General features: G+C 36.9%; 2 protein-coding genes and 1 pseudogene across 4 annotated transcripts; 2 read left to right on the top strand and 1 right to left on the bottom strand.

Annotated features, from left to right (window-relative positions):
- The first annotated feature begins 59,701 nt into the window (after positions 1-59,701).
- LOC149559409 (uncharacterized) lies at positions 59,702-127,243 on the top strand. 3 transcript variants are annotated; one of them, XM_089833311.1, is made up of 3 exons: positions 59,702-59,903; positions 123,573-125,672; positions 126,143-127,243. In XM_089833311.1, exons 2-3 carry the CDS (start codon positions 124,104-124,106, stop codon positions 127,205-127,207), a joined length of 2,634 nt encoding a protein of 877 aa, XP_089689437.1. In that variant the 5' UTR covers positions 59,702-59,903; positions 123,573-124,103; the 3' UTR covers positions 127,208-127,243. The 3 variants fall into 3 exon arrangements, with proteins under 3 accessions (XP_089689437.1, XP_089689438.1, XP_089689436.1); XM_089833312.1 differs by having other exon boundaries at positions 59,737-59,898; XM_089833310.1 differs by lacking the exon at positions 59,702-59,903 and adding an exon at positions 70,965-71,098.
- Positions 64,940-65,080, top strand: LOC149559411 (U6atac minor spliceosomal RNA; annotated as a pseudogene).
- Positions 103,703-104,626, bottom strand: LOC149559410 (uncharacterized). Its single transcript, XM_089831422.1, has one exon. The coding sequence runs from the start codon at positions 104,624-104,626 to the stop codon at positions 103,703-103,705; it is 924 nt and encodes a 307-aa protein (XP_089687548.1).
- Positions 127,244-144,179: the final 16,936 nt, after the last annotated feature.

Here is a 144,179-nt window from a genome sequence, read left to right as displayed (position 1 = left end):
AGCTCTTCAGTCGCATTTCCTCTAGGACCTTGTAATTTTGCTGTGACACAGGCACCTATCATTAGTCTTCCACCTAACATTGCAGTCACGTTCACACCTTCAACACTATGATCCATTGCTTCACATAGCTATTTACTCCCACCCCTCACCAACTATTTCTCAAGCAAGCGCACAACCCACATATATTAGGCATGGTATATATTCCCAAAGCATGGCACAAGCAACATCTGCATTGCCACTATTCCAGCCGCAGTCTTCACACCAGCACTATGCCCAAGCACCCACACAGAACTATCTCATAAGGCAACAACCTCATGGTTATCCACCACACCAACCTTAGTAGATGCAACAATATGCACAACCCACGTTCCAGAAAACCATAACATCCACTCCACCGGGGGTACCTAGATCGGGGGCACCCACTCCTCCACCTATAAAGTCTGAATGGGAAGAGATGAAAAATGCTCTCAAAGCCCTCAAGGATGGGACAGACACCAAAACTTTCAAATTTGAAAATGATTACCTATACCCTTTTGACAAGACTATCACGTTGACTCCATTTCCTAAACATTTTGAGATCCCCAAGTTTAACAAATTTAGGGGGAAAAGTGATCCAATCACACATGTTAAGGAATTCTATATGCATTCTCAGGAGGTAGCTTATAGTGATGTGTTCCTCATGCAGCTCTTTCCCAAGAGCCTAGCAGGACCAGGTTTGGAGTGGTTCTGTCGCATCCGTCAAGGTACTATTAAAACTTTTGCAAAATTTTCTGAGGCCTTTGTTGCTCAATATACCCATCTCATTAAGACTGACTTATCTATAATGGACCTTGTCCACACCAAAAAAAAGGGAGGAGAAAGTCTTACAGAGTACCTACAATGCTGGCAGATCCTCACAACAAGGATCTCTTGCACCATCCCTGAGCGCCATCTTGTCAAGATGTTCATAAACAATGCACACCCTAGCTCGCTCATCACATGGTTATAAACTGTTTGCAAACATACAAGGACATCAAAGAAAAAGGAATGGGCCTCAAGAAAGGTCTCATTAAGGATGGTGTCATTAGACTGTACAAGGAAAATACCCAGGATCGTGGGTCAAACAATGACAAAACCCAATATTGGAACAAAAACAAGAACACAGTGACGGATGGTGCCACTGACACTCGATAGGTCCATATTGTTGGAGCGGCTACCAATGTTCCCACCACATTTTACCAACAACAAACTTATCAATAGCAACCTCATGCATACCACTAGCCACTCGTGCAAACTCATTAGCAAATACCTGTTCCTCATAATCAAACTAATGCTATCACACTAGTAGCAGGTAGTAAACCCTGTGTTCAGAGGCAACCACGAACATACACCCCGTTAGGGGAACCTCTTGATGCAATCTTCAAAAAATTGGCCAAAGATAACCTTGTTTGATATCCACAAACACAACCCTTGGAACCTAATCAGTTTAGAGCATCCTGATACAAAGATAACGAATATTGAAAATTTTATCATGTCAAAAGGCACACTACCCTTAAATGTGTGCAACTTAAGGATTATGTACACGACCTCATTGATCGGAAAGAGATCACAGTGGGGGCACAACCCTCACCTAATGTAGGATTAATGATGTATCAAAATGCCTTCCCTCCTCATAATGCGAACCTGAGAAAAGCACCTGCAAACCCTCCTATCAACAAACCTAGCAATGCTCCGGGTAAACAAGGTGACAACTGAGACACATCTCAGAATTATACCTCAGCGTACTTGGACTATGGTAGCTTAATTGGTTGCATATCCCAAGTTGAACCATCTGTCAATGTCATCAATATCAAAGGCCTAGACACTCAGTGTGTAGTTGCTACCCGTCAGACACGACTCAATATAGCTGGCCCACTTGTCTCCACACAAGTCAGACCACCATCAGCACGACCACCTCCATCTCAAGCATCTCCATTAGAATCACCTTCACTAGGGCCATAGTATAACATCCTTGAACACCTTGGAAACATGCCAGCCCAGATCTCCATCCTAGATCTCTTGTGAACAAGCCCACTTTATCAAGAGATCCTTGACAGCACTCTACATGAGTCACGCGTCCCCTCCGACATAAATGCCACTAAGTTTTGCAACTTGGTTGGCCATCTTTCAGCCTCATGTGCCTTATCCTTTAAAAATACTGATATCTCAGCAGTTGAACCCGATCACATCCTCCCACTTCGCATTGTTTTTATGGTTTCTAACTTTGCAATTAAACGTGTCATGATAGATAATGGATCAACTCTAAACCTATGTACTCTAAAGTTCATCAAGTAGGCAGGATTTACTGAAGTAGATATCATCAATGAGGCGATCACCATCAAGGCATATGACAATTTGGAGCATACTACTGAAGGAACCATCTTGCTCCCTATCAGAATTGGCACAGCCACTCAAGAAACACTTTGTCATGTAGTTGATCTTAATCTTCCATATAACATCCTCCTCAGTCGTCCATGGATTCATGCCATGAAGGCCGTTCCATCCACATATCATCAGTGCATCAAATTTTTGCATAATGGCACTGAGATAACCATCCATTTTGATCTTGAACCCTTTACTTATTGCAATGCGGTTAAAGCTTCATACACCAATCACTGTCCTGGGATTGAGATTGGCACCACCATGGCCAGCTCCTCTAGCACTTGCCACAATTTAGACACCATTTTAGCCTCCACTCTCTCCACAGTTAAGATCAACTACCAAGGTTGTAGCGAGTATAGTCTCACGGATGCTTTTGTTGTTGGCGCTCTACCACTTGGCCCACATACTCAAGGATGCCCAATAAATCAAGGGCCTATACCAAAAACCACCTCTTGACTTCACCAGTTGGGCCCTACCATATTTGTCACCAATGGAATCCTTGATGGAGTACAAAATACACAATACATTAACACATGGCTATACAAAGAGCCACCTCCTAAAAGTGAAGCACTTCTTGATCACTTTAAATATAAATATCCCTGGTCACATCAATTGGCCACAGAGCAATGGGATTATCAAGGAGGTGGTTTAGGCTACTAGGAATCAGGTATGAGACAGCCTATAGAAGCACACCAAGGGCAGAAAACCAAAGGTTTGGGCTATGGACTCCCCGCAATTGGGGGCACTACAACGGAAGGCCACACCTTTATGAACATCCAAAACACTCTCGTTGAGGTTGAAGACATCCCTAAGGAAGTTGAAAAGAAAGCTTACGACAATATTTTCCTTGACGAAATCATCCTTGGAGCCTCTGTACTTTTCCAGTTATCCTTGAATCTCATAGACCTCCCCCTTGCTCACCCTGAACTCATAGATTGGGACCAACCAAGTGTCGTTCATGTTGATGAGTTCTCTACCGAGCACGCACTCCTTAAATTTATGGGGGTAGAAATGCCACATAAATGGTCACCTCTGCCATTGGCATATGTCTACAAGTTGGATCCTGTAGGCTACTTCGAGGAGGAGGAAATCTCTAGTCGCAAAAATGAAATCCAAAAAGAAACAAAAAAGCCAAAAGATAAAAGAAAAACATCCCATGGTGAAAACTCCTATGGAGTGTCATCGGGTGACTTAAAAAATGAAACAAAAATAAAGGACGTATCCAACGGTGAAAACCTCTCTGAGGCACCTGAGGATGGAAATTTCATCCTCCCCCCATAGGAGCATCGACCTCCTATATCTTCAGTTTTGACAGAAGAAACTTGGCCTATAGATATCAGTCTGACAGAGATACCACATATCACATGTCGCAGCCTCTTTACCACCTGAACAAATAGAGCTTCTTCTTGAGGTCCTCCATGAAAATATAGGTTGCTTTGCATGTTCATATTAGGATATGCCAGGGTTGGACCCCAAACTAGTTGTACACCATCTGGCAATAAATCTAGGGGCCAAGCCCGTCAAGCAAAAACTTCGAAAAATGTACCCCAAGGTAGCTTTATTAGTCAAAGCAGAGCTAGAGAAGCTATTGGAGGCCAAAATCATTCGACCAATAGATTATTCTGAATGGATTTCTAATATGGTACCTATTACCAAGCCCTCCAGGATCTTAATAAATCTTGTCCAAAGCATGACTTTCCATTGCCAAATATCGACATGATTGTGGATCTCACTACAAGTCATGAACTCTTGTCACTAATGGATGGTTTCTCTAGATATAATCAGATCCATATAGTAGAAGAAGATCAGCATAAGACAATATTTACTACACCTTGGGGCACATTTTGCTACAATATGATGCCCTTTGGGTTAAAGAATGTCGAGGCAACCTACCAGCGCGCGATGACGGTCATCTTCCACGACCTAATCCATAAGATACTTGAGGATTACGTGGATGATATTCTAGTCAAATCTCTCAATGCTTTGGATCACTTGGCTCACCTCAAGGAAGTGTTTAACTGACTGGCAGAATATCGTCTCATGCTAAATCCAAAGAAATGTGTCTTCGGTGTTACTTCGAGAAATCTCCTAGGCTTCATTGTGTCACAGTGCAGTATTGAGATTGACCCTAAGAAGGTCAAAGCCATCATGGATATGGCTCCCCCTAAGACACCCAGGCACATTCTTTCTTTGCAAGGAAAACTCCAATCAGTCTGCCAATTCATTTCTCAGCTTGGTGATAAGTGTCAACCTTTCACTCACTTGCTTAAAAAAGATCAAAATTTCAAATGGGACCCAACTTGCCAGCGCAATTTCAAGCTCATCAAGCAATACTTAGCTAATCCACCTATTTTAGTTCCTCCAGTTGTAGGGCACCCACTCATATTGTACATCACAGCTACTCCTATAGCATTGGGTGCTCTGCTAGCACAACTTGATGGTGTAGGGAAGGAACAAGCTATTTATTACATCAATCGAACATTAGTGGGATATGAGCTCAACTACACACCAATGGAGAAGGCATGCTTAGCAGTAGTGTTTTCCACCTAGAAGCTATGTCACTACATATTGAGTCATACTGTACAACTGATCTCAAAGATTGATCCATTGAAATATATGCTCTCTCGTACAGTACTCACTGGATGCCTGGCAAAATGGGTTATGCTTCTCAGTGAGTTTGACATTCAGTATGTTGACAGAAAGGCCATCAAAGGCCAGGCTATTGCAGATCACTTGGCTGATGCACCCTTAATTGCAAATCACCCACTTATCATGGAATTTTTAGATGAATACCTCTATTTGATAGAAAAATAATCACTCTGGAAGCTATATTTTGATGGCTCCTATACATCTCATGGTTCCAGTGTAGGCATACTTTTGGTTACACCTCAAGGTGATTATATCCCAAAATCTTTCAAACTACAATTTCAGTGTGCCAATAACATTGCAGAGTATGAGGCCCTTGTTGCAGGACTAAAGATTGCCATTAAATGGAATTTCACAAAGCTTTAGGTCTATGGTGATTCTCAGCTTATCATCAAACAAGCTTTGGATGAATATCAAACCAAGGATGACAAGTTACTACCTTACAAAGATCTTGTTGATCACCTAAAGAAACATTTCACTCAAATCTAGTTCATACAAATACCTAGACTCCAGAATAAGGCAGTTGATGCTATGGCTACTATTGATTCTCTCTTAAAAATACCACACGAAGCTAAGCAGTATGAATTCTTGGTTGAGCAGCTGCACGAACCCGCATATGATAATAATGAATCAACACAGGTTTGTATCTTGGTTGGTCCCCAATCTTCATGGTACCACGAAACTCATGCCTATCTACTAAATGATATCATATCTCCTCACCTCACACGAACACAACACCAAAACCTTATTCGCAAAGCTTCCCATTACACTATCATCGCCCAAACCCTATATTATCGTGGTTATCATGATACTCTCTCTCAATGTTTAGATCAAAATGAGGTTGTGATGGCTCTCAAAGAGGTACACGCTGGAATTTGTGGTGCTCACACGAGCAGGATGGTGCTAGCAAAATAGATCCTTCGGGCTGGATATTTTTGGCCTACTCTAGAACAGGATGCATGTGAATTTGTGAAGCGATGTTTACCTTGTCAACAACATGCTAATTTAATCCAGGCTCCAGCACAAGACTTGCAACCCATTGCACCACCATGGCCTTTTGCCTATTGGGGATTTGATCTTGTTGGTCTTATTGCACCACTTTCTTCAAAAGGGCACAAGTGGATAATCACCACAACTAATTATTTCACTAAGTGGGTCGAAGCAGTTCCCCTTGTTACTGCCATAGGAGTTCAAGTGTCCAAGTTTATATTGTATCATATCAGATGTCACTTTGGCATCCCAGCTACCATTTTCACAGACCACGGAGGTAATTTTGAAAACCTAAATATGGAGGAATTGTGCACTTCCCTCCGCATCTATCACAGCTTCTCGAGCCCATATTTCCCACAAGGTAATGGTCAGGCTGAGGCAACTAATAAAACCCTCCTCAAAATCCTCAAAAAAGTTTTCAATGACTCCGATCATGATTGGCATTTGCAAATTAATCTCGCCCTATGGGCATACTGCACTTCATTCCATACCGCCACTGGCACAACTCCATACTCCTTGGTCTATGGTGCTGAAGCAGTCCTACCTATTGAGCTTGAACTCCCATCACTCTGCATTTCTCTCCGAGGACAAATATCTGATGAGGAATATAGAATGGCTTACCTTACTCAACTTAATCTACTTGATGAAAGAAGGCAATAGGCCTACGACCATCTCATGGTCTATCAAAGTCACCTCAAGCGCAATTTCAATAGGAAAGTCCATCCACATAGTTTTCAGGAAGGTGACATGGTCCTTAAAGAGAATATGAAGGCTCAAGCTGACATAGAAAAGAAAGGCAAGTTCGAGCCCACCTGGCTTGGTCCTTATGTGCTCATGACATCTTTTGGCTCAAGAGCCTATCAAATATCTACCCTTGAAGGTGAAGTCCTAAATGATCCTACCAACATTATTCACCTCAAGAAATTCTACACCTAAGGATAAAATTTGCAAATCAAGGAAAGAAAAAAGGCATAAATTCAAGCATCCAATAGTGAAAACTTGGCAATTCAAGCGCCTTGGATAGGTCCCTGGTGAAAACCTAGCAAATAGGTGCTAGGTGTACTACAACTCTTCCATTATCTATTATCGACACACACCCCTTTATCACCCCTCCATATTTTATTACTCATCCCACCCGCTTTTCCAAGGTGTTCCTTATTGTTATTTGCCATGCTTCACAACATCATCCTCTAGCACTTCGCACTATGTAACATCCCATCTCATTTATAGCATCTCGTGTACCATACTTGATGTACCCTGTCATTATACTCTACTAGATCTATTCTATCAGGTGCTTTTTTATCCTTACTATATGTAGCATATATGACCCATATAACGTGTGTCTCATACCCCCTATACTAACCCTTGTCTCCCATATACCGTATCTATGTGAATACAGAAATATCTGGACCCCTGTATATATATCATGCTTTACAGGATCCCACCTAAACAAAACCATGTATTATTAAATGCTATCTCCTCATCCTGAGCTTCCCCTCATCATGTATATACCTACTACTATGTTTTTCTATCTAGTCGCAAGTTCCCCTATCCTTAACTAGTCTTACTTGTACATACTATCCAGGTCTTGTTGCAACCCGTTAGTAGCTCGTTAGTTGATCTCTTTGGCAAAAGTTTCCTTTTTCACTTTGCAAAAATCTTTTGTTGTTTCTTTGGTTGATTGTTTCCACGTATCTTTTATTATTTCCTCCTCAAGATCGCCATGATCATTTCATATCATGGTGTGTTTTGACTGGGGCAACTAAGAAGGTCGATTTCGATCATGGTCTTTTGTTTCTTGTGAGTCAGTTGATATTATCCTTGCATATTTCAAACATGTTTTCATCTTTCGATAAAACATGATGCACATGGGTAATCTCGTTTGCTTGTGGATCATCCAGCATCATTCCAAACACTGATCTCTTTAAGACTCACGTGTGATGCTAAGGCAATCCTTGCGTGCTTGTTTGAGTCAGTCCTATGAAATTTTGGGGAAAAGGCCTTGATGTTCTTAGTAACCTTGGCAGATCCCTAACACTCCTATATCAAATTAAGTGTTTACACTACATCGTGGTACTTCCTCATGAAGTACCCCACGCTCAAGTTTCCCCTACATCTCATTTTTACTTAGAAACCCTAGTATCCTCCTCCTTGTCATCACCCCTCTCCCTTGAACTATCACTTTTTACATCCTCGAAATCATTTGATTCAAAGCCTCGAACATGAAATCTTATTTACTCTCATCATGATGTGATCCCTATCATAAGTTACTATCCTAGCTCTCAAATCTCTGCTATCCTCCTGACTGTGAGTTTGTTGGTCACTCTTTTTCCAATATTATTCTCCTTACAGTCAGTATCTCCTATGATCACTTTTCATATCATAGAACGTTATCATATGTCAAAAACATTGGTTATCTTATTTCACCATCATTGTTTGTCTCGCATCTCTTACAATCTTGTATGTTGTATTATCATCGCTTGTATCCTTTATCATATCGCGGAATAGCATTGCATTCAGTCTTTTTATATTCTTGCATGATTATCATCCATCCTAGGTGTATCTTTTAGAGTGTGCATATCATAAATTTGTTATGGTTCATTTTTGCATAGTCATTCATCATTAGATTATGGTTCATTTTAGCATCGTCATTCATCATTAGATTATCAATCATTTAGCGTAGTCACTCATCATTAGATTGTGATTCATTTTTAGCATTATAGTCCTTTATCATCAGGTTAGGTTTTCATTTTAGCACTAAGGTTCATCATTAAAAGTTGTACTTCATTTTTTGTATTTTCATCTTATCTTTTGTCAATTTATTTGTTCTAATCTTTGATCCATCTTTAGTTTGTGTTAACATATCCTAAGTGTCATGACATTATATTCATTTTTCCATATCATAAATCTGTTGTTTATCCTTTAGTTGGTGATTCATTTTTAACATTCATTTTACATTTGTCACTTCTTTTATAAGTTTGTACTTATCACCATACAACATCATATCAAATACTCTCCAAAGCAATCAATCTCCTGGGATCACATCACATCTATCATAAAGCAACATCGTATCAATCAAAAACCATATCAAAAACCTATCATACTACATGATATCTATCATACAGAAAATCTCATCATCATCACATCATAAGGAAACTCATAAAGAAAATCATGTCATCAAGAATCATATCAAATCACATCACATCTGTGATATCATAAATCAAAATCACAACACATCATATCTACACTATCATAGTTGAATCACATCAAAATAATATTATATCATGTATGCAATGTCATTAAAAATCACATCCTACATCACAAACTGTCAACACAATCATAAAATCATAGCACATGTCACATCTTGCACCACAAAAATGTCAGCAATACCATCAAAACATCACTATCAATCACTATATGTAACATCACTAGTCCATAACACATATAACACCAGAATCATCATATCTATATATCAAAGAAAGAATGAAAGAATAAAAGTCCATCAATGTACCAATGTCCATATCATACAAATGGGTCTGAGCTCGCACAAAACTCCCATGTGTCTCAAAAAGCCGATATATACATGATACTCAGTATCCCAAGAAAGATGCCTGCTCATTGATGGTCAACCCATCGTCCTTGCATCATCAGTCTCCTCCAGTGCCCCTCTCTCAGCCCTTGGTGCTGGTGGTGGTGGAGGTGGTGGCCACATCAGTCCTCCCCCTATCCCAAAGCTCTCTGCCTCATTTCCCATCCCACGCCACTGGCTTAGCCTTGCCCTCTAACTATGCCCTGTACATTAGGACCCGCCTGCACTCTCTCCCTCAGTGCTCCATCCACTCTCCCCTCCTCCCTACATCCCTGTATGGGTACTTGTTGTGCCTGACCGAATCGACCGCCTGTAATGCTCAATCTGTGATGCTAACACTATAGCATGGTGCCTCCCCTGGTAGAACCCAACCCTCTTCCTCAACTCCTCCATCTCTACCCATAGTCTCTGAAGCTCCTCCAAACCCCCTCCCACTACCACCTGTGCCTGTAAGGTTTCCACCTCCACCACCAACCTATCTCGCTCCTACTGGAGGGCATCTAGTCCAGCCTGCACCCCCTGCTGCTCTGCAGTCATAGCATCCAACCTCCCCTCCATCCGACCCACCTCTTTCTGTAGCCTCCTCACCTCTCCGCCTCTTTTCCATCACACGATCTAGATACTTGTCCAATGAAAACTGTGCTCGTCGGATCCTATACTCCACTCTTGGCCCCATCAATCTATGCACAGCCACCTCTGTTGTCATCTCTCTGGTCACCATGACTGGCGTCCCTCGCACTGGCAGTCTGAATATCCGATACACATCCTCCAGCATCACTGTCATCTCCCTCGTTAGTAGATGAAATTTTGTTGCCTCACTGTGCCATCTCTTGCATAGCATTGTAACCATCATCATATACGTATGGGTATGGGGCAACCTTGTCAGGTGGCCTAACTCAAGCGCCTCAACCCACACCTACTCAGTCAGTGTCAGCATCTCTCCCACGTGCAACACTGTTGCATGTCGCTCCCATAACACCAATGCATCCAACAACCACTGCACACAACCAAAACCAATCCAACCGTCAATTTTTTATCTCCTTGTTTATCCTACACCCTCCCTTCCCTCAACCCAAGCTTTTTCTGACTTTAATTTGCAAATGCATGTGTTCTCGTGGAAATAGCGTTCCTGTGATGCCTATCCTCCCACGTTCCCACAAAACTATATTCCCGTGGGATCGCGCTGTTGACTCTGCTCTAAATCCCTTAACCTTTTCCCCCGATCCTGCTAGTGTGTCCCCGTGATCTCTCTAGCTAGCGATCTCGTCGACCCTTGATCTCGTGGGATCACGTTCCTACACTATCCCCTTTTTCACCCCCTTCCCGCTGTACAATGACTTTAACCCACGGGGATGCATTTTCGCTACCTAACTCGCGTTCCTCGTCGCGGGGACGCGATCCCGTTGATTCTATCTTGTTCCCGCATGATTTCCCGCCCTGGGATCGCTTTCCTGCAAAATTCTATTTAACCACCCCGTCCCACCCCACCCTTCGCTATTTGTCGCGGGATCGCGATCCCACTAATCTCACTCGCGCTCTCACTGGACCCGTGCCTATGAGATCGCATTTTTTCTTTCGTAAGAATGCTCTCATAAATGCATAAAAAAAAATTATAAGGCAATTTTAGACCATAGCGATCGATCAGGCGTCCCTTGTACTCGTACTCGTCGCACTATGTTTGCTCGGTGCTCTAATCGCCCAATACTCGCCATCGTAATCCCTGCTACAGAGTTCCTAATCAGTAATATCTCTTCCTCAATCTGATGGCAAATGACCCCTTCTAGCCCCCTCTTCGCCCCTTATAGCCCACCTCGGTGCCCTGCCTACCCCTCCTGGTCATCCCACCCTTCCAAAACACATTCTCATCCTACAAAACCAACACCAAATGCCTTTGTAGACTTATAACAACTCTTGATTAAATTATTCTGCTACATCCTTTAGAACAATCTCTTGTCCCCAAAGTGTTATCCCTCATCTTAGGTACTCTCCGGTGGATCCTTGTAGGATATCACTTTCCTCCTATCTGATCTTGGTTCGTTAGTACCTCATCCTACCCATCTCGTTGGCAAACGGTTCTCTTTTCAATTTTTGCTTTATTTTTAATTTGGCTTCTTCCCTTTTGGGTCTTCACATATCTTTTCCAAACAATCTCTTTGTTCCCTCCTCACGGTTGCCACGATCTTCCCTATCATGGTATGTTGCAAATGGGGCAATCTGAGCGTACGGTCTTGATCCGATCTTTTCTTTGTTTTTCTTTTTCTGCTTGTGGGTTACCTCGTATCGGTTCCATGCTGCTTCCTCTGGGCTTCATGTACGATGCTAGGGAAATCCTTACGTATTTATTTTGCGTCCGTTCATTCGTCCTCTAGAAAGTTGGTAAAAAGGCCATGTTGTTCTTAGTAACCTTGGCCATTACCCAACATTCCTAGATTAAATCTTGTGCTCAACTATGTGGTCGTACTTCCTTTCATCTCCATTATCCTCCATCCACATCACTTTCTCTTCCCATCATCCCTCCCTTCCTCCTTATCTCCTTTTATCACGCCCCCCCCCCCCCCCCCCCCCCAATCTTGGAACTTCTTAAGCTTGCTTCCTTTTGTGCATCTGGCCTCCCTTTATCATTCTCCCGTAGTGAGAGTTTGAGCTAATTCAACCCCTTCTCTTTACCAATCTGTGTCTCTGCTCGTCTTGAGTTCTTTTGCTTTTCAAGAAGCCGTCGAGCCTTGTCTTCTCTCTCCACTGCCTTCTCGAGGGGGCATCTCGTAGTCTAGTCTCTCCTCTTCTTATACGAGATTGGGGCAACCTTGTTGCTAAAACATCTTTCTCGTGTCGTCTCCATTCGAATTTCTTTGCAATAGTGTTGTCTCAACACTATGTCAAAGAGGGGCAAAATGTAGACACCTAAATCTGATTACACCACTTCGGTAATCTTATTTAGCTATCTCTAAAGGAATCATTAATTAAATTCCTATTTAATTAATCCTTTGTCATCCCCTAGCTGATTAATTTAATTAATCATCTATAGTCCTAATTGATAAATCAAATAACCTATTATTTATCAATTAAATCCTATTCTCCTATCTAATTCCAAATCCCAAATTTATTAAAATCACTTTAATAAATAAAACCCTCAAATCTAAATAAACCCCTAATCTATCCCTAATCCTCCATTTAGCCTAATCCACCCCATCCACCCATACTAACTAAGCTTAGCCACTAACTCACCCACCTTCATGAATGTCATCCACTTGCACATCTCTAAAATCCTTAATCTAATCCTAACCCAAGCCTAATCCCCCCTAACCTTGTCACATTCCCTAAGTGAGCTTAAGACTTTCCTAAGTCAAACCAAAGTCTCCTCCCTCAAAATATCCCAACCATAAAACTTTATCCCAACCACAAAGCCTGCAATGCTCTTACATGCCCTTAAAAGCTCTTACAAGCCATTATGAGGGCCATTTAAGGTCTTGAGCCTCCTTTGTTGACTCATCATTGCCCTTTCCTCCACCCAATGACCTTGTGACATGTGTCACTCCCTCATTGGTGCTAAACAAGCACAATCCATGTGCTCCCCTTTGAGTGCATCCTAACCCTCCCTAAGTTTGCATCTCTCATTGCATCTGAACCCTCCATCCCTCAAGCCCTTGGCCTATAAATTGGATCCCCTCCCAAGCCATTTTAATCACAATCCTTAAGGTAAAGTTACCATGTCAATTTGAGAAGCCAAGTTCATACCATTTTCACATATCCACACCAAAAATCCCAAATCCATCTCCATGGAAGCATTTTGAAGCTTGAGCATACATCTCACATCCACATAATAGACATATCTCCAAATCAAGTGACCATCCTCATTGAGAGAGCCTATCCATGGCTCATATTCTCATTTGAGGACCTCACTTTGTCTATATTAAAGTTTATACTAGTTTTGTTAGTAAATGCTTTTGTTTCTAAATAGATTAGTGTTTCTTGCTAACATATTAGTGTACACACTTAGCACTAGTTAAATAGATAGTTTGTACATAAATAGATTTGTTTATTAATTTAGAAGCATATGATTACAAAAAGATATCTCTCACTCTTAGCAAAATTTAAGGAGATGATTTCTTATAAATACAAGAATGTATTATGTAATCAAGATCGTCATTATTTTGCAACAAAATATGCTTTTGGTGCTCGCATTTGGAGTGTAGTGGTTCTTGCCTAAGTGTGTTATATTTTGTGGATGTATGTTCGTGGAATGTAATTGAGCCAAAATTTTATTGTGTTATTTTTGGTTGTGCAATCTTTTAATTTTGGTGTTTGCTACGTGTTTACAAATTCTACTGATGTGCTTAGTTTGAGAAGAGATCATCATATTATCCCTGCATATATTTTTGTCTTGCATGAGCACACTCTCCATGGCCTTGTGATTTGATGAAAAGTGAAACATCTTAGGGTTTATTGAATTCCCATTGACAATTGCATCAGTGGAATTAAGGAAGCATTGCTCCTATTTTCATTGGTTACCTATAGATCTTTTCAAAATCTTAACTCGTAGACATGTTGTTTCCGTAGCTTATGTTCGTTATGATTTATTTTCATGTTATTTGCTTAAATTTCTTGTCACCTTATCTTCATTATTTTCTTTAATAAACCCTTGGTTAAATTAGGATTTCATATAGTTGCGTAATTAGATTGCATTCATCTTAAAACAAAAAATACAAAAATATATTCCTTTTTGTGTGGTTATTCTTTTGAAGTGACAAGCAAATCATACATCTTATCTGAATCATTTCAAAACTAGTAAATACCTCCTCATGAACATTCAAACTTATCTTCAACCAAACAGATTCTAGTATGTTGCAAGATCACCTGGAACCTTGGATTTGATCCTCAGATTAGCTTTTTAAGAGAGGAGTTCAAAAGAATTCCTACTATTAAGCATCATGCAAAATGACAGCTCAACACCTCCCAAGGTGGACACCGTCACAAGTATTGAAATTAGATTTGGTCCAAGGGTGGACAACCTTTAGGTACTTCAGGAAAAAAAGGAGATGACCAGAGTCATGGAAAGAAGTCTCAGCAAGGTCACCCTCCTCAGAGTAGCCAAAAAAAATCTAGCGAGGGAAGTGCACCCTATTCTAATGCTACTTAGGGTGTTAATCAGGTCAATAGGTGGCAAGTTGAGTTAGCCACAAGATCCAAAGTGGTCATAGAGTCCTTGGTTAGTGGTTGTAGATTTAATTTGGGTACCTTCACCACCATAGTGGATCTTCATATTCTATCGTTAGGATCGAATGACATTGTGTTTGGCATGGATTGGTTAGCCACCCATCATGTGAATATAAATTATCAACGTAAGTCTGTACAATATGTTGATGATATAGGTGGGCAGGTGGAACTTTTGGGGGTCCAAAGACCAATCTCACTTCAGATGATCTCAGTTAATCAACTGAAGTGGAGTGTATGGAAGGGATGTCAGATGTTCATTATCTAAATCAGTGATCTTGAGGAAGCAGAGAGTCATCTGTTGACACTTGACAATCACCCACTACTTCGTGAGTATGTAGATGTGTTTCTAGATGAGATATTAGGTATGTCACCATAGTGTGACATTAATTTTTGGATCGAACTCATACAAGGAGTAGAGCTGATTTCATGAGCTCCTTACTACATGACTATTCAAGATTTGAGCAAGCTTAATTTGTAGTTGGAAGAATTGTTAGACAAGGGCCATATTCATCCTAGTGTATCCTCATGAGGTGCACTAATCATCTTTGTGAAGAAGAAAGATGGATCATTGTGTTTATGCATTGACTACCGATAGTTGAATAGGGTAACGGTGAAGAACTGATATCATTTGCCAAGGATATATGACTTATTCTATCAGATGAAGGGAGTGTGAGTGTTCTCATAGATTGATCTTAAGTTAGGACACCATCAACTTCATATTTAGGAGGCAAACATTCATTGGACAACTTTTTGTACACAATATGGGCATTATGAGTTCATGGTTATACCCTTTGGGTTAACCAATGCACCATTATTGTTCATGAGTTTGATGAATGGAGTATTTCGTACATACCTCGATTAGTATGTCATTTTATTCTTGGATGACATATTGATATTTTTGAAGATTGATGAGGAACATGAGGTCCATTTACACCAGGTATTGCAGTGCTTGAGATACCATTAGTTGTATGGCAACATCGCGTAAATGGATTCTTCCAGTCGGAGGTAAAGTGTTTGGGGCATATCATCACTGGGGATGGTATTGTGATGGATCCAAAGAAAATCTGCACTATCATGGATTGGTTAGCACCCACTAATGTTTTAGAGGTTTCTAGTTTCATGGGATTGGTGGGTTACTACCATCACTTCGTGAAGGATTTCTCACATGTGGCCCATCCCATCACTTCTCTTCAGCGGAAAGGGAAGAAGTATGTTTGGTCAAATCAGTGTGAGGTAATGTTCATTTCTCTTAAGGAGTGTTTGACCAATGCATCAGTCCTTGTAGTGTCAAATCTTGTAGGTTATTTCATGGTTTGCACAGATGCTTTGTTGAAAGGCGTGAGTGTGGTGTTGATGCAAGATGATTGAGTCATTACATATGAGTCTAGAAAACTCAAAGACCATGAGCTTAACTACCCCACTCATGATTTAGAACTTGCAGCCATGGTGCATGCTCTTGTTTGTTGGAGACATTTCTGTTAGATTGTGGTGACTGATCAGGAAAGTACTGTACATACTTCATACATTCTTTGGGGCTTTATGGGCCCTATTTTATCATGATTTTGGGCCAACATGTAATTATTAATTATAACCCTAAAGCTGTGAAAATACTTGTATAAAAGAGCTTATGGTTAGGGATTGTTTTATAGTTGTGATGCGAAATTGGTTCTTGCGGCGGTATTCAGCTGTAAGGGATTACAAATTATAATTAGGTTATAATCACTAAATGGTAATAATATCGGACTTACTGTTTAGTGGACATAGCCTAGGGATTGGGTGAACCACGTTAAATCTTAGTGTCTTGTGTTCTTTTCTGTGTGATCTATTATTTTCTATTATTGGTTATATTTGCATGTAATTGTTATTTCTGTCTGTGGTTTAATCCTAACAAGTGGTATTAGAGCCTAGTTGTTCTTTCAATTATCCTCTACAGGAAAGTCTCACAGTTGAGTGGGAGTCTCACGGTTGAGTGGGAGTCTCATGGTTGAGTGGGAGTGATGGCAAATGAGGGTAAGTTGAGGGTTGACAGGTTTAATGGGCAAAACTTTTAGTTATGAAAGATGCAAATGGAAGACTATCTTTATCGAAAGGATTTATGGAAGCCATTGGAAGGTAAAGCCAAGAATCAGGGATCTATGTCAAATGATGAATGGGATCTTTTAGACAGAAAGGCACTTGGAAGCATTCGATTATTCTTGGCACCATTAGTGGCATTTAATATTACAAAAGCAAAGACGATAGAAGAATTGATGCAAACCCTAGCAAAATTATATAAAAAGCCCTTTGCTTCAAACAAGGTATTTCTAATGAAGTGCTTATTTAATATGAAAATGGCAGAAGGTGGATCTATTGCAGATCATTTAAATGAGTTTAATACTATTACTAGTCAATTATCTTCTATGGGTACCAATTTTGAAGAAGAAATTAGGGCTCTCTTGATTTTGTGTTCTTTGCCTGAAAGCTAGAATGGCTTGGTAATGGCTGTGACTAATTTTGTTCCTGGATCTAGTACCCTAAAATATGATGATGCAATCGGTGTTTTTTTGAGTGAGGAAACTCATAGGAAAACCTCAGGTGGATCTACATTAGTGTAATGTCCCCTTTTAGGACATTTGATAGTTTCCTCTTGAATTGTGTAAATTTGATAATATTTTGTATAATTTCCCTTCAATATTCGAAACTATGTATATATATCCAATAATCAAAGGGACGTGTCTTTTTATTAATTATATTATATTAATAATAATAATATATAATTATATTAATTATATATTTATATTAATAAGCTTAGTTATATTAATTAATATCATATGATATATTATATTAATAATTATATTATAACATATATTATTTTAATAATATATCAACTATTATATTATATTATATTATATTATAATTCTTTATTAATATAGTATTGCTATATAAAATATATCTTTAATCATAATATCTTTATTTATTAGATTATAATTTCATTCTTATTATAATATGATATATATAATATGATATTATTATATGATTATAATATAATATAGTATTACTTCTAAATATTATTTTAATATAATATTGCTTATAAATATTATTGTTTAGTATTACTTTATCTATAATACTTATTTAAATTATATGTCAAAATGGGGATATCACAATCCTCCCCTCTTGAATTTGCTTGCCCTCGAGCAAAATCTTTCATACACAAGCTTTGTCACAGACACGAAACATATTTGAATTTAAAAGACCAAAGAGATTTTTTGAAATATACATGAATGATTTAAACACAAAGCATACACAATGTAGACAGATGAAAACACGAAGAAGACACGATGCAGATAGATGAAGACACAAAGCAAACACGATGTAGACAAATGAAGACACAGAGAAAACATGATGCAAACACACAATACACATCTTATGCATTCCTTGATTGTGAACCTTAAAATGTATAGCGGCTACCACCTAATGTACTACGGTATGTACCTCAACATGAAGCTGGATGGAGATTTCGGTGTTGATCCTTCTTTCCACACCTTAATGTCAATCTTAATGTCAAAAATCATGATGATCTTTTATGGAGTGATATTCATTTAATATAATACACCACCTTCTACATGATACAATTTCATCTTGGTAGTGTGAGGGCTAGTTGCTTGATAGTAAATAGTTGCATCAAACATGGACAGTAATAGTCAAAGATATAATTATATTGCTTCTTTTAAGCACTCATCATATATCTAGTAGAAATAAACAAATATATTATACGTCAACTTGTGTAACCCTTTCTATTGTTTGTCACTTTTGAGATAGATCACGACATAATTTTTTTTATGATGCTTCACTGCTAATGAATGAGCACCATCTTGGACATGAGAAATGAATGTGTCATTTTTGATAATGGTATTGAATCTACAAACAAGAAATTGAATACAAGTTCTCTTTTCATATCCTCAAACAAATTTTCTGGCTTCCATCCTTGTTCTTAATATAATATTCTGATTGGCTATATAGAACTTTATCCAAATTGTGAATACCATGACACTTGAATCATTATCAAATAATAATAATAATGAAAATGAGATATGTTGTTCAAGTGGAATGAAATCATCGTGTTTGGAGTTATGATCTCCTCTCTTTGAAGATTTTCTCTATGCCAAAATGGTGGATTCCCCTTCACATCATTGTAAATATATGATGTATGCGGCTAGGATGCTGGCAGGACTTCCTATTGCCAATTCCTCAATTTCTTGAGCCCTTCTATGTTCAACTGACTTATCCCAACATGGTATGAAAGAAATATTAAATTTATAGATTAGTTAAGACATGATATATTTCTTGTTGGCTGATAGTGTCAATTATATTGTATGTTGATAATGTATGTACTTATCACTAAAGTTTCCCATACTTATCACTTATCAAATGTCATCCGATTTTATTTTATTTTTACTTTAAATTTCTATCGCAACCTTTGAATGAATCAAGGTTTGTTGTTATTTCAATTTTACTAACTATTTTAATTTTGAAGAATTGGTCATGAGTTTTCTCTGTGATGAGTCAACATTGAGTTGTTGACTGTGTTTTCCTTAACTTAGTCCATTATATATGCACCCAGATTAATAACTATCATCGATTGTCCCTCCATTAGCGACTTTTGGCTGAGCACATACAACATTATTTTATTCTCAACAATGAAAAATACTCCCTATCATCCGTATTAAGCTCATAGAAACACCTCCAATTTCCTCAATGTTTGACCACATACCATCATAGTAGAGTATGTTGAGTTTGTGTTATCCCTTCTATAATGCCAGTTCTACACAATCATATATAATGGTTGGTGACAGTAATCAATTATTCCCAGTTCTAATGTATGTTGGTAATCTTTCCAGCTTCAACAGTTAATTGATATGTATTGTGTGTGAAAAACACATTGATCTAGATCTATGTGCTACATGGGGACGTATCCTCTACCTTGGCACCCTCTCTTGAGTGCGAAAATGTTTGGGATTATGGGGACTTGAGGCTCTATTTCCTAAGATAGCTCTTTATACAAGTAGTGACTTAAATTCAAGCTCCAATCTTGATACGGATCTACCAATTACATCCTTGATTAGCGACAGCAGTATATTTTCTCTGTTTTTATCATTTTATAGTTAAAATTTTGAGCCTTTGGGCATTTCGTTAAAAATTTTATATAAACTATATGTATATTGACAATGAAAGCATGTGAACTTTGAGCATGTTGTTGTAATTTTTGGATAATATGCCTCAAGTTTATTGTTTGTATCTGTTGATGATTCGACCTTAGATTCATCGTCACGTCTTAGAAGATGAAGAACATTCAGAGCAGTCTGCATGTGACAAAATGGTCCCCGAGTGTACAGATAATAATGTTGATGTAGATGCTCAAAAATGGTTCACATCTACGATCTCATCACTTCTTCATACTAATTTGTCCCATTTTCTCATTCTACTAACTTCGATCTTTTGGCTAGATTGACCATATTTTGTCATTTATATCCCCTTTTGTATCAATTTCATATCAACTCAGAATCATATCAAATCAACTCGAAATCATATCAAATCAACTCGGAATCATATCAAATCAACTCAGAATCAGCCCAAATCAACTCAAAATCACTCGAAATCGGTCCTAATCAACCCAAAACATATCAAACATCTCAAATCAATCATCATTTATCCGCTCCTAGGCATTTTTGTGGCTTTCAGTGCCTCAGAAACCTATCAACTTATCAATCTTATCAATCTGACCTTAGTATTGTCATGGCTCTCAGTGCTAGGTCAAAATATCATTCATGTCATTCAATATTTGATGTTTTTGAGGCTTTCAATGTCAGATCATGGCATCATCAACCATTTTAATAATATTGACAATGTCTGTTAGTGTTATTATGATCGAACCTTATCAATCAATTTCAATCCTATAGCATTTACAATGTCAGTTAAATGTTACACATCAATTTATTCATGTCATGCGTCCTTGGCATGTTATCAATTTCGATCTATCAATTAATTTGACCATGGTTTTGGTCTACCTTTTCATCATCTTATTCGATATCCATCATCGTCACATTTTCATCAAAGGATACGGTCGCATTCATTTAATCAATTTGGCCAATCATCTGCTAATTTTCTCTATAGGATTAAATAACCCATAATTTAATCCTATTCTTTCTAATTATTCTTCCCAATTATCATCCTCAATTAATTAATTTTATTAATTAATTGATTCATTATCTGCAAACCATGGAAATTCTTAATTTCCTAAGTTCCATTTTTCATCATTAAATCCATTTTCTACTAATTCTTATTTTGTGGAATAAGAGGATTTTTAATTCAAATATTCCATAAAATATTGCATCATCATGACACTTGGATGTGACACCTCATGGATCCTCCTTTGACACTTGGCTGAGATTTGTCATAATCAAATATTATTACCTCTTACGCATGTCCCTATTTGGCTTATTCGTCATGGATTCTTGGCTTTAAGTGGGTTGAGGAATCTTATGACGCATCATAGATTCTCTTCCAAATTTGACTCTCATGTGTCATAGAATCTTACTTTTTGCATATTCTATCATATGCGTCATAGGAATCTCTTGCCACATCACATGTCTGTGGGTGACAAATCCAATGCTCTCACCCTACATGAAAATTATAAAATGAACACTCTTTCTCTCATTTTGGGTCATTGGATCAAAATGCTTCAGTTTTGAAAATCCAAATCTTTGAGTTTTTTGAGTCTCTACTTCTTTGCATGTTGCATTCTTGCTCTCACATTCAAAATCACAACTTCAAGTATTCTCATGGAATTATCCACATCATAAGACTTTTGCTTCAATTTTGTGTGCAATATAGGCAACTTTGGAGCTACAATCATTTGGAGAAGAAAGAAGGACATGGGAGCTACAAGAGAAAAAGGGGGTTTCTATTGCTTTCTTTATTAGTTTGGCTTTCATGGTAGACTAGTGGGTGCTAACGTATGTTGATTGAGTTTTTGTGATTTTCTCATAGTATGTTATGCATTTTAACCCATTTTTCTGGTCCTACATTATTAATGGATGTAGAAGAGCCCCTAATGATGTATCTGTAGCAGATACAACATCATTAAGTATCATTTTAACCCATGGCACCAAAAAAAAGGGTTAAAATGCATAACATACTTCTTCATACTAATTTGTCCCATTTTCTCATTCTACTAACTTTGATTTTTTGGCCAGATTGACCATATTTTGTCATTTGTATCCCCTTTCATATCAATTTCATATCAACTTGGAATCATATCAAATCAACTCGAAATCATATCAAATCAACTCAGAATCACCCCAAATCAACTCAGAATCACTCGAAATCGGTACTAATAAACCCAAAACATATCAAACATCTCAAATCAATCATCATTTATCCGCTCCTAGGCATTGTTGTGGCTTTCAGTGCCTTGGAAACCTATCAACTTATCAATCTTATCAATCTGACCTTAGTACTGTCATGGCTCTCAGTGCTAGGTCAAAATATCATTCATGTCATTCAATATTTGACATTGTTGAGGCTTTCAATGTCAAATCATGGCATCATAAACCATTTTAATAATATTGACAATGTTCATCAATGTTATTATGATCGAACCTTATCAATCAATTTCAATCCTATAGCATTTACAATGTCAGTTAAATGTTACATATCAATTTATTCATGTCATGTGTCCTTGGCATGTTATCAATTTTGATCTATCAATTAATTTGACCATGGTTTTGTTCTACCTTTTCATCATCTTATTCGATATCCATCATCGTCACATTTTCATCAAAGGATATGGTCGCATTCATTTAATCAATTTGGCCAATCATCTGCTAATTTTATCAATATGAGCCATGTAACATCACCCATTATGATACTCATAAATCAATTTTATCAATATTGTAATTCATTTATTAATATAACATACTATGAGCCATGTAACATATTATTAACATCTCCTAATTTGACTCATAACATACTATTAAAACATCACATTTGACCATTTATTCATAGGACCAGAAAACGGGTTAAATGCATAACATACTATGAGCAAATCACAAAACTCAATAAGCATACATTAGCACCCACTAGTCTACCATGAAATCCAAACTAATAAAGAAAGCAAACATAATTAAAAACTCCCTTTTTCATTTGTAGCTCCCATGTCCTTCTTTCTTCTCCAAATGATTGTAGCTCCAAAGTTGCCTATAGTGCACACAAAATTGAAGCAAAAGTCTATGATGTGGATAATGCCATCAGAATACTTGAAGTTGTGATTTGAATATGAGAGATGGAGTGAGAAATCTAAAATAAATTAGGACCTAAAGGCTTCCAAGACTTCAAGAAGACAAGGACCCGAAATGAGAGAAAGAGTGTCCATTTTATAATCAACACTCAAAGTGAGGGCATTGGATTTGTCACCCATAGATATGCAATGTGGCAAGAGATTCCTATGACGCATATGACAAAATATGCCAATTGTAAGATTCTATGACACATGCAATTCAAACTTGGCTAAATGTGGAAGAGAATCTATGAAGCGTCATAAGACACCTCAACCCACTTAAAGCCAAGAATCTATGACAAAGAAGCCAAATAGAGACATGCGTAAGAGGTAATAATATTTGATTATGACAAATCTCAGCCAAGTGTCAAAGGAGAATCCACGAGGTGTCATATCCAAGTGTCATGAGGATGCAATATTTTATGGAATATTTGAATTAAAAATCCTCTTATTCCACAAAATAAGAATTAGTAGAAAATGGAATTAATGATGGAAAATGGAACTTAGGAAATTGTACATTTCCATAGTTTGTAGATAATGAATCAATTAATTAATATAATTAATTAATTGAGGATGATAATTAGGAAGAATAATTAGTGATAATAATAGAATTAAATTATGGGTGATTTAATCCTATAGAGAAAATTAGTAAATTATTGGCCAAATTGATTAAATGAATGCGACAGTATCCTTTGATGAAAATGCGACGATGATGGATATGGAATAAGATGATGAAAAGGTAGACCAAACCCATGGTCAAATTGATTGATAGATCAAAATTGATAACATGCCAAGGACACATGACATGAATTGGTTGATATGTAACATTTAACCGACATTGTAAATGCTATAAGATTGAAATTGATTGATAAGGTTTGATCATAATAACATCGACGAACATTGTTAATGTTATTAAAATGGTTGATGATGCCATGATCTAACATTGAAATCCTCAACAATGTCAAAGATCGGATGACATGAATGATAGTTTGACCTAGCACGGAGAGCCACAACAGTACTAAGGTCAAATTGATAAGATTGATAGGTTGATTGGTTTCCAAGGCACTAAAAACCACAACAATACCTAGGATAAGATGAATGATGATTTATTTGGGATGTTTGATATGTTTCGGGATGATTAGGACTGATTTTAAGTGATTCTGAGTTGATTTGAAATGGTTTTGAGTTGATATGAAATTGATGTGAAAGGGGATACAAATGACAAAATATGGTCAATCTAGCCAAAAGATCGAAGTTAGTAGAATGAGAAAATGGAAAAAATTAGTATGAAGAAGTGATGAGGTCATAGATGTGAACCATTTTTGAGTGTCTACATTTTTCCCCTCTTTGATACAATGTAATTTAGAGTGTTGTATCAAAGAATAACTGATGAGAAACCTACAACATGCCCCAGTAGGGATGATATATATGGGTGCCCCATTGATAAATTGACTAAGATAATCATATGATAATTCAATTTATCAAAAACAAGAAGAAAAAACCATTGCAATTGACGGATCACAAATCAGAGCTAAGATGTGAAAGTTATGAGGTCTAGAGTGCAAAACAGGCTCACTCTGGAGCCCGAGAATGATTGCATGGGTTACCACTCAAGAAAAATAAAAAATGATGAAAATGATAGTTCATGTTTTTCACAAGGAAGATACAAATCCAACACAACTGAAGGATTGCAAATCTGAGTTAAAACGCAAAAGTTATGGGCTCTGGAGTGCAACATAGGGGCTCTGGGAGCAGTTCTGGGTATTCTAGGTCCCCAACTGCGCCCAAAACTCAACCAAGTGCGTCATTGAAACACTTGGTAAGCCCAAGTGCACCATGACAGTACCAAGTGCATCAATAACACACTTGGGAGGCCCAAGTAGTCTCAAAAAAGTGTAAAATGTGCCCGAGAAGGCTCTGGGGGCCAAAATCAACATGACGGGGGGCAACTAGGAGCCCAAGAGTAATTGCAAGGATTAACACTCCATACAGTGACCAAATAATTAAAATGATAGCTCATTTTATTCACAAGAAATATATGAGTCCAACGCAACTGACAGTTCATAAATCAAAGCTGAAATGCAAAAGTTATGGCCTCCGGAGTGCAACTTAGGGGTTCCAGGAGCAATTTTGGATAACCTAGGTCGCCAAGTGCGCCCAAACTCTACCAAGTGTGTCAATGACACAATTGGAATGACCAAATGTGTCAATGATGCAATTGGGAACCCTAATTGTGCCCTAAAAGTGCAAATTGCACCCTAAAAGGATTCGAGGCCCAAAATCAACTCGATTGGTCTCTGAATGACCCGAAACTGTGCGTGCATGCCCAAAATGATGGAAAGATGTCATAACATGAGGGAAATAATCAAAAATGGTTGTATTTGGTCAAATATGATGAGACAAATGTCAGACTAAAGTTGAACCAGGTGGAAAGCCACAGAAAGTTGATTGACAGTGCAGGATGATGCAGGAATGCATGAATGCGAGATGAAGATGATTTGGTGAATCAGAAGACATGATCGTGGTGATGGAGAATGAGACAAAGAAGAAAGATGAGATGAGGAGATGTTAGTATGATGGAAAGACTTTTGCTTCTAGAAACTGCACTATATGTCAAATGGAGCTTTATTTTGATATGGCAAATGGAGTGCAACGCATCATGACATAAAGGGCCAGAGTGCAAATGCAAGCCTTTTGCGTAAACAAGCATGATGCAAACAGAGAATGACCTTGTCCTTCCTAAGGCATATGTACATGCCCCAGATTATCAAAGGTACATTGTAATAGACAAAAATAGAAAAAGATGACCATGAACCATCCCGGCCAGTCTCATAGATTAGTTTATATCATCGAGTGGCATAGGAACATGATCAAAGAAAAGCAAAGCAAAAAAATAAATCACTCACTAAACAGCATGAGCCAACAGCTATCCTTGTCCATTATTACTTGCTTTTTAGTGTGTTAGGTGTTTAGATGGTGTTCGACAAGTTGATAATGTGATAGCATTGTTTGTGGATTCAGTTGATAGGTTCGTAGTGACATGTTGGATTGATTGTTGGTTCATGTTGGTCAGATAGTGTGATTGTCTTGAAAGTGTAGTTCTTTGAGTTTCAATTTGCAAAGTGCAAGTGTGAATGCAAAAGGGATGGTTATCGACAATAAATATTTACAAGGTTTATTACAAATTTTTGATGATTTTTGTGATTTTTAGGGTTTTTGAGGATATTTGATGTTTTTGCGTGACTAGTTTCTTCAGGACATTTTATGATTTTTAGGGTTTTTCAGGACATTTTTATGATTTTTAGTGATTTTTTCAGGACATGTTATGATTTTTAGTGATTTTTTCAGGATCATATTTGAATGTTTAGGATTTTTTCAGGACATTATGTGATTTTTAGTGATTTTCTCAGGACATTTTATGATTTTTAGTGATTTTTTGAGGATCATATAAGCATATACAAGTGTTAGCTCCAATCTGTTATGTGATAGATCCAATGGATAAAAAGCACTTAGGGGTATGCCCCTAGTTCAAATTCAAACTTATGCACCATGTAGGTAATATGCCCCCAGACAAGACGCAAATTATGTACAAAGGCTAATGACAGAGTGTGTGTGTAGATTGGTGATGTTTAAGCAAGGTAACAAAGGACATTAACTAGTTCGTGAGCCATGATAAGGAACCAAGGATGTCTTGCAATATGAAGGATATGATCAAGGAATGATAGAGGGAGAAAATACCAGATGGAATCCTGATAGATGGAGGAGCAATAACTGATTACACATGGCGCCTGTTTGCCAGGTTTTCACCATGGTACTTGCCCAAAGCGCCTGTTTTCCAGGTTTTCACTTTTGGACAAAATTTTTCTCTTCACTCAAATTTTCATGCCAAGACACCTATTTGCTAGGTTTTCATCAAGGCATCCATTTTTTCATGACTTTTTGCTATTCTTTTAGGACTTTTTGCTTTTTTTTGATATTTTTTCAGGACTTTTAGATGAAATCAAGAATGTCACTGACAAATGCTGAGAGCATATCTGTTGTTGGTGCTGCTAGCTAATGATCTCTAGATCCATGACTGATCATAACTATGGAGGATTTGTTTTGAGTCTGTAGCTAAAATCAAACCACTAGAAAGGACTCGAGAGATACCATCATGTACCGTATGTAAGATAATGTCTATCTCTTGTGAATCAAGGCATCTAAGGATAATTGTGTCAATAGAAATGTCATGTGGGATGTCACTGATGATGACATATGCAAAGGATTGTTGGATAAAGGATTGATTTTGGTTTTTGGACAAAGTAGGTAGTTGGATTTGGGGATAAACAAAGTGATATAAGGGAGGGTTGGGAGGGTTGAGACGAATGACCTTCCGCATGAACGTTGATTGAGAGAGCTCCAAAAGACTTTGTGGCATGTTGAACACTGGAACACTGATATTCGTGGCATCATATTTTTCATTTTGTATCATTGGGAGCTGCTTAGCTTTTGATTTGTTATGGTCTAATGGTGCCTTTTGATTTTCACCAAGAGACCTATGCTTGCTATCTTTTTCTCTTTTTGCTTTGTAACTAGAAAGTGGAGTTGGCTCCCTAAAGTATGCTAATGTGTTCTCTTTAGGAGAAACTACTTCTTTATGATCTTCAGTCATAATGCCTTCGAAGTCCATTATGAGAGTGTCATCATTGTCAAATCGATCAAAAATTGGAGGTCCACGTTGGTCCCAATCCAAAGGTTCAAGATAACTTGAGGAGATGTCATCATCAATGTTGAATGGGCTTTGGTTGAAGGTAGATATATGGGTAACTAATTCAACTGGGTCATTGGGGTTATGCTCAGAGGCTAGGGGATTGTTGGTTTCAAGTGGGATATCCTCAGATGCCTTTTCATCATTTGAAACATCCATAGTCTTACATGTAGTTACTGTGGTACTAGGAGGACCTATTCGTAATGGTTTAAATCCAAGCCCCAAACTAGGAGGTTGTCCTTCTGTAGTGATGGATTCAATGATTCCTTGTTTTTGAGATCCAAGACCACTATAGCCATCATAACCTTGTTTATGCATGATGGTAAACCCAAGTCTGTACTTGCTAGGAGATATCAAAGTGGGTTCTCATTCTGCTTTTTCTTTCTCAATACATATGGATGTATTCTCACTAACAGAAGTATCATTCTTTGTGTTGATGGGAGAAAGTGATGACTCCCTAATGTGAGAGACTTGAGAGATAAAGTACTCTCCACACTCATTGTCTTCAATCTTCATCTTTTCCTTGGCTTTACTGAGCAGTATATCAGCATCCACATACTTAGAGGAATTTGTGGGTTGTGCTTCATTGTTTGTTGGGATTTGGAATGTAGTAGCATATCTTAGATTAGCACAAAACTGGAAGGGATCTGGATTGCTAGGGATGGTAACTTCCATGTTATTATAGGAAAACTTCAAACATTGATGATATGTAGAAGGGACTGCTTTCATAGCATGAAGCCAAGGGCATCCTAGTATCATGTTGCAATTCATTTTGATGTCTAAGACATGGAACAATGTGTCTTTAGTAGCTGGACCAACTCTGACAGGTAATGTGATGATGCCCTTGGAATAGCGTTCACCGTCATCATAAGCTTTTATTGTGATTCTTCGAGAGGGATCTACATCATCTTCAGAATAACCCAAATTGTTGACAACCTTAAGAGTATAGATGTTCAGTCCTGCTCCTCCATCTATTAAGACACATCTGACTTTGGCATTATGGATGAAGACTTCGAGATAAAGGGGATCATTATGGTTAGGTTTGTCCTTAGGAATATCTCGGGGAGAAAAAGTGATATGTTGTGACGCAAATAGGTTCCCAACCATGGCTTGGAACTGGGCAACATTAATGTCATCTGGGACAACTGACTCTTTAAGGGCTTGCTCCAAGATCTTTTGGTGTTGGGGGGATGCACGCAGTAGGTCCAAAATGGATATTTGTGTAGGGGTTTTTCCATGTTGTTCAACAAGGCTATAATCAGATGAAGTAGGAGCAGTAGGTCTACTTGGGGGTGCAGATCTAGTAGAAGCAGTAGGTCTAGATGGGGCTCCAGGTAGGGTGATCTTGCTACGACATGTAGTGATAGCACAATGAGGGTCTTTAGCCTTCAATGTGAATGTGGATATGTAGAAGTCAGACTCATTAAAGCAATTAATGGTGTAGTCATAGCCGGTGCGTGTGTAATTCACATTACCTTGTGAGTTTGAGTTTGAACTTGAGGGTTTCGCTTTGTCATGATTACCCAAAGGATTTTTGAAAATAGTATGATCAGAGTTGGATGCTAACATTGATAGATCAATTGTGATTACACCATCATCAATAAGGTCTTGTATTGCATATTTCAATTGGAAGCATGATGAAGTCTTGTGTCCTTTGGTGCGATGGTAATCTCAAGGACTTAGTCAACCCCCATGACAAAAACAACCTACAATGGTACAACGACTCAACACTTCCAAGGCACAACCAAGTCTACATCCGGTTGACACACATCCCACATATCAACAACAACATCAAACACAAAGACAACAACCACAAGTGGGGCAAACATTCAACATTCCTAACACACAATCCCATGTGGACCCACTTGACTTACACACAATTTATCAACAACAATTTCAGTAGCAATTCCAACAACAACAAATGATGTTTGCTAAACAACAAGAGTTGGAATACCAAAGACGCCTTGAGTAACAAATCGCACACCAGCAACATTTGTTACAACAACAACATGTGTCACAAAAACCTCAAAAAATACCTCTACAACAAAAAGCACGCACATGATCTCACATACAACCAACAAAGGTATCCCAACAACAACCACAACACATGGCACAACAACAACACATGGTACAACAATCGCAGTTAATCCCACAACAAGTGCCACATCAAATACCACAACAAGTACCCCAACAACAAGGACCTTTCTTTCTTCGAGGTGCCAACATACCTCCACCACCTAGTGACACTTCATAAGATTCATTAGACACAAAAATGTCAGAATCAAGTAGACATAGTTCTCACCACAACAAACGATCTACTCACAAACACAAAAGACTTGAAAGAAAGACCATCATGAAAAACCCCAATGAAGAACTATTACAACAATTCAAACAACTTTCCAAACAAGTCGAGGCATTGGGAGTCCAAAACAAACAGGCTCTATATACAGAAAGGGACCTACGTCCTAACCCATTCGATAAAATTTTGTAGATGCCTCCATTCCCAAGACACTTTGAGGCTCCAAGGTTTGAAAAATACCGAGGAAAAGGAAACCCTATTGATCACATCCGAGAATTTTGTGCTTCATGTACTGAACTCGGTGATGAGCCCACTTACCTTATGAGGTTGTTCCCTCATTCTCTAGGTTGGCCCACACTTGAATGGTACTCCAAACTTCCTGGTAATATCAAATCTTGGTCAGAGCTAGCAGACAAGTTCATCTCCCACTTTGCCTTCAACATTACAAATGAGGTGACACTTTCTGATTTGTGCTCAACTAAACAAAAGATGGGAGAATCATTCATCACATTCTTACTGCGTTGGAGAAGCCTAGTTAGTCAATGCTCACTAGACATTCTCGAAGAACAAGTAAACTTGTGCATTGAAAACTTAGTCCCCGACTTAATGTATGAACTTAAAATCAAGAGCCCAAGCACCATTTCTAAACTGATGAAAAAAGGGGCTAGTATTGAAGATGCTCTTATCTGTAAGGGAATCCTCAAGACAAACAAGGACAATACCAATACCAATTCGTCTAATGACAAGCCAAAAAATTTCTCCAAAAACAACAACGTGACTAATGATGGCATTGTGGATGCCTGCACGATTAGCACAACACAACCTCAACTAACTTTGAAAGGTGTTAACCCTACAAATTCACAAACTCCTAATCAAACAACACCTCAACAACAGAAAACTAAGACTTCCACACAAGACAAAAGACATCCTAGAACCAAAGATAGGAAATTCACACCATTGGGAATACCACTTGAGACTGCATTACAACAGTTACTGAGTAATAACTTCCTGCAATTACCCCCAATCAAAGATGAACCATTGACTAAAGCTGATTGGTGGGATGACAAAAAGTATTGTGATTACCATCGCACCAAAGGACACAAGACTTCATCATGCTTCCAATTGAAACAAGCAATACAAGACCTAATTGATGATGGTGTAATCACAGTTGACCCATCACTGTTAGCATCCAACTTTGATCATACTATTTTCAAAGATCCTTTGGGTAATCATAACAAAGAGAAACCCTCAAGTTCAAACTCAAACTCACAAGGTAATGTGAATTACACACGCACCGGCTATGACTACACCATAAATTGCTTTAATGAGTCTGACTTTCGCATATCCACATTCACATTGAAGGCTGAAGACCCTCGTTGTGCTGTCACTACACGTCGTAGCAAGATCACCCTACCTGGAGCCCCATCTAGACCTACTACTTGTACTAGACCTGCACCCCCAAGTAGACCTACTGCTCCTACTTCATTTGATTATAGCCTTGTTGAACAACTCGAAAAAACCCCTACACAAATATCCATTTTGGACCTACTGTGTGCATCCCCCCAACACCAAAAGATCTTGGAGAAAGCCCTTAAAGAGTCAATAGTCCCAGATAAAATTGATGTAGCCCAATTCCAAGCCATGGTTCGAAACTTATCTACATCACAACATATCACTTTTTCACCCCGTGATATTCCTAAGGACAAACCTAACCATAATGATCCCCTTTATCTCGAAGTCTTCATCCATAATGCCAAAGTCAGACATGTCTTAATAGATGGAGGAGCAGGATTGAACATCTGTACTCTTAAGGTTGTCAACAATTTGGGTTATTATGAAGATGATGTGGATCCCTCTCGAAGAATCACAATAAAAGCTTATGATGATGGTGAACGCTTCTCTAGGGGCATCATCACATTACCTATCAGAGTTGGTCCAGCTACTAAAGACACATTGTTCCATGTCCTAGACATCGAAATGAATTGCAACATGATACTAGGATGCCCTTGGCTTCATGCTATGAAAGCAGTCCCTTCTACATATCATCAATGTTTGAAGTTTTCCTATAATAACATGGAGGTTACCATCCCTGGCGATCTCGATCCTTTCCAATTTTGTGCTAATCTAAGAGATGCTACTACATTCCAAATCCCAACAAACAATGAAGCACAACCCACAAATTCCTCTAAGTATGTGGATGTTGATATACTGCTAAGTAAAGCCAAGGAAAAGATGAAGATTGAAGACAATGGGTGTGGAGAGTACTTTATCTCTCAAGTCTTTCACATTAGGGAATCACCACTTTCTCCCATCAGCACAAAGAATGATACTTCTGTCAATGAGAATACATCCATATGTATTGAGAAAGCAAAAGCAGAACGAGAACCCACTTTGATATCTCCTAGCAAGTATGAAATTGGGTTTACCATCATGCAAAAACAAGGTTATGATGGCTATAGTGGTCTTGGATCTTAGAAACAAGGAATCATTGAACCCTTCACTACAGAAGGACAACCTCCTAGTTTGGGGCTTGGATTTAAACCATTACGAATAGGTCCTCCTAGTACCACAGTAACTACATGTAAGACTATGGATGTTTCAAAAAATGAAAAGGCATCTGAGGATATCCCACTTGAAACCAACAATCCCCTAGCCTCTGAGCATAACCCCAATGACCCAGTTGAATCAGTTACCCATATATCTACCTTCAACCAAAGCCCATTCGACACTGATGATGACATCTCATCAAGTTATCCTGATACTTTGGATTGGGACCAACATGGACCTCCAATTTTTTATCGATTCAACAATGATGACACTCTCATAATGGACTTCGAAGGCATTATGACTGAAGATCATAAAGAAGCAATTTCTCCTAAAGAGAACACATTAGCATACTTTAGGGAGCCAACTCCACTTTCTAGTTACAAAGCAAAAAGAGAAAAAGATAGCAAGCATAGGTCTCTTGGTGAAAATCAAAAGGCACCATTAGACCATAACAAATCAAAAGCTAAGCAGCTCCCAATGATACAAAATGAAAAATATGATGCCACGAATATCAGTGTTCCAATGTTCAACATGCCACAAAGTCTTTTGGAGCTCTCTCAATCAACGTTCATGCGGAAGGTCATTGGTCTCAACCCTCCCAACCCTCCCTTATATCCCTTTGTTTATCCCCAAATCCAACTACCTACTTTGTCCAAAAACCAAAATCAATCCTCTATCCAACAAGCCTTTGCATATGTCATCATCAGTGACATCCCACATGACATTTCTATTGACCCAATTATCCTTAGATGCCTTGATTTGCAAGAGATAGACATTGTCTTACATATGGTACACGATGGTATCTCTCAAGGCCTTTCTAGTGGTTTGATTTTAGCTACAGACTCAAAACAAATCCTCCATAGTTATGATCAGTCATGGATCCAGAGATCATTAGCTAGCAGCACCAACAACAGATATCTTCTTAGCATTTGTCACTAACATTCTTGATTTCATCTAAAAGTACTGAAAAAATATCAAAAAAATAGCAAAAAGTCCTAAAAAAATATCAAAAAAATAGCAAAAAGTCATGAAAAAAGAAAAGAAAAAAGTGAGAAAAAGTCATGAAAAAATGGATGCCTTGATGAAAACCTGGCAAACAGGCACTTTGGGCAAGTACCATGGTGAAAACCTGGCAAACAGGCGCCATGTGTAATCAGTTATTGCTCCTCCATCTATCAGGATTCCATTTGGTCTTTTCCCCCTCCATCATTCCTTGATCATATCCTTCATATTGCAAGACATCCTTGGTTCCTTATCATGGCTCACAAACTAGTTAATGTCCTTTGTTACCTTGCTTAAACATCACCAGTCTACACACACACTCTGTCATTAGCCTTTGTACATAATTTGCGTCTTGTCTGGGGGCATATTACCTACATGGTGCGTAAGTTTGAATTTGAACTAGGGGCATACCCATAAGTGCTTTTTATCCATTGGATCTATCGCATAACAGATTGGAGCTAACACTTGTATATGCTTATATGATCCTCAAAAAATCACTAAAAATCATAAAATGTCCTGAGAAAATCACTAAAAATCACATAATGTCCTGAAAAAATCCTAAACATTCAAATATGATCCTGAAAAAATCACTAAAAATCATAACATGTCCTGAAAAAATCACTAAAAATCATAACATGTCCTGAAAAAATCACTAAAAATCATAAAAATGTCCTGAAAAACCCTAAAAATCATAAAATGTCCTGAAGAAACTAGTCACGCAAAAACATCAACTATCCTCAAAAACCCTAAAAATCACAAAACTCGTCAAAAATTTGCAATAAACCTTGTACATATTCATTGTCGATAACCATCCCTTTTGCGTTCACACTTGCACTTTGTAGATTGAAACTCAAAGCACTACACTTTCAAGACAATCACACTATCTGACCAATGTGAACCAACAATCAATCCAACATGTCACTACGAACCTATCAACTGAATCCACAAACAGTGCTATCACATTATCAACCTGTCGAACACCATCTAAACACCTAACACACTAAAAAGCAAGTAATAATGGACAAGGATAGTTGTTGGCTCACGCTGTTTAGTGAGTGATTTATTTTTTTACTTTGTTTTTCTTTGATCATGTTCCTATGCCACTTGATGATATAAACTAATCTATGAGACTGACCGAGATGGTTCATGGTCATCTTTTTCTATTTTTGTCTATTAAAATGTACCTTTAAGAATTTGGGGCATGTACATATGCCTTAGGAAGGACAAGATCATTCTCTGTCTACATCGTGCTTGTTTACGCAAAAGGCTTGCATTTGCGTTCTGGCCCTTTATGCCATGATGCATTGCACTCCATTTGTCATATCAAAATAAAGCTCCATTTGACATATAGTGCACTTTCTAGAAGCAAAAGTCTTTCCATCATACTAACATCTTCTCATCTCATCTTTCTTCTTCATCTCATTCTCAATCAACACGATCATGTCTTCTGATTCACCAAATCATCTTCATCTCGCATTCATGCATTCCTGCATCATCCTACACTGTCAATCAACTTTTTGTGGATTTCCACCTAGTTCAACCTCAGTCTAACATTTGTCTCATCATATTTGACCAAATACAACCATTTTTGATGATTTCCCTCATGTTATGACATCTTTCCATCATTTTGGGCATGCACGCACAGTTTCGTGTCATTTTGAGTCCAATCGGGCTGATTTTGGGCCTTGGAGCCTTTTAGGGTGTAATCTGCACTTTCAAGGTGCAATTGGGGTTCCCAACTACGTAATTGATGCACTTGGTCATTCCAATTGTGTCATTGACGCACTTGGTAGAGTTTGGGCGCACTTGGGGACCTAGGTTATCCAGAATTGCTCCCGGAACCCCTAGGTTGCACTCCGGAGGCCATAACTTTTGCATTTTAGCTCTGATTTATGAACTGTTAGTTGCGTTGGACTCATATCTTTCTTGTGAACAAAATGAGCTATAATTTTCATTATTTGGCCACTATATGGAGTGTTAATCCTTGCAATTACTCTTGGGCTCCTAGTTGCCCCCCGTCATGTTGATTTTGGCCCCCAGAGCCTTCTCGGGCACATTTTACACTTTTTTGAGACTACTTGGGCCTCCCAAGTGTGTCATTGACGCACTTGGTACTATCATGGTGCACTTGGGCTTACCAAGTGCGTTAATGATGCACTTGGTTGAGTTTTGGGCGCAGTTGGGAACCTAGGATACCCAGCACTGCTCCGAGAGCCCCTATGTTGCACTTTGGAGCCAATAACTTTTGCGTTTTAACTTGGATTTGCAATCTGTTAGTTGCATTTGATTTGTATCTTCCTTGTGAACAACATGAACTATAATTTTCATCATTTTGTGTTTTTCTTGAGTGGTAACCCATGCAATCATTCTCGGGCTCCAGAGTGAGCCTGTTTTGCGCTCTAGACCTCATAACTTTCACATCTTAGCTCTGATTTGTGATCCGTCAATTGTGATGGTTTTGTCTTCTTATTGTTGATAAATTGACTTATCATATGCTTATCTTTGTCAATTTCTCAAGGGGGTACCCATATATATCACCCCTACTGGGGCATGTTGTGGCTTTCTCATCAGTTATTCTTTGATACAACGCTCTAAATCACATTGTATCAAAGAGGGGCAAAATGTAGACGCTCAAAAATGGTTCACATCTATGACCTCATCACTTCTTCATACTAATTTTTCCCATTTTCTCATTCTACTAACTTTGATTTTTTGGCCAGATTGACCATATTTTGTCATTTGTATCCCCTTTCATATCAATTTTATATCAACTTGGGATCATATCAAATCAACTCGGAATCATATCAAATCAACTCAGAATCACCCCAAATCAACTCAAAATCACTTGAAATCAGTCCTAATCAACCCGAAACATATCAAACATCTCAAATCAATCATCATTTATCTGCTCCTAGGCATTGTTGTGGCTTTCAGTGCCTTGGAAACCTATCAACTTATCAATCTTATCAATCTGACCTTAGTACTGTCATAGCTCTCAGTGCTAGGTCAAAATATCATTCATGTCATTCAATCTTTGATGTTGTTGAGGCTTTCAATGTCAGATCATGGCATCATCAACCATTTTAATAATATTGACAATGTTCGTCAGTGTTATTATGATCAAACCTTATCAATCAATTTCAATCCTGTAGCATTTACAATGTCAGTTAAATGTTGCATATCAATTTATTCATGTCATGTGTCCTTGGCATGTTATCAATTTTGATCTATCAATTAATTTGACCATGGTTTTGATCTACCTTTTCATCATATTATTCGATATCCATCATCGTCACATTTTCATCAAAGGATACGGTCGCATTCATTTAATCAATTTGGCCAATCATCTGCTAATTTTCTCTATAGGATTAAATAACCCATAATTTAATCCTATTCTTTCTAATTATTCTTCCCAATTATCATCCTCAATTAATTAATTTTATTAATTAATTGATTCATTATCTGCAAACCATGGAAATTCTTAATTTCTTAAGTTCCATTTTTCATCATTAAATCCATTTTCTACTAATTCTTATTTTGTGGAATAAGAGGATTTTTAATTCAAATATTCCATAAAATATTGCATCATCATGACACTTGGATCTAACACCTCGTGGATCCTCCTTTGACACTTGGCTGAGATTTGTCATAATCAAATATTATTACCTCTTACGCATGTCCCTATTTGGCTTATTCGTCATGGATTCTTGGCTTTAAGTGGGTTGAGGAATCTTATGACACGTCATAGATTCTCTTCCAAATTTGACTCCCATGTGTCATAGAATCTTACTTTTGGCATATTCTATCATATGCGTCATAGGAATCTCTTGTCACATCACATGTCTGTGGGTGACAAATCCAATGCTCTCACCCTACATGAAAATTATAAAATGAACACTCTTTCTCTCATTTTGGGTCCTTAGATCAGAATGCTTCAGTTTTGAAAATCCAAATCTTTGAGTTTTTTGAGTCTCTACTTCTTTGCATGTTGCATTCTTGCTCTCACATTCAAAATCACAACTTCAAGTATTCTCATGGCATTATCCACATCATAAGACTTTTGCTTCAATTTTGTTTGCATAACTTTGGAGCTACAATCATTTGAAGAAGAAAGAAGGACATGGGAGCTACAAGTGAAAAAGGGGGTTTCTATTGCTTTCTTTATTAGTTTGGCTTTCGTGGTAGACTAGTGGGTGCTAACGTATGTTGATTTAGTTTTTGTAATTTGCTCATAGTATGTTATGCATTTTAACCCATTTTTCTGGTCCTACAGTTGCCAATGACGATGACGTTCCAAGTTTCACAACAGACGAAAACACAACTTCTTCCTCTGATTGAGAGGCCTCAACTGTATTCTACAAGCACTATATTTTCTTCATCTTGGCTTCCTCAAAAATGCCTCTTGAGATATAGAATTGCAGTGTATTTTGTAAATTTTTTGAATTTGAGTTCCGAATGAAAGGGTAGCAAACCTCAGAGCCATTGCAGAGTTTGAAGAATTTGTCATTAATTTACCAATCTAACACAGAAATCCAATCCCAAATGCCTAGGAATATGCCATTAATCGAATTGCATGACATTGTTGGTGGTTTGCTTGTTGATCCCAAGGTCAGCCTTTTTCTGTATTGGTTAATTTGTCCACTAAATACTTTCCATAGGATGGCAGGAAAGATGCTCTGATACCACTTGTAATGTCCCCTTTCAAGACATGTGATAGTTTCCTCTTCAATTGTGTAAATTTGATAATATTTCGTATGATATCCCTTCAATATTTGAAACTATATATATATATATATCCAATTATCATAGGGACGTGTCTTTTTATTAATTATTTTATATTAATAATAATATATAATTATATTAATTATATATTTATATTAATAGGCTTAGTTATATTAATTAATATCATATGATATATTATATTAATAATTATATTATAACATATATTATTTTAATAATATATCAACTATTATATTATACTATATTATATTATAATTCTTTATTAATATAGTATTGCTATATAAAATATATCTTTAATCATAATATCTTTATTTATTAGATTATTATTTCATTCTTATTATAATATGATATTATTATATGATTATAATATTATATAGTATTACTTCTAAATATTATTTTAATATAATACCTTATAATATAATATTACTTATAAATATTATTGTTTAGTATTACTTTATATATAATACTTATTTAAATTATGTGTCAAAAATGGGGATATCACAATCAGGAAGTGCTTTGAATTCACAAAGTAGGGGCAAAACGACTGAGAGAGGAAGTAATTCCAAAAATAGTGGGAAATCAAGAGGAAATTCAAAGGGGAGGAGGCCTCAATCGAGAGGACTGAACGACTGTTGGTACTGTGGGAAATCAGGTCATAAAAAGAAAGATTGCTAGAATCAAAAGAAAAAATGAAGGAGATAAATCAGATGGAGACAAGGAGGCAAATGTGGTAAGTAACAAATCTGAAGATGATGCTTTGCTTCTGTCTTCAGAAATTTTTGATGATTCATGTGTTTTAGATTCTGGAACTTCATTTCATGCTACACCTCATAGAGGCTATTTCATTAATTATGTCCAAGGGGATTTTGGACTTGTTTATTTAGGGGATAATGAACCCTATCAAATTGTTGGAAAGGGGAAAATTAAGATTAAGATGCAGAATGGGAATCATTGGCTACTACATGAGGTAAGACATGTTCCAAGGCTAAGTAGGAATTTAATTTCAGCAGGGCAACTTGGTGATGAGGGTTGTGTAGTTACTTTTAATGATAAAAATTGGAAGGTTTCAAAAGGTTCCCTTGTAGTAGAAAAAGGTGTGAAAGTAGGCACCTTATATCTTTGTATAGGTCATATTGTTCCTTCTACTTTAATTGTTTTAGAGAAAAATGAATATTCAGGAACAATTGCTACAGTTGACCAGGGAGAACAAATAGCTATTGTAGATTTTGATACAGCGTTGTGGCACAATAGACTTGGGCATGAGTGAGAAAGGTATGAAAGTACTTCATTCAAAGAAAGTTTTACCAGGTCCAAAATGTGTTAATATGGATTTCTGTGAAAGTTGTGCGTATGAAAAATAAAAGAGAGTGAGTTTTGTAAAGACTAGGAAGGAAAACAAAAAGGAGAAATTAGAGCTTGTGCATACCAATGTATGGGGACAGACTCAGGTATCTTCCCTTGGTTGCTTTCATTATTATGTTACATTTATTGATGATGCAACTAGAAAAGTATGGGCTTATTTCCTTAGATAGAAATATGACGTATTTCAAACTTTTAAGAAATGGAAATGCTTGGTTGAAAATGAGACTAGTAAGAAATTAAAATGTCTCAGATCTGATAATGGTGGTGAGTATTGCAATCATGAATTTAAAGATTATTGCTTCACTAATGGTATTTGTAGACAGAAAATTGTTCCTAGGACTCCAAAGGAAAATGGAGTGGCTGAATGCATGAACAAGACTATAATGGAGCATGCAAGGAGCATGATTTTTCATGCTAGGTTGCCCTTACACATGTGGGCGGAGGTTGTCAATACTATTGTATATTTGATTAATACAAGTTCCTCTACTCCTTTAGGTTGTGGTATTCCAGAGGAAGTATGGACTGGTAAGAAGGTGAGTTATTCTTTTCTCAAGACCTTTGGTTGTGAAGCTTTTTCTCATATAGATTCTGAAAATAGAACCAAGCTGGAAGCTAAGTCAAAGAAATGTGTATTTGTTGGATATGGCATTAATGAATTTGGTTATAGGCTTTGAAATTTTAAAAATCATAAAATTGTAAGAAGTAGGGATTTCATATTCAATGAGAAAGTGTTGTACAATGATCTCTTGCAACAACATGAGAAGAAAGAAGATGACTATGTAGTGTTGGATGATACTCCAAAAGTTGATGTTCCAACCATTCCTCATGATGTGCAACAACCACAACAACAAATACCACACACACCGGTGAATGTCAGATGATCAACAAGGAAAATTAGACCTCCAAAAAGATTTTCTCCCTCTTTATATTCTATTTTATTAACAAAAATTGGTGAACATGAATGTTATGATGAAGTCGTGCAAGTGGATACTAAGATTTAGTGGGAGTTTGCAATGAAAGAAGAAATGGACTCTTTGCTGAAGAATAAGACATGGGATTTATGCAAGTTGTCTGCAAGTAAAAGAGCATTATAGAATTAATGGGTTTACAGGTTGAAAGAAGAGGAAGGAGGTAAGAAAAGATTTGAAGCCAGGTTAGTTGTGAAAGGATTTGCACAGAAAAAGGGCATTGATTTTGATGAAATATTTTCTTTTGTTGTTAAGATGACTTCTATCCGTACTGTTTTAAGTTTTGTCCCTACTGAAGATTTGCATTTAGAGCAACTTGATGTTAAAATAGTCTTCCTTCATGTTGATTTGGATGAAGAGATATATATGGCTTAGCCACAGGGATTTGAGGTCAAAGGTAAGGAGAACTTAGTGTGCAAATTGAAGAAAAGTTTATATGGCTTGAAATAAGCACCTCGGCAATGGTATCTGAAATTTGACAGTTTTATGCATGAGCATGGATACAATAGGTGTCATTCAAATCATTGTGTTTATTTTAAGAGATTGGATGATGATAGCTACATTATTTTATGTTTGTATGTTGATGGTATGCTTGTAGTTGGGTCTAACATGGATCACATTAAGGGGTTGAAACGCCAATTAGCACATGCATTTGCTATGAAGGATTTGGGGGTAGCAAAACAAATCCTTGGTATGAAGATTTGTAGAGATAGAAAAAATAGAAAATTGATGCTATCTCGGGCTGATTATGTAGAGAAGGTGTTGCAACATTTCTCTATGGAGAATGTTAAAGCTGTCAGCACACCTTTACCTAATCATTTGAAGTTGACTAAGGAGATGTGTCCCAAGACACAAGAAGAGGAGGATAATATGTCCAAGGTACCCTATGCTTCAACTGTAGGAAGTTTGATGTATGCTATGGTATGTACTAGGCCAGATATTGCACATGTAGTTGGAGTCATTAGTAGGTATATGAGTCATCTAGGAATTGAGCATTGGAATACCATCAAATGGATTCTCATATATTTGAGAGGAACATCTAATTAAGTGTTTACAGTTTGGGGGCTCTACTACTGATTTACAGGGCTATGTTGACTCAGATCTGACAGGGGATATTGATACCAGGCGGAGTACTATAGGTTATGTCTTTACTATTGGTGGGGCAGTCATGAGCTGGGTTTCTAGGTTACAAAAAGTTAATGCTTTATCCACTACAGAGGCAGGTTATGTAGCTTCTACAGAGGCAACCAAGAAGATGATATGGCTTTAGTTCTTTTTGGAAGAATTAGGACACCCTTAGAAGGATAATTATTTGTTTATAGATAGTCAAAGTGTCATTCATCTTGCAAAGAATTTAGCTCTACATTCGAAGACCAAACACATACAATTGCAGTACCATTTCATTCGGTTAGTTTTGGAGGATGGATAGTTAAAGCTAGAGAAGATACATACAAATGACAATCCAATAGATATGTTGACAAAGGTAGTAACAAGGGAGAAACTAAATTCCTCTTTTGCTTTAATTAGTTTTTTAGACTGAACATGAATAAAAGAATAGTAGAGTCCAGGGTGGTTTGATCCAGTGGGAGCCTCATGGAATAGTGACATAGCTACAAGATCAGTCTCCAAGTGAGAGATTGTTGTTTAGTGTGGAGCCTGATCAGTCCCCAAGTGGGAGATTTTTTAGATTGTGGTGACTGATTAGGAAAGTACTATACATACTTCATAAATTCTTTGAGGCTTTTTGGGCCCTATCTTATCAGAATTTTGGGCTGACATGTAATTATTAATTATAACCCTAAAGTGTTAAAAATACTTGTATAAAAGAGCTTAGGGTTAGGGATTGTTTTATAGTTGTGATGTGAAATTGTTTCTTGCAGTGGTATTGAGTTGTAAGGGATTTACATATTGTAATCAGATTATAATCACTGGATCGTAATAATATTGGACTTGTTGTTTTTCTGGATGTAGCCCAAGGATTGGGTGAACCACGTTAAATCTTGGTGTCTTGTGTTCTTTTCTATGTGATCTATTATTTTTTATTATTGGTTATATTTGCATGTATTTGTTATTTCTGTCTATGGTTTAATCCTAACAATTTCCTTTTGGGACACATGTTTGAGTTGCATAGTGATCATAGGAGCTTGCATTATATCTTTACTCCACCAAACCTAAATGCACGACAACGTCACTAGATGGAGTTCCTATATGAATATGACTTTGATGTTCACTAAGTTAAAGGAAAAGAGAATGTTGTCGTAGATGTTTTGAGTAAGAAGCGATATGAGACATTAGATTTGTCATTGGGAGTGAATTTGTGAGGTTGTTCTTGGAGGCCTTGCCTAGTGACACGTGGTATCAAGAGGTGGGGGTAGATCGAGTCTAGATGTACCTTGAGGAGAGGTTTTCAAGTTCTTTGCTCAAGTCTGATGGATTGCTACAACACTTGGGGCATATCTATGTACCTGTGTCAAGTGATCTTCATACCTTGGTTTTGTTGGAAGTGCATTGTGCATTGTATTTCACACATCCCAACATCAAGAAGATGCATGCCAACCTTAAACAGTTGTACATTTGGGCAGGTATGAGGCATGATGTTGTTGATTTTGTTGCTAGAAGTCTCGAGTGCCAAAGAGTGAAGGCAGAGCATCAGCATCCAATAGGTCTTTTGCAGCCGCATACCATTCCAGAGTGGAAATGGAATACAATATCTATCAATTTTATCATAGGATTGCCTATGTCATCATGAAGACATGATTGTATCATGGTGACAATGGACAAGTTGTCCAAGGTAGCACATTTTTCACCCATTAGAACATCATACAAAACTTCTTTTATAACGCATGTTTTCTTGGAAGATATTGTTTGTTTTCATGGGATCCCTTGTCAAATTATTTTGAATAGAGATCTAGTGTTTACTTTAGCACTGTGGATGTCTCTCCAACATGTTTTGGGCGCACAACTCAATTTTAGTTCGGCTTATCACCTAGAGACCGATGGTCAAACTGAGAGAGTGAACCAGGTTTTGGAAGACATGCTTCACATGTATGTGATGGATAGACAGGTGAAGTGGGAGGATTATTTATACCTTGTTGAGTTTTCTTATAACAATGGGTATCATAGTTCTCTTAGCATGTCACCTTTTCAGACCTTGTATAGTAGACCATGTCGTACCCCTTTGAGTTTGGAATCTTTAGAGGATCGAGTACTCTTAGGTCCAGAGATGCTTCAAGATATGGAGCAACAGGTTGTTAATATTAGAGAGCATTTGGTTACTGCTTAGGATAGGCATAAGAAGTATGCAAATGCTTGTAGGTTAGATCGTCACTTTTCTGTTGGTGATAGGGTGTTTTTGAGATTGTGTCCAAGGAAGAACCTTATCCATTATGAGAAACGCTCTAAGTTGGCAACACATTTTGTTAGATTGTTTGAGATCCTTTAGAGGATTGGTCCTATTGCTTATCGACTAGTGTTGCCACCTAGCCTATTGCTCATCCATAATGTTTTCCATGTTTCTATTTTGAGATAGTATATTCCCAATGTGACCCATGTTCTTGATTGGGATGCTTTATAGGTGGAGGACAAGCAACTTTCTTTAGAGCCCATTCATGTCCTTCAACATTAGAGATTGACTTTGAGAGGTTAGGACATAGAGAAGGTAAGGGTCCAGTGGGACCCGAGCGATGAGATCTCTACTACTTAGGAGGATGTTATACGGTTGAGAGATTTGTACCACTATCTTTTTGCAAGCTTCCAGGAGTAAGCTTATGTCTAGTGGGAGAGGATGTAGTGCCTCTCTTGTTTGCAATATATTCCTTGTTAAATTTTGATCCAAGAGATACTTATACTCATGTTATTATATACTATTACACTTGATCATGTGTTTTAGTGTGTAGGATTTATATCCTTGGTAATGGCACATGGATTTCGTGATTTAGTTGTTCATATTTTACCAATATCATCCCTGTATGGTTGGTGTATCTTGTTTAAATGTTAAATCAAACCTTTTGGTGATTTGATAAATTTGGACTCATTTACATTATGTGATTAGACCTATGAATGTGTCTGTGCATTTAGAGGTTTGCATTGTCGTGAAGGTTGTGAAGGAAACTCTATGATTTTTGGGTTTTTGAGCTTTATTTAATTGATTTTTAATTTTTGACAGCTTTGCCATAGATGAATTCCAATTACTTAGAATAGCCTATTTTTGTTTGGGTTGATTTGGGGTCTAACTACTTTAACTAGTTATTTACCCTAATTGATTATTCACTCAAAAAGTGAATAAGTATTGAAAGAGGAAATTAATTCCTCACTTCTTAGTTTTGTAAATTACAAATTTGAGAGCTTTTTCCAAAATCCTCTTCTAGAGGATTGCATTGTTGTTCATTGTGAGAGCTACGGGCATGAGATCTTCACAAGATTAATCTCATTGGATGTAGCTCGAGGAGACCTTTCTTTGCCATGATTTCTGGCACCTTCTGCAGGTTTTTTATTTTATTGTGTTGTTTCCTATTTCTACCCTTTTGGTTGTTAGGTAGGGCTCTCTCATTTTTGTGTTTTAGCTCTGTTTCAGGTAGCTACTTGTTAGGAGGCTGAGAACTAGTGTTCCCCTCCATTTCTATTTGCTAGTTCTACTCAATTGGTTGGGTATGAACATTTTCCCAATTTTCGGGATGAGGGTTTGGGATTTCACACTGTTATGCTGGTCATTTTTACATACAGTGTTTGAACCCAAATTTTAGTCAATTTTCATGGCTTTTGTGCCCTAAGGCCACATGGGTTTTAATTTTTAAGTTTTCAAGTTTTGAGGTTTTTACCTTGAATTGTGTGTCACCCAATTTTTTTGAGTTTTCTTGGCATGGTGTTGGTCGTGGACTTGGATCAAGTAGGATGTTAGTCAGACCATTATTGTACTTTTATGTTGTATTGGGATGCATGTCACATTTATCCTCCCAAGTTGTTATTTGATTGAGTCTTATATTGTGCTTGTGTTCTCATCCAATCCTTGTGGTATGATCTTTATGATGGTGGTGCACCACACACAAGCATGTGCGCGTGCATTTGTCGAGTGACTTGCGAGGCCCAATCTTTTGTGGTACTTCCAATAGTTATAATCATTTGGGCTTGGGTTAGGAATATACATGCCTACAGGTACTCATCATTGGATGAGCATGGGTAGGGTAGGGTAGGGTAGCACCATGGAGGGGCTTCTTTTTCCACAATTCGGTGACTATTTTCTAAGGGTTGGCAAACAAAAGTTTTAATCAAGTGATAACTAAATAAAATATTCGATGGTAATAAAACTAAGATAGTAAAAATATTATGGAAGTGCTCCTTTGGTTGGGAAGTGTGAGCTACCAATACTAGCTTGGGCTACCCCATGCCAAGCGACTCTCCATGTTGTTAGATCCTACATGGTTGCCCGTTTAGTGTCTAACAAGGACCTATTGTACATGCACTATCTCACGATCTTGGTTTTAGTCATCATTAATGTCTGGCTTGTGTGTTAGCCATGGATGTCTATTGTATGTGTGTTTGTGGTTGGATCATTATCTCCATCAGCACAATAGGAGTAGATCTATGGATTCCACGTGGTTGGGAGGCATAGCTACCTTCACCACTGCTAGGGACTAGTGTATAGAGACAGTCTATTGTCTTAGTGCAACCATTGCTGGATATTTTCTCTTGGTACTTTGAGTTCCAGAGTATGCTTTCTTGGGATTTATGCTTTCATTGGAATGCTTGGATATCATGTTTACATGGTTTTAGTTTATTCAATGCATTCCCTTACTACGATTTTTAGCATATGATTAGATCATGTGATTTGTGTAGTTGGAGAATCTTTTGCTTATTGGATTAGCATGTTAGATTTCTTGTACTTATGATGTTATTACACTTTGGTAGTGATGCCCTCATAAGACAACTCTGATTATCTAGTTGGTAGTTTGGGATGTTATGTGCGGGGGATGGCTAGGACCTTCAAGGTCTCATGGTGCTATTATGGTTGGGAGGAACCATGCATGAGTTTTGCTATGTTCGTTCTTTGCGATGTTGTTTTTAGTATATATCCTTTACTGCTATGTTTTAGATGGTTGGATGTAGTTTTCATCTTGTAGTTATTGTGTTCGAGTATCTGTGCCTCGATTTGTAGATCTGGTACTCCCCAGTGTGGAGGATTATTTTTCCCTATCTCTTTTAGTGTTTATCTTGCTTGCTGATGCAAATCCTCACATGAGATTGTACTCTCTCTTGCATGAGATTGTACTCTCTAAGGTGTGAGAGTTGACATTTCCTCGTGTAGTTCATTGCATTTCCTTGCATGGCTCTTAGTACTTCCTCACGCAAGCCTTGACACCAATTTTGTGGGTTTGGTGGCTGGGCCAAGCATTCCTTCGTGTGAGAGGGTAGTTTCCCACATAGCTTGGTGCACTTCCTCGTGCAAGACTGTTCCTTGTTTTTTTCTCACGTAGAAAATAGGGGATATCTCTATTATTTTTTGGCTAACACTTTTTGGTGATTTGAGTAGCCTTTGTGATTGCTTGATTTTCTATGCTTCGACAAATATGAGATTTTATGTTTTGTGGTCATCTTTGGTTTTTATTTTCTACTTGAGCATGTTAGTTTGGTAGCGGTGTTTGGAGATTCGTTGGTCGCCAAGATTGCGATTAAGTCTTTTGTTGCGATCTTTGTGGTCCTCATATGTTGAGTGTCGTGTGCATCCACACTTGTTTTATAGGGAAAAAATATTGGCTTGTATTGAATCCTTGTTCCAAGGATCTCTGGTCGGGGCATTATAAGAAGAAAGGTATACAAAACCCAAAATCCATCTTCCTCCCCTTAACCATCCTCACTGCCTGGCTCCACTATTAAGGCTTAAAATAAGAAAAAATGATGTTCCTGGCCCATGTAAGTCTAAAGTTGCTAAAAAAACCCCAAAATTCACCTATTAACTCAGATGTTGAAGTTGACGAAATCCCTTGTCATTGTACAAGGATTGCTAGAAAACCCCTAAGATAGGGGAAAACCTATGAGAGAGGAGTCAATTGAGAAGGAAACTTCCAGTGATTCTAAAAGCTAGGATAATAATGGGGTTGAAAAAGAGTCTACTTAATAGTAACTTCACATGTCTCTAGAAGTATAAAAATGGAATCCTTGGACCTAACTACCAAAACTTATGGTGGAAGCAAATTTTTTTCCCCCATGGATACCACCTCTCCTACTGAAACCTTGCTAAGTAAAGACAAGAACATTGTGGGAAGTGACAAGACTATAATAGATGACGATTGTGGCTCATGCAGGGAAGAAATTCAAAAAATAAAGGAATTGGAACACTTAGATGATAGTTTCTCAACACTTGCACATTTTCCCCCAAAGTTAATGCATTCTTTGGCCACCACTTTCCATCTCTGCAAGAGGATAAATTAGTCACAAAGTACCCAAACAATGATGCTTGCAAGGACCTCTTCAAGTTTCTCATTGATGACTGGACTTGGTTGAAGTTCTCCAAGCCTAGGGAGGAGAAGAAGATAACATAGATTTCTACCATGTCTATTTACAATTTTGTTGGTTCTCATGGTACAACCAACCCTCTTTCTTTTTTGGGTGTTTTATAGTTTAATTTATTGTTATATGCTAATCTTTTGGGGTATTTACATTAATTGGCACAAACTTGTATCTCAAACTTTTTATTATTTACTAATTGAACTATAAGTGGTAGATAAATAAGTATTATTATTGTATCTCTAGTTTACTTATGAATTCATGAATACTTAAAGAGTAGATATGAATTTTATGACTATGAAAATTGGTAATATACTGGTGTTAGCTATGGGGTCTTTTTTGTCATTCACTTTTGCTATGATAATTTTGGTATTAAGTAGCTTTATGTCCCATTCATAATGTTTTCTATGTTGGAAATCTGATTGAAAAGATCATTGTAAGAAGAAGATTGTTGCAAAGAGGGAGATTGTTGGAAATTTGATTGAAAAGATCATTGTAAGAAGAAGATTGTTGCAAAGAGGGAGATTGTTGGAAATCTAATTGAAAAGATCATTGTAAGAAGAAGATTGTTGCAAAGAGGGAGAATGTTGATAAAGAAGATGTTTTCAATCATTGTTTTGTCATTGATGTCAAACCTGCTATTTGTTGAAATGATAATTTCTTATAAGATCCAAGTATTGTCACTTAGTTGATTGATGAAGAGGATTTAATCAACAAGATATAACAAAAGCACCTAAGGGAAAGGTTGAGTTATGGTTTTTTAATGAAGTGCAAGGATCAGTTAAGACGATGGTAAAATGATGTATTGATAATATACTTGAAGATATAGAGGTTGGCCACACTAAGAAACACTGGAAGGATAAGTTGAAACAAGGTTTATTGCAAAGCTTAACTAAGTTCATTAGTGAGTGTTGAGCAAGCTAGTTTGAGCCAAGTAGATTTTCAGTTAGTGTTGAGCAAGTTAAAAAAATTTAGTGTGTGCATAGTGATATAAAAGGAGTCGAGCATATTAAGGTGTTGAGCAAAGTAACAGGTGTCGAGCATCAGAAAAACCTAGTGGATGTCGAGTGAATCCATAGTAGGTGTTGAGCATTAGTAAAATGTAGTTGATGTCGAGTAACACAGTATGTGCTGAACACTAGAATTTCAATAGTACCAAGCTACTGCATTATTTGAAAAGTTAAAAATTTGCCAAATCTAAGCTGATAAGTTTGTTACCTTGAATTTGTGAACCAGCTGGAGGATAAGGATGATGAGTTGGTGGCACAAAATTTTATGTAAACCATTTTTGAGCAAATTCAAGAGGATTCTTCATGATGTTTCGAGAAGGGACAAGATATGGGTTAGATTCAATGAATCCTACCTAATCCATTCGAACTAATATTAAAGGAGGGAGGAATCGAGCGGGAAAAGCAATTCCAAATTTCTATTTAAGGAGTCATAGGCCAAGAAGTAAGAGTTTTTAGTGTGCCAAAATTGCGAAGTGGTTGTAGGGTGTCAAGGAGAAGACATCAAGAGGAGAAGGAAGAACAAAGCACAGAGACTCTACTTCTATAAGTGGTCGTATAGGAGATTGCACTAGCACATCAAGCATGGAGACTCAAGGAGTCAAAGCTTGAAAGGAGGACAAGTTGTTAGAGTTGCAGAGACTAAAAGCCAGACAATGTTATGAGCTAAATTGTGTTCTGAAATTTGCAAGATAAGTTGTGAGTTGTATCAAGTCAAAAAGCCCTTGTTGTTACTCTCTAACAATTGTGCAAGCTAGGGTAAAATCCTATGGACTTAGGTTGGTTTAATAGCCATTTGTAAATCCTTTTACAATGTGGCATTCCAAGTGAATGTTCTAAAGTCCTCTAACTAGGCCCACTTCTAACAGAGTGGTTAAATCCTTTAACCAAATCACATTTAACAGTGTGTTGTAGCCTTTAACAGGGCATCACTTCAGAAGAGTGAGAATTGAGTAGCACGTTACTAGTGGTTTTTCCCAAATTGGGTTTTCCAAGTAAATCATTGTGTTATGTGTTGATCTTTCATGTGCTATGCTTGCATGTTGATTTATAGTAACTTGCTAAGTAGGAAAGTTTAAGCTTGGATGTATGAACAATTTAATAGGCTCGCTTTACTTAATGAAAAAGTTTTAATTGGACATTTGAACCTTGAATAACTGATTCATCCCCCCCTCTTAGTTATTTGAAAGCATTTCTAACAATTGGTATCAAAGCCATATGCTAATTTAGTTTAAAAGTACTATAAGAACGAAGATCAAGATGTTCAAGAGAGAAGTTCCCAAGCTCAACAAAGACAACTTCGTTGCATGGCAAAGCTTAATGAAATTGCACCTTGGATCAATAGGTGATTATACAAAAACCTCAATTGGAGTGGAACATGTAGATCCAACTGGACCCCTTGCTGCAAATGATTTGAACAAAAGGAAGGAGCATAATCAGGCAATGTTGGAGATTGCCTCTACACTCAACTATGTTGAATTTGATGACATCAAAGGATGTGATTCTGCATTCAAGATGTGGAAAGCCTTGTCAGATATCTATGGAGGAGATCAGAATGTTCAAAGAGCAAAGAGAGAAATCCTTAGAGGAAAGTTTGATTATATGAAAATGGAGGAAGGTGAGAATGTTGCTCAATACACCTCTAGAATGAAAGAAGTGGTAAGTGCAATAAGAAGTCTAGGTGGTCATTTGGAAGATGATGTTGTCAACAACAAATACTTAAGAACTTTTCTCCCCATCTATGCTATTAGAGTTTCAGCCATCTAAGAGTTAAGATGTGTCTCAAGAAATCAACTAACTTTTGAAGGTATAGTGGGAAGACTTATTGCATTTGAATTGTCCAATTATGATAAATACAAACTTGAGAATCTTGAATCTACTTTTAAGGCTAAGCTATCATTGAAAGATACTGAGGAGGTGAAATAAAAGAAGAAGAGTAAAAAAGGAAAACATGCATCCAGTGACAACAACATAGATGAAGAGGATGTGGAATAATTGGAAGCACTATTGGCTAGAAGCTTCCACAGAGGTAAAGGTAAATTCAAAGGTAAGCTACCTATCATTTGTTTTAATTGCAATGAAGTAGGACATATTGTTGCAAGGTGTACACAGAAGAAGAACTACAAAGAAGGAAACAAGTACAAGAACAAAAGAGAAGATGATAGCAGAGATTACAAGGACAAAGGCAAAGGATGCTACATTATTGAAGAAGATTCTGATGAGAATGATGATGAAGTAGTATATGTAGCCATGAAGGATGAATCAGATGAAGATGAGGCAACAACACTGGTAACCTGTGTGAACAAAAATGACAAATGGATCATAGACAGTGGATGCTCACATCACATGACAGGAGACAAAAGTAAGTTTATTTCTTTTACTCAGTATGATGGAAATAGTGTTAGATTTGGAAACGATGCTCCATGTCAAATCAAAGGAAAAAGTTCTATTAAACTTACAGAGAAAATTTCATGCGATAATGCATACTATGTAGAAGGATTGAACTATAATTTGTTGAGTGTATCACAGTTAGGCAATGTAGGTTGCAAAGTAGAATTTGGAAACAAAACTACCAAAATCTATGATACTGATGGAAATCTGTTAGAAAAAGGTGAACAAACTAGGAGTAATCTATTTTACCTAGATATGGAAGATGCAACCTGTCTCATTGTTAGACTTGATGATGTGTGGTTATGGCATAAAAGGTTGTGTCATGTTAACTTTGACAATTTGATTAGCATCAAGAAAAGGAAGAAAGTTAGAGCTTTGCCTAAGCTAAAGAAACCTGAAAATACAATGTGCAAACAATGTCAACTAGGGAAGATGACCAAGTCAAGCTTCAAAAGCAAAACTTACACTTCCAAAGAAGTACTAGAGTTGGTGCATATTGACTTATGTGGCCCAATAGAAGTGCAACGCTACCAAGGAGACATATATATAATGTTATTTGTGGATGACTAGTCTAGGATGATGACTGCCATGTTCTTGAAGCAAAAATCTGATGCATTCAAATGTTTAAGTGGTATTTAGCTAGGGTTGAGAAGAAAACGAGTAAAATTCTAAAGTGCCTAAGATCAAACAGAGGAGGAGAGTTTACATCAAAAGAGTTTGAGATATTTTGCAATGATAAAGGTACCAAAAGGAAAACATTAGCACCAAGAACTTTCCCACAGAATGAGATTGCAGAGAAAAGCAATAGATCAGTAATAGATTGTGCCAAAACATTGATGATGGTGAAAAATGTTGCTCTGAAGTACTAGAGAGAAGCTATAAGTACTACTATTTACACCCTGAATCAAGTACAAGTCAAGAAAGGAATGAATGCGACACCCTTTGAATTATGGTATGGTCACTCACCTAGTGTAAAACATTTTAAAGTATTTGGTTGTAAATGCTATATTCTTAAAGATACTAGAAATGACAAGTTTGATGCAAAGAGTGATGAAGGCGTATTCCTTGGATACTCCACTGGAAGTAAAGCATACAAGTGTTTGAATACTAACACTAACAAGATTGTGGAGAGTGCGGATGTAAATTTTGATGAGCATGCAAAAGTCCAAGTAGATGAATCCAAGAAAACAGAAGATAATAGATCTTTTGTATACTTCTATGAAGGAATGCCAACTAAAGATGAAGCTGCCAATCAATTTGAGAATCAACAACAAATTTTAGTATCAGCCGAGTCACAGCCAGTGAATGTCGAGCTACATTCAAAAGCCGAGTTATAGAATGAAGACAATGCACATTCTAATTCTAAAATTAGTACACATGGAAGAAATGATGAAATACTAGACAATGATATGCAAAGTGACTCTAAAGTTGAAGGACCAAATGTGGAAAGAAGGACAGAAGCAAGATTATCCAGATATGTGAGAAGACATCACCCTGCAGAATAAATTATTGGTGACAAGGATGCAAGACCAATGATAAGGAATAGACTAAGGAACGAATCATGCCTCTAGAGCAAGGTTGAGCCCAAAATAGTGAAAGATGCACTACAAGGTGATAATTGGCATAAAGCTATGGAAGAAGAGATATATCAGATTGGAAAGAACAAAACCTGGACCCTAGTTCCAAGACTAGCTGAGAAAAATGTAATTGGTACCAAATGGGTCTTCAGGAACAAACTTGATGAGAATGGTGAGATAACAAGAAACAAGGCCAGACTAGTTTGCAAAGGCTATGCATAAGAAGAAGGATTGGACTATGGGGAAACATTTTCCCTTGTTGCAAGAATGAAAGGAGTAAGAACACTACTTGCATATGTTGCTTATAAACGTTTCAAAGTCTACCATATGGATGTAAAGTCTACTTTTCTGAATGGTATACTGGTGTATATGAGAAATATGTTAGCAAGTAATACTAATCTATTTAAAAAAAAAAGCATTAACTAGCATAAAAATCATAACATATGAGATAGACAAAGTGAAACCCTCAAATGAGAATATGAGCCATGGAATGGCTCTCCCAGTGAGGATGGTCACTTGATCTAGGGATGAGTCTATTATGTGGATGTGGGATGTATGCTCAAGGTTCTCAAACTATGCTTCAATGGAGATGGACGGGTAATGGCAAATTGGTAGCTTTATGAGCTCTCAATTTGGCATTATAAGGGTATGGTTAAAGGATTTGTTTCTCAAACTAGCATTATAACTTTAGCTCAAAGGCTGTGATGATATGGCTTGGGAGGGGATTCAATTTATAGGCTAAGGGCTTGAGGGATGGAGAGCTAAGATGCAAGGAGAGATGAAAGCTTAAGGAGGGCTAGGATGCACTCAAAGGGGAGCACATGGATTGTGCTTGTTTAGCACCAACCAGGGAGTGACACATGTCATAGGGTGAGTGGATGGAGGAAAGGGGATGGATGAGTCAACAAAGGAGGCTCAAGGCCTTAAAGACCCTCATAAATGGCTCGTAAGAGTCTTTACGGCTTTGTAAGAGCAATGAATGGGCTTGTAAGAGTCTTTATGGTTGGGTGGTTGGGATATTTTGGAGGGAGTTGAGATTGTTGACTTTGCTTGGTTTAGAAAAGTCTTAAGCTTGCTTAGGGAATGTGACAAGGTTAAGGGGGGGATTAGAGGTGATTTACGATTTAGATTAGGGATGTTAGAGATATGCAAGTGGATGGCATTCAATGAGGGTGGGTGAGTTAGTAGCTAAGCTTGGTTAGTATGGGTGGATGGGGTGGATTAGGCTAAAATGGAAGTTTAGAGATAGGTTAAGGGTTTATTAGATTTGAGGGATAGATTTATTAAATAGATTTATTTAATAAATGAGGATTTGGAATTAGATAGGAGAATAGGATTTAATTGATAAATAATAGGTTATTTGATTTATCAATTAGGACTATAGATGATTAATTAAATTAATCAACTAGGGGATGACAAAGGATTAATTAAATAAGAATTTAATTAATGATGCCTTTAGAGATAGCTAAATAGGATTATCAAAGCGGTGTAATCAGATTTAGGTGTCTACAACTGGAAGAGGAAGTCTACATAGAACAACCAGAGGGATTTGTTGATGACAACAACAAGGATATGGTTTGCAAACTGCATAAAGCACTCTATGGTTTGAAGCAATCACCTAAAGCATGGTATGAGAGACTGCACAAATATATTGTGAAGATGGAATTTGAGAGAACATATGACAATGACAACCTATACATCAAGGTAGAAAAAGGTAAAGACGTTTTGATATCTGAAATCTTTGTTGATGATATAATATTTGGAGGAAAAGATGTCCTATGCAAAGATTTTGTTGATCAAATGAAACATGAGTTTGAGATGTTAATGTTTGGAGAGATCAAATTCTTTGTTGGATTGCAAGCACATCAATTGAAGCATGGCATATTTGTGACCCAATCAAAATACATCAAGGAGATACTCAAGACATTTGGATTACAAGACTCAAAACTAGTAAGTACACCAATGGTAACAGGACATAAGTTATCCAAGAATGATGAGTCAGCTGAAGTGAATCAGAGAATGTATAGATCAATGATTGGAAAGTTGCAGTATGTTGTACATAGTAGACCAGGCATTGCATTAGCTGTTGGAATAGTGGCAAGATTTTTTGCTAATCCAAGAGAAATTCATCTGGTGATAGTGAAGAGAATACTGAGGTACCTAAAAGGAACTGATGACTTTGGTTTATATTATAAGAGAAGTGAAAAGTTTGAGTTAAAAGCCTACACTGATGCAGATTGGGGTGGTAATATCGATGATAGAAAAAGCACCAGTGGATGAGCACTTTTCTTAGGTAAAAGATTGATTACTTGGACCAACAAAAAGAAAAGTTGTACCTCACAGTCCACAACATAAGATGAATATCTTGTTGTTATTATCAACTGTACTAATATTGTATAGATCAAACATCTATTGCAAGGTATAAAGGAAGAGGTAACTGAACCTGTGATACTTTATTGTGATAACACAAGTGCCATCAACATATCAAAGAATCTTGTGATGCATGCAAAAACAAAGCATATTGCAATTAAGTATCACTATGTAAGAGAATTAGTGGAAGACAAGCAAGGATGAAATATGTCAATTCAAAGAAATAGATTGCTGACATCTTTACAAAAGCACTACCTAAAGATGTTTTTGAGTATTTTAGTGGTAAGTTAGGGGTGATACCCCTAGCCAAGGCTATTTGAGATAAAACAAGACTACTCTGCATCAAATGAATTGATTGTTGGCATATTACAAATTGATGTAGAGGATGTTTAATTCAGGATTTTGCTTGAAGTAATCATAATGTTGAAGTTCCAAATTAGTCACAAGCAAGGTGACAGAGGGAGAAATTGGAGTATCTACAAATGCTACACTAGCATGTTAAGACACTGAGATAGTAAGTCTTTGGCATTGTTGTCAAAGATGAAGAAGTAATAAGAAACTGATCAACAACTTTCAATTGGATAGAGGGAGAAGTAGCAAGATCAAATGGACAGAGGGAGAAGTAGCTGATACTAGAATAGCAGAACATGATCAATGCATATAAAGGGAGAAATAATGTAAGGAGTCATGAGCAGTACAAGATCAAAGTAAACAATGGTAAGCCACATAAAAGAGGAAGACCAAGGATGTTCAGGAAGATATAGCAGAAAGAAAAGAAAGAGACAACAACAACTAAGAGGGAGAAGAAAAAGCAAAGAAATCAGGATAACAGATCAGAGAGGGAGTTGTGAAAACTGATGGTAACACATTTTTCTTTTTGGCATTTGATTTACTGTTTTAACCTAGTTAGCATTTTGATAACTTGGTTGATCAGTTTGGTTTGCCATCAATGCCAAAGAGGGAGATTGTTGGAAATCTGATTGAAAAAATTATTGTAAGAAGAAGATTGTTGCAAAGAGGGAGATTGTTGGAAATCTGATTGAAAAGATCATTGTAAGGAGAAGATTGTTGCAAAGAGGGAGATTGTTGGAAATTTGATTGAAAAGATCGTTGTAAGAAGAAGATTGTTGCAAAGAGGGAGATTGTTGATAAAGAATATGTTTTAAATCATTATTTTGTCATTGATGTTAAACCTACTATTTGTTGGAATGATAATTGCTTATAAGATCCAAGTACTATCACTTAGTTGATTGATGAAGAGGGTTTAATGAACAAGATGTAACAAAAACACCTAAGGGAAAGGTTGAGTTATGATTTTGTAATGAAGTGCAAGGATCAATTAAGACAATGGTAAAATGATGTATTAATAATATACTTGAAGATACAGAGGTTGTCCACACTAAGAAAGACTGGAAAAATAAGTTGAAACAAGGTTGACTGCAAAGCTTAACTAAGTTCATTAGCGAGTGCCGAGCAAGCTAGTTCGAGCCTAGCAGATTTCTAGTTAGTGCCAAGCAAGTAGAAAAAATCTAGTGCGTACTGAGTGATACAAAAGGAGTCGAGTGTGTTTAGGTGCCGAACATAAAAAAAACTTAGTGGATGCCAAGTGAATCCATAGCAGGTGCCTAGCATCAATAAAACGTAGTTGATGCCGAGTAACATAGTATGTGCTGAGCACTAGAATTTCAATACTGCCGAGCTACTGCATTATTTGAAAAGTCAAAGATTCACCAAATCTAAGCCGACAAGTTTGTTACTTTAAATTTTGCGAACCAAATGGAGGATAATGACGATGAGCTGGTGGCACATAATTTTATATAAATCATTTTTGAGAAAATTCAAGAGGATTCTTCATGATGTTTCTAAAAGGGACAAGATATGGGTTAGATTCAATGAATCCTACCTAATCCATTCGAACCGAAATTAAAGGAGGGAAGAATCGAGTGGGAAAAGCAATTCTAGATTTCTATTTATGGAGTCACAAGCCAAGAAGTAAGAGTTTTTGGTGTGCCAAAATTGTGAAGTGGTTGTAGGGTGTCAAGGAGAAGACATCAAGACGAGAAGGAAGAACAGAGCACAACGACTCTGCTTTGATAAGTGGCCGTATAGGAGATTGCAATGGTACATTGAGCATGGAGATTCAAGGAGACAAAACTTGAAAGGAGGACAAGCTATTAGAGTTGCAGAGACTGAAAGCCAGACAATGTTATGAGTTAAACTGTGATCTAAAATCTGTAAGATAAGTTGTGAGTTGTATCAGGTCAAAAAGCCCTTGTTGTTACTCTATAACAATTGTGCAGGCTAGGGTAAAATCCTATGGATTTAGGTTGGTTTAATAACCATTTGTAAATCCTTTAACATGGTGGCATTCCAAGTGAACATTTTAAAGTCCTCTAACCAGGCCCACTTCTAACAGGGTGATTGAATCCTTTAACTAGGTCACATTTAATAGTGTGTTGTAGCCTTTAATAGGGTAGGCATTTCACAAGCATCACTTCAGAAGAGTGAGAATTGAGTTGCATGTTACTGGTGGTTTTTCCCAAATTGGGTTTTCCACATAAATCACTGTGTTATGTGTTGATCTTTCATGTGTTATGCTTGCATGTTGATTTATAGTAACTTGCTAAGTAGGGAAGTTTAAGCTTGGATGTATGAACAATTTAATAGGCTCACTTTACTTGATGAAAAAGTTTTAATTGGACATTTGGAACTTGAATAACTGATTCACACCCCCCCAGTTATTCTAAAGCATTTCTAACATTCTACACGTTGACAATGGTGTCTCATATTTTTGTCAGCCTTTGAGCATTGTAGCTAAGGGCCAATCCCCTCGTTTTTGGCTTCTTTAATACCAAAAACTATACACTACATTTTACTATGTAACTATATAAACATACTAATCTATTATATTAATGTATAGTAGGCATGTATTCATATCTATTTTATATACTAATTCATTATATCATGTAATTATATATTATTAATGATATAATGGTCATCCTCCATTTCATCACTTGGGAGACCATGTCTAATAGAGATGTGCTAGCTTCAAATCATTATGCATTCATGCATATGGATCCAACCACGAATCAAACAAAATCTTTAAATTTGGAAGATAATCATACTCCTTTGCCAACAAGTTCATGTTATGTTTGCAATAAGAAGGGATATATATATATATATATAGAGAGAGAGAGAGAGAGAGAGAGAGAGAGAGAGAGAGAGATGAATGTGCATATAGTAGTGAGGGAAGGGATGGAAAGAGAGGTAGAGATGAAGACAAGAGAGACCTCATCTCTCTCTCTCTCTCTCTATATATATATATATATATATATATATATATATATATATATCTATATCTCTTTGCCACTTTGTCTATCCCTATATATATATATATATATATATATATATATATATATATATATATATATATATAAACTCTCTTATCTTTACTTCATTACCTATCCAACTCTCCTAACCTTCATATCTCTCCCTATATATACCTCTGTTTATTTATTACTTCATTTCTCCATCTTTATCTTTCAATATTTCCAATGAAGCAAATGATCTTTGAGACTTAGACCTCATGTATTCTACACATGTATGCAAAAGAAAGACTAAAAAGCTTGTTCAATTGACCTTCCATAACTTTTTGATGTACTTATTCTGTACTCTAAATTTTAGACATGAAAAATAAAATTAATTTCTACAACCTCACCCAAGACATAGGATATGCCTTGAGATCATCTTTAAAAGTAAACCAACTTGCTTTACTACAATCATGCTTTACTACAATCATGCCAAATGGCACATCTCCAACACTCTTGACTAACAAGCATAAATCTTCTTTCCTTGTTAATCACATCATCTCATATCACCCTAGGGAGATTGGAATAACATTCCCTTGTTTTAAATACTTTCTTCCTTGTCGCCAAAGAAAACTTCATATTTATCTTTTACTTTTCGCTTTTTTATACTTTTCCCTATGAGCGCGCTTCTTTGACCTTAGATATGGTGGAAAAACAATTAAAAGCCGTCGGTATTTAAAATTGAGATAAATGAAAATAGTTCCGGGATTCGAACCCCCGACCTGCGAACCAGTAAAAGAAACCCCTTTAGTTTTGTTTGGAGTTCTATTACAGTTATTTATAGTTTGCTAAAAAAACAGACTGTGGTTTCTGCTGAAGTCTATTACCATCGGACACCACGTTTACAGCGTCGACTCTATACATTTAGTCAGGCATGTATTCAATATTTTCTACAAATCTTTATTTTCTTTCTTCTTTCTTCCTACCGCTCTACGCAGCCCTTATTTCAGCTATGCCAATCAACTTAACAATACAATGTATGTAGTCAGTTAACTCTGTAGTGTGCTCGCCGAAGTTTCAAATCCTGCAGCCTGAAAAAATCAATTAAACAGGGAAACACATGTAACCGTTTTAAACAATTAGAAGGATGTTACGTCTCCTTAAACCCTCGAAGCAGTATCTTTTTCAGTTGTAAACACTGAAATGTACTTAATAGAAAAAATAGGTCTTTCTTTTGTGTTTAATGTTGTGGAGTTTCATTCTGATTTGGCTTTGAAGTGGTAATTCATGTTGTACTCAGCTAACTTTATCATTGTACGTAGGGCGCGCCTCATCTAAATGTCGGTAGTTCAATTCAAAAATGGTATTTGAAGGTCTGATGTATAGAATATGTTACTTTTAAATATTTGGATTTACTAATCATAGTCTGAAACTTGCACTCTGCCAAAAGTTGGCCGCCCGAAGTTTTGGCTTGCATACAGTATGGCAAAAAACTTGGGAAAGTTTGGCAGATTGAAATTCTGTCATATTGCTATTTGGATTCAACTGTGTAGTTTTGGAGTCAAAACTCATTGACCCATGCAAACACTGTTAAAAGATAAAAGCGTAATGACTAAACGGAGAGAATGTATTGGCTAAGAAATTGCTGAAAAACTGTTAAAATCCAAGGAAAAAATTAATAAAAATATAATTTGAAAAAGAATTGATAACATAAAGCTTGTAAACAGGCTAGTATTCCTCAGGAACTCAGCAAACTGGACAGTCACTCGCAAGAATCTCACCTGCTCAGTTTTTGGCAGGTTATTTAGTGGGCATTTCTAGCTGTTGAGTTCTGTGGGTTCCTGTTGAGTTAGCGAACAATGTTGTAGTGTTCCACTCCAAAGGTGGAACACTATAAACTACAGTGGTTTTTTTGGTTTGATTTCTGATTTCTAAAAGACCTTGTGATGAATATACTTCAAACAGCTTCAAAACTGAATATACCAAATACCCACCAAAGTCTTATCAACTAGAAATGTCAGTAATAAGCAAAATCATGAAAGATCCTCATACAGCAATAAATTCCAGATTTTACTACAGAGCTGTAACTTCAAAATTTGATGAAAACACATGTAACTCAATTTAGTAAAATGCTGTACAGTTTTGATATAGGCATAGTCATATCACGAAAAAGCTCTTTGCACTTTGATGAAAATGCTCCAAAAACTGTTGATTGCATGTCTGAAATGTAAGTTGGCAGCCACACAGGCCACTCAGAAAGCTTATTACAGCAACACTAAAATTTATCCTTTCCAACTTAAAAACCGTCTGAATAGACTAGTCTGACTTGGCCGCTCAAGCAGTCCAACTGGGGACACCAAAACCTAGTCACCTTGGTGTACAATCAATGCACGTGAGGGAGCTGTATGGTTTGATTCGAATTTGATTTCTTGCTGTTGGTAATCCTTTACTCTCTGAAACTGATGAAAGTGCTTTCCAAATCACTGAGAATAAAGAAACTGTTGTAGACCAACTTCAAACAGCAGTGGTAGGATTCCTCCAACTCCAAAATGAAGCGAAGGAGGGTCTGGCCAGACAAGTAGGAAGGTCGCTTAGAAATTACCAGCAAAAAGCTCCCAAACAATTGATTTCCTTATTGCGCCAATGAAGCCCTTGACGCAGGATTTCCTTGTATACCCCTTGAAGATCTTTCACAACAGCATGTTTGAAAAATGATCTCCAAGTTGCCTTTTAAATATTTTTTATCAAACTTCAAAACCACACAAGCCCTAATTAGGGTTTTCTTAGCATTTCTCACTAAATCTGATTTGATTCTATTTTATTTATTATTTTCAAGTTTCAACTTAAGTGGAGTAGCCCCCAAGTAAAGCGACTTTTCTTTTCTTTTTATTTATTATTAAGTTGCTTTTCACCTTTCTTTCTCTTCAAAGGGCACCCAACTTATAGCTCCCCTTTCTCTCTCCAAGTAAGGCGCCAATTCATAGCACCTTATTCTCTCTCTCCAAGCACCTCTTTTTCTCACCATACTCGTATTATAAGTGCACCCTTTTTTGAGAGAATATTACTTAAGCTTAATTTGTTTAAACTTGTCAACTCAAGATATTTCAAGGTAATGACTGATACTCCAATTCACGGATCCTCTATCCATCTTGTTAGTCAATGAGGGCCTGGTGATAGACTAACCCTGGTTAACTGATACTGTCTAATACGGGGACAAGTAGGGATTTATGAACCAAAGAGCTGATAGCAACCTGGTTTTAAACTGTACATTTTTTTGGTTTGATAGATTTTATCTGTCAAAGTTAGATGAAAGTTGTAGCAGGTATTTTTTTGTGTGTTTATTTGAAGAGCTTAATTAGATAACAACATCAAATAAAATACTAAGGAGTTCAATAGTTCCATATTTCAGATTAGACTTCAACTCAGACTACAAGATTTTCTGGTATGAGAATGACCTTGAACGTCTTACATTTCGAGTTTAAGCGTACCCGGAAGTTTAACTTTTGAAAACCTGTTATAGGAGGGCTCCCAATCTACTGTCTTGTGGGTCTGAAACGCTAAGCTGGCAGCCACCTAGGTTACTCAGATAATTACTTGCAGAATCTTCAAAACTGCTCTCTTCAACCTGAAAACAGTTCCTAACCACTTTGCTGTCCTACACACCACGGTGAGGCAGAAATATTGCATCAAGAACTGTGTCTGTTTTCCTCCTTCAAAACCCTTGCCAAGGTTGAGCTGTACGGCTCTTTGAGGGCTGCTGTTAGCTGAAAAATTTCTTTCACACTCCTGAAAGAGTCTGAAAACAGTCCTCTACACTATTTAGGAGAAACAACTTGTAAACATACCAACCAGCACTGACAACATACACTTCCAAGCTACCTGAATGATACCAAGGAGGGTGGCCTAGCAAGGAAGCAGCTTACTCAGAGAATTCTGCTAAAACACTGTAAAAACTGAATTTTTATGCTCGGATGAAACCCTTGTTTATAGTTTCCTTCCACGCCCTTGTTGGATCTTTCACCATTGAAGGTTTGATGACCTGTGAATGTTCTCGTCTCCACAAGTTGCTTGAAACCCTTAGGCCCAGCTAAGCTCCTTTCAAAAGGCAAGAGAGAAAATAATCAACAAACATATAACATGATGAAAATGATCTCTAAGTTGCCTTTTTATCAATCTCCAAAACCATAAGACCTAACTAGGGTTTTGTTAAGGTTACCCACTAAAATTTGATTAAATTTTATTGTTTTATTGTTTTCAACTTAAGTGGAGTAGCCCCCAAGTAAATTGACCTTTCTCATCAGTTTATCACTTCCTTCTTCACTCCGTCTACCTCTCCTAAAGGAATCAAGCGGTTTGGGCGCCTGCTCATTGCTACTCACATCAGATTGGGGAGACTGCGCAGAGATCGTACACACGTGTTGAAGATAGTAGCTGCGATAGAGATCTTTATCTCTGAAAATATGAATGTTATTACTGTTATTGTTACGTTCAGCTGAAAAGGACACTTAAGTTTTTAATTTGTAATAATAAATATAAATGACCATTCACATGCATTGAGGCATGAATATTCGAAGAGTCATTTTTAATTATAGGAGTTTTGAGAAACTCAAGAGATCTTCGGTTAGACTATGAAGAGTCTCTTCTATTGTTATATATTCGCATCAAGCAATAAGCATTGTACACTGAAAAACATTTCATTATCAATAAAGATATATTTTGTTGTGTGGCTGGGTTTTTCCCTTGATTCTCGAAAGGTTTTCCCAAGATATTTCTGGTGTTCTTTGTTTCAGTTTTTCTCTTTCTATTTGCTAGTTATTTGATTTCTGGGCTATAGTTTCAACATGGTATCAGAGCTCTAGTTCAATAACAGCATATGAATGAGTTTAATCCTAGTATTGTTAAATCATTTTTGAGGTGTTTCCTTTTGGCATGAGCATTTGAATAAATTTTGTTAGAGGTTATACGTGATTTCTATTTGTCTATGATAGATTTCTTTGGACTATGCTTCTTGTGGATTTTTCATAGGTCATATTGTATCTTTGCATCTGGCTTCATTCTTCTCCTCCCTCTCGTGCGCATGTTTATTGGGCAAATTGTTGGTCTTTGTCATTTATTTATGTTGATACCTCATATTGCTTTTGTTTGTATATCTGTTGAAATTTGTAATGAATATTTTAAAGGCAATCTATATGCGGTAATTATTGATTGCAGCAAGAGCTATCATTTATATCTGTCTTTTTAGTGACAGCAATATCACCCCTGCTGTGATGTTTCTAGCATTACAAACCTTCATCTTAGGGAAATTATGCTTCTCCCCTACCTAAGAAGTATTCAAGATTGATCTTCGATGGCTATTGGTAGCTCTTCATTCTCATATGGTTCTTTTCAGCAGTCAATGTAAGTTTTTCTATATTTTCTGAAGTTATTTTTCGTCTCTTTACCGTAACTGTCTTTAGTGATCTGCCATCGGTTCTTGGAATCTATTTCACTGTGTAACGGCTCACTCCTTTTCATCTTTGCCTAATAAAGTGCACAACTCTGCTCCCGACAATATCTCTATGTTGACACGTTTTGCGAAGGTTATTCAATTTCAATTCTGCGGCACTTCTCTTCCATTTGCGGCACATAAAGAGAAATTCAAATCAATTTTGCGCAGATCGAAATCGTCTCTATAAGGAAAATGATTGCCTTCAATTTCCATGGCGCAACTATCATAGTTTTTGGTTGCCCACTCTCGGCGATGGTTGGTTCTATTTTGAAAATGGAGAACGGTGGTTTGCTGACTTTTGGAAGGGAAAAGCAAATGGTAAAGGACGATATATTCCAAAGACGATGATGTTTTCTTTGGTCACTTTGATAACAATTGGCGACATGGAAAAGGACTCTACATAGAACCAAATGGAACCAGGTGTCTTTAACATCTGTTCGAGCCAGATTTTTGTGTGGAGTTTAGAGCTCTTAGTTTAGTGTGTTTATAGAAAAGGACAGACGGTTGGCATCTCCCTTGATAAGGATGGGAACAGTCTTCAGACTTTCCTTCACATGCCATTAAGGCTATCCATAATTGATGGATCATGGATTGGGACCATCATAAAGATAAGTATTTTTTAAATTTAATTTTAAATTGGTATATGCATCTTGATATATTGGGTTGATCTCTCTTTGTTATAGGATGAAGCAATGAGACGAGGTTGCTTTGAATTCAAAGGGAGAGGCTCAGCTTCATAAGCTATCTTCTTGTGAGAGTTAAGAGGGAGTACTTACGAAATCTCCTTCATTGTCATATATGAAATGGTTGTGAATGATTAGATTTGGAAAATTTATGACAAAATTATTTTACTAATCTTTTTAAAAAAAAAAAATTGCAAATGGATACAATAGGATTTTGGAGAATGTTTATTCACAGTCACATTCAAAGGATATTTGCTTATAGTCTAAGGATTTTAAAATGATCAAATATTGAGGAGTAGTTTATGAGCATTTTTTGTGTAAAAACTCTAGTTTTTGTGACATTTGATTTTGATCTTTTGAGGACAGATACTTGAGGAAGCCATTTTTGGCAATGTGAGGACTGTCCTAGCTGAAAGAAGAATCACTCAGATATAAAATGACATGCATGGTGTATTCTTGCAACTTATTTTTTAGTTGTCATTTCACTAGGAATAGTGAATATTCTAATTAGAATTGTCATTAATATCTACTTTCGTTGCAGGAGAAAAGCAATGACGAAGAGAGAGATGTTTTAGGCTTCATAATTAAGAGGGAGTACTTATGGAATCCCCATCACTCTCATAAATGCTTGTGATGCTTATAGGATTTGTAAAATTTGACTTAAATGGAACTAAGTCCTATTACCAATCTCATATATGCTTGTGATGCTTATAGGATTTGTAAAATTTGACTTAAATGGAACTAAGTCCTATTTTGTTATGCATATTCTTGTGTGAATAAATGAGATTGTAAGATCAGCTATGCTAACTCTTTCACTATGCGATAGTGAACATCATGTTGAGAGAGTCCATAATGTCATCACGTTAAGAGATTTCGTGATGAGAGTTGGATGTCATGTGGAGAGATTTCATGACAATTCACGTTGAGAGAGTCCGTGATAAAGGCTTAGCTGTGAGTCTTACAAATCTTTTCATGTTGAGTTATTCCATGAATGTGATTAATTGTTACAGATTTTTATGTTGAGAGATTCCATGAATGTGATTAATTGTTACAAGGTTTAATGTTGAGCGATTCCATGAATATGATCGATTGTTATAGTTTTCCATGAATCTAATAGGATATATGGGATAAAATTTCATCATTAACATTTTGCTTGCAGTCTTATGTGATTGTTCCGCTAAAGATCTCTCTTTGGCTAAGAGAGAGTGTTGAAGATAGTAGCTGTGATAGAGATCTTTATCTCTAGAAATATGAACGTTATTACTGTTATTGTTACGTTCAGCTGAAAAGGACACTTAAGTTTTTAATTTGTAATAATAAATATAAATGACGTGTCATTCACATGCATTGAGGCATGAATATTCGAAGAGCCATTTTTAATTATAGGAGTTTTGAGAAACTCAAGAGATCTTCGGTTAGAATATGAAGAGTCTCTTCTATGGTTATATATTCGCATCAAGCAATAAGCATTGTACACTGAAAAACATTTCATTATCAATACAGATATATTTTGTTGTGTGGCGGGGTTTCTCCCTTCATTCTCGAAGGGTTTTCTTAGGATATTTCTGGTGTTCTTTGTTTTAGTTTTTCTCTTTCTATTTGCTGTTTATTATCTTTGATTTCTAGGCTATAGTTTGAACAACATGCACCATTAGCAACAACAATCCTCCTCTCTTCGATGACAAGTTCAAACTTCTCTGCACATGGATAGTTATTTGTAGGTTTGAGCTACTTTTCGATGACAACGAATGGTTAGTTGTTCCGTGGTTTCATTGTCTCTCTTGTTTAGTGCCGTTTCTCTTTGTTTACATCTTGCTCTACTAGTTTTCTTTTTCTTAGACACTGATTGGTGGTCCCGCTACCTTCTAGCCTCTGTTTGTACTTTTAGGCCCTTAGGGCGTTTGTGATCTCTTGTTGGATATTAATAGCATAGTTTGAAAACTTGGACTCGGCAACAACTTGCCAAGCGCCCCAAAAGTTTAATCGGGAAAAACTTGGGAACCTAAAAGAACCATTGAAATTTAATTAAAAATACATTTTTTTTTGCAAAATTTAATGAGAAGATGCATCTAATAAGTTAATTATTAAGAACACATAAGAAACAAGCAGAGTTTAGATATATATAAATGCATAGTGGATACAAAACCACATTCTCATGCAGAATGCTGATGGCGGGAAGCAAAATAGTAAATAGTTTCAATCTATCAAACTAGAAGTAAATACTAAATACATCAATACAATAACATCTTCCTCTTTCCAGCTGTACTAGCAGGAAAGTGAGGGGGTCTAGACCTCGAAGAAGTGCTCCGCATTGGGATTGGGCATGAACTGTGTGACTGTGAAGTCTGTGGTTGTGCCTCCTTGCTTGACATCCCTATTGACTGTCTCGACGTCCTGGAAGAGGATGTATCTCCTCCTATATGTGGCATTGGTAATGCCTCCTTTGAGCTTGAATCATCACTGTCCTCATCCTTAATGTCATCCATTGTGAAATGAAAATTTGTTCCAACACCCCCCTCCATGACCTGCCTCTCTAAGTTAGTAATCTCATCCGTTGGAAACAATGGACTTGACTCCTATGCCGTCTAATCAGAAAAAATGATCTATCTCTTTTAGATCAAGTGGACCATGTATTGCTGAAGTTTGTGCCCTTTTTATGCACAACTTAAGATTATAGTGCACATAAACAAGGTCATTAAGCCGTCTTTGAGTCATTCTATTTCTTTTCTTTGTGTGGATTGACTCAAATAAGCTCCAATTGCGCTCACAATGGGATGCGCTACAAGGGTGGCATAGGACTTTGAGAGCAAAATTCTTTAAATTGGGGGTATTGCCACCCCAACTTGCCCACTAACCATCCGCAAAACAAAATATAATGAGTTATAAACCAATGAAAAAAGATAATTAGAAAACACAACTTATCAATTTGCAAAAGTTTTAAAGTTTTACGCTTTACGTGGTGCTCGAGTAACTCTTGCTCTCTTTGCTAGCATAGAAGAGAACAAATTACCCCTCGATTCCACATAGACTTGTTGTTCGGTCACAACAAGGTCTCTCTCCGCTTCATTGGATTTCATTCTCTCAATGCATTTAGAGAGACCTTCCATGACCTCTCCGTTAGGATCTGAGTAGGAATCATCAGCCCTAAAACAAATAGAAAATTATATCAAGTCTTACTATGCAACCTTAAAAAGTAAAGTAAAATGAAGTCTTAGTTAAATTTGAAGGACAATCATAGTACCTAAATTTGGGGTTGAGGAAGTAGCGTGCTACATGAATGGATTGGTGGAGCATATTGTTTCACCTCCTATAAATTATTTTGCAAATGGGGTCAAATTTGAGTCTGTTCGCATGATAGTAATTTCTAACAGCCTCTTTGGCCTTATCCATGGCCTCATAAAGACCTCCCATTAGCGATTGTTGCCCATCACATATGCGCAAGACTCTAACCAGGGGCACAAACATCTACATTTGAAATTTGAAAAATACAAATTAGTTAATAACATAGTAAGTTACGAATTAATAATGAAACTTGAATCAACTAAAAATATAATGTTTTGATTCTTGAAGTTACCTCTACAATCTCCTTAGCCTTTGCAAAAAAACTATTATCGAAGACTATTCGTGCCACAGCCTCTCTTTCGGGCTTCTTTGAGTAAGGTGAAGCAACCCAATCAGCACACACAAACAATTGTTTTAAAGCCAATATGTGGTCGAGAATACTTTACAATGTCAAGAACACTATTGCAAACCTTGTCATAGCGGGTCTCACCAAATCTTTGCCTTTAGTGGTCTTTCTCATCAAACTGAGAACCCATGGGTGATTATAGAGATATTTGGTGACTCGCCTAGCATCAATTGGACCCACTTAATCAAGTTTTCCTATGTCCTCCAAAAGAAGGTCGAGGACATGTATTGCACAAGGTGACCAAAAATGTATGGGATGCCTCTCTTGGAGGATTCTACCTAAGAGATTAGTAAAAAAACAATAATTAGTTACAAACTTTCCATATTTACATCAAATCTAAATTGAATAATACCATAGCATTACATTTATGATTCATATTGAACATAAAAAAATAAATTTACCTGCTGCCACATATCTTGCTGCATTATCTGTGATGATTTGCACCACATTCTCTACTCCCGCCTTCATAACGACATTCTCCAACATTAAAGCCAGTGTGTTTGCAGTTTTCACTTTGTTGGAGGCATCAACAGATTTCCAAAACACCACATCATCTTTGCAAGCAACCAAGAAATTAATAATGGTTCTACTTCTTCCATCTGTCCTCCCATTAGATAAAATTGTGCAGCCATATTTCTTCCGCTCTTTCTTTTGGTCTTCTATCAGTTGTCTTGTACCTCAACACTTAAGTTAGAGCCAATCGGATTGCTGAGTCATCGGGAGTGGAGCAAGTCATTATATGTTTTCTGTTGGAACATCACATGAATGTAGCTTCCAAGTCTGTAATTGATCCTCATTAATGGAGTGATCATGGAGCTATCAACCGCATTGTCAAGCAACTTACAAAATTTAGGTGTAATAAAGTGTTAATAAAAAGTAGGAAATAACAATTAAGATTTAAAATATAACAATGAACTGAAGTGAATCACAATTATTTACAATTACTAAATAGTAAAATACTAAACTTCCTCTCAAACCCTTGTAAGAAGGTGGCTTGTACCTGTTGTGAGGTTTTCACACCATCGCACCAAAATTTTTGAGGACCCCCTTTTTCGGGTAAGCCTCGGCGATTTTCGCGGTGTTGGAAATTTTTTTTGGTTGCCTTAGCAAGATTTGGAGTTGTCCAGAGGTTTTTGATTTGAAAATTTCACACCTTGGATGCCTTCGGGTTGGGAGGAATTTGATTTGATTTGTTATCACCCGACGCTAAACTTGATTTTTTTCGGAACATTTAATTTTATCCTTAGGCCAAACAGAATTCAACAACAACATTTTTTTCGATGGTTAAAATAATATCTGATAGGATAAAATTGCAAATTTTTGGAATTAAATGGATTTTGAAAATTTGAAATAATTGTATAAGCTTGAGCATTTTCGAAATGGATTTGTTAGATTTAGTTGTTTTGGAAAATCTTGAATTTTTTGGTGAAAAAGAAATTTTTGATAGTGAAATTGAAATTGGATTAAATTGCAAAATATCATTAATTTGGTTGAAATTTTGCTTAGAGGATTTTAGAAATGTTAAAAGAAATTGGAAATTTGAAATTGAAAATTGCTTTTGGCTTGCTAAATTCGATTTCAATGATATTTTAATTGCCAAAACATTATTAAATGAAAATTTTGACATCTCCTAGGCTTACCTTGTTTCTATTTTGCAATTTTTGATCAAAATTAGCAATTAAATGGGCCAATTTCACTATAGGGTTAAGTAATTTTAATGTTGCATTTAAATTTGGGCCATTAATTAAGAGACTAACTTAATTTTGTTTTCCTCTAGGCAGGTCGGCCCACTTGAAGAGGCAAAAGTTTGGTATAAGAGGGGCTTCCCCCCCTCTTATTTCCTCATTCCTTTTTTCCTTCTTCTCCTTGAATGTGCAATTTTTTTCTAAGGGAGGCGAATTTCCAGCTTGGGCGATTGTTGGGACAGATTTTCCATTTCTTGGCGGCTTTTTTCTCCTCCTTGCTTGGGCGAATTTCTGCCCTAGGACAATTTTTTTTGGGAGCAGATCCGATTTTTTCCAGCTTGGGCGATTTTTTTGAGGATTGATTTCTCCATCCTTGGCAGCGATTTCTCCTTCCAGAATTGGGCAATTTTTTTTGGTGAAGAGGCAATGTGATTTAAGGTCAAAATTCAATGGCATGGGCAGATTTTGCAAGATTGGTGAATTCTGATTTTTGCCAAGGCATCATATTTGCAAGGAGGATTGAAATTTCCGAGATCTGATTTGGATTTGAAGAGGCCCAATTATTGGTAAAGACAGATTTAAGGTAAATTCTATTCATTTTTAGAGGTGAATATTGGTTTAAAGGCAGATTCTATTTCTTGTTCGTGCTTGGTTCGTTTCCCTTATTTTCTTCTTGCACTTATCATCCACCACTTCATCATTCTATTGATAGGCTGAAGTTGGGAGGTATAAGTGTAGATTTCATGATAGGACACTTGGAGAGGCAGAAATAAGCTAGACCACCCTAGGATTGAAGTTCGGAGATATAAGTGTAGTCCATCGTAAGGTAATGAAGAGACTAAAATAAGTGGTAGTCCCATCCCTAGGAAAGAAGTTTGGAGATTGATAAGTGTAGAGATAGGACTTGGAGAAGCAAAAATAAGCTAGATTCCATCGATATAAAGAAGGTTGGAGATTGATAAGTGTAGTCCATATTTTTTAGAACGAAGGGGCAAAAATAAGTGTTTAGGATGGTAGATGTTAGTGCAAGCAAGAACCCAAAAGGAACGAATACCAAAAAAGACAAAGAAGACATGGTGCCTAAGACCACCTTCTTCTCGAAAGTGAGGCGAATAAGTGATACCAATATCAGTCTAGTGAACATGGCACAATTGAAGGTCAGATTGAAGGAAGGACAATCCCCCATGGCGAAGAAGATTTACAAGAGCGGAATTGTACATGCGGTAGCTTTCCCTCCTACCTTTCTTGTCTAGAATTAGTAATGGAATGTGCATCCCGGTTTGATATTGTGACCAAGTCCATCATTTTCAATGAAGGGAAGAGAGTGTTAGCTAACATCAGCAGACAAGTGGTCGAAGAAGTATTCAGTATTCCCTAGCATAGAGGCATGACGGTAGTAATGATGGATTAGGCGGCCAAGTTATTTTAGGATAATCAGGAGGCTTACTTCATTCATCTAAAGCAAAACTGTTTACACGAAGGCAAGAAGGGAGTTACTAAGTCGTCAAAGCTCACCAAATCAGATTTCAAATCAGAGTATGGTGACCTTATTGTGCTTCTCAGCCGAATCATGGGCGTGGCTCAAGGTATGCAATTCGAGAACTGGATGTATTATTTTATTGATGAAATTGAAAATGGAAAGAGAAAGTTTGATTGGGCTAGAATTATACGAGAAAATTTAAAGTTGCAACTAAGAACAATGCAAAATCAAAAGCAACTCTACATTTAGAATTGCAACTAAGAACAATGCAAAATCAAAAGCAACTCTACATGGGATCCTATCTTTTCTATCTGATTGGGAGACTATATGAAAATCTTGGACTTAAGGCCTTAGGAGTGATTGGCAATGGGCCGGGGTAATGTTTGGTGCATGAGTGCTATCCACAACTTCATTTGCACAACACCAAAGATTATAAGATGTTTTATGACGCCTTTGCCATGAAGATGATAAGGATATTACAACGGACACCTGCTAAGAGGCTCTCATCGGAAGTGGAAGCAAAACTTAAGAAGTATGGAGTTGGTTCATCCAATTTCTGCAATTCACATATATTATATTAGCAGGAAGTACAGTTTGCCCCAAGAGACTTCCAAGGTACCCACCCGACAAAATAGTTTAGATGGAGTTGGTTAGGCAACTTGAGCATTATGACAAGATGATGAAACTTAAAGGTGAGACAGGGATTACCTTCTCATTTGGAACAGGAAATGATACTTGGCCCAATCATGTCACCTTTGCAGCTACGAAGAAAGAATTAGAATGGTATCATCTAGGATGGTATAGAGCAAGACAAGGATTCGATCCTAATGGGCTTATCAAGGCATCTCATGAAAACGCATTCAACATATTCCTACTATAGAAGGTTTTTGGGCCAAGTTTGTAGATGGAGGAATGAGTACAATGGAGTTTTGGTTTGTTGCCTTGACAATGAAATTGAGGATACTTGAAGAAATACAGAATGAGATTGCACAACACAGCCTAGGCATTGACACTTAATTTCAACCATGATGAGCGATGTTGGGGGTGTGCTTGATTTCAAAGATATCAAAGAGGAGAATGTCAATGAGATAGAATTTGGATCAAGATTGGATGAGTTGGGTAAGTTTGTCATCAAGAAGAGGCATTTGGACACCCTTGCCTCCCTTAGTGCCTTTATTGGATATGTGAAAGAGTATGAGAAGGATCATGAGAAAACACTGCAAGCAGTGAGCAACATGATGAAGCACACGCTTTGCTCTCCCATGAAGGAAGTCAACGACAGGCTAGCCAAGTTCATTGCTTTGGCTAAAAAGATGAAAGAAAAGAGTATAATTATATTAGAAGATCATTTGATGTAAGCCCACGTGGAAAATTCTCCTTTTTGGGTAGGATAGGTGTCTGATTCTGATTGGCTGCCATTTTCGTGCCTTCTCATTGGTTGCCACTTTTCCTTTTTTTCATTGGTCCACTAATGAGGTGGCATCTTCTCATTGGTTGATGGAGTGGCAACCCTAATTAGGGTTTTTGGGATTTGATATGGATTGTTGATTTTGCCTCATAATCTCTACCGTTGGTTGTAATTTTGGCACCTATTTAAGGCCATTTGCTCTCATTTGTAAAGGGTTGAAGAAAATTGTTGCTTAAGATAATACCAAAATTGCTTCTCTTTATCATTGTTGTGACTTGCATGGTGATTAAGAACACTTGGTGTTATTGCATGGTTTCTACTTCCAATAGTTAGAGTTGAATTTCATTGAAGTTGTTAAAGTAGATTTCATTTCAAGTAAAGTTGTTAAGCAAGAGTAAGAGTAGATGGATAGTTGTATGGTGATATTAGTGGATGTTTGATAGGGATCTATAAACTAGGCCACTAGCATCCTAGCGGCTAGTTAGGAAGCCTTGCGTGGTAATCTAGTGTTTTTCCCCTTGAATCATTGCATTTATGGAGGTAGATGGTGATGAAGAGCTAAGAAATGTAGAAAAAGTGGAACCGACAAAAGAGGCACTTTGTTTGCGGATCCACGGGCCACTAAGAGATCCTGTTATGTCCTCAAGTGCTTCTTCTTCTTCTTGCATGTCAAAAGGAGCTCCTTGAGATTCATCTATGGCTGCCCTCATAGCTAATTTCGCCGTCTCCCTATTCAATTTTTTTTCTTCAGTAGCTGCAACTAAGGCATTGATGAATCTTTTTTTTTCTTCAGTTACCTTGAGACAAGGATTTGAATCATGTTTCTTTATGCTTGTAAGGTGGTACTTGAAGTGGTTTATGCCTTCGGAAATAAGTTTTTCACATGGAATGCATATAACCTTCCCAACATCATTTGGGGCTTCATAGGCAAATCACCATGCCTTATCTTTTGCATTTCTAGGCCGAGTGCCTATATATCCAGACAGGCATGGTGTTTGTGGCCACTCTTCCTGCGGATTTGTCATGTTTTTTTAATGCTTAACCGCTGCCCTACACATAAATTTATAGAAAAATGAATAAACAAAGTTAGAACTTAGAACTTATAAGTTAGATCTATGAGTATGAACTAAACAAACTAAACGAACAACTAGGGTTTGTTTTAAAAAAATCTTACATATTCTTCAAATTTTTTTGTCAAACATAGAGCTGAATGGCTTTCAAATGATTCAAACATAGAGTTAAAGGGCTTTTAAATGATTTGAATTCATTTAAAAGCGACAAGAAAACAATAGAACATTTTTTAAAACTATAAAAAGTTTTCCAACTATGATAAAAAGTTAAAACAATCTCAACAAACCTACTTGGAAAGAGATTTGTCTTCTAAAACTGGTTAGAATCCTCTACAAATCCACTCAAATCCGCCTTGAATCATTTGCAGTCACCTAATAATGCCTCCAAGCCTTGCCTACGTGATTAATCAACAAATCGCATTAATATAACTGAGTTAGTATCCATAGGTGTAAGGAACATTGGAGTTTTCTCATGATCTTCACGAGTATTTACTTTTCAAGAGACGGATTGAGTGTTTGATATTCCATATTGTTTTGTTGTCGCTTTTAAATGAATTCAAATCATTTAAAAGCACTTTAACTCTATGTTTGAATCATTTGAAAGTCATTCAGCTCTATGTTTGACAAATTTTTTTGGAGAATATGTAAGATTTTTAAAAACAAACCCTAGTTGTTCGTTTAGTTTGTTTAGTTCATACTCATAGATCTAACTTAAGTTCTAAGTTCTAACTTTGTTTATTCATTTTTCTATAAATTTATGTGTAGGGCAGCGGTTAAGCATTAAAAAAACATGACAAATCCGTAGGAAGAGTGGCCACAAACACCATGCCCATCTGCATATATAGGCACTCGGCCTAAAAATGCAAGAGATAAGGCATGGTGATTTGCCTATGAAGCCCCAAATGATGTTGGGAAGGTTATATGCATTCCATTTGAAAAACTTATTTTTGAAGGCATAAATCGCTTCAAATACCACCTTGCAAGCATAAAGAATCATGATTCAAATCCTTGTCTCAAGGTAACTGAAGAAGAAAAAAGATTCATCAATGCCCTAGTTGTAGCTATTGAAGAAAAAAATTGAATAGGGAGAGGGCGAAATTAGCTATGAGGGCAGCCATAGATGAATCTCAAGGAGCTCCTTTTGACATGCAAGAAGAAGTAGAAGCACTTGAGGACATAACAGGATTTCTTCGTGGCCTGCGGATCCGCAAACTAAGTGCCTCTTTTGCCGATTCCATTTCTTCTACATTTCCTAGCTCTTCATCACCATCAGAGTTTTTTTGTGTCCAAGAACACAACTAGATCACAACCATCATAAGAGGGCACTGGATGGAAGAAGGAGGTGCATGAGCAAACTGATATTGTAGCAACTGATTTTTGGTTTTTCAACAATATCTCAATGTATGTGGCTGATAGCCCCTATTGGTTGGATTTGGTGAATGCAATTTCAATATCGGTCAAAGGGTATTGTTGATGTCAGTTTTGTACTACATAACATATAGCAATAGAATACTTGATATGGAATATCAAACACTCAATCCGTCTCTTGAAAAGTAGATACTTATGAAGATCATGAGAAAACTCCAATGTTCCTTACACCTGTGGATACTAACTCAGTTATATTAATGTGATTTGTTGGTTAATCACGTAGGCGGACTTACGTTGTTCATTCAAGGATTGTCGAACTCTCGTTGTGATAATGATGATCCTTGGCTTTGTAAAGTATATGAGCGCCAAATAATGTTGATGGTGATGATGGATGGTTCGTGTTCAAATGACTTATGCCTTCCTAACTTTCTTCTCGATTGAACTCTAACTACTACACTATTCGTTGCCTTACTCCTATGAATGGAAATATTAGCGAGGACAGGGATCAAATCTGATGAAAGCTTACCAGCGGCTCTACCTCCATAAATGCAATGATTCAAGGGGAAAAAGACTAGATTACCACACAAGGCTTCCTAACTAGCCACTAGGATGCTAGTGGCCTAGTTTATAGATCCCTATCAAACATCCACTAATATCACCATACAACTATCCATCCACTCTTACTCTTGCTTAACAACTTTACTTGAAATGAAATCTACTTTAACAACTTCAATGAAATTCAACTCTAACTATTGGAAGTAGAAACCATGTAATAACACCCAAGTGTTCTTAATCACCATGCAAGTCACAACAATGATAAAGAAAAGCAATTTTGGTATTATCTTAAGCAACAATTTTCTTCAACTCTTTACAAATGAGAGCAAATGGGCTTAAATAGGCGCCAAAATTACAACCAACGGTAGAGATTAAGAGGCAAAATCAACAATCCATGTCAAATTCCAAAAACCCTAATTAGGGTTGTCACCCCATCAGCCAATGAGAAGATGCCTACACATAAATTTATAGAAAAATGAATAAACAAAGTTAGAACTTAGAACTTATAAGTTAGATCTATGAGTATGAACTAAACAAACTAAATGAACAACTAGGGTTTGTTTTAAAAAAATCTTACATATTCTTCAAATTTTTTGATCAAACATAGAGCTGAATGGCTTTCAAATGATTCAAACATTGAGTTAAATTGCTTTTAAATGATTTGAATTCATTTAAAAGCGACAACAAAACAATAGAACATTTTTTAAAACTATAAAAAGTTTTCCAACTATGATAAAAAGTTAAAACAATCTCAACAAACCTACTTGGAAAGAGATTTGTCTTCTAAAACTGGTTAGAATCCTCTACAAATCCACTCAAATCCGCCTTGAATCAGTTGCAATCCCCTAATAGTGCCTCCAAGCCTTCTTCTCTCCACACCTCAAGCCTCTAGAATGCACAAATGCAATTGGTGTTGCAGAAAAACCTAATTTTTGCCCTATAGTGCTGGGCCAGTGCACGGGCTGCTGTCTCCGCGAGTATTTTAAAAAAACTCCCCAATTAATCGTCGAGTAATCAACGAGATTTTTCGCTTTGTAGAGTATTTCATTTTCGGAAAAACTCGTGGAGCTAAAAAACTTGGCGAGTGTTCCATCTATGACTAAAAGTATCTTATCTTATCTTATCTTATAAAGTCACTTTTTTCTCTCTCCTTATAGGGAACCCAACTCATAGCTCCTTGCTCTCTCCACAAAAGGCACCAACTCTTAGCACCTCATTCTCTCGCCAAGCACCTTTGTCTCTCATTATACTCATAATATAAGAATCCTTGAGATGGTGATTTATGAAGTTCTTTACAAATTCCTAATATAGTTACTATAGGGGTATACTTTGAATAATTATTAATGCTATTGATTGTATATTCATATATGAATACACCTACACACACACACAAACACACACACACATATATATACATACATGTTGTTATTGGATGCCTAACCCTTATGATAATAATTGGTCTCTTGGATTTCTATTCAAATGTTGACTAACATGATTGTAGGACCTAAAACAAGATTTACATTGGAAAATAATCTTTTAATTGGTAAGTTTGTAACTGGAATGAACTATATCACTAGTTTTAATTGAACTTGTGATTAGGGCAAATATAGTGATACCCTTGAAAGATATATTGCAATTGGTATCAAAGCATTGTTCCTGCCAGCTTGTGGGACAATCAATTTTTTATGCGACTAAGCCAAAGAGTTCAAAAACTGTTACATAGGGAAAGTAGGGGATTTGCAACAAGTAATCACTATACTCAAAGTAATACAATGGGTAAACAACTGTGAAATGAGTTGAGGGCGTTCATGGAGCAAAATGGGAAGACAACTCAATGAACTCCTACAAACCCTAAAAAATATAAACAACACCAACCCTTCAAAATATAAACAACACCATTAGTACTCTTTATATGCAACTGACTAATGGGAGGGATGCCATTTCTAACCATTTGGAAAATGATAATAGATCTCTAGTAGGGTCAAAGCCTAGAGTAACTAGACCATCCTTCTTACTTAGAGAATGATCCAGCAAGAGAGGGAGAACAAATCAATGCACTGATCAATAACTTAGACTAGTATGTAGAAGCTTACTCAAGACATGACCCTGAAATAAGAAGGAATATTTCATTTAGAGAATATTGTTAGGTTGGAAGAAGTAACCTTAGAAGAGATAGGGGTCAACCTAATAGAGATTAATACCAAGAATAGGCAAATTGACTCCCTAATTCTGATGTATCAGGGAGACTCACTGCCCATTCATGGATATAGACACATCTCTTAGTCCCCCAATGTTGGAAGAAGATACTGTTAAACTTGTCATCTTATACTTGGAGGGGCTAGCACATGGGTGGTTGCACCTGGTTTGATTACCCAAGGTCATAAAAAATATAACAACATATGCTGAGTTCAAAGAAAAGCTCATGGACTAATTTGACCAAAAACACCCCAAAAGGCACTTCAAATAATTAATCCATTCTAAGCAACCAAAATCTATAGAGGACTATGCTATTCAATTAAAAAGCAATCTCAGTCAGGTAGTGACTCGTGCTTGGAGATAACTCAGTACCCGTCAACTGACACAACTCTTGCAAAAAATGCATAGATAAATTTTGTCTCAATTGCTGACAATGTTTTTTGGGAACCCATGTAATACGAATACCTCTCTAAATAATTATTTTACCACTTGAGAGACCTTGTAATCCACGGAAATAGCAAAGAAAAGTGCATACATAGTCAATCAGTCAACAGCTACATAATCAGTGGAAATAGCAAAGAAAAGTGCATATATTGTCAATCTGTCAACAACTATAAATATGCAATCTTTAGTTTAAATCGTTGGAAGATTCGCAACAAAATCCGTCAATATGCTCTCCCACTTCTGTTTGGGAATTGGCAATGGCTTAAGTAAACTTGCATGAAAAGCTTCTTCAAACTTCGTTTGCATGAATCTTACTCACCCATTTTGGTTTTCATTTAAATCCTTTTGCTCTGAAATAATATCTCAAACTATTGGGATTTGCCCTGACCACAGATTTTCCACCCACCAAGTGTTGCCTAAACTTTGCCAAGTAATGCACGATGGCAAGCATTTCCTTGTCATAAGTGGAATGTAGCTGCTCCACTTCTCTCAACTTTATACTCTTGTAGGCTATGGGATGCCTGTTATGCTTGAGCACCTATCCCTTCACCTGACGTATCATGTTCCAATGCGCTTGGTTCAGAGAGTCTGGTCAAGCTAGCGTTGGACAAGCCTGTTTGAGCCCATGAATGTACTTTGAGCTCCATCTGACCAACTGAATGCACTCTTCCTGGTGAGGTCCATAAGTGGTGTTGCCAACTAGGAGAACCCCTTAAAAAACCTCCTATAGTAATCGCATAGCATGAGAACCCCCCTAAATAAAAAATGTTTCTTGGTGGTGTCCAATCAAGTATGGTCTGTACCTTCTCTTGGTGCTCTTTCATACCAGCAGTCATATTACATGTTCAAATTATAAAATCGCTGTCATGCCAAACTCATATTTGGAAGCCTTAGTGATCAAAGACTGTAACTTCATAATGCCGAACACCATGTTGATTTCTGAGGTGATCATCTAAGTCTTATTGCAATCAAATATATCATTGAAAAAGATCAACACAAATATTCACAACTGCTATTAAAAACTGTGACAAATACATGATTGGAATGTTGCCGGTGCATTAGTAAGACTGAAAGGTGTAACTAAAAACTCGTAATGTCAATAGTGGCAACTAAATGTTGTCTTATGTACATCCTCTGCACCAACTCTAATCTGGTGGTTCATTGAATGTACATCAATTTTTGAAAAATAAACTGCTCAATGAAGTTCATACAAAAGCTCATCCATTTGGATACGGGGTACTTGTTCTTTATTGTTTTCTTATTCAAGTCATAATAATAAATGCACATCCTCATCAGGCCATCCTTATTTTAAGGCCACGAAGGATGCAACGGTACTGGAGGTAGGTCTGACGTGCCCTATTTCTAATATCTCCTCTATCGTTTTCTCAGTGTCATCCCTGAATCTTTTGGGATGGCAGTAAGGAGTAGCAATAATGGGCTGACACCCTTGTTTAACTCAATTACATGCTCAAATCCATGATCAGGATGTCTTTCAGGCGAAATATCCTCAAACACAACACCATGCTTATCCAAAATCAAGTTAACATGCATAGGACAATGCCTGTCAGCACTGGAAGAAGATTTGAATGATGGCAACAGTGGGCTTTGCATGCAAGCTCACCATGTGTGGATAATGCCTCCATTTACTTGTTTGTCACTACCCTTGGTACCCCGGTTGCCTATACTCTCAACACTACCTCCTTTCCCTCTGACATGAATTCAACTCCATGATCTAGAAGTCCTGACTATAACTGCCTTCCAAAACAACATCGATATCACCAATCCCTATGTGTCATTTGTAACCATATAGTACCCTATCCCAGTACTCAATTATGAGATCATCTTAGTGCAAATCATTTCGAATCCATTCATTACCATGACAGTGAAACCAAGGAAATCTTCAATCCCCTCTTCACTATGAGACCTTTGTTGATAAATTTATTTGTTGCCCCACTATCAACTAAACAAGTAACTCGCTATCCCTTCAGAAATCCTCTAGCTCTGAAAGGGTGCTACTTAGTAACCCTAGATAAAGTAGCAATAGTTCCATGTGTCACATCTCCTGAAGCCCTTTGGCTGCACCTCAGGTTCACTCTCCGAAGTGGCATCTGTTATCTTCTCTAGAACAGAAGTGACATCAATATAGTGTGCTTTGCCTTTCCGCGACAGCTATAACTGGGTTCTTATGGTTCCTTGCACAAATCATTCCTTGTTTTAAAATCCAATCTAGATGGGGTCATCTTAGGCTGATTAAAAGTCTATTTAAATGGTTTATTGCTCTTAAAGCTTTTCTCTCAGGACCGTTGATTAGGATCTGTAGTTTCAAGATCAAGTGCTATCCGAATAGCATCCTGTAGAATACGAGGCTCGAAAGAATTCCTCAACCCTCCCAAATTATGATTTAACTAATCTGTCAACAGCATCACTACTCTCCTCTTGACATATCGAGAACTATAATAACCACCTTCTGAAAGTGATTAATGTAGCTATCCACATCCCCATGTCTAATCAATTCTAACTCACAGAAATACACTTCAGCATCTTAAATCTAGCAATTAGGTTTCTGCTAAACTCATCATAGGACTGAAATAGTGCATGATTTTATGCCACCAACCCATGATGCCACCAATTATACGCTGGCCCTTTCAAATGCAGGGTTGCAAACTTTACTGCCTCTGTTTGTGGCATGGTTTTAAGATTCAGTAAAGTATTTAACTTGTGTTTATTCAAGCACAGGCTCTCTCCACTACCATCAAAATTAAGAAGGGTGAGTTTACTCAAATCATCTGTTCCTTACGTGGTCCACATGATATTTGTTCCTGTTGTGTCTAGGTTGGTTCATATATTGATTGAGAGTTATTTCATTTCTGATTGCGGAAGGAAGTGAATTGTACTCATCAATGCACCTCCTCTGTTGTACTGCTTCCTCTTCATCTGCAGGTGTGAATGTAGGATGGAAAGGTCTACTGGAATGTATTGGCTCCTCTTGGAATGTTATTCCCTGCATTACTACCTTCCTCTCTAGTATTTTGACTTACCCTGAGATAATTCATATTCCTAGACATCTGAGCAATAGCTGTGACCAACTATTGTTTTGACTGTGTAAATTGTTGCATCGTTTGCTGCTATCTTCATGCCATATCATGTAGTATATTTTGGACACTATCCTGGTCAATTCCCCTTCTAGTTCTATCTCGAGGACTCCCACTACCAGAACCCATCATTCTTTAAATTCCTTGTGTAACTTTAAGGGGCTGTCTTGCTGCTAATATTGCTGAAAAGGTATCCCCCTTAAATATGGACCTGCAAACTTGGATGGTCTTCGTCTTTGTTCCCTTTATTAATACCTTGTAGCTCTACCATTGATGTACATAACCCTCTAGGTTGGCAGGATTGATGTACGTAACCCTCCAGGTTAGCAGGACTTGGGCTCTGATACAACTGTAATATCCTTGTCTATAATTCTCCACCCAAAATCAACTGTTCTTTCCTAGTTTCCTTTTTGGAACAATTTTGCTTACAACTGAGGTTGACTGGAATTATTTGTGCAGGTTTACATTATTTGTTTGCTATATTTTGTTTCCGCTTGGCAATGCATAGAATGAAATGGATCACAACCTCTATTCTATTAAATGACAAATAAAGTGAACAGATTTGCTATTACAGGATTCTGTTAACCTCACACAGCCTTATTAACTTCAAGTAGGAGAAAGTGACAAGTGGTAGTTGCTGATATAATTCTGTTTACATAGATAATGCCAGAGTCATCTGTTATTGAAATTGCAATAGCAAAATACCACTGACCTTTACACAACATAAAGTTGCCACTCCAGCAACGAAACAATCTTTAAGGTAGCGGAGAGGTATAAGGGATTTCAACAACAACTATTCCACGATTCCCTTTATGTGGATATGCTAGACAATAAAGTTCTAGAAACAAGTTCAGTTATCTCCAAATTCAAGCTATCTCGTCCAACGGAAGTACTCCGATCATTACTCTTATGGGTAGAGTTCCCAGAGTAGCTATCATCGTGTCTCTGTCATAGGCTTATAGCCAAGAAGAGGAATAAGTGAGGATGAGTGCTTAGAACAAAACCCATCATTCATCTTCAGGGGTTATTATAATAGAAATTTTACTTGTTCAGCAGCCATGTTCTCCTCAGGTCACCGTATTATGTCAACTTAATACTTTTGTGACGATGCTGGAAGACTTTAATGTGTTAACTATAAACCATAGTTACGCTACCCCAGGGAATGGGGGGACAAAGGGGCCTCAATTTGGGGATGGTAAAATGCTAATTATGAAAAGATGTATAACCGTATAGGACATAAAGATGTAAAATACTAATTTACTAAAATTTAAATACTTGAGTCTTGAACATTGCATCGAACATTGAAAGAGTTCTAACTTTTATTAGATAAATGTAAAATAATAATAGTCATAGATATCAAAAGTACGAGTATCTCATCATAGAGATGATTACATTGAGCAACATGATATGATATTCAATACACCCTATAGAATATTCAGCGGACTTGTTCCTGTCCTCCAGTCTCCTCATGGGACTTGTTCTTCTCCCCCAATCTCCTTAAGGGACTTGTTCCCGTCCCCCCGTACCCTTAGGGAACACGGGGATGTCTCCTTGTCCCCAATGAGACGACGACCCAATGGTGGCATTGCTGGGGATGCGGGAACACTGTACCCCCATCTTGGGTGCGTCCTCGTCTCAGGGACGCCAGGGAAAAAGGGTGAGGACATGTCAGTTTGTTACTATGCTTGTAACAATTGTTTTGAAATTCCAAAGCTGTAACTTGTCTACCTATCCAATTTTAGTTGGATTTAGAGGGTATACAATGACTGAGCCATTTTGTATCTTACATTTTTGCCCAAAAATTTTAGGGATACTTCAACTAGTCACGATCTTCTTGGAAATGTTTCAATAACTTTGCAGCTTGTTCTTGTGAACAAAAAAATGGGGAAAAGGTTGGGTAAAAGGGTTTTGCCCAAGCCTGTTCTTGCATACAAAAAAAGGGGAAAATGTTGGGTAAAAGGGGTTTGTCTTGGTCAAAGCCTTGTTTAGGAATCAATTTTGAAAATGAAAGGAAATTGCATAAAGGAAAGTATGCAAAAATGTAAATGTTTGGCTCACCTTGTTAGCATGAATGCTGATGGTATTCCTTTGGGGAGTATGCTAAGCATTGGAGAGCATGTAGCATGATTGACATGTTGCACTCATGACTGTGTTTGTCATTGATGACAACATAGTATGGTTTCTGAAAAGATTGGTAGAGTAGTAGATTGAGATCAAGGTCGTACGGACAAAGGTTTGATGTTCAGGTGAAGCGCGGTTAGGACGTGTTCTACAATGTGTCCTGATGATGAGGTTAAGTGCGCATGAAGTAAGTTGAAGACGTACAGACGATATGTTTGATTTACAGAAAACAGTACAGAGACAGAGTACTTGATAAGTAGTTTCTGATGATTGGATTGGATCTCCTAACAGAGATAGAATCGGGATATGCAAAGTTAAATAGTGATAGAAGACAGTCTGATGATGACGTCAGCGAGTGCACAAGGTCTAGAGTTGCATGTGTGATAAGTTGTAAAGACTGTGAGTTGACAATGTTGTGTGATTGCGAAATAATTAATTATCTTAATGTGGTCCTATCAGAATTAAGTGGGAAAACCTCAAGGCCGATTGAAGGAATTGTTTTGAGGACATGGTATAAAGGAAAGATATTTTCTTCGTTTGTGTAAGGTGATAAGTGTGAATTGCGATTGGAGAAGTGTGAACAAGAGTAGAGTGTTTGGTAAATGTGAGTAAGCAATCCAAGGGATTATTGGATGCGAAGTTGGTGATCTGGTATCGAGATCAGAAGAAGTAGAAGTCCGGTTGGCAAGACAAAGGAAGAGGAAGTAGAAGTACAATTCATTTCTATTATTCTGCAAGGAATAATACAGAGATCATTTGGATAGTGGGTTCATTGGTCTTGCCCTTGAAGCTATTTGGATAGTGAGTCCATCTGCCTTCTACAACTACTAACAGGGACTGATATGTGCTGAATGTATTTCATAGACTTCTAACAAGGTCTATCCTCTAACAAGGAATATTTATATTAGTACAACATTTTGTGGGTACCATCCCCATTGGGGTTTTCCCTCTGATCAAGGGTTTCCTCAGTTAACATATTTGGTGTTATCGTGTATGAGTATCTTGTTATGGTTGCCGACTATATTGCTCATATTGTTGAGGATTATTAAGGTTGATAATTGTCATAATAGTTGGATAACTGATTCACCACCCCCCCCGCCCCCAATTATATTGGTGGACTTTATATTCTAACACACCTTGCATAAACCCTTAGGGCAGATGTTGGAATCGCTTCTACCCATGGAGATGCTTGAATGTACTTGGAATCAGGGAGTTGACGTTGATTTGTAGAATAGGAATCAAGGATGCCTTGAAATATGCATGGATCTATGAACACCACTTTTAGATATCCAATATAGATATTCTTGATAATCGCTTGCAATGAAGGAGAGATGAATGTGAAAGGATCTTCTTGCTTGATTGATAATTCCTCTACTTTTGGCCATCATTAGAGATAAACTTGCTTCAATGGAGAAGATTGGCTTGGAATTGATGACTAGAATGAACTGGAAAATCTAGATCTTGGATGCTTGCATTTGAATCTTGAATTCAACTGCTCAATCGCTCTTGATTGCTTCAATGCTTCTTGATCACGAGTGTCTGAGGCTAGTGATTGATATCAAAATGATGAGAGATTGGATATGTATATAGTTTATCCATCATTTTGGGATTTATGAATAAGCCAGGTCGACCACGAGATCAATTTCCCCAATAACACCCTGATGTAGGGCTTTGGACCAAATTTGGGCCAAGAACTTGAGGTACAGAATGGCTAAAACATTTTGTACCTGGGTATAGATCAATTGAGCTAATCTATACCTGTGAATTTGACCCTAGATTTAAACTGGGTGTCAAGATGCTGGAATAGATGTAGGAAAAGAGGAATCAAGTTGTTAGAATCAAGCATGTCCGCACATCAGATCTTGCAATCACCAATATGAGGTTTTATAGAGCATCCAATTGTGGGTGCTAACTTTTTAGGATGGTACAACACCCACTTGTTCATTTGAGTTAGTAATCTCTTTGTGAAAAGTGGAATAATATACCACTTGTTTTTTTGCAAATTTTCATTTTGATTGATATCTTGGTGTGGAAGTAATATTAGCTATAGGCTAAGACATTGATGATTTTGGAGTACAAGGAAAAGAAGAACCTTCATGTTTTAAAGGAGTTGTGACAATAATTCCTAACCATCACTCACTGCCTGTTTGTGATAGTTTCAATTAAATAATTTTTTTCTTTCTTTAACATCAAAATAATGAATAGCAATGACTTTGCTAGTCAAAATGCTGATGAATCCAAATTTCCTAAATTATTCATTGTAGCCAACAAAAATACTTACCAACTCGTAGAATCTAGTTTACATGACTTGTAATTAGGACTATATCATATCTAGTTGAAACAAAAACAATAAAATATTTTACCTTAGGTTTTTAAATACTTAAAAATTCTTTGATTGTAACATCTTGCGAGACCTTCCATGGACTTCTATTCAGGAAGTACATTTCTGTGTTATTGCTTCATCGTATTACCATGTCCACTAAACCACCTCTATTATTCTGTTGTATTGCTTCCAAGGCAATCCATTTTGCTTAAGATTGTATGAACTAGTAATTTACTCTAAATGCCTTCTCACAGTAGTCCTTGAATTGCTTGGAAATGAACTTGTCTCCATAATATGATTGGAAGGTTTAGATCCATCTATCTATTTGAGTTTCAGCAAATTTTTAAAAGAAACCTGGAAATGCTTTTTCCTCCTTCTGCGAGGAGGCTTTGTTCACTGCCTTCTTTCTTCTTTCCTCACAGAATATTTTGATCTAGCCACACGCATTTGCCACCAGTTGGCAGGGTGTGCTTTTTGGAGCAGCTCACATTTTGTAAGAGCAGGATTCACTGCTTAGGCTCCACGTACACACTCGCAACTAGCTGCAATTTCTTTCGCTAGTGGGCACGGCATTTCCCTAGGAGCAATATCTGTGGCTGCCCCATGGGGTTTCTAAGGGGGTTCAATGTTCTTTTGCTGCTGGTTTTTGACATTGTTCTGCCATGTGTCCCAATTTTCTCTGTTTTGAGTGCTTTACGAAGCTGCCACGCGTCTTTCCAGCTTTGATGAGATTTCTACACGTGTCCAGGTATCGGCGTTTCATGATCTACCTCTGCTAGGCGTAGTCTTCTTCCAGGAGCAGTCTTAGTTTGGAATTATTGTGTCACCGTGAGATCTGATGTTTCTCAACTTGGAGTTTATGGGCCACCCATCCTTTAAGATTGATGTATAAGGCAGCTCCTTTGTTCCTTGATTTGTGGGTTGCTGTTTCCTTTCAGGAGTGGTTTTCCTTCCTAGGGTTTTAGGGTTTTCCTACCCAGACCTATAAAAGTCCATTTTGTGGTGAAAGAGTATTCCAAAAAACTTTTAATTTTTGGCACATAATAGAGACTACTCTTTTGCCTTAAATTCACACATACGTGTATGTCTGAATCAGTAATACAAATCAATTGTTCCTTAGCCCTTTGAAGTATCTGTATGGTTCATTTTTCATATGCAGATTTATGTGCTGTATCAAACTTTAACTTAACATCTTAACTGATTTTTGAAGTAGATTATGCTTTTATGTTTCTTTGTTTCATAGACACTATTATATTTTCTGCATTATGTTAGTGAGCTTAAGCTCCTAAGAGGCGCTTTTATGATTTAGTTGGTTGGTTTCATGATCTTCCTTGAGATTCCGATATCAGAATAGCCTATACAGGAAGTTTTATTCAGTATACAAGTTCTGGCGTATTGCCTTTACATTTCTGCACATTCTTCCCCTTTTCCTCAAAATATATTATGAAGAGCCGATTTCTAAAATCCCAGAGTTGTTTTAGTGAAAAGCACTAGGGTCCCACATTTGCTAAAGCTTCCCAAGGGCCATTGCACTTAAAGAGAAATTTTAGGTGTCAACAATCCCCTTTTTTGCATGGTATAAAATTGAATATCCGGTTCTCCGTCCCTAGGAGGAGAAGTGTGATGTTTGCGGGCATAAGGTCTACCTAGAAGAAATCTTTGATATATCTTGCTGAATAATAAATCGTTGACTAAAACACTAAAGAGAAATTATAGGTGTCAACAATCCCTTTTTTTGCATAGTATAAAATTGAATATTCGGTTCTCCATCCCTAGGAGGAGAAGTGTGATGTTTGCGGGCATAAGGTCTACCTAGAAGAAATCTTTGATATGTCTTGCTGAATAATAAATCGTTGACTAAAACACTAACAATCTCTAAATAATGCACCAAACAAATTGACACTGAGGCCAATTTCTGTAGGTTGGCAAGAAATTGCTTTGATACCATTGTAAAAACCCCAATTGGCTCACCCTATTGAAATATGGGTATTCCAAGAAAATTCTAATACACTATTGAAATATGCTAATTGACTTGTCACAACTAGCTATGACATCCATCAAATTGCAAATTAATTATGTTGGTGCTCATGAAGACAAGCAAAGGGAGTTGGTGCTTCCAGTAGGTCGGTGCCTGCGAAGTGTAGAAGTTGGAGCTTCTAGTGAGATGATGCTCATAAACATAGGGGTTGAAGCCTCTAGTAGGTTGGAGCTTGCAAAACATTGTAGAAGAACAAGTTTATATGTAAAGCAATTATTTTGCCGCGGTTTTCTCCCGTATTGGGTTTCCACATAAATCATTGTGTGATTGTGTTCATGTGCATAATTGTTTAATTATGCATTTGAAGTTATTGTGTGGATAAAAGTTTTAAATTGGAAAAGTTGTTATTATATTGATTCACCCCCCCAATATACTCATGTAATCTTCGAGAAGTTGTGGATGTTTACATGTATGACTCAAACAAATCCAAGCCACTAGCTTCTTGCTGATGATAAGGGTGCCTTGTGTAGTAAACTTATGATTGAGTGCACTTAACTTCAATTGATGTTGAATGTTTAGTTTGTATTCATTTGATAGGATTGTAGAGGAGATATTGATTTGAAAACCATTTGAGTGTTCCTTGGAAGCTTGCACTAGGTGGGTGGAGTTGCTGGCAAGATTACATCTATTAGAGTCGCTGGCAAGATTACATCTAGTACTGTCCAAGTTAGCCATGATTCCTTGCATTCACAATTAGAAGTAGAAGGAGAATTATAAGTTATAAGTTTAAGTTGGGGTTGAAGTGGAAAAGTTGAATTGTATTTTCATTGCACATTGTAGAGCCCAATCTTTAAGAGAGAGTTGATATCCATTGAATGAATAACGTAAGTCCCTTTGTGATAACCATCATATCACATCAATAATTAAGAAGGAACCTTGAAGTCATTTCATGATCTTACTTTGCAAGCTTAGCATGAGAGATGACCTTATAAGAGAGAAGATTGAGTGTTTGGTGTTTCTCCTTGAAACATTAAGTACTTGATTTCACATTTTGTAGTGGAACAAAACTCACATCAACAAAAAGCTAGAGAAATAATCCTTGTGGAGGGTAGAAGCGTCATATTGACTACTTCTAGAATATCAGTCCCATCCGGAGGTGGGGGTGAGGACTCAAATGATGTGTTGTTGACGTGCTTCTCCCCCCATAGCTCTTCGAATTGTGCATGCTGTGAGTAGTTTTTGATGGCCATCCACAGTTGTTGGACCTCTTGGTGGTAGGTCCAAAATGCCCACTATTTTCCCCTGGACTAGTTTGCTTCATCCATTTCCTCAGTAAGTTTGTAGTGATCAGTTTGGTGGGGGCAACATTTGCAGTGCTCATGTAAAAGGAGAGACATGGTGGATGCTCCTCCTTGGGTGTCCCCTCTAGATTAATATAGAGACATCGGTCTTCTCCCTTTCGACTCATACGAGTGGTGTAAAAGGCAACCCTTTGGATCGAAACTCCATTTGTTATCAATGAGAAGAAGGCTCATTTACAATAACTTATTTGTGAGAATTCCATCTGCCTCTTTCTTCCTTTCTTCCTTTCTATTGTGATTTTCCCTAGGGTCATCTTGTTTGACATAATTGCCGTGCCATGAGCCTTTTGTTGTTATGTGGAGCCTAATCAGACTCAGAGATTAATTTCCCCACTTCAACGTAATTTCCCCTCAGATTTCTTCTACGGGGGTTTGTGGGCAGCGCCCTCATGAAAGGGGTCAAGAGGCAACACCTCTTGTGGGGTCAAGGGGAAGTGCCCCTTGTGGGGTCTAGGGGCAACACCCAAGGCGAGGTTGAGGGCAGCACCCAAGGCGGGGTCGAGGGCAGCACCCTCAAAGCCACAAATGAATTTACTATTGGAAAAGGTGCTGGGAGTTATTTTTTTCTATTGCACGACATATTCTGGCCCTAATTTTGTAACCGCCATAAGTCTTGTATAAAATGGCACAGGGTTAGGGATTTTATGATGTATGATGAATTAGTAGCTTCTTGCAGTTGTATTGAATTGCAGAGGATTGCAATTTGTAATCAAGTTGAGTCACTAGATAATAATATTGGACTTGCTGTTTGGTGGACCTTCCAGGGAATTAGTGAACCACGTTAAATCTTTGTGTCTTCTGTTCGCTTAAGTGTGCTTTATTCCTTTGTGATATTGGTTATATTTGCATGTATTGTTATTTTTGTCTCTCTAATCCTAACACCTTTCCCAAGCTGATCCTATCCTCGATGTGTATTATTTTCCTTAGCATTTCTAGAGCCAAAGTGCAATTTGAAGGGTAGAGAGGAAGACATAAAGGCTCCTCTATGAATCTATGCACTTGTAGCTCTTTGAAAAGTTAGCTCCGCATAAGCATTCACACTTGGGCATCCACCCGAAGTACTCATTGAAAAATGCAAAGGTGTCATGATCCCAAAATTATAAATCACACATTGCGGGAACTAGGAAAGCACACGAGAAAGTATAGAAATCATGTGTAGATGGTTAACACAAGGGTCCATGCCGTGATAGGTGACCTTTTTTTGTATGTATCGTTGATATGTACAGCTATGAAGTGGCTGAAGAACTAGGAAATCTGGTGTAAAAACATATGCAATAGGAAGGAAATATGGTGGAAAATATCCTCATAAAAAAGAATGAGTTGTGTTCGAATCAATAGAGCCAAATCCTTAGCGAAATTAAAGAAAAAGGGCTCCCTTTGCTTTAGGATTTTGAAGAACACACCCATTTGAAAGGGGTGGATGTTGAAGTCATGCTTGAAGCCATAGATGGAAGCAAGCATAGAGCAGACGTCCTACAAGCTTTTGTTAAATAACTCGCTAATTCCTAGGGGGAATTTCGGGGGAATCCTATTCTTATCGTCCTCCTTGGAGTAGGTGTTGTGGAAAGACTGAGCATCTTTCCTCTTAGACCAGTTTGCTGTAAGAGCATTTGTAGTAAATACCTCCACATTAGGCAGGGGCGGAGGAATACAAAGCATGTTTGAAATGGCCTCAACAATTATTACAACCATTAGCTCTCTACCTTGGATTATGTTGTGTTTACCTTTGAAGAAGTTGACACAAAGTTGAATGAACTCTAGGCAATGCAAAACCTTGGGGACCTTATATTCAGGAAGACCACAATTCCAAATTTTTGCAAGATATCGAGTAGGTCCCTCTAGTAAGCAACCTCCATCAAGGTTTTTGGGTTCTTTTACAGGTCTAGATCATAAACCTGCTCCATCATATCGATTAGGATTCTTGTATTCCTAGTTGAGCCCATTACCTTACATTTGATCTTTGCATAGACTGGCTTGGGAGACATAGTGTGGTTAGCATAGGATATATCACCATAGATATCTATATAAAGATATGAACCCATAGCTTCACAAGAAGTGCCTTTGATTGCCAAATTGGTTTCCATTCTGCTTGTGTAGCTCCTTCCTTGCTTTATTTCATAGTCTCCTCCTTTCCCTCTGGAACAATTCACTTCGTCAAAATTGGAAAAGATCTTGCCTAACGATTGTCTACTCCAAAAATGCTTAGGGCTGAGGAAAGCACTTTGCAGTGCAAATGTGGAAAATGTTGCTTAAATCCCAAGTCTAGCCATAACTAAAGTTGAAAAGCCTGACATTAATACCCTAAGACATGTTGCTAGTCCTTACAAATGCCGTGAGCCGGTAACCATCATAAATGCCATAATCCTCTACTCGTGTGGTTTAATATGCGTAGCTTGAAAACAACGCTAGTTGTGACTTGAAAACCGCACATTCCTTCCCTGCATCATCATAATCACGAGTCAGAAACCCATTTGGAATTTGTGCACCAAGCCTGAAATATTTGTGTCTAAAACCTTGGCTGTTGCAAAATTCCCTTCCCACATGAGCCAAAAGCTACGAGGACACGTGGTGCCTAAGAAAACTATTCCACAAAAACTACAAGGCAACACCTGCCAATTGGGGTCCTAAAAACCTTCCAACCTTTTCCCTTCACCTGAGGAACAAGAGTCCAGACCAATGCCACATTGTGAAAGTTAAAACTTTTTATTTATTGGAAATGACAAAAGAGAAATGTGACAATATTTACACTGTAATACATGATGCATTGAGGCATCAGTTAAAATGCTTGAGGTGGATCCCATTGACAGGGATCTCGAGGGGCTCAACCATCTGCATTCTTGATCTCAAAAGAGTTGAATTGCTTACGTCTGACAATGCAGAAAGTACCCTCACAAGGGCTATCAAAATTTACATGCTTGCTTGGTTTAGCACTATAGGCATTATATTTAAGCCTTAGGTCACCTTCTTTGAATGCAAGGTATCGAACCACTTCTTCACTACGCTCTGTCTTGTATTCACAGTGGAGATAATTTTCTCCCGCTTTTCTTGTAACTCCAATAACTCAACTATTCTAATGTCTCTGGGGGAGTTCTCCTCGACGTCTGCAACTTTGAGTAATTGCAATGCTGGAAGCTCCTCGACATTTGCAACTTTGAGTAATTGCAATGGTGGAAGCTCCATTGAGATAGGGACCACTACATCTTTCTCGTAGATGAGTTCATAAGGTAAGGCTTTGGGGATTTGCTTTGGGGTAATATGGTTTGCCCAAAGGGCATTTTGTTGTGCCTATGTCATTTATGTTTTTGTTTTGCTCCTATCCTCTTGATCAAGTGGATCAGGTTTTTATTTGTCAGTTCTGCGAGGCCATTACCCTGCGGGTAATAGTTGGATGATTTTTTAGGAAGATATCGTTGCAATGAGTGAATTCGGTTTGCCATGACCCTAGGAATGCCTTGGTATTGTCAGAGATGAATATCTTTGGAGGGTCAAAACGAGGGACTTTCTTTGAAGAAGTTTATAAACCCCCCCTTCTGTTGTATTTTTCCGCGGGGCTGCCTCTGTCCACTTGGTGAATTAATCAATGGCCATGAGGATCCACTTATGCTGGACACTTGATAGTGGATTGATCATTCTGATGAAATCTACTCGCCATTGAGTGAACGATTCATGCACCAGGATAGAATGTAGTGGCATGACTAAGCTCTTTCTTTTGCTAGTATAGAATTGACATTCACGACACCTGCGAACCAAGGCATGCACATTGTTGAACATAGATGGCTAGTAATATCTTGCATGTGTGATCTTTACAATAGTTAGAGCCGAAAAGTGGTCCTCGTTGGAGCTGCTGTGAAATTCTTTTAGGTTTTTGTTGTGTTAAAGCTTTCTGCACAGTGGACGACACTATTAAAATAAAGTGTTGTCAATCAACCGGAAGCCGACGTTTTTCAATCTATAGTATCTTTGTTTGTAAATAGGAAGATGATGAGGATAATTACCATTTTGCATGAACACAACTCTATCAGCTATCAGCATGATTAAGAAGGGATTGACTACACGAGGAAAGACTCTAGCTTTGAAAAATGCATCTGCTTCTTGGGCAATCTATTCACACAAGCCTCTCCCACGGAGTTATTTGCATTAGTGGAATTGCTGTATCAAACTTTACCTTAACCTCTGTACTGAGTTTTGATGTAGATTATGTTCCTAAGATGTGCTCTTTAATTGTCAGAGTTTAAAGATGCGGCTATTAGTCAATTTAAGCTCCTAAGATGCGCTCTTATGCTTTAGCTGGTTGGTTTCATGATCTGCCTTGAGATTCCTATGGCAAAATAGCCTACGCGGGAAGTTTTATTTAGTATGAGTTCTAGTGTATCGTATTTACATTTCTGCATATTATCCCCCTTTTCCTCAAAATTTATTACGAAGACTTGGCTTCTATAATCTCAGAGGTTTCTTAGTGAAAAGCACTAGTGTTTGACATTCCTTGAAGCATCCCATAGGGTCGTTGTACCTGAGAGCAATTTTTAGGTGTCCGCAAAACCAAAACAATCATACTTATATTTAAAAAGTACTCACACTTTGTTGGAGTAATCATCAACCAACATAAGAAAATTCGTCGCATCAAGGATTGTGGGTGATTTCTAAATTTGTACAAAGTTTAAAGCTTCTTTCCACACCATGCCCCTTCATTTGGAAATGGCTTTAGTTTTTTAGATTAGTCAAACATCCTACTCTTGTATCTTGCTTCTTTTGGATAGATAACAAACCATGAACCATACCATATTTTAGTTGATTGATAGATACTAGGTTTTTTTTTCCAGTTTCAAAACAACCCTAACACCCTTGACTATGAAGTTTGTGGCATCATTTAACAAACTCCTAATATGTCCAATCCCCTATTGCATGAGATCTACCGTCACCCAGTGAAATAAATCTGTATGAATAGAGTTATAGTAAATCTAATATACCAATCTTCACAGTAGGTGACATGACAAGATGTGCGGAATAATAAACAAACAATTGTTTTCATCAATGGTGTCTATAGAAGATGCCATGAATGCTTCTTTGTTTCCAAAGTCATGTTTGTACACAATTGCAATTTCTTAATAGTAGGTCATACTGTTTCCAACATTCTTTCTTGTTATGCCCATTGACTGTGTAACAATAGTAACAATTGACGTTGTGTTTAGATTGTGATTTATGGATCAAATTTTTGTTGGCTTTGCTCTTATTTACTGCAATAAGTACATTCTTAGATTTTCTAAAACTCGACTCTTGTGACTGTCTCTAGGTTTTCATAGAAAATAGAAGCCAAAGATTTCAAATGCAAGTCTTGATTCTATGTCAACAGATGCATGGATTGAACAAAAGTTTTAAAGGAAGTTGATAGACTATTAATGACAATAGCAACAATATCACATGCATCCTTACATTTTGTTGATTGCAGATAACTATACCCCTTAGGTCTTCAACGCAAGGGAAAAGATGAAAGTTAGGGCCAACCTTGCAGAGATCACACAATGGAAGCAACACACAGAGAGACAACACCAGAGAAGAGAGGGAAACAAAATCTTTCACTGATTTATCCAATTTTCATTACACATGCCCGACTATGAGGCCTTCCGTGTTACGGCCAAGCCCAAAGATTTAGATACACATCAAGATGCATCCAACATGCATGATCTACAATGTTCCTTCCCAATTCTAACTCCCAACTTTGTGTTATCTCTCTCCATTTGATACCTAGATCTAGACTAAGACCCTCTATTTATACTTGCAAAAACGGCTTACAGAAGATTCTAGACCATCATATGGAGAAGGTTGATTAAATAACAGTCTACATGAATCCCAATGATTGATCTCATACATTAAATGCCTAACAGAAATTAAATACATAAGTTGGGTCTCAAATAAGAACCAAACAAACAACTCGGTGAAAGATAACACCGACAACAACAACAAAGGTCATCGAGTCACTCACCGAACATAGGAACAAGGATACTTGGTGAAAAAAGAACTCAAGCCATATGGTAAATGAAGACAAAAGCACATTCACCAAACAAACAACAACACAGTCATCGAGTAGGTTCACAAGCATAACAAGCATAACCGAGGACGCCTCAACCGTGTAGGATAGCAAAGCAACTTAGGATGCTCTTGCATCAGACAACCGGGATTGAAAGAAATGATTCTCCTAAATCATGAGTGTGTCACAATCCGAGATAAATCCAAGATTGAGAAATCCATGCAACAAAATCAACTAGTTTGTCCTTCCACTTTACCAAATACTCAAAGTAATCCTCTCTTCTTGTACTCTTACTAATTCTCCAATCCAAAATCTGCTCTATTTCCTCAGTCTATTTCTTAGGATGATCACTTGTATTGTCAGTTCATCATTAGATTCATAATACTTATAAAAATCCACAACATGGAGTATATGAGATATATCCATGTCATGAGGTAACTCAACTTAATAGGCATTACCATTGTCAAACTTTCTGAAGATTCTACAAGCACCAAACTTCTTCATTTTCAACTTACTATATGTGCCAACAGGAAATGCCTTTTCTTCAAATGAACCATCACCTCATCACCAACCTCAAAACTCACGTCTTTTGGACTTATTCGCATTCTCCTTGTATTTTTGATTATTTTGTTCGAACTTATGTTTCACATCCTCATGCAAGGACTTCATAAATTCAGCAAATTCATCACCTTCAACACTTCTCTTTATTTCACCAACCACATTCCCCAAATCTTATATACCTCTAGGCTGCATCTTAGTAACAGTCTCAAAAGGTGTCTTTTGTAATAACTCCAACCAGTAATAACTTTTTCAAACACCAAATTCTTCTCTAATTCAGTTGTTTGACATATTGTCAAACACTTTGCAAAGAAAGCTCTGATACCAATGTAATATCCCTTGCAATTATGATTTTAGTTTTCTGATTTCTTAACCTGAGAATTTCGTCAAACACTTTGAACACGAGATATATTGCAGATCTAAATTCTGACTTATTTCTAAATGCCAAACTTTTAATAAATATGCTTGCAAAGAACTAAAAAACATCTAAAAATGAAGATGCCAATGTTTTTATATATTTTTGAAACATATAACATTGGTTACAAATGAGAAAATATGCATCTACACCAATAAGAGATTAGGGCAACAAATTGTGATGTGAAACTTTGATATAAATCAGATTACAAATGATTTCTAAATTCTTAAACATGCCCTAAGATATTCAAATCTATCCTCCATGCAATGCAAAATGAAATGGATAGGAACCTAGAAACCACTCAAGAAATCTAAATTTTACATGTAGCGAGTCACTGTAGCAGCGGTGACACTGTAACAATATCTGACTTATTCCCCCAATCATACTCCACAATCTAGCTCTTAGCCACAAATTTGGCACAATGAAAAGACTTATTTGTCTTCTCCAATAGTCGCAACCCTCCGGAGGATCTTTCGCCAATATGCTCGAATAGAACACCTGTATGATGTTCTCCCAATACCAAATTCACTAAGTATTTCACCAGCTCAAATGGAGGCACACGAAAGAACTTCGTTCTCCAGTGGAAAATGTTGAAACCCTTGCTTAGAGCTCAAAGAAATCAAATAAGCAAATAATGAATGCCTAACAATGAAGCTCTCACCTCTATTTATTCTTTTCCTTCACTCTTCTAGAAAGAAATAAAATATTATTTAATTGCACTCTTTAGAAGCTTCCCCCTTTTTAATACAATAATTAGTTGTGCTAGAAAATTAAATTAATTAAATATAAAGTCACCTTTAGATTTATTTATTGACTTTAATTTAATTAATTTATCCTTATTTCTCCACTTAGCCTTTGAAGAATGAAAGGCTAAGAACTCCATTGAGGGTCTAAAAGATAGGGGACATTACTGTAGAAGTTGATGAAAGCTAACTTCACAGCTCGCCAAGATCACCTGCATGCAAATACCTTGTTGAAGGGAAACCAAAGGAAGAATGGAGCTTGGAGAAACAAACGCACTAAGAGAGAAAAATATTGCAACAATAAAAAAGTCTTGCTATACAATATGATATGAAAAGATATGAAATTACAATAGGTGAGGCCGAATATAAAGGCCTCTAGGAAGCTTGTAGAACAAGCTAGAAAGTGCTAGGAGATAAGGTTGACAACTAAGCATACGTCCACAAATGGTGGAATATCCTCGATCAAGATGAGAAGATAAGTATGACTTAGATAGGAACAAACTCCTATGTTGTCAACAACTTCTAAACTACAACTAATAACTAAATGCATTAACCTAAGTAAACTTAAGTAGAAACGTAAATAATAATTATTTACTCTAACACCCCCCCAAGTACAACTTAGGGGAATGCATTTAAGCTCGCAACAGCTAAGATGAAATGCATAATGGGTCCTGGCAACGAGGCCATGTTAGGTACCCATGTACAAATGCAAAGAAATCTCTGTAAACCGGAGACAAAGGAGAAAACCCAATGGGAAAAACCCCTCTCCAAAAAGAGATAGCTGAAAATCTAGTGAAGGTCTGAAGAAGCCTCCAACTAGAAGAATGTCCCAGAAAACAGGAACAAGGAGAAGATCATAAAGAGCATCACTTACGCATGAAGAAGCTGCAAACTCTGTCAGAAAGAAACTACTGATCTGAAGAACCTCCACGGAAATAGAAGGCACGAACCGAGAGTGTCTATATGGTAGATGATCCATCTCACTGAAATGCATAGGTAGCTAGCCACTTCAATTGCCTAGCATATAGGATCAATGTGCTCTCAAATTTTTGGATTTGATTGTGTATAATTTTTTTACATCAACGTTTCGGATCATACTACATGATCCATCATCAGGATGCTAGAGAGAAAAGAGAACATGAAAAAATAGAATGCAGATCCAACCCACTGAAGAAATAGAAGGGAGGGGGGAAGGGGAGGAGAGAGAGTTGATGAGACATCCCACCAGACCCACAAGAAGAATAATGAAATAAAAATAAGAATAAACCAAGAGGGGATGTCTCATCAACTCTCTCTCCTCCCCTTCCCCCCTCCCTTCTATTTCTTCAGTTGGTTGGATCTGCATTCTATTTTTTCATGTTCTCTTTTCTCTCTAGCAACCTGATGATGGATCATGTAGTATGATCCGAAACGTTGATGTAAAAAAATTATACACAATCAAATCCAGAAATTTGAGAGCACATTAGCATGGATTGTGGAAATCTAATAGATCCCATATAGGATCAAATACTAAATACATAGCTCACACTATTGAACCATCGAACCAAGGAAGCATTAGAACAACAGAATAACCCCCCTTTAATGCAGACGGGGTGAGGTGATAGGCAACTGAGAAAGTGGGCCAAAAAGTATAAGTGCACGTGTCACCAACACATCATGGGGCTAATGTCGTGGAAGGGACACTCACTTGACAAAGGAAGAGGGCACAAAAATGGCAACAACTAACCCCCCTATGGTGCTTTATAAAATAGTGTGAGTACGACTGTCTCAAAACAACATTCATGAACCCGAAATGCAAGAGTGGCACTTTATCTCAGTGCGTTTGCATAAAGATGCTTACAAATGATATCAACAATGATCAGAAAAGGAAAAAAGCTGATACAACATATAGTACAGCTCAAAACAAAAGATCCCATGCCATGAAAACGATCCTCAGACCTGGAACACCCAAGATATCCACCATAGAGCAAAAATGCCAAAAACATGATAGAAAGAGCATGGGGCAGAATCTAAAGGAAATGACAACATTTCTGAAAAGATGACAATACCAGCATTCTAAAAATATAACGTTTTCAAAAAATGAAGATGGGATGCACAAGATAAGCTCGCCGGAGTGAAAAACAGAACATCCGACTTTGACTTCAAAAATAGGCAATAAAATTGCATCAAAACCACAAAATACCTGCACCAATGTCTCCGTCTTGGAACTAGCTTTCCGATGCTTCTTTCGGATCGGAAAAATATCTCTGTATGCTCAAGTTATGGCAAAAAAACTGCGAGTAGGTCAAAAAAGGACCTGAAGACCTTGCAAGATTGCTGATGCAGTGGTGATGTAATGCTGATGTCAGCATTCCATGAGCTTAAAATTGACGGCTAGGTGACTGTTGTGGCAAAAAGACTGCTATGTGGCAACCACAGAATAGTGCCAAGTGTGCAATGCTGGTGGGTAGTTACAGGTGTCCACAGGCGGGAGGTGAGCGAGCAAAAGTGGTGGTGGAGCTGTGGAATAGGGCGGAGGGCCGGCGAAGTGGAGTTGCGGTGGTTGCTGAACAGTGTGTTAGTGGTGAGGCAGCGGCGGCCCAGTGGCAAGGTAGTTGCCGTCGGTGGTTGACCTGTTGGGAACGTCTTACGCTGCCGGAAAAAACACTGTGTGGCCGGGAAAAAATGGGTCCGCTTGCTAGAAAACGGGCGGTAGCCGTTTTTTATTTTTTTCCTATTTTTTTTGAAAAATTGTCCATACAGGGCCATACGGCTTGCCGGGCAAATTTTTTTGCCTTTTGGAGCAACTGTGTCTAAAATGGACAAATTTTAAATGGATCCTAACTATAACAAACCTTTTGAACTCAATGGCAGAGTTCGTTTAGGCCCAAAGTGCTCTGAAAAATGCTTTTCCCCCCTATTGAAGAAAAATATCACAAACAAACTAGGGTTTGTGTCTCTGAATCACAATTTCAAAAATCCTTCAGCCAAGAAGCAACAGGGAGGCTCTGATACCATATAGAAGTTGATGAAAGCCAACTTGATAGCTCGTTAAGATCACCTCCATGCAAATAATCTATTGACAGGAAACCAAAGAAGGAAGAATGGAGCTTGGAGAAACTAAACGGACTTAGAGAGAAAAATATTGTAACAATAAAAAAGTATTGCTATACAATATGATATGAAAAGATATGAAATTACAATAGGAGAGCCCGAATATAAAGGCCTCTAGGAAGCTTGTAGAATAAGCTAGAAAGTGCTAGGAGATAAGGTTGACAACTAAGCATACATCCACAAAAGGTGGAATATCCTCAATCAAGGTGAGAAGATAAGTATGACTTAGATAGGAACAAACTCCCGTGTTGTCAACAACTCCTAAATTACAACTAATAACTAAATGCATTAACCTAAGTAAACTTAAGTAAAAGCATAAATAATGATTATTTACTCTGACAATTACAGTTAGCCCTCCTTGAAATTGCTTGTCCTCAAGCAATTTCAATTCGGGGTGCTACAAAATCTCCTCGTTCTCCCATGTCGCATCCTCTACTGGCAAGTTTTCCCATTTCACTAGATACTCCCTTATAGTACGTCGCCTCAAGTTCCTTTTCGTGAAATCAATGATAGCCTCTGGCACCATTACCAAGTTTCCCTTATCATCCAAGGGTGGAAGCACTGTGGAAGGAACAATATGGTGTTCTAACACCTTTTTGAGACGTGACACATGAAAAACATTATGGATTTTGCTCTCTGCCGGAAAATCCAACTCGTAAGCCAACTCTTCAACTCTCTCGATCACCCTAACAGACCCATAATAACGTAGCTTAAGTTTCTTGGCACCACTCTTTTTGAGAGTGGACTGGCGGTAAGGCTGCAACATCAAATATACCATATCACCTACCTCAAAAGCCCGCTCAGTTCTCTTCTAATCAGCATATTGCTTCTACTGATTCTGTGCGTTAGTGATATTCTCCTTAAGAGCCTTTACAATGTCCTGGCACTCCTGTAATAAGTCTTTAGCACTGAGCACTCTACTATCTGATAGCAACAAATCCATGAAATTGGGTGCTTCATATCCATATAATGCCATGAATTGTGACATTTGGATAGATGTGATAAGTTGGATTATAACAATACTCACATAGATATATCCACTTAACCCAAGCCTTTTGCTGCCCCGCTATGTAATTTTTGAGGTATCCCTCCACCCGTTTGTGCACTATCTCTGTCTGACCATCTATCTAGGGGTGGTAGCTAGTACTCGGAATGAGTTCTGTCCCACACAATTTGAATAAATCTTGCCAGAAGTGACTCATAAACGTGTTGTCCTTGTTGCTGACGATGTTCCGAGGTAAGCCATGCAACCTGAATACCTCTCTGGAGAATAAATCTGCCACTTGTGTAGCAGTCTATGTAGTAGTGATCGGGAAGAAGTGAGCAAACTTTGTAAGCTGATCAACAAAAACATATATACAATCTTTACCCTGAGCTCTTAGTAGTCCTGTAATGAAGTCCATGGACAAACACTCCCACTTCTTGTTAGGAATTAAAAGTGGTTGAAGTAAGCCGGCTAGGTAAGAGTGCTCTTGTTTATTCTGCTAGTAAGTAGGACACTCTTTAACATAGTGCAACGTCTCAGCTTTGAGCCCTTTCCAAGAAAAACACTAACGAATCTACTGATAGGTTTTGTAATAATGCGAATGTCCTACCATAGGTGAGTCATGATAAACTCTCAACACCATCCTCCTCGCCGTTGACCTTGGCACCAAATAAATGCGCCCTTTGTAAATGATGAGCTCATTCACAAGGGTGAAATCACTATTTTGGACCGATGCATCTATGAATCCCAATGCCCATGTATCCTTTGCATACTCTACAGGGATCAAATGTCTCCAATCCTCGAATACATCTGTTATCGAGCTCAAGTGGGGTCTTCGTGACAAGGCATCTGCTACTATATTCTGTGTACCTTTGAAATAGGTAATATCAAATTCATATGCCTGTAATTTACATACCCATTTCTACTGCCTGTCATTAAGATCTCGTTGCCCCAGGAAATGTCTTAGGCTATTATGGTCGATTTTTATGTTGAATTTGCTACCAACTAAATATTGTCTGCATTTGGCCAAAGCATGCATTATGGCCAATATTTCCTTATCATAAATGCTGAAGCTCCTTTTAGACCCCCTGAGCTTCCTACTCTCATAAGCAATTAGGTGCTTGTCTTGCATAAGCATTGCTCCAACACCTTCGCCAAATACATCACAATGTAGCTCAAAAGATTTGCTGAAATCTAGTAATGCTAGCACTAGACAAGAAGTCATCAACTCCTTGAATTTATCAAAACACTGTTGTGCCTCAAGAGTCCATAAGAAAGCCCCCCTTTTCATCAAGTCCGTCAAGGGTGCTGCATGCCTAGAATATCCACTAACAAACCTCTTGTAGAACCCACACAACCCCAAGAATTCTCTCAATTGTGTAAGGTTCACTGGAGTAGGCCACTCAATAATAGCATGAATCTTTTTAGGATCCATGCGTACTCCCTGAGCATTGATAATGTGACCCAAATATAATAACTTTGATAATTCCAAATCACATTTGGACTCCTTTGCATACAAGGACTCCCTGCTCAAAATGCTCAACACAGTGTCTAAGTGCCGCACATGCTCATCCCATGTCCTACTATACACCAGGATGTCATCAAAGAAGACTAACACAAATTCCCTCAACTGATGTTGAAAGGCCCTGTTCATTGTGGACTAAAAAGTAGCTGGAGCATTAGTTAGCCCAAATGGCATAACTACAAACTCAAAATGGCCACAATGACACTTGAATGCTGTTTTCTCTATATTCTGCTCTTTGACTCGAATCTAATGATAGCCTAATCTCAAATCAATTTTGGAGAAGAAATATGCTCCATGTAGCTCATCTAATAACTCATCACTCCGTGGGATGGGGTCCCTGTTTTTGAAAGTCTTCTTGTTCAGGACTTTGTAATCTATGCACATCCTAAGAGTTCCATCCTTTTTCTTCACCAAAACCACAGAAGAAGCGAAAGACGACTTACTTGGTCAAATCTGCCCCATAGCAAATAGTTCCATGATGGTTTTCTCGATCTCATCCTTCAATCTCTTTCGATGCCTGTAGGGTATGATCATGATGAGTTTAGCACCCTCTAACTCAATAATATGCTCAATACCTCTATCTGGAGGTCTACTTGGTGGTATTTCACTGAAAACCTTATAGCGCTTGATTCTCAATTCCTGTATGTTTGGTTGATATTCTGAATTTTGCTCCCCCTGTGATGGCATTAAAGTGCAACGAGCTGCCCACTCAACTTGGTCATGTCTCAACAAGCTCTCCATGTGTGTGCAAGACATCAACCTAAACCCACTGTCACGAATGGCCTTAAGTATATGGGTCTTCCCATCTGATTGAAACTTCATCTCCATATCTCTCAAATTGAGAGTAACCTCCCCAATATCATATAACCATGTCATACCTAGAACCAAATCTGTATCACTCATGTTAACAACATAAAAATTTGCTTTGAAATCAAAGTTGTTGATTTTTAGGGGTAGACCTATAATCTTCCTATCACATTTGAAGATGTAGCCATCAACTACCCTCACTCGTAGACCCTCAAACTGCATTGTCTGTATCCCATTCCTTTCAATCAACCTAGAATCAATAAAATTGTGAGTAGCACCTATATCAAGCAAAATGATAACTCGTTGATCAGTCAATACCCCTCTCATCCTAAATGAGCCCTCTTGTTGTACACTAGTGAGACAGGCCTCCTTAAGTCTTCCCTTAGTCTTCTCATCACCTGTAGCCATTTTGTTCAACTTTTCATCATCTGTGCCTCCTTTTTCTTCAATTGATTCCTCATTTTCAGATTTTTGCTCCGAATTTTCAAAATAAGAATCCTCATAATAAGCCCACATAACCCTGTTTGCTTTCCCATTTGACCTCAAAGGACAATCATGGTTCATGTGTAATATCCCTTTTCAGATATTTTACCCAAAAACCCAATATATATTTGCAGATTTCAAATCCGAACAGTAACACAATATTCAAGATAAATTCTAGAATTTAGATCGATTTCTAATTAGTAGATTTACATACAATAAACTCAGAAAACTTGTTTATTTCTCCAATAATCAGAAAGTACATACATAACCAATAGTTAATACAAATAGCCGCTAAGCAATGTTACTGTACTATACAACAACAATACAATAACATGCAACAATCCAAGTAATCCAATCTTATACACAGAAATAACAGTCAGATTGGAAATATAAATAAACTTGTAAGAAGGCTAGGTTTGCGTCCAACCTTCAAAGATTCTTCAAAGGTTTGCATCTTAGAAGAAATAACCAGCAACTGTTTCTAGCTCCCAGATTAATATATACTTTGAATATTATAATCTTCATATATCCTCCCATGTAGATTTTGTTGTACCTTTATCACTTTTTCCCAATGTGATGCACGCATCTTTAAGCAATGTGGGATAAAGCACCTTTTTTGTCCTTTAGTCACTTAAATGAACATAGTACTTTTAAAATAAAGTGACAAGTTAAATGAACTTTTAAAGTCACTTAGCCAGTAAACCATATAATCGTTAGGCATTAAAATAACTAACCAAACGAACTCAGATAAGCATGTGCAATAGCTCGTTGGAAAGCTTTCGGCGAGACGCTTCCAACCCAACATTGAGATATCATGACTACTAAGCTCTGTTTACTTACTAAAAATAGTAAGCATCCAGACAACCTGCCATAACTGCTCTGATGGGTCTGAAACTGGAAATGTCTAGGCCAAATCTCGAACTAAACTCCTTAAAGAACCTTCTCGCCCCGAAACCTAGGCAAAGTGAGCCAGCAACACTGAATTATAATATCCTAGAAAAAGGGGACATTACAAAGCCTCCCTTCTCAAAGATTGCTTGCCCTCAAGCAATCCGCTCATATCTGTAGAAATCAAATGCCAGGATCCCATACTCTTTTCGAGAATGAGGTTCTATTCCTCAGTCAATATACCCCAGCATGCCTCTTCTCAAACTTAGAATGGTGAAACAGTACAATAGGAATCAATGTGCCAAATAACTGAATGCCAAGATTCCAAGTCTCACCATAAATGGACACCAACTGCCATGTGTTGTTGCCCTATCTGCCAATACCCTCAGTCAGGATGAAAGCCTCCCTCCATGAGTGACCCTGTGAATCTCTACTGTCAAGTGAAGATGAGAGCTCAACAATATACCAATATTCACCCCAAGATGATAGCAACCCAACTCTTCAACAAGATCCTCGATAAAAAGCAATACATAGGGATGCTCCACTTGGATCCCAATTGAGAACTCATGTGCTGTCCGAGATACCACTGATCAACTCTTGTAGTATCTGCACCATTGTACCACTGTACCACTTCGGCAATATTTGTACCGATGACAATGGCAGATCCAGCCAATCTGACTCCACCACTATATCACCCTGGTGGAAACAGAGTAATCCTAATCTCTGGAACTTTGATGTGTCAGAAGGCTGAAACACACAGATCATAGTCACAACATAATCCACTAGATGTAAGATACTATTAACACATGGATCCCCGATCAACCAATACATTGTGTCAAACCTGTCGCCACCTGGATCCCAAAACAATCGAACTCCAGAACCATTTGCCATATAGAGGTAAAAATACTCGGTACTGTCTATAACACAACATCTCTCTACAGCTCCCGCTAAACTCCCATGGTTGTGATAACTAACCAAACTATCATGCCAACTGACACCATAGTTGTCCTGTAACCACGTACCCTTAAGAGAACTTTGTGACATAGAAGTAGAAAACTATGTTGGATACATATCAACATGATGTATAACCGATAGCTTTCCTTGCAAGTAATCCCCCACAAACAGCTGAGTTGGATGCTTGCATGATTGCATCTGCTAATCCCACCTTCCGAAGATGGTGAATACCCATCCCACAAAGGATGATATAATTCTAGAACCAACCCACACCGATCCATCATCAAGTCCTTCGTGCGTGGGTCAAAAGAAAAATGATGAGCACTCCTCACTGTGTATTCGCGGTAAAATGCTCCAACCTCTGTCAATGGCTCATCACTAAAAACACTTGAATCAAGCAGCTGATCCCTTTGACTCTGAAAATCAACAACCCGGCATCCAAGATCAGTTGCATGGAATGAAGTGACAAATTTGCTTCCAGGAGATGGAAACAAATCAACATGAGAGCTATACTCCCAACCGGATGACACTCTGCGAATGCCCTGTGTGGATGACACAGTAGCGTCGTGTACTACCACACAACTTTCAGGAGAATCCACCATTGTGACACAAGAGCTACCAATAAATTGTCTTGTATCAACTGTCACGACACTAACCTCAGGAGAATTCGATACAACTAGTGGTTCTCTACTATTTCCCACCAAGGTACTAGTCCCAGCTGAAATATCTGTAATAGATGTAACCACATCCCTACTACAACCCATGGATATAAAATTCTTATCAACTGCCTCTGTATGTAACTGTACTATATCTGTAGTTGGTGGAGACTGTGCCAAACTCAACTCCTCTGTAAGCTTCTCAATCTATAATTGTGACTCTTGAAGGGCTAACTGGGCACTTTGCAAAGAGTCCATAGTCACCTCAAGCTCATGAGTGAGCTTATCAACCTTCTCCTCGTTTCCTTGCAATGCAACATAACAAATGCGATCCCACTCGAGAAGGAAATCTCTATCTGCAAGTAGTTGTAGGTAATTTTGGTTCATCATTCCAATCGCTTCTCGGAGTGCATGTATCTTTGCAAGGGAAAAAACACTATCACCATGCTCATTTGTCAAAGGAGTACTCCAACCATAGATGGCCAACATTTGACGAGCAACATCAAAATGCTTAACGGTTGTGGCAACCATCCTATCAATAACCTTCAATTGGCTTGCTAAATGATGATCCCCTTGTGACGAAACAATTCCACACAAATCCTCCAATTTGTCATCCGCATTGTGATATGAGGCTGAATCAATGTCACTCACCATATATAAGCAACATCGTGTATGCTATCATCTAGGCACTCCTCAATATCTACGGTTTTGTTGCTATGCACCTCATAGGATGGCTCAACCGACGAGGTAGAAACTGCTAATATAACAATATCTTCACACTCTTCCACTTTCAAGGTGGCTGCATGTCCATCCACATCATGATCTTGGGATTCATTGTCATCAAATGAATTTTTTGATTCGTTTTCCAAGATCTGATTTTTGCCCTCCATAAGATCAGCTGTATGATGGTCACTAACTGCTGGAAATTCATCATAGAAGCTTTTAGATACTATAGAGACCTCTTGTTCCTCTTTCTCTTTGTTCTGTGATGTAGTCCTCTTAACAGTGGAAACCATACCTTGTGCCACTTTATCTAGTTTTGTAGGGTCTAAAATCAATTCATTCATCCTTTTCTGATTTTCATCCAACCTTTCCAAACTTTGTTTAAGCTGCTCCATACTCTTGTCCCACTGCTTCTGGTTACTTGGAGTAAACATGATTAACTAACTGATTCAAATGCTGCAATGATCTCCGACTGTTATGAGTTTTAAATTCTAACACTGCTGTATGAAGAAGACGGCTTAAATTTGATCCTGGCCTCTTTCACGTGTCTGCATCTGATATCACAGATTTCATTGCTGGTGTGAAATGATTTAATGGATGTGGCCATGGTATCGTGAGCTCATGCTGCTGTGTTATAACCACATTCGGTCGTACCTTCTCCTGGATGAGTTTGTAAACTCACCGTAATAATCTGAACTTGAATTTTATGATCAAAATGCTGACTGTATAGCTGAGATGGATTTTTTTTTTGGTCAAACAGTTCACAGACCTTCTGAAGCAAAACCCAAACCACTGTATGATTGTTTACTGACTTAGTGCATAGAGAATTCCAAACAGCTCAATGTATTTGATCAACGTGCATAAGAGCTCAATTTCTCACATTGAAATTAGCCAACAAATAAAGTTCACTGTTTACCCAAATAAAATTATGAAATCTGATACATTAAAAACCAGCTCGTATACACTCACTCAAAGCCCACGAATTTGGTGATACCACTGTAATAATCTGAACGTGAGTTTAGAATTCAAATGCTGTATTTGGTGTACTTTTACTGTTGAGGAAATTTCATCAAACAATTTGTAAACAATCTAAATATATCTCTGTCTCAGCATTAAAGGAAACTTCCAGTTCAAACACAAGCTCAAAATTTATATCCGGTAGATGTTATCAAGAAACCACAAGTTTCAGACCTTCTAACAATGAATATAGTTTCAGCATTAGAATTCCATTACTCAGAAATTTCAGATTCAATGACTGAACCACCTTAATCACTCAAGTAAATTTAATAATAATATCCACACTAAGAACTGGGCATTATTTCAGTCATTATTTTGCTTTGAAAGTAATAGTCATTCCTGAATAAGGAATGTAAAGACAATACAGATGTTTAAGTTCATATAGAGTATAAGGAATGACAATCCCGTGAGAGGTGAAGGAAACCGTTTAGACTTGTGATGCCCAGTGATTACATTCCAACTCGAAATGCACCAAACTTACAGCTCTGACTCCTGCACTTTATAGTAATGCAATATCACTGCTAGACGACAACCCATATTCTTTTTCCTTGTACCCAACTTAGCCACTGTTGAACGCTTGGAAATTACCCTACTGCTCGACGGGAATGTATCCACCTGTTCGAAATTACTCCTGAGATGGCTGCCGTAGCACACCAAGACCTCCATGCAGTCTTAAGACCTTCCTAATGCTGTGCGAATGTGACTTGCTGTGATGGTTTGGAGAATATGTGATACCAAGGTCCGCCCAGTTATTTCAAGCACATGTTTTTAACACTGCCCAAGTTTCTTTGGAGTGATACACACCGACCCCCTGAGACCTTTCTTTCTCCAAAAATGGCGACGTCCTGGTTGGAAATAGAAATGGAAACCACACACGTTTGAACTGCCCTTGCTCAATGACTTCCAGCAGTACAGTCAACACCATGTAAATCACGAACTCCTGAAAACGAAATGGAACTGTCTCATTTAGTGGCTCGGCCCAGCTACTTGGACTCTCCTACTATGTTGATATTAATCCCGTTTATTCATGCACTCTGATCCCAGGGTGACCTGTAGGTCATTTTTTTTACTTCCTAATTGTATGTGCTGTACGCTGTGAGGTAGGCCACCCAAATGGCGTGAGATTCTTTGCTCGAAAGGTGAACATCCAACTCATATCCAACCTGTCTGCTAGCAAAACAACCACAGTATTTTTACTGGTCGCATTTAGAAGTAACCTGCGGCATTCATAGAGTAAAGCACTTGTATTCACCAAGCCGGCTGTGCAAATATTAATGTTTTCAACCTGTGATAAGTTATCCGACTATGGTAAAAGGAATACTCCAACGTCCAAGCAAAACCCAATGCGAATCTGTTAAGAAATAAGACGGGTAGTTCCCAGGATGCCGACCAAGAAAAACAAGATGACAGTAACTCCTCTGCAATTCCTCTTGATTACTACGCCCAGGTTGGTTCTCCAAACAAAAAAACAATCAACAGGAACTCGGATTTGCAAAACGAAAACCTTCAGATTATGAACACTCCACTGACTCAAGTTTCCTTACCTTCCATAGCCTGTTCTACTGAAACTTCTTCCCTGCATTGCCAATTTCTTGCCCAACCTATATATTGCCAATTAGAAAGAAGATTAGGGTGACGTCCAATCTCTGCTGTAAACTAACTTGAGGGTTTTCGTCCTCTGAGTTCAAACCAGTCAAGCAACTAGAACATGAAATGCATTGGTTTTATATTTCTTTTTTGTATTTCCACAGGATGGCAGGATTCTTGGCTCTGATACCACTGTAATATCCCTTTCCGGATATTTTACCCAAAAACCCAATATATATTTGCAGATTTCAAATCCGAACAGTAACCCAATATTCAAGATAAATTCCAGAATTTAGATTGATTTCTAATCAGCTGATTTACATACAATAAACTCAGAAAACTTGTTTATTTCTCCAATAATCAGAAAGTACATACATAACCAGTAGTTAATACAAATAGCCGCTAAGCAATGTTACTGTACTATACAACAGCAATCAATAACATGCAACAATCCAAGTAATCTAATCTTATACACAGAAATAACAGTCAAATTGGAAATATAAATAAACTTGTAAGAAGGCTAGGTTTGCGTCCAGCCTTCAAAAATTCTTCAAGGGTTTGCATTTTAGAAGAAATAACCAGCAATTGTTTCCAGCTCCCAGATTAATATTTACTTTGAATATTATAATATTTATATATCCTCCCATGTAGAGTCTGTTGTACCTTTATCACTTTTCCCAATGTGATGCACGCATCTTTAAGCAATGTGGGGTAAAGCACCTTTTTTGTCCTTTAGTCACTTAAATGAACATAGTACTTTTAAAATAAAGTGACAAGTTAAATGAACTTTTAAAGTTACTTAGCCAGTAAACCATATAATCGTTAGGCATTAAAATAACTGACCAAACGAACTCAGATAAGCACATGCAATAGCTCGTTGGAAAGCTCTTGGCGAGACGCTTCCAACCCAATATTGAGATATTACGACTACTGAGCTTTGTTTACTTACTAAAAATAGTAAGCATCTAGACAACCTGTCATAACTGCTCTGATGGGTCCAAAACTAGAAATTTCTAGGCCAATTCTCAAACTAAACCCCATAAAGAACCTTCTCGCCTCAAAACCTAGGTGAAGTGAGCCGGCAACATTGAATTATAATGTCCCAGAAAAAGGGGACATTACATCATGTCATAGAGTCCTTTGCAATAAAAACAAAGTTGTTTCTTCCTTAAATCATTCAATGTCTCTCTATCCAAAGGAGCAAATGAGTTATCTTTATTTTCAACCTTTGTTTCATTCCTTCTAGGTTTCTTGAACAATGGTTTGTTGTCTTTGTTAGATGATGCACCCTTTGACGAAAATTTATTTTGTGGGGCTGCTTGTTCCATACTTCTAATCTTCTTAATCGCATCTTGCAAATTGAATGGATCAAAGGCTTTTTCCCAACCCTTCAGTGGTTCAGATAATCCTTCAATGAACAAAACAACCAATCTCCTATCTGAGATATCTGGCATCATGACAGATAGCCTATGGAAGTCACTAATGAAATATTCCAATCTGCCTGTCTATCTCAACTGTGTCAACTCCCTGAAGTAGAATTCTGGATCCTTTTTATCAAACCTCTCTACCAACCTATCTACAAAGTCTTGATATGAAGTCACCTGGTTATCTTGAAGGGTAACCATCCCATGGTACCACCAATCATGTGTAGCTCCCTCTAAATGTAGCATGGCATATTGTATTGCCTCCACTTTTGTCATAGGTCTTAGTGCTAAGAAGGTATCAAGCTTGTGAATCCAAGCTTGCGCTATCGTTCTACCACTATCATCAAATGTAGTCAAGGAAAGCTTCTTTGTAGCGCGCTTTAGTTCATTATCCTCGCCACGAGGTCGCCTATCCTGTCTTGCTGTCCTGTAATGCTTGTAGCATGCTTTAGTTCATTATCCTTGCCACAAGGTCTCCTATCTTGTCTCACTGTCTTGTAATTCTTGTAGTGCGCTTTAGTTCACTATCCTCGCCACAAGGTCTCCTATCCTGTCTCGTCCTATAATGCTCTTTCCTTAGGTTAACAAATTGCTCAAATGTCATCCTCCCTCGCACCTGTGGAGCTAATAAATCCCATCCGTCATTTGCAGCCATGAGGATATCTGTGAACGTCTCCTCTCTTTCTTATTTTGTAGGTACTATCTTAGGCTCATCTCTAATGAAGGTAGGACGAGTAGGCTTGTCTATTGTCCTAGAGTGCGTCCTATGAACTCTAGGCAACCCTACTGCACTCCTGTTATCCCCTTGCTCCTGATTCTATTTGCCCTGTGGGTTCATGCATTGAACCATGGTGGTTAGTGCTTGCAAAGCCCGAGCCATCCACTCCTATCTTGTAACCATTGCTTTGAAAAACTCTCTTGTTTCCTCATCCTCATTCCTATTTGTTAGAAACAATAACATCAAAATGAACTAAGATAAAAGAATTATCAATTAATCCAAGAGAGTTTGTGAAAATAGTTACCATAAACTTGGATCCAACGAGAGAGAGTAAAAGAATGAACAATCACCAATGAATCAACAAGAGGAGACAAAAATTTGAAAGGGGAAAGCAAAGAAAACCCCTTGTGAATAATATGAATGAGGCAAATGCCTAAAGAATGAAAGAAGGAGAGAGAAGAGAGAAAATGGAGCCACTGGCTCATTACAAGAACTACATAGTGATTGTGTGTTAAGAATGAGAGAGAAACATCTCTTATAAAGAGATGAGAGGAGTTATTTGTAACTCCTATGTGAATGATTGCCACATTCATAAGTGTGTGCATAACAAGTGTCATAATCCTCTTAAGGAGGAATAACTATTTTCCTTAATAAAGGAATTACATAATAGACTTGTCCTCACATGTGGACTAGAGGACAAACAACATAAGGGATACCTTGGTTTATTCCATTTAATAAATACAATCAAGGAAAGATTATAAATTCTAACACTCCCCTTTAATCTTTACTTGGGGAAATTGGATCAAAGGGTATTAAACCCAAATTTTTACAATGAAAATAGCAGCAAATTGATCTTTGACAATGTCTTCTTTTATGCAAAAGGTCTCTTGTGAGTGTAGGTAGATCTTCGTACAGTCGAGAGAGAAGTGGATAGGTCATAAAAGTACACCAAATCTTGAATGTGCTGGATGGATTACTTGGAAAACATAGACACAAGGAACAAGACAACTATCCACAGGAAGTAGTTCATCTTATATGCAAATTAGAAATCCTTTGAATAAGGATAATAAAACTCACATAGAGAAACAATGAAGAAAATAAAACATGTTACCACAAAGCAATGGAGATAACCAGATATCAAATTGAAGTATATGCTCAAAATATTATCAAAAAGTTTGATTAGAATTCTCATGAACGGGATATTATACTAATGTACTAATGACCATAGACAAGGCCAACTAATGATACGTGCATCAACCTTGCATCAATCACGTGGATATAGACAGTCCACTTAATGAATCATCCCACTGCAAGTTAATGGGTGATCAATCCATAACATGCATGACTCATGATCTAAGCAATAAAGTATGCAGATCATTATCACATTAATATATGAAAATAAAGTAAAAAGAGACACATGCTGATCAAATTAGTATTATGATGATTTGTAAGGATACTCAAACGAATGGATTATGAGGGTGTAACAACATATTGCCTTCAAATTGGAAATCCATCATGGATAAGCAACTCCATTGCCATGAGGGGAAAAAAAAATCATCATGGGTCAAAACAACTTTCTCAAATAGAGTCTCCAATATTGGAGTGCTCCAAGATATGGTAGCCTCGTCACCTATCAAAAAAATGAGCAGGGTGTAGGAAGTCATACCATGAATAAATCACAACTAGGAGCATACACCAAGGAGACATGTAGAATGGAATGGGAAATCCCCATAAAAAAAAAATATCATCCTCGCATTGAGGAACAAAATGGAACAACATGGAGAGAAACTCCATAAATATTAACTTTTCAAAGTAGAGCATATAGAATCAAATGGAGGGAAACTCCATATAAATATTAATCTTTCAAAGTGGAACCAATAGAACCAAATGGAGGGAAACTCCATATAAAATGAGTGCACACCAATATAGGATGAAGGTATACTCCATGGGCCGGATAAGGAAACTATGTATCAGTTATACTGAGGGGACCTACAGAGTTATCCTTGAAAACAATTGGCTCCCTATGCAACTCAAAATATCATATAAATCATGTATATCAATGGTATAAAACCATAAAGTGCCAACATGGGCATAGAATGATGCTATAAATGCATAATAGTGCAACTATGTGCACATCAAAATATCACAATAAGGTCGAAGGCAAATGTGTAAGATAACTCATAATCCAATCAAAATGAATTAAACTTTATTTCAAAATGCAGAGATCCAAGGATGATCAAAATAAACAAAATATGTATATCAGGTATAAAATTCCATTGAGGGTAAACATGAGTACTTAATTCATTTTGTGAAGGTATATATCGATTTCTGAATTATTATAGTCATAAAATTATATATTTATCTGGGTATATATGTGTGCACTCATATATACTTAAATAAATATATGTAAATGATAAGTCACAATATTGAGAGGATCCTTCTAAAAAATATATATATCAAGTAAAAATGAACATTTTGAATAAAGACAAAATCTCTTATTAATTTTTGATAAATGTGAAATAACAAAATCTAATCACAATAATTAGTAATGACTGCCAAAGCAAAATAGAGTACTCTTTTTTGTTAAAAAAAAATATAACCGAATTTTTAGAATGATGAAAGCCGAAAAAGCATCTTACACGAACAACTAAAAAAAACTCTTAATTTTGTGCATACATGAACAGAGACGTTAAAGCAATGATTATAAAAGTTTAGCAGTTACAAAAGAATATAACTAGAATAGATAGTTGCAAGTAAGCCAAAAAAGAATCTGCTAACATGCATTGGGCAGTCAACAATGTAATCGAATAGAAAAGAAAAAAACTTCTATAAGATGCAAACAAAGAGAATGAAGTAGAGAGAAGCATTTAGAGTTTTACTTCAAAAAAAACTTCAGTCGAGCTGATTCTAGGTGAAGGTAAAGCATATAAAAGTAGTGCATGCAAAAGTATCTTTTTTTCATGAGAAAAAAAACTTATATTCCTTATGTATTTAATGCAGGTTGCAGAGAGGAAATGGATCACAAAGTGCTGAATCTCCGAGTGATGATTCCCATTTTAACATGGGAATTTCCACTGGAGTCAACATACCTGAGAGGAGATTTTGATGAACTATTTCAAGCAATGCCTGGAGAGGTGGAGCATGCAAAAAGGAGCATAATAGGAGATGGGGTGTTGAGGCCAAGAGCACCGCGTCCTATTTATCAAACACAAATATTGTCCATATTGTACTCAAACATATATGATATGTTACCTGAGTATAGGATGATGATGAAGATAGAAGAGGTCTGTATTAATCCACCTTTTGTGAATGTAGCCATACTAGATGAGGCAATCAGTAGTTATTCATTGCATGGTTCAAAGGCATGGATGGGAGGAATAATTCCCATCAAGAAGTTTGACGAGGATAAGGTACGAATGACTCTTTTGGATACAATGAGGATAGGACTGAGGCTAAGGAATCGCTTGTATTTTGAAAGGGAAATGATTCATATTGCAGGGCTACTGCCAGAGGACATGGTGGGTAGGGCATTTGCATTATTTGATGCAATCTTAGTTGTGGTCCGATATTGTGAAAATCGAAGGGTTTATCCTCAGATGAGGGCCTCTTTTGGGGATGACAACATAGGGATTATAGTGGAGTATTAATCAAGTGTAGGGGGTTGGGCCCAAAGGAGAGGGTTAAAAAAGTTAGGCATGCAATAGGTTTAGGTTTAATTATAATAGGAGAGAGAAAAAAAACATTTATGTACTGATTTTAATTGGAAAAAAAACTTACTGAATTAAATGTCTACATGCATTCATTTTAACATAGGAAAAGATGTTTTATCTATGTTAATTAGCAACAACTTCTCTTGTTAGTAGGATTTCTCTTTATTAGGCAAGAATTGGTTATGATAACTATTCTTTCTCGTGATATTATGAATAGTATTCTAAAAAAAATCTTGAGTTAAAATAACTTGACAGAGAATAACTTAAAAATAGACGTTATAGGTGAATAATGATGCAGACCTGCAAGAAAATGTTAGAGGAATAATAATCTTGCAACATGCAGAACAATTATTAAATTACTAAGGAATCTGCAAATATCCCTTTAAAGAAAACTATTTTAAAAAACTTAAAGTCAGACGTATCTGAATATGAATAAGGGCCAAATGTACAAGTTATAAATGAATTTTATAACTCGCAACGAAATAATTTATAACTTAAAAGAATTAAACTAAATTAAATTTATAACAGAATTCTAAATGTGATCAAAGGCCAAATATAGAGGTTATAAATTAGTTTTATAACGCACAATATGACCATTTGAAACGTATAAATGCTTAATGAAAGAAATAAAATAAAAATATTACATAACTTGGTTAATAAATGAATTGCTCAAAGTTTGTTATTAAAGAAATAAAAAACTTTAGATTAAAGTTAGCTTAAGAAAGAAAATAAAATATTAAACTTGAAACTTTAAATTAAAAAAAATTAGAGCAACTTCAAATCAGCTGACTGCAACCCAGATTCGCGTTGCCAATTATTACTTTACCCACTTCCCAACTACAGAGATGAAAACTAGAGTGAGCAAAACATATATGGGTTATTGTTCTGAGATCTTATATCGAGAATTATACTTAAATCTACTGTAATGGGATCATGGGGTTACAACATATTATGAAAAAGTTTGCGAGTCCCAAGATCTAGTGCCGGGAAGGAAAGTGTGCCAGGAAAAGATTGTCGGTGTGAGTGGGAAGTAGAAAAGAGTAATCTTGTGAGAAAGATTGACCAAGCATTAGCAGAGGTGGAAGAAATGAAGAAACGCAGATGTGAGGATGCCAAGGCTAACGACAAAGTGGTTGCCATGTTCGCTGCTCGGACACAGCAGTGGAAGGCAGAAAGAGCTCATTTACGGAAGCAACTGGAAATGCTTTTGAGGCAATCGGAGGTTCCTGAAACAAGCCCAAGCCCAAGCCCCTGTACGCAATGCACGAGAAAAGATGAGAAAATTGCAGGTTTGGAGGCTAAATCCTTTCAATTGAACAAAGAACTTGTTTCTGCCTTTGATCAGATCGAGTCTTGTGAGAGAGAGTGTAAAAATCTCTCCGAGGATAAGGAAAAATTGATACAGAGATTTGGTAAATTGCAGAAAGATGATGAAGAAAAAGGGGAAATTATCTCTTGTTTGTTAAGGAAATCAGGGGAGAAAGATGAGTTGGGCAGAGAGCTTTCAATTATGGAAATGCAAAGAAGGCAAGGAGATTCGATGGGGCTTGACAAGTCTCTGTATGCTGCACACATTAAACAAAGGCATTTGCAGGAGCTGGACGCATTTGAGAGGCAAATGAGAGCTAAAGATGAGAGGATGGAGGTTTTTCACCAAAAATTGCTCCATATGGAAGATGTGACAGAAAAATTGAAGGCAGAGAATGCAGGTCTCGCTAGGAGTTTAGAACAGGCGAAGCTCAAAATAGCGCATTTGGAAGTTCAGTTAAAGGACAGAGGCTCAATTTTAAAGTCGCCAAGCTTCCGGGACAAGGATAGAGCATTTTATCCATCTGGAGATGGCTGGCAGAGAGTCAATGGTGCAAAGATCAAGCTGGAAAAGGTTGTAGAAGAATTAACAAAGACTGCAAAACGCATAACGCACCAAGGTAAAAAAAACTAGGCTTGAGAATTACAAAAAATGAATAACGCAAGGCAAGTTTATGAATCCAGACTCAAAATAGGAGTTTTAAGAAGCCGAGAGAGGAGAGGAAAAATAATAGAAAGAAATCACAGTAAATGAGAAATTACTAAAAAGTAATAGATATCAAGAGAGAGACAAATTGTAAGGAATAGAAATTCACAGAGTTTCTAAATAAATAGATATGAATTAAATAAATATATATACTCAGAAAAATAATATGAATAGGTTGAGACCTCTTAAATGAAAAGGTTTTAATTAACTAATGTAGGTAGAAAGAAACTCTTAGAATTAAGAAGTGTTCCTTCAACACAACTTTAAAAAAAAAAAAATTGAAAATAAAGTTTAATCAAATAATAATAATAATATAGTGTGATAAAGTTAAAGTTTGATTAAATATTTAAAAAAATGCACAGTATACAATTTTTTTTTATGAAAATGCTATATAAATGCTATATATAAAAGATTAAATATAGAAGATTATTTAAAAAAAAATCATGAATAGGATTTAACTTTAATTGACTATAATGTAATGCATTATTATTTAGTGTTCCCTAAAATAAAATGTTAGAAAAATATATATATTTTAATTTTAAATATATAATAAAATATATATATATATATAAAAATTATGCTTAAATTGAATAAAAAACTACTTGGAACAAGAGCAAATAATAATAATAATTTTTTTTAATAAATATACCTACGTCAAAAAAAACAAGCTCCAACCTTTATCACTAAACTCAAAACAAGGATTAGTTTTGCTCTGATACCATGTTAGAAACAATAACATCGAAATGAACTAAGATAAAAGAATTATCAATTAATCCAAGAGAGTTTGTGAAAATAGTTACCATAAACTTGGATCCAACGAGAGAGAGTAAAAGAATGAACAATCACCAATGAATCAACAAGAGGAGACAAAGATTTGAAAGGGGAAACCAAAGAAAACCCCTTGTGAATAATATGAATGAGGCAAATGCTTAAAGAATGAAAGAAGGAGAGAGAAGAGAGAAAATGGAGCCACTGGCTCATTACAAGAACTACATAGTGATTGTGTGTTAAGAATGAGAGAGAAGCATCTCTTATAAAGAGATGAGAGGAGGAGTTATTTGTAACTCCCATGTGAATGATTGCCACATTCATAAGTGTGTGCATAACAAGTGTCATAATCCTCTTAAGGAGGAATAACTATTTTCCTTAATAAAGGAATTACAAAATAGATTTGTCCTCACATGTGGACTAGAGGACAAACAACATAAGGGATACCTTGGTTTATCCCATTTAATAAATACAACCAAGGAAAGATTATAAATTCTAACACTATTATCTCTTGGTGGGCTATCCTCTTGCCTGTCACCCATGGTGTCCAGTTGCATGTCAAATTCCTCTTCCCTGTTTGACAAAGCTCACTTGGAAGTGTAAAAACTGTGAGAGCCAACCTTAGACGGTTGCATGAGATTGCTAAACCCTCAAGATGGCAAGTTTTAGCTCTGATACCAATGTAATAATCTCAACCAGTTATAACTTCGTCAAACACCAAATTCTTCTCTAGTTCAATTGTTTAACATATCGTCAAACACTTTGCAAGCAAGCTTTGATACCAATGTAATATCACTTGTAATTATGATTTTAGTTTTCTGATTTTTTAACTTGAGAATTTCGTCAAATATTTTGCACATAAGGGATATATTGCAGATCTAAATTATGACTTCTTTCTAAATGCCAAACTTTTAATAAATATGCTTGCAAAGAACTCTAAAACATCTAACAAAGAAGATGCCAATGTTTTTGTATCTTTTTGAAACATATAACACTTGCTACAAATGAGAAAATATGCATCTACACCAATAAGACATTAGGGCAACAAATTCTAATGTAAAACTCTGATATAAATCAGATTACAAATAATTTCTAAATTCTTAAACATGCCCTAAGATATTCAAATCTATCCTCCATGAAATGCAAAATGAAATGGATAGAAAGTTGGAAACCACTCAAGAAATTTGGATTTTACATGTAGCGAGTCACTGTAGCAGTGATGACACTGTAACAATGTCCGACTTATACCTCCAATCGTACTCCACAATCTGGCCCTAGGCCACAAATTCGGCACAATGAAAAGACTGATTTGTCTTCTCCAATAGTTGCAATCCTTCGGAAGATCTTTCACCAATATGCTGAAATAGAACACTTGTATGATTTTCTCCCAATACCAAATTCATTGGGTATTTGACCAGCTCAAATGGAGGCACACAAAAGAACTCTATTCTCCAGTGGCAAATGTTGAAACCCTTGCTCAAAGCTCAAAGAAATCAAATAAGTAAATAATGGATGCCTAACAATGAAGCTCTCGCCTCTATTTATTCTTTTCCTTCACCCATGTAGAAGGAAATAAAATATTATTTAATTGCACTCTCTAGAAGTTTCCACCTTTCCAATACAATAATTAGTTGTGCTTCTAGAAAGTTAAACTAATTAAATATAAAGTCACCTTTAGATTTATTTATTGACTTTAATTTAATTTATTTCTCCTTATTTCTCCACTTAGCCTTCGGAGAATGAAAGGCTAAGAACTCCACTGAGGGTCTAAAAGATGGGGGACATTACATCTTTCCAGTACTCTTGTTGACATAATTATTATTTTGCGAACTCTACTCGTGTTAATACTAAATCCCAGTTACTCAGTTTATCTCCAACTAAACATCTCAACAGATTACCCAAGCTTCTGTTCACATCCTTTATCCGTCCATCAGTCTGTGGATGAAATGTAGAACTAAACTTCAACTCGGTATCCAGTTTCTTCCATAAAGTCTATTAGAAATAACCAACAAATTTACTGTCTCTGTCAAATTCAATACTTCTCGGTAATCCATGCAATCTAACAACCTCTTTAAAGAAAAACTCAACTACTTGCATTGCATCAGATATCTTCTTACATGGTATGAAATATGCCATCTTAGAAAATCTATCAGCAACAACAAATACAAAATCATGCTCTCTTGTAGTCCTCAGTAAGCCAAGAACAAAATCCCTACAGATATCACTCCAAGGTTTCTCAAGTATTGAAATAGGTGTATACAATCTAATATTCTAATTCATTCATTTTGTAGCTTGACAAACTCCACAACTTCTTACAAACTTCTGAACATCCTTATACAACTGTGACCAATAATACTTCTCCTTAAGCAAGCTCAAAGTTTTATCAATACCAAAGTGTCCAACCAGTCCACCATTATGTTTCTCCTTAATCAAATTAACTCTCATACATAATTGAACTCCTTTGAACAAGATACCTTCTTGAATGAAAAAATCTTCATACTTACTTGGTTGTTTTGATAGATTCGGTGTTTTGCACTCTATCCACGGCTCAGAAAAATTAGAGTCAATCTCATACAAATCCTTCATCTCATCAAAGCCAAGAACTTCAACCTTCATCTTTGTGAACAAAAATCTTCTGCTCAATGCATCTGCCACTCGGTTAGATACTCCACTCTTATGCTTGATCACAAATGTGAAATCCTGCAAATACTCAACCCACTTCACATGTCTCTGATTTAACTTATGCTGACTTCCCAAATATTGTAAAGCCTTATGATCAATATACAACACAAACTCCTTAGGAATCAAATAATGTCTCCATTTCTTCAAAGCTTGAACAATAACATAAAACTCTTGATCATGCACAAAATACTTCCTCTTAGCATCATTTAACTTCTCACTAAAGAAACCAATAGGTTTATCTTCTTGACTCAACACAACTCCAATGGCACCACCACTTGCATCACATTCAACTTGAAATACTTTGTTGAAATCAAGCAAAGCTAACACAGGTAATTCAGCAACCTTTTGTTTCAAATATTTAAAACTCTTATCAGCGCCATGTGTCCACTTGAAATCCTTTTTATCTCCTCTAATTGTCTTAATCATAACATTACAAACAAAACTGAAATTCTTTATAAACTTGCTGTAGAAACTCACTAAACCATGAAATAATCTTACCTCACATTCTCAGGTATAGGCCATTCAAAAATTGCTTTAACCTTCTCAAGACCATCTTCAAACCATAAGCTGAAATCACAAATCCCAAATATACAATCTCCTTCGTCAAGAATGAACTTTTCTTCAAATTGATCAACAACTTCTCCTCTTTCAATCTTTGTAACACTTGTCTAATATGCTCAAGATGCTCTTCAAGATTCTTCTTCCTAGGATTGTTACACTCAAAGGCTCTGTGTCCTTCCTCACTATTTTCTGATTCAGTAATGCAGAGGTTATCTCTCTTTGTTTGCTCTTTTTCTCCTTCCTATCGCTGTTTTTGCTGTTGGCAAGACTTCAGTCACTGCTTTGCCCTATCACACACTGGGCCTTAACCCCATCACAGTTGGTGGACCTGCCATAGCCCATACCCATTTTTTATATTTCAGTCAGTCTCGGCTCCATCTATTAAATACTGTCAAAGTTCAACTATATCAGCATCTTTCAGTTTCTGAACCATTTTGATGAATCTTTAGGTTATGTCTCTCTCTGTAAATGTTTGAAATTTGATAGTTTTCTTGTGACATTGATGGAGTTGAAAATCATGTGGACAAATTGAGTCAGTACTTTTCTTTCTCATATCGTGCCTATACGTGGTCTGAGGGCTGTTTCTTTTTTCTGTTCTTTTCCGATCTTAACCTTCAATTTTAATTAGGTGAATAATATCCAAGCCATGTGATATGGCTTCTATAGAGGATTTTATAACCTGTAGCTGGTTCTACAAGCCTTGAAATGGGTTGGAAGATGCTATGTTTCTCTGATCAGTGAGTTGACCATCAGAGATGTAAGTTCAGTACTTAGCATACATCTTGATCTATATATAACTAAAGCTTGAAAGCAGTTCCAGTACACATTACTGATCTGATTTTAAGTGGACAGATTAGATTTTATCATGATGAAATCAGGGATCATAATTGTATTTGTAACCACAAACAAAGAACAATATTTTGCTTCTACACATTACTGATCTGATAGTAAGTGGACAGATTAGAGTTTTATCATGACAAAATCAGGGAGTATAATTGTATTGTAATGACAAACAAAGAACAATATTTTGCTTCGTTGTGCAATTCTTAAATTTATGAAATTATACTTGACAAATAAATAAATTATAATTGCCTTATTTCTAGTTATTTGGTTTGGTATATTTACTATTTAGTCTCAATCAAGTCTCTGTGTTACCAGAAATTGAGCCATGTCTTCTAATACTGCTAACAGGTTTATGCAATGTACATGGTTTGTCATTTAGCTTTTGAATTTTTATAATTTGCATTTTAGTTCCCAAGTCTATTCATACAATTTGGCACTAACAATGACAGTTATTCTCGCTTTTTTTATTTTTACATGTGCAGAACAGATTATGATAATGATTGCTAAAGGAGGGTAGTGTCCTGCAATTGCATTCTGTTAGCCAAAAAAGCATGGAAACTGAAAATGCAGGAGAAGCCAGATTGAAGGATTCTTTATTTTCTGATTCTGTGCAAGAAGTTTGTTGAGATTTTTGTTTCAGCTTGACGTCAGCATTTCTTTGTAAAATGTGTTCATTTCATTTTGACAGTACTTTCTTGCACCGGCTTTAGGTTGGCCAAAGATATATTGTTTCAAGAACAAACTGCCAAGTTTCTGTTACTGGAAGTATCAAAATAAACAATATAAAAAGGAGATTATGACAAAATTCTGTGCAATTCCTGGAATAAGGTAGTGGAAAGTGTGGTATAAAATATGAATTTGAAAAATTAATTAAAAGTTTGGGTTAAAAACAAGAGTGGTATTGCAGATTTTTCTATCATCTAATTATAGATACAAGCAAGACTCTGAATGCTTGTTTGCGAGGCACAGTGGAGTTTGGACAGGCCAAGGGATACAAAGGATAGGATTAAATAATGTGTGTATTGTGTGTTATATCAAGGCTGTTGCGGCGTATTGTCATCATGTTTACATGGTTGGTTATTCCTCTTATCTCATTGTGGGCATTTTCACAGCTCCTGCCTTCAAGTCTTAGGTTTGAAATAACATCCTCTCGTCTGGCTTGCATTTTTGTGCTTTTGATTAGCATTGGTTGGTATGAAGTTATATTTCCATGGCTATGTGCCTGGAGACTGCGCCGGAATGCTCTAATGAAAGAGAAAGGAAGAGTAGAAGCACAGATGGCAGCCAGGTGGCGCAGAGAAGCAATACGCAAGTGCAGAAATTGCTCAACAGCATACAGAGATCAAAATCCTGGGAGTGGAAGATTCATGTGTGCATACTGTGGGCACATTTCACGGAGGCCTGTATTGGAAATAACTAAGCTGGATCCAGGTATTGCAGGTTCAGGAAATATGGAGAATTGTTATGGAAGTAACATGGGCACATTTCGACGGGTACGTAAGGGTGGAAAATGTTCACCAGGAGAGTCTTGTTCCGACTTATGTATGTTTATAGTAAAATCTATACAATTCCTTATGTTTTTTGTCAGTTGGTTTTGGAAGACTATGCAGAGGAAGAACTTTATAAGAGAACAAGAAACCTTAAATTCTGGATTAAAGGTGGATAAACAGACAAGTGAAGATAGGTGCAACTTTCATGTGAAGAAGGTTGAGAAAGCCAAGAGGAAAGCAGAGGAGAAGAGACAAGCTAGGTTAGTGAAGGAAATGCTTGAGGAAGAAGAGAGAAAGCAGAGAGAAGAGGTTACTAGATTAGTGGAGGAGAGAAGTAAGTTGAGGAATAAGAAATTGGAGGTTGAGAAAGACTTTGAAAGGGAAGTAGCCACGGAGAAGGAACATGAAATACATAGAGACAAGGAAAGAGGAAGGAGGCCACAGGGAATGAAGAATAGGAAGACACAGATTTCTACTAAGGATAATCTTTTAGTTGACGAGGAAGCGGTAAAATATAAAAAAGAAAGCAAAAAGGAGCAGATCAAACTAGAGGAAAATGGGGAAATGGGGAAAAGAATATCGGGAAGCACATCATGGTCGGTGACAGAGAACATGAAGAATGCAAAAAACTCCAAAATTCTACATTCAAATTTGCAAAAAGGGTTTAAAACAAATGGGCAAGCCAGGAAAGGAGTAATAAATTGTGCAGCACAGGTTAACACCTCACAATCTTCTGCTCCTACGAAATACTATATTATCTCTCATGGAAGCTCAGCTTCATATTCAAGTCCTGTAACGTGCTTATGTGGTGAAAAATTTGGGGAGAAATCAGGTAAAATAAATAGTTCACTACATGCTTCATCTAATGAAAATGGCTCTGCTGGATCAATTGGTCTAAACCGTGGGCAGGTTAACAATTCTGTTTGGAACAGGACAGCCTGTTTAAATACATGGAACAAAGGATCTCATCTTATGCCCAATGCCACTTCTAATAACAAAACATTGGTTACTGAGAGCAAGAAATGTGGAGATTTCGAGGCAGTGAAGCATGTAAATGGTTACATGAATAGACTAAATCTTTTGGAGTCAGATGTAAGTTGTGTAATGTTTTTATTGCATCTCTATCATTGTTTTAATTATCTGTACTGGAATGTAATTTGCATCTCCAAGTTTGTACACTTATTTGCACTGGTCTTTTGTTTTCTGTTTTTTTTTTCCACAATGTTTGCAACCTGGGAATTAAATACTCAAATTAGTATTTGAAAATGAGAGATTTAATTAAAATGGGAGACTTGATTCTTTTCGCTTGTGGATTACTGTTGCTAATCGTGGCTTTCAACTGATCAAGTGAGATGTGAATCATGCACAGCTCACTTTATTATGTATTTTTCCCTTGCTTTCAGAGTTTTGGTTGTCTTAATACATACACGCAATTGGCCTTTATTGACTTCCATGTGTAGCAATTATACAAATCAGCATCTGCTTGTTTTCTTTACTCATTTTGTGGATGCACGTTTGCATGCAAAATGTAAATTTTAATTGAGAAAATGGTATTTGTTTAGGTGGGAGTTGGGCTGGAAATGAGATCACAAGTAACAACCCACTTAAAATCATGTGAGGATCTGTATACAAGACCTCCAACATCTTCTGGAATGTCTCATAATTCAGTAATTGAAAGTAAGCTGAAAGAGGAGAAGAAGCCAATTGAAATAAGCAGAAGTTGCTTTGCAATGCAGGTCCCGCTGTCATCTTCACCTTCTACCAGCATCTCTTTTGGCTCATTTGAGCAAACCTCGCCTACTTTAGCAGCAGCTACAGCAAAATGTGGCAATTTAGTATCAGATTCAGGGTCTGCTGCACAACTAAGTACTTGTGGGGTTACTTCATCAGATTCTCATGCTTCTCCAGTTAGGAAGGTTACAGTTGGAAGTATTTCATATAAAGATTCCTTATATCAACAAGATGCCATATCATTGCCTGGTCATGTTACAGAATCTCTGGGAAGTTTTTCTGCAGCGGTTGGATCCAGCCCTTCAGAGACCAAAGCACGCGGAATTGAGTTGTCAGGTTGCTCACCCATATCTGCTCCAAGTCACAGGCCAGTGCATATTCCGTCTCCTGTTTCAAGAGCATTGACCACAGAATCTAATTGTAGTTTTCATGTTAATGGAGATAAGGTTTCCCGTATCACAGATTTATGGAGTTTACCATCCCTATTTTCAGATGTTTCAAATGAAAGTTATGAAAATAGAAATAGGCATATAGGGGAAGTGCCAAAGGTTGGGCTGTCTACGTTGGACACGTCATCACAATTTCTGGCTGCACAGAACATGCCCAATAAAGACAAATGTTTAACACAGCCATTTTCCCACAGTATTTCAGAAGCATATAGTGAACTTGAAAACCATATTCCTAGTTGCATTTTACCTTTATTGGAGAATGACAATTCCAATCAAGAGAATTGGGATGCCAATTTTTGTCCGAAACAACCAGTTTTTCAATGTGCTGTTGAAGTTTGCAATGAGCTGGATAGTCAACTGTTTCGTGCCAATTTTGTAAATTACATCAACCAAGGAGCAATTGAAAATTCCTTGAATGATGTAGAAGAGAATAAATTAACCATGTAAGCACTCTTCATAATCTTATTCAAGCATTTTCCGATATTGATTTTGTCACAGACAATTCTCAAGTTGTTCTTACTGTCAGTTTTGGAAAGCAATGAGGTATGCCAAAAGTCTATAAAATGCTTTTTCATTCTAGCATGGGTTTAGGTTTGGTATTTTGTTGCCGTAACTAAAAGATCATTTATATTGAGTTCTTAGCATGTATTAAGATGCATTTTATTATGCCATGATGATATGAATCTTCTAATTCTCTAGACCCATGAATTCAACTTTGTTTCATGACAAGCAGGAACTAACAAGGCATGATGGGGTTGCTTTAGACATGACCAAAAGAAACACTTTTGCTGAGACATTAGAGCTGGACATTTATGGCTTATCAATATGTTCCTTAATGATTTATTGTTTTTGTATATTTTATAATTTTATTTTTACCTTTTTCTTTTCTGATTTAGTTTTGCTGCTGAAACTTCTTTCGACATTTCCTCATTCCACGCAATTATAAAAATCAAAATGAGATTTGATAGTAACTGTCTGTCTTCCCTCAAATCTATATTTTGTTACAATAGGCTAATTGCTGGATAGTCATCAGAGATTTTTCACCTGTATGGCTGGGAATAGAGTCTGCTGACCATCTTATTGGGAGAGATCAAGGAGAGACCTACAAGATGATTATTAAGTCCAAGACTAATAGGTCAAACACTTAGCAAGTCTGTAGTGGCTAAACAAAAGAGGCAAGATAATGGAAGCTAAAAATACTTTGTTACAAGGGTCAATAACCCTTGCCTGAAATGAAATAACACACGCAAAAAACTACCCCTAGTCTAGTCTAGGAATCTAGTAATGGATGCAATATGCCTAATGCAATGCAACAAAGAAGATTTGAAGGTAGAAAGAGAATGCCCTCCGACTTTTGACAAATAGTACATATGCACTGCCAAAAAGTGCTTGAGAACTTTCGGCAGAGAATGTCTTATATTCTATGAGATTATCTGTTCAGGAAAATATTTTTTGAAAAAGGCAGTCTAATGTTCTACAGTTAACACATGCATATTTGATTACCATATTCAAATCCACAAATACATTTATTTTCTTATGATCTGTGTGGTGTAACGTAAGGCACATGATAGAGGTGCTAAAATAACACCAAATAATCTGCAAACATCACCCAGTTGTTTCTGTTAGCACCTTCTCTCGTACATTTTAAATATGAAGTTTCCTCAATTTCATTGTCTTGCAAAAAGACTTGCTTATGAATGGATTTTAGAGAAATATTGGTTATTTTGAGCATTTTGTTTAATTTTGTATCATCTATAAAATGCTGCTATACTAAAGGAACATGGTACCAGATGTATAACAACAAATGATTTATTCCCATCATAATTTGGTTTTTCTTTTTCCTTTTGTGGTATAGTGGAAGATTTTGAAAGGTTTTCGATCCAATTTCAGTAGTAACAAATGAGTATTGAAAATTCAAAAAGAGGATGACCTTGTGACTTCTAGCTAGTAAATAATTAAAACAATTTTATATAGCCTATTTGTGGTCCTTTTCTTGAAGTGGTACTTTCTTTATTATTATTGTTTGAGCAATTATCCTCAAAATCATATATGTGAAATTCTGTGTAGGAATACCATTATGTGTTGCTCCTACCTTAGCTTAAAAAGAATTCATGTAAGCTTCCACGTATCTCTGTTTTCCTTGTCTTTTTTTTTTCCCCAGATTCTTGACCATGTGTCACAACTCGCTCTTCCTATACCCGAATAAAGGGATGTTTGTGCTGCCACCTGGCTCTTTTACTATACTAAATTACTTTGGTCAATAGAGATTAAAATAATTAAGTGAATAATTGTAGAATTTTGGTTCCAAAATCAAAAGGATAGATGACGGTTAAAGAGCCTACCATCCCCATCTTGTAGGAATTCTTCCTAGTACCGTCCCAACAGGAGTTTAGGGGAGAGATTTCTTGAAATGGTTAAGATATAGGAGGGAAGAGTGCTGGGAGAAGAGAGGATGACTGCAAGTTGGATGACAGAAGGCATAGCTGGAAGAAATATTAGCAATCATTGGAATAACCAGGTGCTTCTTGCTTTGAATATTTCATAGATTGTGTCTTGTGCTTCGTATAAAAGATTATCGCTAAGGTTATTCTGATTACTGTGATGATTGTTTTCAAGAAATAGTAAATTTTTGTGTACCCAGCCATTTGATTGGTTAATCTAAGATAAATTTTAGATAGAAGAATGTTGGGAATTGATAATGGAAAATCACTAGGAAATGTATTCGATTTCCATTACTGCAAGTTGGATGACGGAAGGCATAGTTGGAAGAAATATTAGCAATCATTGGAATAACCAGGTGCTTCTTGCTTTGAATATTTCATAGATTGTGTCTTGTGCTTCATATAAAAGATTATCGCTAAGGTTATTCTGATTACTGTGATGATTGTTTTCAAGAAATAGTAAATTCTTGTGTACCAAGCCATTTGATTGGTTAATCTAAGATAAATTTTAGATAGAAGAATGTTGGGAATTGATAATGGAAAATCACTAGGAAATGTATTCGATTTCCATTACTGAGATTCATATTGAATCGGTTTTATGGTCTAGTATCCCTAATTATATGTGCTTTCAATTAAAATGGTATGATATCTCATATGATCAAAACCTGACAGACACATGACATTGAATTGAATAATATAGAAATTTTCAAGTAATACCACTAGAGATGTTATACTATTGCTTTGACTCTTAGCTTGACCATGAGCTTGTGCTTTGATTTACCTATCGACCTGTTCTTCAACTGTTCTGTCACAACTCCAAAATGCTTTAGCTTAGATGGAAGGAATCACATACCGTTTCATGTATGCTATTCTTGTTCAATGCCATGGATTGTCTGGTGCTCTCTCTCTCTTCTTAGGTGTTAGATGCAAATTTTCTAATGTTTCCACACTGTTTTTTTCTAAGTGAAAGCTTCTCAAGTAAAAGCCCTTTGATAGCATATAAAATGGTTGAAAGACTATATATGTTTCTTCCTTGTTCACTGGCTGTAGGATGTGTTATAATTCTTACTCAACTATGCTCAATTGGGTGGATAGGAGAGGGTCACATGTTAAAGTTTTGGATGAACTTGAAACTAGATCTTATCTTCCTTCTGGGTAAACTAAGAAAGAGTGCTCCTTTTCCTCCTTAGGTACAAGGCCAGCAGTGCATGGTAGTATTTAATCTTTGTTGGATTATTGGTTGTTGCAGTTGTAATCTCTGTATTCAATGTTTTATCAGATGAGTGGTTGTTGTGCTGATTCTTTGTATTTAACATTGTTGGATTAGTGTTGTTGTAGTTGTAATCTCTGTATTGCTTGTTATTTTGGATACACTTCCTCCAATTTGTAATATAAAACAAGACTTCATATACAATGTTATTACTGTCTTAGGGACATCACTGAATCCTAATATATGTTGAAACTTCATATTTATTGATAAACTAAACTAGTACATCCATTATTCTATGAAGTGTGCTTGAGTGTGGACGAACACATTTCTAAAATTGATTGTCTTTATTACAATCTTTGAAATACTGTAGCTATGTTGTTCGTAGGAGATTCTATTTATTCTTGAAAAGAAAACAGGGTGAAATTGGATAAAATTGGAAAACAATCTTTTAGTATTGTGTTGAACTGATTGAGTGATGTCCTGAGTGAAAATGTTTAACTCCTTTATGAGATAGGTACAGTGTGACAAAAAAGGAGGGTTAGACATGGATTCAGAACGGTTTGATACTCTCTATCCGCTAGTACTAAAGGATGGATACTTTAGGTGTAGTTCCTCAGTTATTTCTGGTATCCCAAATGGTTGACATCTATTTTAGAGTGGCTTGTTTGGAAAAGTTAGAAAGTTTCTTGTAAATGAACTTGCATAAAAATGTGAATTCTCTTTTTGCAAGATGTCTATGATTACATTGAAGTATAATCATTGTGTTTCAATAATGAATAGTGGATGGAATTCCTGTATCCTTCAAAAAAAAAAAAAAAAAACTTATTTTTGTTTTGTCTGAGATATAGTAGTATCTGTCATTTGTTAATTGGAGACTGGTAGCTCATTAAAAGAATTGTTAATGTTTAAATTATCATGCTATGTAATCATGATAATAACAGTAGAAAAGTTAGCATTGTTGTATTTCAGTGCTGCATAAGTTTGGGAAGAGAATATGGTCCCAAGATGTGGAAATGAATGGAAAGCAATGATGTTGTTACTTTAATATGCACCTTGTATATGTATGTTTTATGAGGGTAATTCAAACACGATTACATTCTTGGAATATTGCTCAATGGAGAGTGAGTTTCAATGTAGTAGAGAAGATATATATTAAATGTGTTGTACACAATTCCATTACCACTCTTGGTTTTACTTGCTCAGACTTCCTCGATGTCAGGTTGGGTATATTTCATGTTAGGAAAGATTTCGAGGAAGCTTAATAGCTTCGTGGTAGGGTGGTAAAGCACTCCTACAATATTCTCGCCCTTGTGTTCTTAGACAGGTTTTAGAGCTTCTATCAAAAGGGTCGACATAGTTGGTACATTTTGGTATTCTAGTAACAAAATTATGGTTTTTTAAAGATTTGAGCATATATGTATATGCATTATTTTTGTTAAAATTAATGATAGTTAATCAACTAATGTTGATTAGTCCATATTCAAATGACTTTGACTCCTGTTGAATTTTTTGCATTTTATGGAGATTGCTGATGTGACATAGGGGCGGTCCTTACACCATGTGACCTGGTTGACATAGGCCATGTGCATGCTGTAGAGATGGCCATGCAACATGCACTTATACTGTGAATATGCAGAAGTGTAGTGAACTATTGAAACATTACAACTGCTAAATTTGCAGCCTCAAACCACCACCTCCCACTAACGTCGATAATTGTCTAGCAAGCTCAAAAGATGAATTGTGAATTCCATTTTGGCTCTCCTGACAATTTCAAATTCTTTAAGCTGCATTTCACTTCTTGGACACACTCAATTCTTCTTAGTAGCATTCCTGCACTCCCTTGAGCTTGTTATTGTATTGGGAGAAATCACATACAACCTTGTTATGAAATGTCACTGTTTGATAATTTGGTGATTACAAATGGAAACATAGTCTCCTTATAAAGAGAAATAAGTGAGAAAAATAGAAACATTTTAATAAATTAAGTAAGAAAATATAAATGATCTAATATACATAATGACCATTAATATAACATTACATTTTTTTAAACCCTCCCTTAACAGTTGTTTTACTAATTACAGAGAAAGAATAGAAGATTGACCCCTTCTCATTAGAGCACTTTGCGACATGAGCCTACATTTGAGATCCTTCTTGAATTTGTAGGTTTTCTAAAAATGACCAAGAGTACAAGAGTCCATTCAACTTGAAGCCAGGTAACAAAGCTATCCCTCTCTGATCAATTGTTGAAACTTGAAACCATGATTTTGTGGGAAATTTGGCAAACCCTATAGACTAGGTTGTTGCAAAAAATTGCAAAAATGTTTGCAAATGTTGGCCCCGAAAACTCTAGGTGCAACCCAAAACAAACTTTAAGAAACTAAGATTTTTGTTTAAAAAAATGCCAAACTGTAGTTTACAAACAAAGAAACTCTAAACATGAACACTTACACAGATTTTTGTGGAAAGATTTTAAAAAGCCACCAAAGGAGAACCTAGGATTTTTATGGTCAAAATCATGCAAAACTTACAAATGATTTTTGCGGAAAAAAATGAAAAAACCAATCACAATTTTTAAGTAGAAAAATTGATCAGAATTCAACATAAAATTCGAGACATGAATCATAATACAAAACTTCAGTTTGGAGGAAAAATAATAATAATTTTTTAACAAAACAAATTTTGAGGCAAAAAATAGCAAAAAATAACACAAAGCCCACAATAATTTTTTATGGACAAATTATAAAACCCTCCCAAACTTTAATAAGGGAAAAATTACTAAAACCCATCCAATTTTTTCGTTTTAAGTAGGGAGTTGTTAAAAATTGCACCAATAAATTTAAAATGGACAAATTATAAACCCATAACTAATTTTTAAGGACAAAAATTAGAAAATCCCAACCGAGGCAAGAGCACAATGAAGGCCTCTAAAACACAAGCATATCTACTACATCAAATCCTTCGTAGTTGGTGAATTTGCAATACCCAAAATCTTGAACTAAAAAAGACAAGTAAAAGAATCTATAGTAAGCCTGTGCAAAGAATCTCACCTAGAAATCAAGTGCAACATAACCCAAAAATCTACATTGTAGGCTAAAAAGTGATGCAGGAGCATCTTGGGTGAATGTGCAATATTGCATCACCCAAAAATATTTTTGATTTGTCTTCTAAATGCTATCTCAATGAAGAGTTACTATTTTTGGATGTAACTATTTTTTTATAGTAAGTTGGTCATTTGAGCTCATAATGTTTTGATTTCATCTCTAGAGGTTCATTTTAGATATATCAACTCGCCAATAAAGTTTCATTGCAATATCAAGTCCACTTGTGAAGTTATTGATTTTTTTTCTATTGGCAGAAGGGTATAAAAACTTTGGACTTAACTTTGAAGGCTTTAGAGGCACTGAAAAAGGGTCAAACCCTAGCCGATTAGAGTTTGTAGGGGTCAGGTAGTGTAGATCAGGTCGTGGCATTTTTGAAATGGGTGATAATTATCAATTGACACAATTGGCGACGAGTTATGGTCTTTGGAAGTCACACAACCTCAAATGGGCATAAATTAAATTTCTTCAAAATCTCTTTTGAGTCCCTAGTGTAGGGCACGTTGACCATACCCCATGAAATTTTGAGTCATAATTAGTATATTGTTGAATCAACAATATACCCTAATCTAATATGAATCAACAATATACTAATTATGACTCAAAATTTCATGGGGTATGGTCAAGGTGCCCTACACTAGGGACTCAAAAGAGATTTTGAAGAAATTTAATTTCTGCCCATTTGAGGTTGTGTGACTTCCAAAGACCATAATTAGGGTAATAGACATTTCATTTCATGTTATTAAGTGTTCAATTAAGGTCATGTTGACCAATTTCATATTTTAAGCAATGAGGGTCAATGAGAGCCAAAATGTGGAAAATGCAATGCAAGGCCATAAATGGAGTATAATGTAGTGTTAAGATGTCATGATGAGATGTTGGACCTATTTAAGGTGCCAAAAAAGTATATTAGAGCATAAAATGCAAAATATGCACAAATAAAATTGTCAAAAAGTTGCTATCAACAATTTTTGCAAAAATTACAAATGGTGGAAGATGGATAGTCATCCATCTTAGACGACCTCTTAGAGAAGGTGAAAGGTCATGTTAGGATATAAAACGATGTAATCTCATCTGGAGAGATAGAGAAGATATGTGGTGAAGAAAGGTGAAGAGCATGTGTATGGTTTTTGTATAATAAATCAATATTTTGTGAAAATCTTGTTGGTATACTGGTATTGACTACAATTATAATACTTTCTTCCTTATTCCTTGGTGATCCTCCAACTTCCTAGCTAGATGGTAATGAAGTATAAGGTTTCCATTGATGCTTAAAGTTGATCTGGTATCATTATGTTATTGACAAGAATGCATTATCTACTATTTGGATAGTAAGTTTTTGTATATATTCAGAATATGGTATGATAGTGATTGCATATTCTCATTTCATGGAGATAGTGGAAGTTATTAAAGGTTTTTGAGTTGTTGAGATTGCCCTCCCATGATTTGATGCCATAACTCTATCCTCGCATATTAGCATGGTCGTGTATCAACATGTTATTTGCTATTGAGAGCAAGAAAAAAAATGAACTAGTATTTTGTAAAACCGTGATAGTGGCTTGGTTGGAGTTGCATGCATGTTAGAAGACTTGTACACATTCTTGGAGTGCCAAGGAACCTTTGGGAAGAGTAGAGTAAGCGAAGTAGTGGAGTTAAAAGGATAGTTACCTTATTTAGCAGTGAAACCCTCATTAATACAAGGGTTTGAAAGCTTAATGATCTCTTCAACAACTAGGAGCCCGAAAATCAGCAATTGGAAAGTTTTTGATAAGGTAATGGTATATTGAATGTTGTTTTTTCAAGTTATTTGAGAGGGTTGAGAGTTATAGTGTGAGTATGTTCTTTAGGCTTATTAGCCTAGATTAGGGCCTACAAGTTGAGTGTCTTAATGAGCAAGTTAGAACCTAAGATTTTGGAATCTAATGGAATTTAGTAAAGGGTGTCTGAATATGCCTTTAGTTTTGGTAGATTTTTGAAGGGTTTTAGTTTATGGCCTTAAATACCAAGGAGGGGCTACTAGGGAGAGCCCCCATTAGGCCAGTTTGTGAGAATTGGTGTTTTAAGCCCACCAAAGTATGTAGAACCTACTGAATGGTTGAAATAACTCTATTGGCATTGAGTTAAGCCTTATGAAGTAGTTTGGATATGGTGTTGTGAAAGATCGTGGAGGGTGTAAGGTGGTGGACCTATTCGGTATTATGAGAGGTAGTTGGTTGTGCTTGTGAAGGGTTAGGTAGAGACATTTGGAATAGGTGAGGTGGCATAAGGAATAGGCCAATCACCTGGTCTAACCTTGGAGAATTCTAAGGGATAGCATATGATATGCTTGGTAGGCTTGGAAGAAGCGTGGTAATTAGAATTAGTAAGTGAAACATAGTTATCACCACCTCCTCCTTGCATCAATCTCGAAAGTTGTTGGGGGCCTACTCTAATGTAATAAAATATGAAAAATAATGGCATATGAGCAGCTAGGGTTTGACACAAAACCCAATGCAAAATTTTGGCTTGTAATGACCTTAGCCAGGTCATGGATGAAATAAGGGTAATATGATGATCCATTAGGTGGTTTTGTGAGTTTGTGTGGTCAATGTGTGTGAGTTAATGTATTAGGCCAAAAGGTTGTCAAGAAATTGCCAAATGTTTGTCAATTGGGCCAAACTTGGCATAATATAGGAAAAGATCCCATGTCTCAAACACGATTTTGGGTCATATTGCAAGGTTTGGAGTCATGTTGTTAGACATATTGTCATGACAAATTTTGCAACTTTGCAAAGTTGCATGATAACTTTATGCATAAATGAGCAAATTTGTGCAAAAGTAGTTAGAATGACCCAAACTCGGTTGGGACAGTTAGATAAGGTCAATATAAGGCCTTCCATGTAAATTTTTCCAGGTGGGATGACAATTTGTTTAAGAAGCAACTTGAAGACACAAATTTTCTAAACAATTTATCATAGAGATACATTTTGCATGGGCAAATCCTACTACATGCATTGAAATTGCATTCTTTGCACCTTGTACAGTAAGATTAACTTTTTTTTTTTGGATTGATAAGAGGCTGAAGCCAAGAATAATTATTGTTGTGTTCTAATTAATTGTTATTTATTAAGATCGAGTAGATTCAAATCCAAGACCTCCCAAATAAGAGGCTCACAATTTTACCATTGTGTTGTAAGCTCTTGGCTTGATTAACTTGTTTTCTTGCTTCCCAACTTTTGGTGAGTGGTTTTGTATAGTTTTAGTTAGTAAAATAAAATCACTGCTCTACTAGCCCGTTCACTGCCAATTCTAGGATAGTTGTTGTTCAAATGTCCCTAGCATGAATTCTAATCATGGAACTTCAATGGTATTTTGGGGAATGAAACTAGAGTCAATGTACTATATGATCCTCTTTTCTCAGGTCCAAAAAGTATTGTTAGCTAATTTTGCTTTGATGCCCTAGGCAAGCACAAAGTTAGCTCGACTAGGAATAATCAATCATAGTGGGAAGATAATGGCAAGAATGGATTAAACATGCCAAAATAATGACTTGGATCAATCAAGAAGGCTTGGACAAGAGAATAGATAAAGTTGAAGTCCTTAAGGGGGTCTACCCATTGAAAATTCGAAACACCATTCTTTCCTTTAAGAATTGGCCAAACTAGGGTCAACCACTATATCGACATATTTGACACCTAAAAACCTAATAATTTGTTAGTACACTGAAAATTGTATTTGAAATGGTGATTAGCTTGGGGCCTCATTTGGGAAGTTTTCAAGTTATGAAGGAAAACTTCAATTAGAAGACTAATTGAGGGCTAGTAGAAGCTATTTCTAAGATTGGTAAGAGAACTTAGCTTAGTTCTTGCAAAATGAAACCAAAGGAAAGTGAAATAATGAGAATGGAAGCCAAAGACCCCTACAAAGAATCCATGAGTGGTTGTGGTGACTTGTGTTGTGATTTTGCCATAGTAAAAGAAAGGACCATTGGTAGAGAGGTCTTAGAGTGGGAAGGGAAAAAGGTAAGTTGTCCAAGGATTAGGGTTTGCAAAGAAAGAACCCTAGGAGGTCTAGAAGGTGGCCTTGTGAAGAGTGAAAGGAGACTTATGGTGGATACTCCCTCTCAAATCGGTATCAGATCCCTTAAAGATTTGGGTAAGATCATAGTACATGTGAGAGTCCATTGGTGAATCAATCATAGTAAGCAATGTGGAGTTGGCCAAAATGGTCCAGGAACATTAGTTGGAGAATATAATCCCCAAGGAGAACTTAACATTCATTGAAAGTTAGCTTACTAAATTTGAGGTGAAGACTAAAGAAGTCAATGAGAAAGTGAAAGAAACGGGAGAGAAAGGGAAGACCATGGTAGTAGAAGATGAAATCCTTGAACCACACCCTAGAATACTAGAGGAACCTTTCTTGAAGGCATTAAAAGCATTGGGTGGAAAAGCATTGAAGGGCATACCCCTGTTTAGTGGCAAGATGGATTCAAACCAAGTAATGGAATGTATAGAAGACATGTAGAACCATTTTGAATGTGAAGGCATAAGTGAGGCTCAAAAGGTGAAGGTGGAAAAGTCTAGGTTGATGGGATCAACCATGACATGGTGGAATTGTTTTGCAAGCAAAGAGATAAAAATAAGGTAAACACCCTATAGCTACATGGAAGGGCATGGTGGTTAAAGTTAAAGAAAATTATTTCCCAGAGGACTATGAGATACAACTACACGAGAAAAGACAAAATTTAAGGCAAAGGGAGTTGGATGTAAATGCCTACATTGAGGAGTTCCAAAACTTGTGCTTAAGGTCTATGGTACAAGAAGATGAAATCATCAAGGTAGCTAAATATTTGAATGGGTTAAGATTTAACATACAAGAGGAGATTAGTCTCTTGAGCCCCACCATAGTCCACAAGTGTTATCAATCAACCCTTGAAGAAAATAGTAAGAAGAAGCAAGACTTAAGTAGCATCGGTAGAGGTTGAGGAAGAGACACAAGAGGAAATAGATGCGACTATAGTAGAAGAGGAAATGAATTAAGACCCCAAGGTGAGTCAAGACTAGCATAATAAAGTAATGAATCCAATGGAAGAGGAACTCATGGTAGAGGAAGGGGTCCTAGTGGAAGCAACAAAGGAAGATTTGGAGGCTCTACCAGAGGTTCGTACTTTGCAAACATGAAATGTTACAATTATAATCAGTTAGGTCATCCTGCATATAAGGTCCCTAAGAAGACATCTACTTCTCAATCAGAGAAGAGGGTGAGCTATGTACAAGAAGAAACTAGTAGTGTCAAGTCTCCTAAGGTGAATCTTAACTCTAAAAGTGGAGATGGTTTGATGACAAGAAGAATCCCAATCAAAGAGCAAGTCAAGGAGGAGCCAAAATAAAGGAGGTCTCTTTTCAAGGTGAGATGCAAGATACTTGGAAAGGCATGTAAGGTTATTATAGACTCAATGTCAACTGAAAGTATAATCTTAGAAGTAATAAGAAAACTAGGATTGGCTATAATACCTCACAATCATCCATATAGGGTCACATGGCTAAATAAGGGGCAACATGTATTAGTTAATGAACAAGCATGGGTATAGTTTGCACTAGGAGGTTACACTGATAATATTTTATGTGATGTTCTACCTATGGATGCATGACATATGTTATTAGGTAGACCATGACAGTTTGATAGAAAGGCCATACACAATGGTGAGAAGAACTCATACTCTTCTCAAAAGGGTGGAATGACCTATAAAAGACAATATTTAGTAGATGAAGCAAATAACAAATCAATGAGACCTACTATGTTAATGGTTAGAGGAAAGGAATTCCTAAATGATCTTACAAAGGAAGATGTAATACGTTTTGGTATTGTGGTGAAACCAAAGGAGGAGGATAAAAATAAGCAAACATCTTTACCTGTATATGTACAACAACTTTTGGATCAGTTTAAGGATATTGTCAGTAATGGAGCACATGCAACTTTATACACTCAAAGATTAGCGAGTCACCAAATAGACTTCATACCAAGGGCATCGTTACCAAACAAAGTAGTCTACAAAATAACTCTTGAACAAAATAAGGAAAGGTAAAAGCATAGATATGTTTCACCGTTTGTGATACAAAAATCTGTTTTGGTCAAATCTCATTTCTCTATCAAAACTCAATTTTTTTCAAAAACTAAAAATACCCTTTTATAGATCTCAAATTCAATATCATCATTATATAAATTTTTGAGTGTTTTGATTAGTTATAATATGTTATAATCTCAAAATATTATAAGTCGATATTTCAATATTTCAGAAGATGCTCTCTCAAAAAATGAAAAAAAATAGTAAATCATATCAAAAAAAAAAAAATTATATTTATCACTAGAGGAGAGAATCCTCTTCATGAATATGTAAATTTTTTTCAAGAAGGTATAGATTTGATAGGGAAGTTTTGACGGGAGGAAAAAATTGTTGGATTCTGACAAGGTCGAACTTGAGTACTTATAACAAAGAAAATATACATCAAAAATAATTATTTCTTTTTTGTTCACTAGCTATACATGTCATCTATAAAATATCTTCAAATCAGAACAAAAAAAGATGATTTGCACATACTTGTTTGACGGGAACTACATCCTATATTTTTTATAGTTAAAAAAGGGACTTCAAAATAAAATAAAATGAATAAATTCTTAGTCAAAAAAATTATAAAAATTATATGCATAAAATTCATACAATTCTACACATTTCATCAGTTTACATCATCTTCATATTTTAAACACAAATACCATTTTTTTTGTCATTAATGTTGAACTATCACATTTTGATATCACATTTCTTTATAAAAGGTGACACAGGTTTGTGCTTTTACCCGGAAGTGGCAAGGCGAGTGCAAGAGCTACTTGACCAAGGCTTGGTGTAGAAGATAATAAGTCCATGTGTGGTTCTAGTGGTACTAGCACCCAAGAAAGGAGGTAAGTGGAGATTGTGTTCTGATTCAAGACCAATTAATAGGATAACAATTAAGTACAAATTTTCAATTCCTAGAATTGAAGACTTGATTGATTGTCTTGGAGGAGCACAATACATTACCAAAATAGAGTTGAAGAGTGGGTACCATCAAATTAGAATAAAGGAGGGATAGGAGTGGAAGAAAATCTTCAAGACCACAAAAACATTATATGAATCATTTGTCATGCCATTGGGCTTACTAATGCCCCTAGTATCTTTATGAGGCTGATGGATGAAGTATTGAAGGACTACATTGGAAGGTCTGTATTTGTCTATCTTGATGATATACCCATATTTAGCAAGAATATAGAAGAACACCTTGAACGTTTGGAGATTGTGTTAGGGAGATTGCATGAGAAATAATAACTATTAACTTGGAAAAATGTGAATTCATGAAACAAGAACTTGTCTATCTATGATTTGTGATCTCACAAGGCAATTTGAAGATGGATCCTAGAAAAGTCGAAGCCATGCTCAACTAGCGTACCCATAAAATAGGTATAGAGACAAGGAGCTTCCATTGATTAGTCCAATTTTATAAAAAATGTTAGAAATTTTGGTGAAACATGCGCTCCAATATTAGATACAATCAAGGGCAGTATGAAAAATAAGTTTTAATAGACCAAGGAAGCAGACAAAGGGTTTGAAGTGTTAGAGAAAAGGATATCCACTCAGCCTATACTATTGTTTCCAACCTTTGAGAAGCTACTTACTTTGGAACGTGATTCAAGTAGCATAACAATATGGGCTGTATTAAGTCAAGATGAGAAATCAATCAATTTTTACAATGAGAAGGCAAATGAGGCTACATAAAGATACTCTGCACATGACCTTGAGATTATTGGCTTAGTTCAAGCTCTTAGAATGTGGAGCTGCCAAAGGAAATTTTTGTATACAGAGATAATCAAGCATTAAGTTTCATCGAATCCCAAGATAAGTTAGGCAACATACATATCAAGTGGATGGAATTCTTGCAGGCATATACAAGTTCACTATCAACCATAAGAAGGGTCAAATGAATAAAGTGTTTGATGCTTTAAGAAAAAGTTTTCTAATAGTGCAAGAAATACAACTGAAAATCATAGGAAGTGAATTATTCAAAGGCCTATATGCAGATGATGAAGACTTTGTAGAGACTAACAAGTTATGTAAATAGTTTAATAATAATTTTCATAGTCAATAAGAAGAATATACTTTACAACATGGGTTGTTGTTTAAGGGTAGTCAATTGTGTGTGCCAAGAGGCTCAATGAGAGAAAATATCTTTCAAGAAAATCATAATGAGAGTCTTAGTGGTCATTTTGGTCTCAACAAGACACTTGAACTGGTTCAAAGATTCTATTATTGGCCTATGATGCTTACACATATTAGGAGATATGTGGAGCAATGTATGACATGTCAAAAGGCTAAAGGTAATGCAACACATGATAGTTTGTAACAACCATTTCCCATTCCCAATGGACTATGGGAGTGTATCAGTATGGATTTCATTGTTGGGTCACCCAAAAGCAAGATTCTTCATGATATCATCTATGTAGTTGTTGATAGATCTAGTAAAATGAGTCATTTTACACCATGTAAGGTGAGTCATGATGCAAGTCATATTACACAATTGTTCTTCAAGGAAGTGGTAAGGATTCATGGCCTACCTATCAACATAGTCTCATATAGCGATGTAAAGTTTATGGGGTACTTTTGAAAGACACTATGGAAGAGACTAGGCACAATCCTCTCTTTTGGGTCTTCTTACCATACCCAAATGGATGGGCAGACAGAGGTAGGCAACAAAACATTGGGAAAGTTGTTGAGATGTCTGACCAAAAAATATGGGCAAGTGTGAGATCAAATCCTAGCTCAAGAAGTTTGATTACAATGACAATATGAATAGAAACATAGGTAAAATTCCTTTTCATGTGGTTTTTGGGGTACGTCCTAGGTGTGTGTGTGTGATTTAAGAGATCTTGGAAACATGGAGACCAAAAGTGGGCATGCATAAAACTCTTCTCATTCAATGAAAGAGGTACATGACTAGGTGCAAAAGACCTTGGCAGAGGAAATTCAAAGAATCAAGGAGAAAGAAGATGAAAGGAGGAAATACATGCAATTTAATGTTGGAGACTTGGTTAAGTCCATCTCAACAAAGCTAGTCTTCAGAAAGGTATGTCAACCAAGTTACAAATGAGGAGAATACGACCTTGCTGAATACTAACCAAGTATGGTCAAAAGTCTTATAAGATAGATTTTCCAATAGACTTAGCAATTTTCCCTATCTTTAAGGTACAAGATCTAATCAAGTACAAATGATCACCTGTAGAGATAGATCCACTGAGTTATGAGGTTGCAAAGAATGTTACTAACCTACATATACCTCCTATGATAAAACTATAAGCATAGAACATCCTAGATTCAAGGACGAAGAAGAAAACCAAACATGGTATTTATATGGAGCATCTCATCAAATGGAGACACTTACCAGAAGTATAGGGCATTTGGGTAGTTGAGGCCACTTAGGTAGTTGCGAGTGACTTCTTAAGGTATTTCTGTTATGGACAACCAAAATACAACATATACTCCTAATTTTTTTGAATAAACAGATAATAGATACTCAAAGATTAAATTATTCACCCATTTGTAAAAATAATTCAATATGTGGATCCAAACATGAGTCAAGACTAGAATGGGCAAGATTTTTATAGACAAGGGTTATTAAGTAATAGATAACCAAACCATAGAAAAGCTTAGTTCTCAATGTACATAAGTTATATACCCAAATGTAAATTTTATTTTTGCACTAATTAGCATGTAACTTATTTTTAGTGTTTTGAGATTACCATATTGGCATAGTGATATCATGTATTACATAAAATGCAAATAAAAATTGATGCCACTTAATTGTAAATAAATATATGTAGATAGAAATACAAATACATTTTTACCACAAAATCGCCTTTCTATTTCTAGATGTATCTTTCTATGTTTTGGCCTAAACATTATATCTCATTTCCCCTTTTGTCCTTTTTGAGGTACCTCATTTTTTGAATTAAAATTTGTCACATCTGCCCTTCTATTTAGTGAGGACTTTGTCTACAATCTATCATTCCTTTCCTTTCGTCTGATGGTGCATTGGAGAATGATTCTTAAAGTTCATGTAAAAAACACCAAAGTTGCATCTGTATTGTCTTTTAGAAACAATCTTGATTCCAATAACACAAACTATCAAAATGTTATGTCTATATGTAATTGTTTGTTTTGGCCTAAAATTTATATCTCATTGCCTCTTTTGTCATCTTGAGCTACCTATATTTTGAAATTAAACTTTGCTACTTCTACCCTTCTATTTAGTGAGCATTTGTCTGCAATCTATCGTTCTTTTCTTTTTGTCTTGATGGTGCATGGAGTATGATTTTTAAAGTTGATGTAGAAAACACCATGGTTTATTTGAGTTTGCATTTATAAGCAATCTCGATTCCAATAACTTAGACTATCAAAATGTTATGTTTATGTGTTTGTATATACATCATTTCTACAAATTTACTAAATCAAATATATAAAGATGGTAAGTGATAGTTGAATGCCCTTTTGTCAAACATTAAATTGTAGCCAAGGATTTTCAAGTGGACTTCTTTTGAGTTAACTATTCATACCTTTACAATCCCATTCTCTCTTTTCATTATAGTATCATAGCCAAGGATTTATT

This window comes from Cupressus sempervirens, chromosome 5, assembly GCF_028749045.1.
Source record: "Cupressus sempervirens isolate cs-2001-9-10 chromosome 5, ASM2874904v1, whole genome shotgun sequence".
Taxonomy (NCBI): Eukaryota; Viridiplantae; Streptophyta; class Pinopsida; order Cupressales; family Cupressaceae; genus Cupressus; species Cupressus sempervirens.
Note: the sequence above shows the minus strand (reverse complement) of the source record. Positions and strands in the feature narration are given on the sequence as shown.

What these genes read in the sequence shown, in the direction of transcription:
- LOC149559410 (XM_089831422.1), bottom strand. Translation starts at nt 104,626, where the DNA reads ATGAACCATGATTGTCCTTTGAGGTCAAATGGGAAAGCAAACAGGGTT.
- LOC149559409 (XM_089833311.1), top strand. Translation starts at nt 124,104, where the DNA reads ATGTGTGTATTGTGTGTTATATCAAGGCTGTTGCGGCGTATTGTCATC. An exon ending in TAAATCTTTTGGAGTCAGAT is followed by an intron (nt 125,673 to 126,142) that starts GTAAGTTGTGTA and finishes GTATTTGTTTAG; the next exon opens with GTGGGAGTTGGGCTGGAAAT.